We start from the raw sequence: 144179 nt of genomic DNA, 5'->3' as shown, positions 1-144179 counted from the left end.
ACAACAATAAATTTGATGGACATTAATTGTTCCAGAATAGACTTTATGGTCTATCATGTCATTAAGGGCTCAGCACATTTCTATTAATGAGCTAGAATCCCTGGTAAAACGCACATCAATTTATTTGCTGATGACAATAAATTAAAGCATGAATCCTGTACTAGTGACTATGTAGAATTACAACATAGATTTAGAAACAAGAATAGAAAATTTATTTAAATTTTTTTTTTATTTTAATGAGTTACAGAAGAGAGGCAGAGGCAGAGAGAGAGAGAGAGAGAGTGCCCATCTACTGGTTCACTCCCCAAATGATTGCAACAACCAGGGCTGGGGCAAGCCAAAGCCATGAGCCTGGAGCCAGGAGCTTCATCCAGGGTGCAGGGGCCAAGTACTTGGTCCATCTTCTACTGCTTTCCCACGTGCATTAACAAGGAGCCGGATCAGAAGTGGAGCAGCAAGGATCTGAACCAGTGCCCATATGGGATGCCAGCACTGCAGGAGGCAGCTTTACCCACTATGCCACAATGTCAGTCCCAAGAACAAGAAATTTTAGCAGTGTATTAACCTAGATGTTGTATTTATTTCTTGAAGGAAAATGGTTTAATTTTATTTTTATTTAAAGGCACAATAATTGACTATATGAAATATATGGAAGCTTTGGGGCCCATGCTGTGGCTTAGTGGGTAAAGCCCATATGGGCACAAGTTCCAGTCTCGGCTGCTCCACTTCTGATTCAGCTCTCTGCTAAGGCTTGGGAAAGCAGTAGAAGATGGCCAAAGTACTTGGGCCCCTGCACCCATGTGGGAGACTCAGAAGAAGATCCTGGCTCCTGGCTCCGGATCGGCCCAGCCCTGGCCATTGCAGCCAACTGGGGAGTGAACCAGTGCTGGGTCTTAGTCCACCCGTACAAGGATGGACTGGGTCCGAGGAAAGGCAAGTGCGCTGCTTGCCCGTTCCCCAGCCATTGGGGCAGGGCTAAGGACCAACCAATCACTTAAAAAATCACCTTATGGGGGGATTTCTATAGGACTAGCCCTATGTCTATACACTTGTTACTAGTTTTGTTACCTCCCCTGATGTTGCGCAGCCAGTTAGTTTTAGTGGTAAACAACTTTGGATTCCGCCCATCTTACTTCCTCTGGGCGCCATCTTACTTGGCTCCGCGTGGCTTCGTTCCGCACAGCTCGGGCGGGGGCACCCTGGAGCAGCTGCGCATGCTGAGCCCCTGGGCCTGGCCTGGCCTGGCTGAGCTCATGCCCCACAGATTCCCCCTTTTTGTTTTAGTACGCGGTCCCTGTCTTAGGTTGCCCCCAGCCGTCCTTGCCCTTACCCGTCATTGGTAACCCAGGCAGCTTGGCCATGAGCCCTGTCTTAGGTTGGTACAGGACGCTGGGTGCTTTACCCGTCTTGGGGTGTCGCGTGACTTGTAATTACGGAGTGGGGTGAGCTTTCTCCACTGCCTGTCTTAGGTTGTTCCGGTCCATCCGGAATCTTACCCGTCATTGGCAATGTGGAGAGCACCGGGGGCGCTTCCCCAGTTCAGGGGATCGTAGCCCTCTGTGGCTAGCAGCCTCTGGTAATGAACCTCAACCTGTCTTACCCTTGTTGCCTCTATGCGCTGTTGTATAAACTGCATAAGCCTATTCGTTATGCATGGGCCAATAGCAAGGATTAAAAGCAGGGCAAGAAGCAGTCCAAGAAGAGAGAAGAGGTAGGGAAAGAGTCCATTAAGGCTAGTCCAAAAGAGGCTTTTTTGTAGTTCTCTTCATCTTTTTCAGGTCCTCCTGAAGTGTTTTGATGATCTCGTTTGGGTCATCGAATCCCCCATCACTAGGCTGGGCACTTCTTGTCAGGATCATAGTGAAGAGTAGCGTCCGCATCATTGCCTGCCTTTCGATTTCGATCTCCATCCATTTCTGGAAGAGGAAAGACAAGGGGATCTCCCTCAGGGGCAAACTGCTCCCTGGGTAGGTTGTTACTTGCATCAGGCATAGGCCTGATATTTCTGGCCAGTATTCAAATTGGAGTCAACTCCCCTATGGGGAACACACAGCCAAATCCTCTTCCCAACTGAATTAGTGGGTCAGGCCCTCTCCAGAGTCGGGTGAGAGGGTCTCTCCATCTAACGAGCATCTGAGGTTTAGGGGTTAAATGTCCCCAATGTTTTTGGAACCTTGACTCCCTTCACCCTTTCAAAAAATTTAAAATATTGATGGTAAACAAGGCCTTGTGTAACTGTAGATGGGGGTAGCCACTCCCCCCCCCCCTTTTTTTTTGAGGCATTGATGGTTTTTTTCCACCATAGCCTGTTCCTGTGGGTTGTGAAGGATTTTAGTAGAGTGTTGAATCATTTTACATCTTGGCAGCACTTTTAAACATCCCAATTGGTTATTATCTCTGTAAGATGAGAGATATATCTTTTGATATCTCCAGGGGCCCTTTTGAAGATACCAAAAGTTTAGAGAATTTAGAACTTTGATTTTTAAAAAGTTTGTTAAAGGTGCCAAGAGAACTTAGAGTATCTGGTTAGAATAGAATTTTTTAACATCCTGAAATGATAGCCCTTTATTAGACAGGATGATCTTAACACTTTTAGAGCAGATCTAATCCTAATGATATTTAGCAATGCTTTTCATCAATCCGAACTTAACAGAGACAGTAGAGTACATAATAGATTACCTTGACAGAACATGAATTTTATGTTTTTTTGTTATTGAATAAACCAGAAATAAAAACCTTGAACATAAGCACACAAAATCCTCACATAACTTAGAAATATTTAACAGAGCTAAAAAGGACCTAACTTTAGAAATGGCAGAGTAACCCATTAAGCAGACACTGTTAAAAAGAGACATTACAGTTTTTGCAAAAACAGATTCCAAGATTTACGACTTAGACCATTTCCAGATATTTACTAACATTAGTGCACATTTTTTACTTCAACTTTAGGTCAATGTAATTTTGGCATTAGCACTCAAAGAAAACTCTGTAAACAATTTTAAGGTTGTAAACCTTTTAAAACCTTCCATGACTTGCTCACACCTTCTGAAACTTTATACCTGTAGTTACTTTTACATAGTCTTGAATTGTCATGTAAGACACTGAGTTATTAATGAATACCACACCATTAACTCCTCCTGGACAGCAAACATGGACACTAGTACATGTTTACAACTTTGAAAAGATCTTCATCGTTAAGAGAAACAAGTTTAAAGCATAAAACTGAGTAAGTGAGCTACCAAGCAAACCGAAGGGCTTTGGCATTAACTTAATTCTCTGAACCAATCTGTATTGGCTTACTTTAGTTAACAATATAAGGGCTTGTACACACAGAATTTACTCTCATTTTTATAAGACCACTCTAGCTGGAAAGCAAAAACATGAATACAGCACAGGTCTGACATTATTCACAACATTTTAATATACTTTGCGTAATTTGAATTGACTCAAACAGTTGTTACTTTAACAAATTTAGAGTCCCATTCTTTGAGAGTTCCAGGGATCCTACTGGAAGTCCCAAAGTTGGTAGACTCCATTTGAGAATTTAAACTGTTAGAGTCAAACCACTCATCCAAAAACCAGTACGTATAACCTGAGTATTTTAACCAAGGCTGTGGGGTAGATCTGATCAGAGTTAGGTAATCACTCAAACATTAAAGACAGACAAATCCAATAAAACACGAAACCTTCAAGACACGTGCAAACTCTCAGATAAGTTAACTACAGCAGCACAGAAAAGAGCTGGTCATCAGCATAGGAGCCCATTGCTTAGGACAGGGAAACACATCTGAAACAAAGCGGCAGGGAATGAGAGACTTCCGTAGTGCTGGAGAAAAAGTCTTATTAACTGTAAGGAAAGACTCATTAGGTTGGAAAGGGTTAATGGATGAAGGTTTTTTTTGTTCTTTTAGGTAAGGCCAGTGGTAGCCAAAGGCATTTTTTCTCCCCCCTCCTAGTGAGGACAGCATTGAATTGTAAATGGAGAGGAAAAAAGCAGCCCAAGAACTAGTCTCCCTAGAGTATCTGGCTGTGGCCTGCAAGGGTGCAACAGGCTACACTGACTGGAAGAGAGTCCAGAGAAAGGCCGTGGTCCCCCATTTACAGGTAAGACTGTGCACGCCGGGGCCTAGCAGGACTGGCCATGGGGTTGGGTAGGCACGCTGTTTACAAGATGGCGGCGGGCGATTCGAGGGAGGGGAATAACCATAAAGGGGTGGCCACATGGGCGGAATTGGAGGCGCAGTGCGTTGAGGCAGTGTTGGGCTTTTAGGGGTTGCCGCCACACCTGAAAGTTCCACCTTAGTTTTAACTGCCTCTGGGGATTTATGAGCCTCCCTCAGGCCAGCGCAGGCCTTCAGATGATTAGCATTCATTCCTTCCCAAACAAGCATTTTAACAAACTGATCCCGAAGGTCCCCAGCCAGCAACTTACGATGGAGACTGTGTTCGACCCTAGCTACAAAATCTGGCAATGACTCTCCTGGCTTTTGTCGCACCCTCGCGATGGGAGATTCGGTGGGCCCCTCATCCAGCTTGTACCAAGCATTAAGTCCTGCCTGCCTCACTTGTTCACGGTACGGAGCAGGTAGTGCAGCTTGCTGGATCCCCGTAGAGAACCCTTCCCCCATCCCAGCCAGCATAGCATATGTAATAGGGATAGCTGGCTGGGCTGCTCGGTTAGCTTCGGCTCTCACCCGGCACTCCTCCTTAAAGAAGGTGCGTCACTTTATGAACTGGAAACTCGCGGGGACTGCCTTGGCCACGTCCAACCAGCCCTCGGGGACACATGGTTGATAAGCTATGTGTTGTAGCAGAGTTTGGGCCCAGGGGGAATTTGGCCCGTCTTCTGCTGCCTTGCGAAGCTCCTTTAAGTCCTTCGCTTCCCAGGGATACCACTCCAGAGCTCTGTTGCTGCCTGGAGCTAAATTAACAGGGTAGGCCTGAGGCAGCAGGTTCCCTGGCCCAGAGTTCACTTCCCTATGCTGCTTTATGACCACCGGATAAGCTTCCGCAAAGGTGGCCTCATTTCTCCTCTCCCCTCCTGGGCAAACATAAGTGCCCAGATCACAAAGCTCCCTCCATGGCTCTACATAGGGGGAGGCTGCCTCTGCCCCGGGGAGGTATGGGGGTGGTCCCGGCCCTTCTAGGGTGGATGGGCTAGGCAGGACGATTTTTACTTTTGTTTTTACCTCAACAGTTCTTGCCTCCACAGGCTCTCTGCATTCCTGACCAAACTTAGCCCATTTTCTCTCCCCGCCATCTTCCTCTGAGGCTTTAAGCTCTCCCAAGTCCTGCACTTCCTCTTTCTCCCTCTCACCCTCCGAAGCTAGGGTTATAGCGTCTGGGTGGAAGGATGCTTTAAGCGCGGTATCAAAGTGTCTCTCCCTCTTAAGGGTGAGTTTTTCCACCCATGACCAAGTGCTCCAAGAAAAGAGATTGGCCGTCTGAATCCAAAGGGCCAAGGTTATGACAGCTACCCAGACACTTTTAAACATATAGCGTAAGGCCTTTAAGGCCAGGTCCTTTTGGGACGAAACTGCATAAACCATACTAAGGTTTCACTTACCCTGAGAGACCGCTTAGCCTCGGCCGAAAAGTAACTGTTCATGCCGCACGTTGGGCGCCAGATGCTGGATCTTAGTCCACCCGTACAAGGATGGACTGGGTTCGAGGAAAGGTAAGTGTGCCGCTCGCCCGTTCCCCAGCCTCCTGGTCCCGGAGACAATCAGACGCAGAGGGGAGCCAAGTCTAGCAAGGACTCAGTCACCTTTTGCATAATAGTACCTTTTATAACACAAAACTGCGGAGTCATTGGGGCAGGGCTAAGGGCCAACCAATCACTTAAAAAATCACCTTATGGGGGGATTTCTATAGGACTAGCCCTATGTCTATACACTTGTTACTAGTTTTGTTACCTCCCCTGATGTTGCGCAGTTAGTTTTAGTGGTAAACAACTTTGGATTCCGCCCATCTTACTTCCTCTGGGCGCCATCTTACTTGGCTCCGTGTGGCTTCGTTCCGCACAGCTCGGGCGGGGGCACCCTGGAGCAGCTGCGCATGCTGAGCCCCTGGGCCTGGCCTGGCCTGGCCTGGCCGCGCTCATGCCCCACAAACCAGCAGATGGAAGATCTCTTTCTCTCTCTCTCTCTCTCTGACTCTCGCTCTCTTGCTCTGCCTCTGTCTCTCTGTAACTCTGCCTTTCAAATAAATAAATAAATCTGAATAAAATAAAAAATGTGAAAGCTCTTGAATTTGAAGAAATCTCCCTTTTTAGAATTCTTTTAAGATTTATTTATTTATTTGAAAGTCAGAGATACACAGAGAGGAGAGGCAGAGAGAGAGAGAGAGAGAGAGAGAGGTTTTCCATCCGCTGATTCACTCCCCAATTGGCAGCAATGACCGGAGCTGCGCCTATCTGAAGCCAGGAGCCAGGAGCTTCTCTCGGGTCTCCTACACGGGTGCAGGGGCCCAAGGACTTGGGCTATCCTCTACTGCCTTCCCAGGCCATAGCAGAGAGCTGGATTGGAAGTGGAGCAGCCGGGACTAGAACCAGCAACCCATATGGGATGCCAGCGCTTCAGGCCAGTGCATTAACCTGCTGCACCACAGCGCCAGCCCCTAGAAATTTAGTTTCATTTTATTGTGGATAAATTTCCTTGCATGCTCCTTTTCTTTTTTTATATTTATTTCATTTGAAAGAGTTGGAGAAAGGGAGACACACACACATACAGAGCAAGAGAGAGAGATATCTTCCATCTGCTGGTTCACGCAACAGATGGCGGCAAATGCCAGAGCTGGGCCAGGCCAAAACCAAGGTTTCATCCGTGTCTCCCACGTAGGTGGCAGGAGCCCAAATACTTGGGGCATCTTTGATTGCTTTCCCCAGACCATTAGCAAGAAGCTGGTTCTGAAGTGCAACAACCAGGACTCAAACCAGCATCTATATGGGTTACTGGTGTCACAGTGGCTTTACTGACTAGGCCACAATGTCAGCCCTAAACCTCTTTTCTCCTCTGAGTGACTTCCAGTTACTTTTACTCTTACCAGTAGGCATGTAGGCATCTTATAAAGGGTATTTGTGGTTCTGTCCCAGGGTAAGAGACAATCTTCCCCAAATCAGATTCACATTCTCTAGTTTTCCTCTCATTTCTCTCTTAGTGTACTAGCCTAATATCTGTAAACTGGCTTTCATTGTACATGTTGACACCTCAAGTGGATTTTTTGTCTGAATTTCTATTCCAATTTTATCCCTTGCCATTAGTTGTTGTTTTGCCAATTTGTTACTGTTCATTACTGTTTTCATTTCATTGACATATATTTATGGATGCCTGTAATGTATTTGATACACTGCAAGCCAAGAAGACAAACATCAATGAATATGGTAGAAACAATCATTACATTCATGGTACCTAAGAAGAACATATCATCATCACTAAACTAATTCTTTAACTTCAATTATACTATTTGCTCTGAAGGAAAACAGCAGAGAACTAAAATGATAATGCTGGGGAATTATCAGAGTCTACAAGGGAAGACAAATCTTCACCATAAAAATCATAATTAAACAAGACAGTTATAAGTGGTGTGTTAGAATTAGCCACAAGTAGGAACAAGGGGAGAAACCTAGGCATAGGAATAACGGATAAGAAGAACCTAGAAGTAAAACACCTGTTAGAAACACTAAGGATTGGGCCAGTGCCGTGGCTCAATAGGCTAATCCTCCACCTTGCGGTGCCGGCACACAGGGTTCTAGTCCCGGTTGGGGCATCGGATTCTGTCCTGGTTGCCCCTCTTCCAGGCCAGCTCTCTGCTATGGCCCGGGAGTGCAGTGGAGGATGGCCCAAGTGCTTGGGCCCTGCACCCCATGGGAGACCAGGAGAAGCACCTGGCTCCTGCCTTCAGATCAGCGCGGTGCGCCAGCCGCAGCAGCCATTGGAGGGTGAACCAACGGCAAAAGGAAGACCTTTCTCTCTGTCTCTCTCTCACTGTCCACTCTGCCTGTCAAAAAATAAAAAAACAAAAAACACTAAAGATTGGTAATGTGTCTGATGCATAGTGAATGAGGGAGTGAATAGTAAGAGGTCAGGCAAGGAGTTGCACAATAACTGGGTCATGTAATGCTTTGTAGGGTATTATAAATTTTGGGTTTATTCTAGGTATATCTAGTTTTGTGAACAGCTAAAGCAGTGCAAAGTGTTCTAGCTAGTAATCTTTGGATTTCTTTCTTTGCTTTAAAACTATGATCTCAGGAACTTGCAGTAGCTAAATATAAAACTGGCCAAGTATCTCAGGAGCCAAACTTGAGTTGGTGCTTTGGTGCTCATCAGCTCCATATTTATTAAATAAGCTTTAGGCAATGTTGATTAATGCAAGGGTAATATAAACATTTCAGTGACTTCTAAAAAGTTATAATTTAGGAAAGTCTACAAAAATAACCATGAATAAAGATCTTACGTGGCACAACAATGCTATGGAAAGTTATTAAGTATTAAAAATGTAAAATATAAAACAAAAGAAATGATATATCATGTTCACAGTCTGGAAGAGCCAATATTGGCAAAATGTCAATTTTTTCAAATTCATCTATCTTCACAATGAAATCCTAATTAAATTTGCCAGGACCTTTCTTTGTGGAAATTGAAAATCTAATTTGTAACTTTATATGCAAATACAAAGAATGCTGTTTAAACAAAAATATCTAGATGAAGAATAAAATGGAAGGACTCTTTCTACAGGATATAAAGACCTATTATAAAGCTCCCAAAATTAATACAAACTGTTCTTGTCCCACAGATAAACAAAATAGAACAGTGGAATAATTTGGACAAGTGAGAAACAAAACATACATAAATGTGGACCACTGTCTACATGAGAAATATTGATGCGGGGCATGAGGAGAGTGTTTTTGTTTAGTCTTTTCTGCTTGTCACTGAATAAACAACAATGAATTAACTGAATGCTCACAGAGAAAAAAAAATAATAAAATGACCCCTACATCACACCATTCACAAAATCATTATCAGATGGATTGTAGATCTAAATGTGAAAGTTAAGATAACACATTTGCCAGACTAGTAAATAAAAATAGATTTGTTGTTTGGGGGTAGAAAATGTATTATACAGAATGCAAAATGTGTTATCCTGGAAAATATCATGAAAAAGTAAGTCACAGAATGATTAAAGATATTTGCAATACACTTAGAAAGTAAGGGATTTGTATTTAAAAATATTAAGATTCCTACAAATCAATTAAAAAGTCATATAACCCAATATCAAAATATCCAAGAGACTCAACAAATATTTCATAAACTAGGTAATAAATATATGAAAAGACTCAATGTCAGTAGTTATCAGGGAAAGCAATATTAAAAATATTGTCATTCTTTTTCCATTTGCTTATCCTGGTGGGTGGTTAGGATACCACAGTCCTCCCTCAGGCCCTGGAAGATTCATGTCTGGCACACCTGAAAATTATAGTAATCTCATCCCAGGTTTCCCAAAGGTTTCATCCCATTACAGGATCAACTCAACATAGAAAATGTCATTGAAATCTCATCAGTTCACAGTCCCATATCTCATAATCTAATTCACCTAAATCAGGAATGGGTGAGACACTAAGTATAATTCATCTTGGGACAAAATTCTTCCCCATTTTCAGACTTGCAAAATTAAAGAATCATGTTATCTTATCCCAAAATGCAAGGCTAGAAAGGTATAGGATAATAATTACAAATATTTTCTTGAAAACTGAAGAAAAATGATTCTAAAATACTTCAAATTCATAAGGGCAAATGCCTTCAGCTTTCAAGTCCTGAGAATGATATTTTGTCATTCTTGGCTCTGCCCTTGGAGGTCAAAGCTGCCATCTCTGGACTTATCCATCAATCTTTTCTAGAAAATCCTATATCTATATTTGACTTTTGCTAAAATGGCTGAGGGGACAATATCCTTATGCTTTCTGGATACGCTGCTTTGATTGCAGCATATTGGGAGTCACAACCTGAATCTCACAAAAATACTTTTTTTTTTTTTTTTGGTGAAAATACAATGGACTTTGAATGTTACTGAGGTATCACTCAAAAGTTGTCGGGCCACATTCTTTATTTTCTTTCCAGAACCAGTGTTTCTGACAGTGAATTTCCTAGTTTGCAGGGCAGACTAAGAATTATCAGTCAAGATATGTTTCCTTTTACTTAACTGTTCTTTCAATTTCTCTCTTTCCTTTTGCAGTTTTCTATAAACAGCAAGGATAAATCAGGTTGTCACTTGAACATTTTGTTGGAAATATCCTCAGCTAAGTATCCAAATTTATTTATTACTGAAAGCTTTCCCCATACCTGCAGGGCACAATTCCAGTAATATTTCTGCCACTATATAACAAGAATCCCCTCTCTCCTAGTTCACTTGTGATGATTTCATCACTTCATTCGAAGCCTTTGCTTAAAGTTTAGACTTCGAAAAGCAGTCTGTTCAAGTCAGTCTGGGATTTTTCCACATTCTCTTCAGCCTTTGTCCACTCTCACTCACTCTCAGTTCTAAAGCCACTTTGACATTTTCATATAATTAGCATCTCATTTCTAATAGCAAAATCTGCATTAGCTTCCTAGGGTGGCCGTCATAAATTACCACAAACTTGGCTTCTGCGAACAACACAAATGCATTATACTATAGATGTGTATATCAAAAGTCCTATGTAGCTTTCCCTAGGCTATAGCCAAGGTGTTAGCAGGGCTGCCTTCTTCCTGCAGCCTCCAGGGGAGAGTTTTTTCTTGCTCATTGAATTTGCAGCATTAAATTCCTTGCAGTTGTGGGACTAAAGTCCCATGTTCTTGATGTCTGTCACCTGAGGATGTTGATGCCCAGCTTCTATAAGTTGTATACCTGTTTGGATTCCTTTCTCCATCTCCAAGTCCCTCTTATGCCTCAGTATCTCCTGTCTCATACCATCACCACGTCATTCTGTCTGATTCTTCTGCCCTTCTCCTCCATTTTTTAAAAATTATTTATGTATTTGAGAGGTAGAGTTACAGACAGAGAGGGAGAGACAGAGAGAAAGGTCTTCCATCTGCTGGTTCACTCCCCAAATGGCCACACTGCCTGGAGTTGTGTCGATCCGAAGCCAGGAGCCTGGAGCTTCTTCCAGGTCTCCCATGTGGGTGCAGGGGCCCAAGCACTTGGGCCATCTTCTGATGTTTTCCCAAGCCATAGCATAGAACTCTCTCTCTCTCTCTCTCTAACAATTGGTTAAATATGAAAAAGAAGTTAGTGATGAATCTTTCTTTTCCAGTTCTTTTTCGAATGTAGTGAAAGTAACCTTTCCACTTCCAGGGCTGCATACTGCAATGAAGAGTATTCAGTCACTTGTCAGAAAGCTAATTTATTTCATTTTTAGGTGGTAGTGGCTTCATGGGGTTCCTGCCAGCTTTCACATGATCCATGCTTGCACTTCCAATGTACAAGAAACCTTCAAGGCACCCATCAGCAGGGTTGGAGGTACACTTAAACAAAATTATAAATTAAGGGCCGGCGCCGCGGCTTACTAGGCTAATCTTCCACCTGCGGTGCCGGTACCCCAGGTTCTAGTCCTGGTTGGGGCGCTGGGTTCTGTCCCAGTTGCTCCTCTTCCAGTCCAGCTCTCTGCTGCGGCCAGGGAAGGCAGTGGAGGATGGCCCAAGTGCTTGGGCCCTGCACCTGCACGAGAGACCAGGAGGAAGCACCTGGTTCCTGGCTTCAGATCGGCGCAGCACGCTGGCTGTGTCGGCCATCTGGGGGGTGAACCAACGGAAGGAAGATCTTTCTGTCTCTCTCTCTCTCTCACTGTCTAACTCTGCCTGTCAAAAAAAAATTATAAACTAAGTCTAAAAAATGAAAGTTGCCAGTCCTGCCAAAGAGCATGTAAAATTGGAATGAATATTATTTCTCTAGTTTTTTTAAAAAAACATTTGTTTCATGCTATGTCTACAATGACTGCATTTAAATATGATTCATATTTTTTAAGATTTATTTATTTATTTGAGAAAGAGAGAGAGAGAGAGAGAGAGAGAGAGAGAGAGAGAGAGAGAAATGTCTTCTATCCATCTGCTGGTTCATTCCGCAGATGGCTGCAATGACCAGAACTAGGCCGATCCGAAGCCACAAACCAGGAGCTTCTTCCTGGTCTTCCACGTGGGTGCAGTGGCCAAGCTCTTGGGCCATCCTCTGCTGCTTTCCTAGAAGCATCAGTAGGGAGCTGGATTGGAAGTAGAACAGTCAGGACTTGAACCGGCATGCATATGGGATACCAATGCTGCAGGCCACAGCTTTAACCTGCTGTGCCACAGTGCGGACCCCAGAAAATGGGAATTTTTAAAGTACACAGGAATTTTTGTATGGTGGGACAAGGAAGTAAGCCTTGAAAGTAGACCAGCAATTACATATCTAAAATATTGCTCTTGTTCAATAACCTTGTGAGGTAGGTTCCAGCCCTCTCCCTGGGGTCAGCTTAAGGGAATCCACTCCCCCCCCCCGCTTCCCCCACCCTCACTCTTGCTATGCTGCACCAAAAGGGCTATGAGGTCCAATGACACTATGCTGCTAAGGTCCCAGAAGGAATCTCAGGAATCCATGCCCAGAAAGCCCTCCACCCAATAATTACCTAGAAGAGGGTAGGGGGAGACCTAAACTCACTTCCAGAAATACTGCTGTCTGTATACAGCCCTTCGCTGAGATGTCTGCCCAGTCTGTCAGGTGCACTCTCTTTATTACCAATTGGAATGCAGACTGGGCACTCAGTTCTTTCCTGAGACATCTGCCTGGTCTATCAGGTGTATTTCTCTTCATTAAACTCTGCTACCTTGCTTAGCGCTACTCCGTGTCTCACATCTGCATTCTTTGTTGCATGAAGACAAGAACCTCCAAGCAGTCATCTCAGGTAACACAGGTACAGAAAGGTGTGATTGCATACTGCTCTGTGAAACATGAGTCTTCATTTAGATCAGATGTTTGTTCTGAACCAACATCACTCATTTTACATTTGAGGTTTCTTTATGCACATAAAAAAGTTATGAGGTTTGAAACATTGTCAGAAGATGAACTTTGTAAATAGTCAAATGATACCAATATATTTATGGTATGATCAAATTTTGCAAATAGAAAGTGACTTAAGTTCATCCCAGTTAGTAATTTGAATTTTTTTCTTTGTGAAATGATGAAATCAAATGTTTTGGAATTTCATATGGTTGAAGGTGAATTATCTGATAGTCTTAATTCATTTTTAAGTTTAAATTAAAATTCAGTAAAGGCAGTGTTAGTTGTTAGGAGGGGATTATATATAATATAAGCCCATACAGTGGAAATATACTTGGAATTGGCTCTAGCATAAAGCTAATTCATATTTTTATGTCCAGAAAAGATGTTTTAATGCTCAAAACAGAATCTAAATTTGTCAAAATTTAGAAATTGCTTATATACAATTAAAGGAATGAACTCATTTTTAGAATGAAATTGATGTTGAATACTTAAAAATATTTAACATGGGGCTGGTGTTGTGGCATAGCAATTTAAGCCTCTACCTGCGATGCTGGCATCCTATACATGGGAGCCAGTTCGAGTCCCAGCTGCTCCACTTCTAATCCAGCTCCATGCTAATTTGCCTGGGAAAGCAATGGAAGATGGCCCAAGTGCTTGGGCCTCTGCTACCTACTTGGGAGACCCAGAAGAAGCTCTTAGCTTTTGGCTTCAGACTGGCCCACCTCCAGCCATGGAGGCCATTTGGGGGAGTGATCCAGTGAATGGAAGATCTCTCTCTCTCTCTCTCTGTGTGTGTGTGTGTGTGTAACTCTGCCTTTCAAATAAATAAATCTTTAAAAACTATTAAACGTGACAGTAGTTTCTATCTTTGCTGCCTATTATCAATGAGAATTTAGTGGCTTGAGTTTTTAAAAGAACTACTTTGTAAGTCAACTTAAGACCCAATGATTGTTTATCTTACTTGTAAACATGTTAAATATGTTCTTCGGGTGCACTTGGGAGCTCATATTTTGAAGCTCTCATATAAAATCATTGAAAAGAAAGCTTATAAAATTGGTAGTATTGATTCCTACTAAAAGTAGGAACAGAACAAAAAATCAATGAAGGTGAAAATGTTGTTACAAATTAATTCTGAAACTCTAGAATAATACTTTGAAATAGCGCAACCTATGGGATAAATCCTTTGATCCCATATCTATTTTTAATTGTATATACTCATATTCTGTATTGAAATAGTAGGATATCAGAGGATTTTATAGTATATAAATCAGGTAACATTCAAAATAATGATAAATACTACTTAATTGACATATTTCTAAAGAATGATTCTGATTTTAAGCAAAAATACAGTAACTGTAAAGGTATTGAGTGTAATCAGTTATATAGTTAACAAAAAATAAAATTGTGGATATCTTCTAGTTAGAAGAATTTGCTAGGTGTTTAATGGATATTTCAGCATCTACAGTTAGACTATTTTCTTGTTTAGAATGTTATGGCCTAAACAGGGACTCAGTTAAAAGTATAAATGTTATTTTTTAATTTTAAAACTGTATTTAAAAGAGAGAGAGAGAGAGAGAGAGAGTTTATGCCCATGTGATATGCTGGCATTGGAGGTGGCAGTTTAACCCACTGTGCCACAATGCCCTCTCCTTCCATTCATTTTCAAACATACTCAGATCTTACTTATGGGTATTAAGTTTTAAGCTCAACATACTTACATTAGAACCAAGTAACATGTTTTCTGGACCAGTAAAATAAGGAACAAATAAGCCATTCATAAGAATTGGTAGGAATAGGGTTTGGGCTCTAATCTACTATAGATTTACATAATCTCTAGACCCAATATTATAATTATCTAGCTTTGCATATATAATTCTGGTTGACAAAGTGGAACTTTCTAAAACCTCTTACACTCTCAATCTTCATGGTCTAAGAGAAATTTCTATGAGGAGAATTTAACCATTCTTCTTCATAAATATTGTGGTTCCCATCTTCAGGGTACTAGCATTGTGTAGAATGAACTCAGTCTGCACGTCCTGAAGCTTATATACTCGTAAGTCAGAATGCTTGAATCTTTCTACTATAAGGCAGTTAATTTTTTAAAGATTATTTTATTTATTTGAAGGAATTACAGAAAGAGGTAGATCCAGAGAGAGAGGTCTTCTATTCTGCAGGTTCACTCCCCAAATGACCGCAACAGCCAGAGCTGAGCTGATCTGAAGTCAGGAGCGAGGAGCTTCCTCCGGGTCTCCCACATAGGTGCAAGGACCCACGGCCTTAGGCCATCTTCCTCTGCCTTCCCAGGCCATCAGAGAGCTGGATCGGAAGAGGAGCATCCAGGACTCGAACAGGCACCCATATGGGATGCTGGCGCCACAGGCTGGGGCTTTAACCCACAGCGCCGGCTCCAAGGCAGTTAATTTAATTATGAAATGTTCTTCCTTGAAAGTAGTATGCAGTCTATCCCAGGGATGGTGGTAAGAGTGATCCAAGTTCCTAATATTCCTAGAAGCTAGTTCCTAATTTCAGATGGATAAATTGAGTATCAGAAACTTAATAAACAGACCTTGTCTAGAAAAACTGGATTCCTGTTTGTTGGTCCTCTCCAGTGAGAGACACTTCTGAAAAAACAATTGATCTCCAACACAATGACTGCAAAGCTCTATAAATAGGTATATGTGAAAATATTGCTTTGATTATTACTTATTGATACCATTTCCTGTCACTTGTGATCTATTCTGGTTGACAATCCATGAGCACACTGTTCTCAACAATCTTGAATGATTAAAATCCAAGCTTATTCAAACTCCACATTTTCCTACAATTTTCCAATTAATGCTTTCAGAATTAGTATTCATGTAGCCTTTACATTAATCTAAAGTTTTTAAAATTTCGAGTCTACATTTTAAACTAAAGAAGATGCATTTCACACATATCCATAGTCTAAGGAGTAATGTTCTGGTTGGATGACATCTTAACATATGCCCAAATTGATATTATATGAAACATAGACTAATCATATTTGAGCGGCTGCTAAAAAATAGCCTCAAGAAATAAACATCTTGAAGAAATACATATTTCCAATAAAAGGGCATCTTTAAGTCCTAAGGTAGTTATCCTAGGCCAGCCTCAGTTCAATCAAGATATTGATAGAGGAATCAATAATTCTGAATGGAAACACCTGCCAAAGGACAGTAAAGATATTCAGTGTTTCCTGGGGTTTTCCAAGAATTACCATTGTTGTACCTCACTTCTGTATCACTGCAAGACACTTGTAAATTCTGAATCTTCAGCTTAACTTTCTGAAATATCAAAACTTCCCTGTGTTTTGTTGTTCGCTGTGAAGGATTTACCCTGGAAGAACCCGTCTATCCTCTTCAAAATGAATTACACAAGTGGAGACAAGGGACTTTTATGATTTAGTTGTTATTTTAACTTCTTTACTCATACCCAATTCTCCAAAAACATTTAAAAAAATAACAATTTGGGAAATCAATAATCACTTTAATTTTAAAGAATAATTCAGTGTCAAATACCCTGCTGTATTTTATTGATAACAGTAAGTCACAAGTTTAAGAAATGATTAATCCATCTTATTATAAATGTAAATATTTATTCAAATTGCTGAGATTGATCTTTATTCAGGGTTAAAAAGCAAGTCTGAGTTTGTAATAACCTATTTTATTAGCATATACATTTAGCTTGTTGCTAAACAAAATAGGTTAAAGGGGTTCTATTTATTTATTTTATTTTTCATACACTGAGATTTGACAACTCTAATGGATGCTTCAAGGGAACACTCAGTTCTTGCATAAAATTTTAGCATATTTCATCAGTTGACACATAACTTTGAATAGCAAGCTCAATGTTGTGTGAAGGGCACTATTTGTGTGAGATCTTGGTACACTTGAAAGTCACAGAAAGCAATTTATTCCCTTTTTACAAATGTATCCAAAAGGCAAAACTAAATGTTACACTTGAGTGATTTAAATAAAACGGAATTTTGCTTTAATGGTAGAATCAATCTTCAAAGAAAAGATACCTAGTTCATTAATCTATGATCTTTGTAACCTCTATTGATCTTAATTGACAATTACAAAGTGAATTAAGTTGCTTAATGGTTAAAATAAAGAGTTTTGGGAGTGTTTTTTTAATGAGTTTTAGTTCTGTCAGGAAATCTGTTCCAATAAATTTCTGGTAGAAATTTCTATTGGAAATAAATTTTGCCTTCAAAATCTCTATGAAAGTTGGTCAGAAATAAATAATAATACTCTGCATGTACTTGGCAGTTTATATATTTTTGTTGTTGGAATTATTCTGTGATTCCTTAGAATAATGTTGTGGAAGTGCTTCTTCAAGGCCATAGTGCCACACAGTTAGCAGGGCTAAAACAACTAATGAGCTTAAAAAGTCATTACACTCAAGGATAAAGAGAAAATGAAGAATATAAAAGAAAGCGAAATTAAAGACACTGAAATCAATATTCACACCATGATCTTTAAGGTAGGGTATATCATAACATACAGATTATAGTTTTTGAAAGACAGTGATAAAATATCTGATGTATGATATTTAAGTCTTAATAAAGGAAAGGCAAGATATTTTCCATTTTGGGGGGAATGCCTTTGCCTTTTGTTTGTTTTGAATCATGTTCTAATATTCAATGAGCAGCAGTATAAGCACTCTGGATAATACAGTTAGCTATACCTAACTTATAATGTAATTTTACCCATGTTAATAAGTAAAATATTCATTCAGTTCAGGAAATTCTTGAGTCTGTTGCTCACAAAACATGGAAACACAGGATCATAATTATGTAATTAAAGGTCATAAAAGGCATCTGGTCTCAATCTCTAGCATATGAAGTGATTTAATTTATTCGTTGAATACTTGCATTCCTTATTGTCTCAGAAACATCTTATAAAGATGAACAATGTAGCTTTTTTGTATAAGCAATCAATAGTTTATTAAAAATTGTAAAAGGTATGCATTTTTTCTAAATACTCAATGTTATTAAGAGTATTTTTAAAACAGACCACTTAAGAAATTTTACTTTTAAATAAATAGCACCTTTCTGAATGACGAGGAATGCAAATACAAGAAGCAATATTGACATATTAAAAAGTATAGTAGTTCTAAAATGCCATTGTGGAAATCTCTGGACACTTTTAAAAATAATTTCCTAGTTCTAAATATTTTAATTGATTGGGGAATATCCTTTAAATTATTGACATGTGCTACCTTTGTCAATGATGTTTTCAGGAGTTAAAGTTTCATGTAGTTTTAGGTTACTCTAAGAATCAGATCATCTCAAAAAATGAGTTAATTAGTAGCTGTTGAACACATTCCAAATGAAATATCGCTGTTACTTTCTGGTATGTCCCGAAGGGAAATTTCCTAATTTGGGATACCATGTGATGTTTCATTACATGGATTCATTGTATAATGTCCAATCAGGGTAAATTTATTTACCCGCTCAAGTGTTTAACATTTCTTTACAGTGAAAACATCCAAAACTACTATCTTCTTTTTTTAAAGGCAGTAAATTAACATTTTCTTCATTATAATGTGCAGTACAAGTCCAGAACTTGTTATCCTTATCTAGCTATAGACTAGTACCAAATAACTTCCCATCTCTCACGCACCACTTACTTTCCAAGCCTCTGATAACCACTGTTATATTTTTAACTTCTGTGAGGTGACTTGGTATTTTAGACTTCATATTTAAGTGAGATTATATGATATTTGTCTTTCTGTGCTTGCTTATTTCACTTAATATAATGATCTCTAGTTCGATCCATGCTGTAAATGATTTCACCCTTTTGATGACTACACAATACTACACACACACACACTACATTTTTTTTTTTTTTATCCTTTAGTCAGTAATGGACACTTTGGTTGTTTCCAATTCCTGACTATTGTGAATAGAGTTGAAATCAACATGGGAGCGAAGAAGCCTCTATGACAGGTGGATTTAATTCATCTTGGATAGATTCCTGGGGATGGGATTGCTGGATTATACGGAAGATTTAGTTTTTTGAAGAACTTTAATACTATTTTCCACAAAAGCTGTACTAAATTACATTTCCAACAACAATGGGCATGGGTTCCTTTTTCTATATTTCCTCTTCAACACTTGTTATCTTTTATCTTTTTGGTTATAGTTTTCCTGGAATGAAATGATATTGCATTGTGGCTTTTATTTGCAATCCCTTTATGAGTTGTGATGTTGAACATTTTTTTCATGCATGCATTGGGCACCTGTATGTCTTCTTCTGTTATATATCTATTTAGATCTTTTGCCTAGTTTTTAATTGGATTTTGTTTTGCTATTGAGTTGTTTGGGTTGTTTATATATTCTGGATATTAAACTTTTATCAAATGTATAGCTTGCAAATATTTTCTCCAGTTTTGTAGGTTTTCTCTTCACTTTGTTGATTGTTTCCATGCTGTGCAAAAGCTGTTTCATTTGATAAAATCCAATTTGTCTAGTTTTGCTTTTATTTCTGGTGATGTGGGGATCCAGTCTAGAAAATTCCATGTCCTGAAGTGTTTTACTCATGTTCTCTTCTAATTGTCTCAAGGTTTAGAGTCTCACATTTAGGTCGTTAATCCATTTTGAGCTGATCTTTTTAAATGGTGAGAAATGGGGGTCTAGTTTAATTCTTCACGTGGATATCCATGTATTAAAAAGACTATTTCTTTTCTAATGTATGTTCTTAGCATCTTTGTCAAAGATCACTTGGCTGTAGATAAGTAGATTTATTTTCAGTGTCTCTTTTCAGTTCCAATGCTCTATGGCTCTGTTTTTATGTCAATGCCATGCTATTTTTTTAAAAAGATTTATTCATTTATTTGAAAGAGTTACACAGAGAGAAGAGAGGTAGAGAGAGAGAGGCTTCCATCTGCTGGTTCACTCCCCAATTAGCCACAACGGCAGGAGCTGCGCCGATCCGAAGCCAGGAGCCAGGAGCTTCCTCTGGGTCTCCCACATGGGTGCAGGGGCCCAATGACTTAGGCTACCTTCCACTGCTTTCCCAGGCCATAGCAGAGAGCTGGATTTGAAGTGGAGCAGCCGGGTCTTGAACTGGTGCCCATATGGGATGCTGGCGCTTCAGGCCAGGGTGTTAACTCACTGCACCACAGCACCAGCCCCTGCCATGCTATTTTAATCTATAATATATTTTATTACGTATTTTAAGAAGCAAAGGTAATTCTGTAATTGGATATTTTAATTTTTAAAATTTATTTATTTATTTGAAATGGAGGTGGGAGAGAGGGAGAGAGAGAGAGAGAGAGAGAGAGAGAGAGAGAGAGAGAGAGAGATTGTGCATCTGCTGGTTCACTCCCCAAATGGCCTTCACAGCCAGGGCCAAAACCAGGAACCAGGAGTTTCTTGTGGGTCTCCCACGTGGGTTTAGGGACCCAAGGACTTTGGCCATCCTCTGCTGCTTTTCCAGGCACATCAGTGGGGAATGGATTGGAATTGGAGCAGCCAGGACTCCAACCTGTGCCCATATGAGATGTCAGTGCTGCAGGCCATGGCTTTAACCTACTGCCATAGCACTGGCCTCCAGTGTGCACATTTTAATGATATTGTTTCTTCCAGTTCACAAACACCAACACTGGAGCAGGTCCCGAGGCTTTGTCTGCAGGTACTGGCCTAGGGAAAGGGATTATTAATGTCTGCTCAATCTTGGTTTATATCAGCTTAACACTGAGTACCAAAATTGTCTTGTGATTGTGACAAAGGTAGCACCTCAGTTCCTCAGGCAGGCCCTTAGAGGGTATTACCTGGATCTCACCATCACCAGTCCCTGTGAAATCTTGGTAGTGCACACCAGGCCTGTGAGAGGTTGGTGATGCTACACGTCAAAGCAAGTCTGTTTCATGAGGTCCAAAGTCTCTTCCTGATGCTGAGCTACTTCCAGAGACTCTATCCGTGGGTACTGGACTATGGGATCTTCCCAGCATTGGGCTTTACTATCCCAGTACTGAATACCAAAATGTGGACCCTTGGCTTGTTTTCTTGAAGTTGGAGGACGGTGATAAAAGCAGGCCTCTGGCTGCCCAAATTGGCACCAGGTTGACCCCATCTGGGTCCCACAATTCCTGGGCCCCACAAAGTTTCTGGGGTGCCCTTTAGTCCCAACACAGGCTGACAATGACACCTGGCAAAAGTTGTCTGTCTCAGCAGTGCACAGGTATCCTGTGATGCCAGCAAAGCCTAGAGGCTCAGTCTGTGAGCGTCAGCTACATAGTATGAGCTTCTGGGCTTTGCCAGGTACCAGGTCTGACTGAACTGCTTTTTTTAGCAATGAGTCTAGCACTGCAATTCAATTCACTCTCCCTCTCCAAAGTAGGAGGCAACTCTGCATGAAGCACTACTTGGAACTTGGGGAGAGGTGATGTAGGCAAGTCTTTTCTTCTTGCTTTCTTCAATATGACATTTCTTGTAAGATTATAACAAGATGAGGTTACTTTGGTCTCTCACTGGGCACCCACAGTTGTTGTGAAGGTAACTTGGCATGTGTATAGCTGTTCAGACTGATGTTTCTGGAGGGATGTGGTTGCTGGAGTTGTTACTTAGCCACCATCTTGGTTGGTGTTCCGTGTAACATTGAGAACAGAATCTTTGACAGGCAGAGTGGATAGTGAGAGAGAGAGACAGAGAGAGAGAAAGGTCTTCCTTTTGCCGTTGGTTCACCCTCCAATGGCAGCCGCGGCTGGCGCACTGCGGCCAGCGCACCGCGCTGATCCGATGGCAGGAGCCAGGTGCTTCTCCTGGTCTCCCATGGGGTGCAGGGCCCAAGCACTTGGGCCATCCTCCACTGCACTCCCTGGCCACAGCAGAGAGCTGGCCTGGAAGAGGGGCAACCGGGACAGGATCGGTGCCCCGACCGGGACTAGAACCCGGTGTGCCGGCGCCGCAAGGTGGAGGATTAGCCTAGTGAGCCGCGGCGCCGGCCTGAATAATTAGAAAGTTCTATAAGGTGATGATTGTAAAGTCCTTTAAGGTAATGGTTTGATATATTTGCTTTAAAATAAGTTGTTTAATAAACAAATTATGAAAATATCTACTATTATTTATTCTAATTTTGAGGACTAATATTTTAGCAATGAAATAAATCTTGTTCTTTAATACTGAATTTTCAATTAGTGATTGTTAGTCCAGAAGAGACATATGATTTCTTATAATGAAAAGTAGCTTTTAAATAATATTTTAAAATATTATTTAATAATATAATAAATATATTAAATACATTTAATAATATAATAGTTAACACAATTACGATACTTAAATATTTTACTACTTATAATGGTATTCCATGTATATTTTTATTTTTTTGGCAGGCAGAGTGGACAGTGAGAGAGAGACGGAAAGAAAGGTCTTCCTTTGCCATTGGTTCACCCTCCAATGGCTGCCGCGGCCAGCGTGCTTCGGCCGGCTCACCGCGCTGATCCGATGGCAGGAGCCAGGTGCTCATCCTGGTCTCCCATGCGGGTGCAGGGCCCAAGGACTTGGGCCATCCTCCACTGCACTCCCTGGCCACAGCAGAGAGCTGGACTGGAAGAGGGGCAATCGGGACAGAATCCGGCGCCCCGACCGGAACTAGAACCCGGTGTGCTGGCGCCACAAGGTGGAGGATTAGCCTATTGAGCCACGGCGCCGGCCCCCATGTATATTTTAAAATATAAATGCTTAAATATCAATTGAGTGTAAACTAATTTTTTTAAACTTTTATTTAATTAATATAAATATCCAAAGTACAGCTTATGGATTACAATGGCTTCCTCCCCCCCCCATAACTTCCCTCCCACCTGCAACCCTCCCCTTTCTCACTCCCTCTCCCCTTCCATTCACATCAAGATTCATTTTCAATTCTCTTTATATACAGAAGAACAGTTTAGTATATATTAAGTAAAGATTTCAACAGTTTGCCCCCACATAGCAACACAAAATGAAAAAATACTGTTGGAGTACTAGTTATAGCATTAAATCGCGATGTACAGCACATTAAGGACAGAGATCCTACATGATATTTTTTTTAAAAAATTGATTTTCTATGCAATTTCCAATTTAACACCAAGTTTTTTTTTTTTCATTTTCAATTATCTTTATATAGAGAAGATTGATTCAGTATATACTAAGTAAAGATTTTATCAGTTTGCTAATTTTAAAAGGATCGAGTAAAAATACCTTTTGATGTCTGGTGCCATGGCTCAATAGGCTAATCCTCCACCTGCAGGTTCTAGTCCCGCTTGGGGTGCCGGATTCTGTCCCGATTGCCCCTCTTCCAGTCCAGCTCTCTGCTGTGGCCCGGGAGTGCAGTGGAGGATGGCCCAAGTCCTTGGGCCCTGCACCCCATGGGAGACCAGGAGAAGCACCTGGCTCCTGGCTTCAGATCAGCGATGTGCGCTGGCCGCAGTGTGCCGGCTGCAGCAGCCATTGTGGAGTGAACCAAGGGAGAAGGAAGACCTTTCTCTCTGTCTCTCTCTCTCACTGTGCACTCTACCTGTCAAAAAAACAAAAACTTTTTACTTTACTTTAAGAGTATCTGAAACAGCTAAAATGTCCAGTAACTGCTGCTGAGGGGCAATGACCATACAATGATCATGGTATTCTGGATGTAAAATATTTTTCAGGATCATTAGAGTACATACTCTAATAGTTTTCCCCCATAAGGATGTTCTCTTGTTGTTGTTAAATTTTAGTCACAAAGTGGAAGGGCCCAGCAAACATTATGTTCACAGATTGTGTATTATTTTTGTGAGTCCTTCCTGATCAGAGATCCATGCGCTAAGTACAAAAGCCAAAAAGAACATTTCAAGTTTCTAGATCTGGTGAGACAATATTTTGTATACTTGAGTCACTGCAAACCCTGTGTTCTTTCTTAGGGTCTCTACAGTCCAAAAGTATCATATTCTTCCCAGTTCTAATCTGGTATTACAGAGTAAGAATATATCTGTTATTTTATGCTAATTGTTATCATCTACTTCAAAACTTCAGTGGATTATTCAACTGGTTGAAAATGTCCCTGCGCTGCTGCTTCTCCATAAGGCTTTGAGGTGGGGCTCAGACATGTTTCATTGGTTGAAACTACAAGAGGAAATCGGGCCAGTGCCGTGGCTCATAGGCTAATCCTTTGCCTGTGGCTCCGGCACCCCAGGTTCTAGTCCAGGTTGGGGTGCCGGATTCTGTCCCCGCTGCTCCTCTTCCAGTCCAGCTCTCTGCTGTGGCCTGGGAGTGCAGTGGAGGATGGCCCAACTGCTTGGGCCCTGCACCCGCATAGGAGACCAGAAAGAAGCACCTGGCTCCTGGCTTCGAATCAGCGCAGCACCAGCTTTAGCGGCTATTTAGGGGGTGAACCAATGGAAGGAAGACCTTTCTCTCTGTTTCTCTCTCTCTCTAACTCTGCCTGTCAAAAAAAAAAAAAAAAAAAAAAAGAGGAAATCGGTGTTTTTTTCCGGTGTGTTGGCCTCATCATTCTTGTATTATACTTGAATTATCTGCAGCAGTTTTTCACCCCCTATCTAACACTTTATCAGAAGCAGTAGCTGATAAAATCCAATATAGTTATTAATTCACAATCCAAAGCAATTAAACGGTGAGTAAAATTACCTTAGAAGAAAATCAGTAAATTGAAAAATGTGTGCTGGTTTATCATTCTTTTTACATAAGCAAGGAAAAATGTGATAAAGGAAATTGGGTAATCCTTTCACATTATAATAGAAGGATAAGAAATTGCAACTATAACAAAAGAACAAAGGGCCAGTTTAATATGAAAATGATAAAATAAATGATAACAAAGTTGGGATAAGTATTATAATGTACATAGCTGGTGAAATACTTGTCAATTTAAAAACAAAACTGAGGAAATTATGCAGAAGGGAAGTATATAAAATAACAAAATTTATAAAAGATAAGTGAAAAACATGAATGATAGAAGTAGAGATTCCAAAGTCCAAATCACAGGAATCTTGGATAAAGAAAAATCAATGGAAAAGTATAAACATTTGAAGCAATACAAGAGTCATATTTCAGAAAGTATAACTCTGAAATAAATGTATAGGCATAAAGAACAGTGAATAAATCAGGCTGAAAAGTCCACTGTGTGCCAATGACTTTGAGAAAAACAGAAATCGTAGTAAAGTTTAAGAACACATAACACAAAGGAAACTTTGTAAAGATCTTTCAGTGAGAAAAAATCATATCTCCTACAAAGCATTAGCTTTCTCAACTAAAGCACTTTTCCAGGGAAAATGCAAATAGATATTTAACGATTTGAAGGATAAAGAATTTGAGATATATTTTCTATTTGAAGGAGAGCAAATTTGAAACTGAGAGTTCATTTTCAAGGAAATTATCATTAAAACGTGGGAGCATAATTAAAATATTTTCAGAAATCAGAGAATGCAAAATATTCATCAATTCCTAGCTATGGCTCCTGACTTCAGCTTCCTGTCATTGCAGATCCTGGGAGGCAGTGGTGATGGCCCAGGTAGCTGTGTTTTTGCCATTCACATGAAAGAGATCTGTACTGATTTCCTAGCTTCCGGCTTTGACCAGGTCCAGCTCTGGATGTTGTGGGCATTTGGGGAGTGGATGGGTGCTCTCGCTCGCTCTCTCTCTCTCTCAAATAAATACAGCTTAAGACAAATTTAAAAAGAGATACACAACGAAAGGCCAAGAGTGATTAATCATAATTACACTGCACACATGAAAGCTGAGGTTGGAAATACTGCTCACGGATTGTTTAATTGCTTTCTTTCCTTATGGAATGCTATTCCTTTTTTGATACTTAATTTTGATTCAAGAACAGGAAAAGCACAAGTACAATGCTAATAGAAAAAATTCTTAAACAGAAGCATTTCAACTATTGCAAAAGTTATTTCTATTTGATGACTCAAGATCTGAGTCCAAAGTTGCAATTTGATAGCAAAAATTGATCTTATCTTGCACAAACCATGTCACCAGCAACTGTGCTCCTCTTATGAGGGACTCTGGAGACCAAGGTAAGTTATGCTGAAAATTGCTGCATCTGCTTCCGCCCTGAACTGCCACTTCACATCTGATAAGAATTTATACCCTAAGAAAGTTAAATTGGAAAGTTAACATAACCTTTTATTGTTTGTGAGTGGATGAATTTGCTTCCTATCATTCCAAAATGCATCTGATACCCTCAGCCTAAAATTTCAGGTATTATACAGTGAAGTGGTTACTCGGAACTTTGTGCTTATTAACTTAATTTTGATCTCCATACAACCATTTACAATGAGTTCAAGCAAACATTTATAATTGCTTGTCTTTTATAGAGAGCCAAGTGTCATTCTTTGCCAGCTGTTAACCCCAGGCCAGACCAAGATAATTAGTTTTGGTAATTACTTCTAGTTCTTCAGGAATAATTGAAATTATTCTGTCCTTACCTCACTCTAGAATTAAATTGGCAGATTCTTCTCATGTAAGAACCTGTGACCTTTAAGTCCACCTGCTCAAAACGTGCTCCATAACTAATTGAAATATCTTTTTTAAATCTTTCTTCTCCCTAGAAAAAACAAAATAATCAAAATACTCCAAAGTATACCCAAATATGTTATACACAGTGAGGTCATTAAAATATTTCTGGTTTTATAAGTTTTACTTTTCCACTGGAATTATTTCTATCAACTAATAAACATGACTTCTGGTTTAAGAAACACATAGATAAGGATGGATGGTCCTGAGAGCCTCAAGTTTTGTCAAGGTCTCTCAGCATCAGCGAATATGTGCTCATGCAAACAACTAAAATGTCAGTTTAAACTTTAGTCTCTCAAAGCAATAATCAGCATTTAACCATGGACTCATTAGGTTTGCTTTCCCCTCATTATTCTTGGAATTATATAAAAAAATATTTAATAACAAAGACTGATGACAGGCCTAACTAAATTTTCTTGTTTCCTTCCTCTTATTAGTTTTATTGTCTCCAGCTAGTTGCTTAATCTTGAATCTTTTGATCTTTCATTTGTGTAATTGGTATAATGCCTCATATCATTGTTTAATGACTAAAGAAGGTAATAAATACAACTTGGAAACCTAAACATCAAGGACAATCAAGAAAATCTAGCATTTCATAAACAATTATGCCTATTCATAGAAAATAACACACAATGTAATAACTGAAGAATGATTTGCTTTATTGTACAGTACTTAGAAAAGGAATTATCCATAGGATTTTCAGGCTGGGGAAATCATGGTGACACAATCTATGTAAAATAAAGAAAAATGTTGCAAATCATGAAAATTATTTTAATGTGACAGGTTTCTCTGAAAGTATGAAATAGTTGTTTTCAACAAGTTTTGTTTTCCTAGTAATAGTACTCTTCAATATTTAATGGTGAGAACATCTGTGTGTCTGTGTATTTGTGTATGTATGTGTGTGTGATATTTTGAAGTCATAGCCACTGAGGATCAGAAAGATGTGGAAAATAAACTCAACTAACCAAGATTACAGTAACTGATGCCCATTAATTTGAGAGAGAAAACTGTATAGATTCTAAAGAAGTCAGTGTTGGCTGTTGTGTGTGCTTCAAGAAAACCCACTGAAATAATTCACATACACTTTTATTGATTTTCATTCTACCACTGCTATTTCAGAAGTAGAAATTGGAAATCAATTTGTTATATATATTAGAAAGCTTACTTGGAAAATAAAGAAGCTTATTAAATATAAATAACTCATCTTCATTGTGATGTATATTTAGTATTGTAAAAATGTCAATTATTTCTAAGCTAACCTCTAAATTGAATGTAATTCCATCGAAAAAAATCTCAATAAGGAAGTTCGTGAAACTCAGTAAATGAACTCTTAATTTCATAAGGATTAGATAAATGTCCTAGAGAAGCTATGATCAATTTGTTGTGGAAGAAGAAGGGATGAGACTATCTTACTGTTTGCAATAATTATTATAAAGTTATATTAATTACAGTGGTGTGTCTTTGGCATAGGAATGAAAATACTCGGGCAACAGAGCAAAATAAAAATCCAGGAAGCAGATCCAACAGCAATATGGGAACTCAGAATACAATAAAAAGTCTCATCTGAAATCACTAGAAAAAATGGTGAATATTTCACACAATAATAGAGGTAAAACTGATTGTACATATGTATTTATATATTAAGCAGCTGGGACTTGAACCAGTGCTCTGAAATGGGATGTTGGCATTTCAAGGGATGACTTAATACACACACAATGTCAGCCCCTCCGCTTTTTATTTGTTATGAATAGTAGTGTTGTGAAAATTCATATACATGTTTTGTGTATATATCAGTTGTTATTTATATTTTATTTCCATTTTTAATTTCTTTCTGCAGTTTTTTATAGTTTTCAGGGTACAAATATTTTACTTCCTTAAGTTTATAAGTATTTTTGATGCTGTCATACACACACACACGTATATATATATATATATATATATATATATAAAATAACATTTTAAATTTCTTTCTGAGTAGCAGGGGCCTAAGCCCTTGGGCCATCCTCTGCTGCTTTCCCAAGAGTATTAGCAGGGAATTGGGTTGGAAGTGGAACAGAGGGAACTCGAACTGGTCCATATGGGATGCCAGCGTCACAGGTGACAGTTTTACTTGCTACTCTACAATGCTGTCCACAAACAGATAATTTTGCTTCATCTTTTTCAACACAGTTTTTCAAATTTCTTTTTCTTATTCAATTTCCTTGGCTAGTACTTGCAATGCTTTATTGAATAGAAGTGTTAAGTACACATGTACTTATCTTGTTTCTGATTTTTGAAGCAAAGCTTTTGGATTTTCACCATTGTGTTACTCCGGGTTTTTCATAAATTACTATTACCATATTGAGGTAGCTTCTACCTGTTCCTAAATTATTGAGTGTTTTTATTATGAAAGGGACATTGAATCTTGTCAAATGCTTTTTTCTGAATCAATTGAGATGTTCATGTAGTTTTAGTCCTCTATTCTGTTAATGTAGAATAGTATATTGAGTTCCATATCTTGAATCATCCTTGCAGTTCAGTAATAAATCCCACATGGTCATGGTATATCATCCTCTTAATGTACAGTCAAATTCAGTTTGCTGTTGTTTAATGGGTGCTTTCTTACATCAGCACACATCAGAGATATTGATCTGTAATTCTTTTTCCTTGCAGTCTTTGGCTTTGATGTTAGAGTAATGCTGACCTTATAGAATGGATTTGGAAGATCCCTGCTATGCTATGATGTTAGCAGTATTTAGACATGGTACCCTTAAGAAGTGATTAGTTCACTGGTCCTCTGCCATTATAAATGGACTCATGTTATTGTGGGAGTGGGTTAGTTATCATGAGGTTGGACTTGTTATAAAACTCAGCCCTCTCTTACAGGTGTTCTTTCTCTTCCACTCTCTTTCTCTCACCTGCAGTCTCACCATGTGATACCCTCTGCCATGTTGTGACACAACAAAAAGGCTTTCACCGAATGCATCCCTTTGGTTTTAGACTTCCCAGCTGCCAGAACTATGAAAGATTAATTAATTTTAATTATATATTATCTATTCTGTGACATTTTGTGCTAACAATAGGAAGAGAACCAAGATGGTTCTCTTGTCTTCAATTATTTGGAAGCATCTAAAGAGGATTCATATTAATTCTTTATTAAATTTTTGGTAGAATTATTCAGTGAAGCCATTTGACCTTGCATGTTTATTTATTAGGAGTTTCATTCAATGTGTTTTGATGAATGTATACTGACCAATATATCATTACAGTGTCATAGGAATAGTTGAACTGTTTCAAAAATCCTTTGTGCTCCATATATTTATCACTCTGTCAGTTCAAGTTCCTAGCAACCACTACCCTGTTTATTGTCTCTGTAGTTTTGTTGTTTCTAAAATATCATGTAATTATTATTATAAAATAAATAGTCTTTTAAGTTTAGCCTCTTTTACTTAGCAGTCTGCATTTAAAATTCCTCCTTGTTTTTTCATGGCTTTTTCTTTTCTTTTTCATGGCTCATTTCTTTTCAGCACTAAATAATAGTCCATTGCATGGATGTGCCACAAACATTGTCTATCTACCTACATACCTACCTACCTTTCTATCAACATCTTGATTGCTTCTGTGTTTTGGAAATTATACATAAAGCTACTATAGACATGCATGTGAAGATTTTTGTGTGAACTTTGGTTTTCAATTCATTTGGTAGCATTTTTGTTAGATCATACATTGGGTGTATATTTAGTTTTAAAATAAACTGCCAAAACATTTTCCAAAGTGACTGTTAACTGCCACCAATAATGAATGAGAACCCCTCTTGCTCCATATCTTTGCTGACATTTGGTGTTGTCAGTTTTATAGATTTCAGCCATTTTAGATGTGTAATGAGATTTCAAATGTGATTTAGATTTGCATATATCTAATGACATATAATGTTGAGCTTCTTTTCATATTTATTTGCCATCTGTTTACCATCTTTTGTGAAGTATCAGTTCATATATTTTGCCCATTTTTATATAAAGTAGTTCATTTTCTTTTTGCTGAGTTTTATGTGTTCATTGTATATTCCAGGTATGAGTGCTTTGTCAAATATGTGATTCGTAACCATTTCCCATTCTAAAACTTGTCTTTTCATAAGCAGTGCTTTTCACAGAGCAGAAATTGTGAATTCTAATGACGCCCACCTTATCAGTTTTGTCTTTCAAGGATTATACTTTGGTGTCCAGAAAGCCACCAGGAAGGGTAAGGCCATTTCCCCTCTTGTTTGTGGACACGTTAAAGTTTTGCATTTACACTGAATTCTATAATCCATTTTAAATTAATATTTTGTGAAAGATGTAAAAGTATTGAGCATTTTCCCATATCTTTTAATTCATTAAAATATCTCCCTATTTGATGTGCATGTATAGTTTCTTTTTTTTTTTTCCTCCAGAGGAGGACATTTGGTGCGACAGCTAAGAAGCTGTTTGGAATGTGCACTTCCCATATCAGAATACCTGGGTTTAAGTCTCAGTTTTACTTCTCATTCCACATTCCTACTAATGGAGGCAGGTGATGGCTCAAGTGTATCTGGATCCCTGCTACCCAAGTGGGAGATATAGATTGAGATTTGACTTCAGCCTGACCCTTCCATGATTGTTGCAGATATTTGGGGGAGTGAATGAACAAGTGAGAGATCTCTGTCTGCCAGTTTGTCTCTCTGTTTCTGTGTCTCTGCTTTTCAAAATAGAATGAAAGTCTGTGAGAACGATTTTGTCCATTTTGTTATCTTAGCTCTTATCATGTAGTTTTAATAGTTCTTTATATAATCTTGACACAAGAATTTTGTCAGAAATATATTTTATTAATATTTTTGCATTCCAGGAGATGTCTATTCATTTTTAACTGTGTCTTTTGATAAGAAAAGAAATAAATACCAATTTATATTTTTATAATTATTTTGTCCCATCTAAGATGTATTTGCCTTTTTCAGTGTAAGGAAGATATTCTGTTATTGATTATTGTAAAGTTTTTTGTTTTGCTGATTTTTATTATTATTTCTCTGAATGGCAAAGAAACAGAGAGAGGGAAGGAGAGAGAATGAAAGAGAGAGAGAGAGAGAGAGAGAGAGAGAGAGATGTTTCATCTGTTGTTTTACTCCACAGATAGCCTCAATAGCCAGGACTGGGCAAGGCCAAAACCAGGAGCTAGGAGCTTCATCTGGGTCTTCCAGTTGAGTTTTAGGGGCCCAACCACTTGGGCCATCTTTTCCTGCTTTTCTAGAAGGATTAGCAGGGAGCTGGATCAGAAGTGGAGCAGCCATGACGCGAACTGGCGCCCTTATGGGATGTCGACATTGCAGGTGGGGGCTTAACATGCTGTGCCACAACACTGGCCCCTATTATTGTAAAGCTTTCACATTAACATCAGGATGCTTTATGCATCTTAATTTTTAACATAGTAGATTTTATTCCCTCTCCATGTTGCTATCTTTTGCCAGCACTGTTTTGGGGATACATTTTCTTATCCCATGTTATTGCTTTTGTGCTTGTGCTTTAAATTAATTGAACATATTACAGTGGGTTTCTTTGTATATTCTTCGGTAGCATTAATCTCTTTATTTGATCTTACACTGCTACTCTACTATCTTGATTATTGCATCATTGTTACCCATTTAAAAGATGATTTTGGCTATCATGAGTTATTTAAATATCTATCTAAATTTTAAAAGTCAATTTCTCCAATGTATATTTATAAAAGCCTTTCTGTCACTGACCCCCGGATATCTGTAACCTTCCTTTAGTATTTTACTTGTGATTAAATTTGTTTAAATGGAATCATACAACAAGTAGCCTTCAGGACTGATTTCTATTACTAATCATAATTTTCTTATTTTGCTCTAAGTTGTTGCAAGTATTAATAGATTGTTTCTTTTAAAAAAAAGATTGATTGATGTATTTGAAAGTCCTTCACTACCCTAATGGCCACAATAAGCAAGTCTGTGCCAGGCTGAAGCAGGAGCCAGAAACTGCATCTAGGTCTGCTACTTGGGTAGCAGGGGCCCAAGCATTTGGGCCATCTTCCTCTTCCTTCCCTGGCATATTACCAGGGAGGTGGGTTGGAAATGGAGCAGCGGCAACTCTGGAGCTCCAATACGGGATGTAGGCATTGGCTTAACCTGTTGCACCACAAAGCCAGCCCCAAGAGTTTGTTTCTTTTATTGCTCAATAGCATTCTGCATTTTGGATACACAATTTGTTTAACCATTAACCATTTTGCAGTCCTTGGATATTACAAATAAACCAGTTATAATCAATTGTGCACAAGTTTTTGTGCAAATACAGATCTTTTCTCTTTAGGATCAATGCTGAGTAAAGCACCGAATGGTTCATATGGTAACCACATGTCTAGTTTTCTTGAATCTACCAAAGTATTTTCCAGAATGGCTTTACAATTTTTCACTCATGCCAGCAATTAAAGGAGTTCTAGTTAAAGGTAAATTTAATTGAGGCCAAATGAATTGAAACATATAAATAGATTTTTCATAATATACTCTTTCCATAAACTTATTGAAGGCCCTTTATATGCATAGTTTTCAAATAAACTATATTTTAATTCAATTTCCATGAATTTTTGAGGTATTATTGTATTTACTATTCATACAGCTTATTTGTTTTGGAGAACACTTCAGGGATTACATTATCTGTCACAGTGTAGTGGTGTTGACATTTTATTAATTTGAATCAAGTGTCAAAATCAGAAATATTCTTGCGAGTACATCTGCTTTTGGAAAAATGGAATAGAGATATTATTGCCTTGCCTTAGATTTAAATACATTCAAAAGCCCTGTACAGTGTTATGAAACAAACATTCAAAACTCTGAAAATTGGAGATAAGGTAGACCAGTCAGGGACCTTGAGCCCTGCTTTGAACTAACCTGTATCCTCCCAAAATGCACATGTTGAAAGACTAATGCCCAATGAGACTGTATCTGGAGATAAGGTTTTTATCTGGAGATAAGTAATTAAAGGTAAATGAGGTTGTAAAGACGGAGCCTTAACCTGAGGGGATGCGAGTCTTCCATGTGAGGGCACCCTGAGAACCACACCACCTAGAAGGCAGGAAGAGAGCCCTTACATGAATCTCACCATACTGGCTCCTGATCTTAGACTTTCAGCCTCCAGAATGGTGAGAAAACGAACTTCTATTGTTTAAACCATCTATTCTGTGGTGTCTTGTTATGGCTGTCCTAGTAGATTAATATAGGGGCCTATGTAATGGCATGGTAAAAGAAATTATGGAATATCAGAGAGAAATAACAGAAAGAACAATAATATGGCAAATAAAATCAATTTTTCCTTTTCTCTTGATTTTGCGAAATTGTAGTTGAAGTAAATTTTTCAAAAAATGAAAACTAGGTTTTTTGTTTGTATGGCTAACTTCATCAAATTCTGGTCTCCTTTTTTTAAAGATTTATTTATTTTCAGGCTAAAATTTGTGTTACCTTATTTAAAATGTTATCCTAATTGTGTTACTAGACATGATAGTTATCTTAATGAGAAAGCCCCAGAGACCTAAAGGGTTAAATACTTGTAAAATCCTACAGGTGCTTTCAAAAATACTGTGAAGTAAGCAAGTTGGTTGATGAGTTTATAATTTTCAACATGGCGACTTAAAGTCTTTTGTCATCCACAGTTATATATGATTTGCTGCTCATAAAACTAAAGTGTTGTTGGTTCTGTGTTTAGCTGTCCTCCTATAGGTTCCTATGGACTTTTTCCAGACACTTCTATTGTATTCAGTACTTTGGGACGGCTCTGTAAACAGATGAAGCCAATAATGTATTAACAGTACCAACTGAGAGAAAGTATGGTTAACTGAGGTTACTAAAAACAAAAAGCAATTCAAATAATTGGCAATTTACAAAAAGAGTTTAAAGACTTTAAAAGCTATTATTAAAATTGCTATATTGGTCTATTATGTTATGTTATATGTGTGTACATATTGTATGTCCACATGGGGAAATTTTATTAAGAATTTTATTTTAAATGGCTTAAAGATAAGATTGTCCATAAATTTAAGCTGCTAAAATTAATCAAAGATACGTTTTAATTCATGTGACCTGAATCTCTGTATCATATGTTTTAAACTTGTTGGTAGAAAGAAACTAAAAACATTTTATATGTCTATGCTTAAGTTTACTGGTTAAACAAACTACACCATGTTAGATATTTAAGAGGTGTTTCCAAATACATGATTCTTAAAATTTATAGAAGGCGTTGGACCTTCTGGTAAATGTTTTCTTAAGTTGTTATCTAATGGTTGAAACTGTTTGCTAAGTTTTCATGTGATATTGCTATTGTCAGCAAGTGATCTAGGACTTGTTCCCTCATTTCTCTATTCTAAGCCCAACTTGTTCTTTCATTTCTCTATTCTCCTCAAGGTAGGAAACTAATTCTATTATGAAGGAATCTGTAGGACGCACAATTTAATCTTTAGACCTTATAAAAGAGATGCCTAACATTTTTCTGTAATAGCATAGCCAAAATAAGAGCTTAAATAATAATCTCATAGCTAGATTCTCTTCGCCATCAGCGAAGTATACAGTAAGTAGAAAAAACCTCCCTATCAGATCAAAGGGAAAGAAAGTTTTAAAGTAAGAATATAATTTTCCTCATGGGCATTGTCTATCTTAGAAAAACTACTACAGAACATGCCTGTGACTATAGACTTGTAGTTCAGGCCACTGAAGATTAGAGATGGGACTTGGGCACTCCCTTGACTTGCACCCTTTGGTCTGCTTTAACAAAAACCAGGAGGAAAAGAAAGCTCGGCATCAGAAGCAATGGGTGGCATGCCTATTAATGGCTATTCTGTACAGTGATCTGCCCTCAAGGAGACCCAACAGGCCAGTCCACTGCAGTGGCTTTCAATGTGCTAAGCCTGGGCTTCAGCAGAAGTCAGCTTGTGAAGAGCCCTGGCAGCTCTGCCAAGAGTTGGATCACTGGAAATGGACCTGCCCTGGAGTCGAAGGACACCCAGGTCAGAGCCACAGATCTTGTTGGCTCTAAGCTGAAAAGCCCTTCACTCAGCCCAACTTCCAAAGTGACCACTGCAGCTGAGGGGATGGTCAAGTAGGGTCAGCAACATTGCAGGCAGAACTGTAAATTTCTTGTTAGAGATGCCCCTGCCTTTACCTGGCCAGCTCTCCACCCAGGCCAGCTAAGTAATGAAAGTCAACAGGGTGCCTTCCCCTAGGAGGTTCACACCTCCCTTAGGATGTACCCCATGTGAAGAGATAGATAGGTCTGGGCCTCTTAACTTACAAGGCCTAAAGCCCACCAGATTATTATCAAGCCCCTTCTGTCAGGTTCTATTTGCCTCTCAATCAGAAAACTTAATTGTAGCTTAGACAGCACCTTTCTTAGCTCCTCTAATAATGACTCTGTCCTTTGTTCTAGACCCTGTCTAGCGTACTTGGGCCTCATTCCTTTGTAATCATAACCTCTACTCTACCACCAATGGCTCTACTCCCAACCTGTGTGTACTGGTGGTCCTCTTCCCCACTTAATGCTGTTTAATTGTTCAAAATTTCTCTACAGACAAACCCCTCTACCTACAAAAGATGAGTGACTTTTCTTCCAGTCTTGGCTGGAATCAGCTTTCCAGTCAGTTGAGTGTTCCCCAATAAACCCTTTCCCTTAAAAAAAAAGAGGGAGGTGCCTTTCTCTGAAGGGAGGAGAGAACTTCCACTTTGACTATGACCTTGTCTAAATATGATCAGAGTCGGCGAACTCGGAAGGCTTCCATAGCCTTGGCAACTCAGGACGGGATCCTAGGGCGGTTACTGGCGCCATAAACTAGAGTGTCAATTTGTTGGGTCAACAACAGGAGTCACTATGCACTTGCTCCTCATGTGGGATCTCTGTCCTTAATGTGCTGTACATTGTGATTTAATGCTGTAACTAGTACTCAAACAGTATGTTTCACTTTGTGTTTCTGTGTGGGTGCAAACTGTTGAAATCTTTACTTAATATATACTCAATTGATATTCTGTATATAAAGAGAATGGAAAATGAATCTTGATGTGAATGGAAAGGGAGAGGGAGCGGGAAAGGGGAGGTTGTGGGTGAGAGGGAAGTTATGGGGGGGAAGCCATTGTAATCCATAAGCTGTACATTGGAAATTTATATTCATTAAATAAAAGTTAAAAAATAAAGATTTATTTATTTTATTTGAAAGACAGTTACAGAGAGGAAGAAGGAGAGAGAGAGAGAGAGAGAGAGAGAGAGAGAGAGAGAGAATCTTCCATCTGCTGGTTCACTCCACAAATGGCTGCAATGGCCAGAGAAGCCAGTAGCAGGAGCTTCCTCCAGGTCTCTCACGTGGGTGCAGGGGTCCAAGGACTTGGTCCATCTTCTACTGCTTTCCCAGGCCATAGCAGAGAGCTGGATTGGAAGTGGAACAACCAGGACTCAAACCAGTGCCAATATGGGATGCCAGCACTGCAGGCAGTGGTTTTACCCACTATGCCACAGTGGTGGCCCCTGAAGCAAAAATTGTAACAGTGTCTATTGTGACTCTCATTGTAAGTATAGAAAACATGTAAGAAATTTTGTTATCAGTTGGAGAAAGAAAAATAATGCAATATAGCCTTCACTTTTAAAATAAAAGCTTTATTAAGATATGATTCACACACCATATGTTGGCAAAATATAGTTAAAAACAAAATCTTCTGCCAACTCAGAAAACTGCTCCACAGAAGTAGAGAGAGAAAACAGTTTTATTATTGAATAAGCATTAAACCAGAATGTGATGCACATCTCAGAGAATCCGCTAAAGAGAATGCAAAATTAGAAATTGTACCCCTTCATATAGGCAAGTAGATACAGCCGATTTAATGCGTGTTGTCTAAATAAATGATAACTAGTCCTTGATTTAAAAACTTGACATCACTATTTGTCACATATGGCATAACTTAAGTTCATCTTGTAATTGAAGTAGCCCCTTCTGTTTGTTAGATGTCTATAAAAAAGGAAACATAAATTGTTCATGTATTTATGATATTAGGTAGTTTTGTAAGTTGAAGCTAGAGACATAGCACAGCTCTGGAGAAATAACTAGAGAGGAATCCTTTCTTCATCATAGCCTTATTCTGAGCTGGGTGAAAGAATAAGAAAAGATTGTGGCTCATTGCCACAGTTTCTAGTTGTTTTTACCAAGATTTAGTAAATTTTCTTGAATAAATACTTTTTAAACTTAATGTATGCTATTAAAACAATTTTGAGATATGTAAAATTCTCTGCCTTCACTTTGGAAGAGTATTTTAACTTCAAGTGTTTTATCATTATTCAATTTAGAATACCTGTGTGTGTGTGTGTGTGTGTGTGGTGTATATGCTTTGATTTTTGTCAGTATGTAAAATATTTAATTGCTTGTTTTTTAGACTCTATTATTTCTGATAAGGTCAGATAGTGTTTATATCATTATTTTCTTGTTTATAGTGTTTTATTGTACTCTGATTGCTTTCAAAATTTTCTCTTTACTTGAAATGTGAGTAGTTATTTGTTTATTGTACCAAACTTTTATTTTTGCTGAACTTCATAGATCTGTGAGTTAGTGTTATTCACTAAATTTGGAAAACTTTTATCATTATCTTGTCAAAAATTCTTTCTGGCTCATTTTTATATCCTTTTTTTTCTGAGGCACACCATTACACACCTGTTAGATCGCATGAAGTTTCCCCACATCTTACTGAAATTTAGCTCACTGTTTTTCTCATTTAAAAAAATTAATCGAGGAAATTGTCTTTTGGTAGGTGTACAAGTACAATCATATTCTCTTTTTCCACCCAATACATCAAGTGTATTTTTCATTTTATATTTTATGTAGTGGAATTTTAGTTTTACATTTCCATTTAGGTCACTTTTCTATTTTCCATTTATCAATTTCCACACTCTTCTTTCAATTTGACTTTATTTTTAAAAAGGTTTGTTTATTTTATTTTAGAGTCAGTGTTACACAGAGGGAGAGACAGAAGCAGAGACAGAGAAGGAGGGGCGTCTTTCATCCTCTGCTTCACTCCCCAAATGGCTGCAATGGCCAGGTCTGGGCCATCCCGGAGCCAAGGAGCATCATCCAGGTCTCCCACATGGGTATAAGAGCCCAAGCACTTGGGCCATCATACACTGCCTTCCCAGGTGCATTAGCAGGAACCTGGATCAGAAGCAGAGCAGCCAGGACTCGAACCGGCAAGCAGTGGTATAACCTCGATGAGCCACGGTATCGGCCCCGTCTTGTTTTATTTTTAATCTACTCACCTATTGAGGGTTATTTTGATTACTCCCAAGTACTGCAACTATAAACAAAGCTGCTATAAACATTTCTGTGTAGGTTCTGTGTGTAAATAAGTTTTCAAATAATATGGATAAAGACCAAGGAGTGTGATTGTGTGGTAAGAATATGTTTTTTTTTAAAGAAATTCTCAAACTCCTTTCCAAAGTGGCTGTAGGACTTTGCATTCCCATCAGCAATGAATGACAGTTCCTGTTGCTTGTTTCTTTTCTAGTATTTACTGTTGTCAGTATTTTGGATTTTAGCCATTCTGATTGGTGTGTAGTGGTAGCTTAATGCTGTTTTAATTAGCATTTTCTAGTTAATATGATACTGAGCATATTTTCATCTGTTTCATATATATCATCTGCATGCGTTCTTTGGTGAGGTGTTTGAACCTTTTAACCATTTTTAAAATCAATTATTTTTTTCTAAAATTACTCTTTTTAAGTGTATATTGTGTATTCTGAATATAAATACTCTGTGAGGTATGTAATTTTCAAACATTTTCTCCCAATCTGTACCTTATTATTTCATTCTCTTAATAGTGTATTTTGCAGGGCACTTGTCAATTTCATGAAATCCAACTTACCTATTTTTTTTGTTCATGGATCTTGTTGTTTTTAGTGTATTTATAAAGCAATCACTAAACCCAAGCTCAACACCCACTGTTTTTCAAACGTCTTTTTATTCTCTAATTATTTAACTTAAAACATGTAACTGGAATATCTTCAGAGTTTTTAAATATCTCTTAAAATCTTTTAAGAGTCAAATGCTGTCATAAATGCTGAATGTAAGCTAATAAATGCTTTAATTTATATTCTATATAAATTTTATTAAAGTTATCTTTATTTTAATTTTATTTTTGTTCGGAACAATGGGCCAAAATGCAACAAAATTGCAGAAAAGTATTGTAGACATTTCCATATCCTTAAATATATTTATAGAAAATCTTCTAATTTGTTACGTTGACACTGTTGTTAGATTTAAAAAAAAACTGGATTTGATTAGTGAATATTTAACACACTAAATTACTTTTTTGAAATGATATTGAAATTCAGTTGCATAATGTTTTCATCTTCAGTATTACGGCTATTCTTATGAGGAAAAAAATAAATTAATAGAGTAGACAGATTAAGTAGCTTCGTATATAGTCCCCTCGCTTTGGAATGACAGTCTCACATTTATAGTATTTGCTCTTTTGTCTTCACAGAGCATGAGGGGATTTACAAATTACAAATGAAATCCTTCAGTGCCTGTGCAAAAGGCATGGCAAGCAAAGTTCAGATAAGAGTACTTTGAAAATATACTAAAACTCTAAAATTTGAGGAGAATATGTTTAATTGTTCAAAACAAGATGTTTCTAGGGTAGGATTAAGAATTTGTCCAGAGAATGTGATCACTCTAATACAGTGTTACACAATTTGATATTGTATAAAAGTTCTTGAGTTATTGCTGTAACAAAAATTCATGAAATTGAGTATCATATATTTCTTTCTCAGATCTTAGGCAAAATACTATTTTGTTGAAAATCCTCAATAATATCAACTTCAGACAATACAATGGTTTTCAGTTGTTTGCACTCTATAGGAACTTACTATTTTCTCACCTTTGCCATGATATAAGATTAGAAACAAAGGAAATTAATTTTGGTAGCACAATGTTAGATTGCCTAACATTTAGCATTATGATCAAGTATTTTTATTATACAGATCGATCAATATAGAAATATCAGAGGAAGAAAAAAGTTAAATACAATTTAGTCTTTCTCTAAATTGGGCAAATTAATATCCAAATGCCCTACACATACTCAAGATCAATTTATCATTACTCCCCTTATTTAGCCATGTACAAGGGTGATGGTTGGTACAGAAAGCATTTATGAGAACTTTTTATTTGAAAACCCTCTCGTTTCATCCTCATTGAAAAATTACATACGTGGCACTTCTATGTTCAAGTATCACTCCTTAAGTTTTCTGCTCTTACAGAATCTGAAATAGAAGGTAACTTGACATTGCTTTACTATCAAATATTTTTGCTTTGGATTTGATCCTGTTAACCAGTATATATTGTTCCTCAATTTCACTTGTTTTGAAGTTAACAATAAACTTAGTCGCCTTGTAATACAGATAGTATACCATGTTGTTTTCAGTGTCCTGGTAGATCATGAAAGTTAGTAGCCTGTATATCAAAGTTCTAAGTGTTGACACATCAGAATTCACCATCCTTTTTCCTCTATTCATCTCTTAGGAAAATACAATCAATTATACTATATTCCATGAAGTCTACATATTTTTTTTTCAGACAGATTGAATTTAACAAGATTTGTACTGGTGTAGCTGCCCTTGTGCTTGTTTTCCTGTTCTGTAGAGTAGGTCTAAGAGTCTACTTCTCATTCTGCCTGGGCAAAATGCTGAAGTTTAGCAGAGTGTAAATAAGGTGATACAAAATTATGAAACTGTTGTGTAACTCAAAACATTCTGGAAGGCTATAAAAAACAAATATGGTAGAAAAGACTTTCTCCTTTATTCAGATTTTCTCATTAGATTTTTTTTCTTTACAAGCAGTTTTGCTTCAATTTTCATCAACAACTTCTAGAAACAATGGCATTTTGTTTCACTGACATACATAAATATTTAATGAATGAATAACTACTTTTGGCTTTTGTCACACTGTAACATGAAGTATTTATTGATTTTGAAATTGTGATTGGTGGGTATTTAGGTTAATTTTTCTATCTCCCATATCAACAAAAGTTCAGCTAGCATACTTGCTGTGATATTCTCATATTTTTCTATAAGTCTGATTTCTATCAGTGAAACAAACCTCACAATCCCTCAACTGTAATTTTCTTTGAATAAATGGTATTTCAATCCATTTGAAGTTTATTTTAGTTAGATTTCATTATTATTTATAAAATAGTGTTCCCCACTTTTACTCAAATCTTTAGTTATTCCTCTCACCCGGCTCGGTACTTTGTTTTTTAAGATTTCTTATTACTCAAAGGGTTTGAAAAGAAAATAAATGTAGTAATCAAAGATTATTTTATTTATTTATTTTTGACAGGCAGAGTGGCTAGTGAGAGAGAGAGACAGAGAGAAAGGTCTTCCTTTTGCCATTGGCTCACCCTCCAATGGCCTCTGCGGCCGGCGCATCTCGCTGATCCGAAGCCAGGAGCCAGGTGCTTCTCCTGGTCTCCCATGCGGGTGCAGGGCCCAAGGACTTGGGCCATCCTCCATTGCCTTCCCGGGCCACAGCAGAGAGCTGGCCTGGAAGAGGGGCAATCGGGATAGAATCCGGCGCCCCGACCGGGACTAGAACCCGGTGTGCTGGTGCCGCAAGGCAGAGGATTAGCCTGTTAAGCCACGGCGCCGGCCAATAATCAAAGATTATTTAATATACATAATTCAGTTCTTCCCCTTGAGTTAATTATCTCTACTTATTCTGATGACAAGGTCATAAGATCATAGTTATTTACACACGTGTTATTAACCATACATTTATAAAAATTATAAGCTATATATATTATTATACATAGTTTCATTGATGTGTATATATATATATATATATGTATATATATATAACCAATCCTCATTATTTGTGAATTCTTATTTGAGAATTTGCATGTTCATGTATATTTATGTGTAATCTCAAAATCTATACCCATTATGCTTTAGTAGTCATTTGTGGATCTGTGCAGAGCAGTCAAAAGTTAATCAACCAATGTTGTCTAATATACCTTCATCAGACATAGGAAATAAAACATGAATTGTTCAATAGGCAAGTTTTGCAGTGTTTGCTTCACTTTAAGAGTACTTTTAAATTGTTTAGGAATCACAGAAGTAAAATATTATAACAGATGTCCTTAATATTGGTTCAATTCGTTGTCAATTTGCATTATTGTATTTAACATGTGGTTTAATCCTTTTTAATGCCAGTAATGAGGGTTTAATGCCATGACAGCCTTAAAATATTCAGCACATCTATTTTATTTTAGGTCTTCCTCTTACAGGAGCATACTCAATAGGGCATCTATCAAAACTGAGACCAGCCAAACCACAAAATTTAATGCCAGTAATCCAGAGATTTCTTTCTATTGGCATGTTGAGGAGAACCCATTGTGCCTTTCTGTTTAGAAACAAACAAATCTTATATATAGCAATCCATCAAGCTGACCAAGGGGGTAAGCATTTGTAAATATTTTGCATCAGCAAATTTTAAGATATAGGTATGATATATTAAAATATTATGTACTAACAACTTAATGGATAAACTTGATTACTGTAAGCCAGGTCTCCCCATTTTAATTATTCTCTTAATTTTTGAATATGATAATAATTGGGAGGCAAAAAGTTAGATGTGTCAATAAAATCATATTTCACAATTGTTGGTTTATTATATTAAGGGAAGGGAAGTTCTGGAAATAAACGACTCCTAAATGGGTAAAGCTGGGAAATGCTCAAATGACTGAACTTGAGTACAATTTCTTTCTTGGTATGTGAACAATAAGGAAGGGAAAATATTTGTGCTTACCTACAGCAGTATATATACAAATGTTTGCTTAAAACATATTTTGATTTAAGCTCTTAAAATTTATTTGGGGTGATGGTGAAGGGGTTGTAATATATCTAAAAGTATAAAAGACAAATATTTTAAAATGTATTTAAGTAAAATTATGAATGTATTTTATCAATGTTTCCATATAATGGTTCTCTAATAATATTTTGCTTAATTATATAAATCAAAATAATGCTTTAAAAATAAATTTTCATGTCAATTTATGTGCTATTTGAACAGCACAAAATATTCTTCAAAATTTACCCATGTTCATCACAGAACTATACACAGAGGCCAACTTATGGAAACAATCAAAGTGCCTATCAGTGGACAAGTGGATTTTAAAAATGCGAGATACACACACACACAAACACACACACACATTGGGATGCTATTCAGCCTTTAAAAAGTAGGAAATTCTGTTGTTTGTGGCAATAGGGATGAACCTAGAGGTCACTATACTAAGTGAAATAAGGTCAGACACAGAGGTATACACCGTATTATCTCTCTTATATGTGGAATCTAAAAAATGTTGAATTCATTGAGGTAGAGAGAGAATGTTGACTGTCAGCACTGTGGGTTGGTAGGTGGGACAAGTTTGTGTTTAATGAGTATGAACTTTCAATAATTTTTTTAAAAGTTTTATTTATTTGACCGACAGAGTTACAGAGACAGACAGACAGAGAGATCTCCCATCCACTTGTTCACACCCGGAATGGCTGCAACAGCCAGGAAGGGACTAGGCTGAAGTCAGGAGCCAGGAGCTTCATCCAGGTTTCCCATATGGGTGGCAGGGACCCAAGTACTTGGAACATCTGCTGCTTTCTCAATTGTATTCCAATCCAGCAGGGAACTGTATTGGAAATGGAGCATCTGGGACTTGAACCTGTGAGCATATGGGATGCCAGCTTGCAGGCAGCAGCTTTAGCCATTATACCACAATACCAGCCGCACAAACTTTCATTTAGCTAAGAGGAATGTGTTTTGTTAATCTATTGCATAAAACTGTGACTATAGTTAATAATATATATTTCAAAGCTATTAGAAGAAAGAATATTAAATGTTTTGATCACAAAGTAATGACAAATATTTGAGGTGATAGAAACATCCATTACCCCAATCTGATCATTTCAAAATGTTTACATGGATTGAAACATCACATTGTATTGCATAAAAATATACAATCATTATTTGCCAGTTAAAGATAAAATAAAGTGTATAAAAATAAATAGAAATTATAGTCCAGCATAATATTTCAACATAATACTAGATTTTGAAATATTCTGAATTCATACATATAAATGAGGGGTCTTCAGAAAGTTCATGGAAAATGTGTATTACACAAAAACTATGGGGACCAGCATTGTGGCACAGCTACTTAAGCGAGGCTTGTGACGCCAGCATCCCATATAGGAGTAACAGTTTGCGTCTTGGCTACCACACTTCTGATCCAGTTTCCTGCTAATGTATCTGGAAAGGCAGCAGAAGGTGACTCAAGTACTTGGGCCCCTGCCACCCATGAAAGAAACCAGGATGGAATTCCAGGCTCCTGATTTCAGCCTGACCTTGACCTGGCTGCTACAGCTATTTGGGGAGTGAACCAGTAGATGGAAGATATTTCTCTTTCTTCTGTCTCTCTGTCCCTCTGTCTCTCTCTCTCTCTCCCCCTCTCTCTCTCTCCCCTGTCAACTCAACCTTTAAAATAAATAAATCTTTTAAAAAAGAAAAAATAGCTATGCATGGCTTTCAAAATATTTGCACCAAAATAATATTTATCTTTCAATTCCATTTTATGAACAATTTGAAATAGTATCATATAAGGATATATATAACTAAATATGATTCTGATCTTAAAACACAATGACTAAGTTTCTTAGTATGTTAAAACTATAATTACATGTAAAAATTACTGATCATTTGATCAAATTTATTTGCATTTATTTTGTGACTATACAAGGGCGATTTAAGCTGCACAAAACAGTTGGAATTCAATTTGTGAAATGGCCACCTCTTTGAGAAAATTTGTTCTGTGTAGCACTCTCAGAAGTAGGTAAATGAGTTAAGAGGCAAAAGTAATTACTTTATCCAACAGAATGCAGAAGAAGTCCTGGCTCTACAGAAGTACATTTTAGCAATACCCAAAGGGTTTTCCTTTGAGAAATCAAAAGATCTTCCCCCAAAGACTTCCCAATCACTAATGACTGTGAACCCAGCACCATTATCAATATCCTCATGAATTTATTAAAATGTGTTTACAATACAGCAAATACTACTTAACTAAATTATCATCTAAAACTTCAGAACAATCTTTGCAGACTCCTTAAAATATTATAGACAATTAAATTGGTCAGATTTCAAAAACACACAAAATAAAATTTTTTTTAATGATGAAAAATGATGAAACAGTTAAGGCTCTCCAGCAAAAACGGCAATCTCCTCCTCACTTGTATGCAATCAGAACCCGAATAGCTGTCTGCCGGGGACACATTGATTTGATATTTAGGGATATAATAATGTACTTAGACAGGAAGATTATGAGGCGCAATTAGAGAAATTAGTGACTTGGGCTGAAATATAGAAACCTGTGATTCTTATAGATTTCTCTCTTGGTAACATGAACCCAAACTCATGTGTTCCTGTGCTTTCTTCACTCTGTGATCCACGTTCCTTTTGAAAGACTACAGACTAATCCTTATAATTGATCACATTTTCATTCAATTGTTCTTATTTTGATCTATGGCAAATAACAACCAAACCATGATGTTAGCAGGGGTTTGTGTTTGACAAGATAAGCAAACAAAAAACAACTTTTTGAGGCCTCTAAGTATGGCATTGACATGTTAAAATGTCACTTGAGCTAGTTAATTTTGGTGATATCATTTAAGCAGATGAAAATAGTGACAATCTGAAGGCAAAATTCAACAATGGCGGTGATTGGGACCCAAGCATGAACTGATAACCAAGGAAAGACAATGAATGCCATATTATCTATCAGAAAAATGTATTTCATGTAGCTTTAACTTTATGTCTAGATCAACTTCTTCTTGTGCAATAGTTGGGAATTTTTTTTCAAACTTGACTTAAGTGGCATATGCTGTGATTAACACAAAAGTGTAATAATGAATCATGGACCAATACATACTTTATGAACAAAAGATAAATATGAGCATTAGCATATTGACTGTTTTTTTTATATTTGACAGAGTTAGACAGTGTGAGAGAGAGACAGAGAGAAAGGTCTTCCTTCCATTGGTTCACCTCCCAAATGGCTGCTACGGCCGGCGCGCTGCGCCAATCCGAAGCTAGGAGCCAGGTGCTTCCTTCTGGTCTCCCATGTGGGTGCAGGGCCCAAACACCTGGGCCATCCTCCACTGCCCTCTCGGGCTACAGCAGAGAGCTGGACTGGAAGAGGAGCAACCGGGACAGAACCCGACACCCATAAGGGATGGTGGTGCCACAGGTGGAGAAATAAATAAGTGAGCCACAGTGCAGGCCCCAGCATATTGACTTTTATCTTTTTTTGACAGGCAGAGTGGACAGTGAGAGAGAGAGAGACAGAGAGAAAGGTTTTCCTTTTGCCATTGGTTCACCCTCCAATGGCTGCTGCGGCCGGTGCATCGTGCTGATCCGAAGCCAGGAGCCAGGTGCTTCTGGTCTCCCATGCGGGTGCAGGGCCCAAGGACTTTGGGCCATCCTCCACTGCACTCCCGGGCCATAGCAGAGGGCTGGACTGGAAGAGGGGCAACCAGGACAGAATGTGGCGCCCCAACCGGGACTAGAACCCGGTGTGCCGGCGCTGCAAGTTGGAGGATTAGCCTATTGAGCCGCGGCGTCAGCCCATATTGGCTTTTTACAAACAACCATGCGACTAAACCTTGCAGTCAACTAGAGGCATTGAATAAAAAACAGACAACAGGTACAATGAGAAATGCATGTTATCTTTTCACCTATCATTTTCTTTCTGCTCATGGGATATTTTAAGAGGACTAGCATAAGAATGTGGATCTAATAATTTTCACTTTATACTACTATAGTACAAGAAATACAATAGTTCAAAAGGTAGCAAGGAGGGTTTGATAATTATGATGGATTGCCTCTCTAATTTGAGAACCTCAGAAAATTAGTTGTGACATGCTCATGATTTAAGGAGGTGGTTATGAAGGGCTGCCCCATATCAGCAACATCAGGATAACCTTCTTAGAATTGTAAATCTCCATAGGTACACACACACTGCATCAAAATATCTGAGGAAAGGTCCAGCAATCTATGTTTTAACAATCCCTCTAGGTGATTCTGATACATTCTCAGGTTTCAGAACCCCTGTTAAAGTAACCACATAATGCTTTTTTAAGGATGTAGACATGCAGGGAATCTGAATCATGATAAACTAACATCAAATTAAGAATTGTTATCCTCGGCTGGCACGGGTGGCTCACTAGGCTAATCCTCCGCCTTGCAGCGCCGACACACCGGGTTCTAGTCCCAGTCGGGGCACCGATCCTGTCCCGGTTGCCCCTCTTCCAGGCCAGCTCTCTGCTGTGGCCAGGGAGTGCAGTGGAGGATGGCCCAAGTGCTTGGGCCCTGCACCCCATGGGAGACCAGGAGAAGCACCTGGCTCCTGCCTTCGGATCAGCGCGGTGTGTCGGCCGCAGCACGCCAGCCGCGGCAGCCATTGGAGGGTGAACCAATGGCAAAAGGAAGACCTTTCTCTCTGTCTCTCTCTCACTGTCCACTCTGCCTGTCAAAAATAAAAAAAAAATAAATTAAAAAAAAAAAAAGAATTGTTATCCTTTAGGTTTCAACTTATTTCTCCACGACGGTCTTTATATTGTTCCCAAATCTACTTTCTATGTAGGAAATAGTGAAGAAATTCATGCTTCTATCTTATTCTAAGAGTGAGTCTCCTGGGGCCGGCCCATGGGTCACTTGGTTAATCCTTTGCCTTGCAGCGCCGGCATCCTATATGGGTGCCGGATTCTAGTCCCGGTTGCTCCTCTTCCAGTCCAGCTCTCTGCTGTGGCCCGGGAAGGCAGTGGAGGATGGCCCAAGTGCTTGGGCGCCTGCACCCGGGTTGGAGACCAGGAGGAAGCACCTGGCTTCTGGCTTCGGATCGGCGCAGCACCGGCCTTAGTGGTCATTTGGGGAGTGAACCAACTGAAGGAAGACCTTTCTCTCTCTCTCTCTCTATCTCACTGTCTATAACTCTGTCAAATAAATAAGTAAAAAAAAACAAAAAACAAAAAACAGTGAGTCTCCTGAGTGTGAGTGAACTGTGTTAACTTTGAATTTTGCTATTAGCATAATTACTCAGCTACTCATTCACCAAAATTGTACTCAAAGTCATGTAATGTTTAAGGCACAGGCTTAAAGGGGTCAGTTTCATATGAATAGAACTTGGATTGAATCCTGAAGGACCAAACATCCAGTTATTCCTTGTGGAGAAGTCAGTTTAATGCAGAAGACATAGATGAATGGGTATTTTAGAGGATCTATTAATCTTAAATCTTTCCCCTCAATTTGTTATCTTTTTTCTATATATTTAACATGAAATACCAGAGGAGGAGAGTAACGATGTTCATCATAAACACTATAGAAAGTATACACACAAAATATTTGTATTCTGAATTCTTCCCATAAAAAGTGTATACATTTACACATTAACTTTTCATTTGTTGCCACATCTTTAGTTAGTAATACAATATACTTATTCCAATGTTGCATGGATATGTTTTGATAATGTGTGTATTTTCTGTATACTATATACCTAACTATCAAATGTAACCAAGTATTAGAGGCTTGTAACCAGTTTGTAAGCTTGTTTAAAACTAATCATCTCCTTGCACCCAGTTTTTTTCCAGAAGTTTCCATAAACTTCTCTCTGTCTTGTAAATAAATCCACACAAAATTATTTTTGAACATCTTTCTAAAATTAATTTGGCAGCTCATTGCAAGTGTGATTGGGACAAAAGGATGACACAAAAAGAGCACAGCACACACAGCAAAATCCACAGTGAGAAAAATCTGTATGTGGTAATTGCATTTGCATGTAACTTCAAAAAGCAAAAAAAAAAAAAAGTGATTAATTCTTACTGCTAGTTTTTTGACCCTCAAGAAAGACATTCTATGGAAAATATTGGCTCTGCATTTCAGACAACAAATCTCACATAGAAATGGCTCATCAGAATCATGTGGAGACTGCATTTTAGCAGATCTCTGATATTCATCTCTCTTTGATCATTCTGAATCTTCTTTCTTTTTTATTATTACCAAACTACTTGAGGACATGAGCCTGATTTTTTTTTCTTCCCCCAGAGTGACTTGTGTAGTTCAATTTGGTTGGGTCCTGAATGCTCTGTTACTGCTGTTAGCATTCCAGTTAAATTTCAGCCATGAGGGTAAACTTCAGACTTTTCCTTTTGGGGTTTCACTTTTGTTGCTGGGTCAGAGTAGAAAGAGAGGAAATCGAACAGAGGAGTCTGTTCACTATTTATTACAGGTTGCTTTCCCCTGAGCCTGCTTGACTTCACAGCTCAGCACTCCTGCCTTCCTGCTACTCATTTAGTTTACTCTTTTGTTAAATAAGAAGGAAGAAAAGAGAAAACCCATGTTTTACTATCCTCTGAACACATTCTCATCATTTCAAGAAAGGAAAGAAGTAAGTAATAAAATGATACATACACATATAGATAGGATGCCTCTATGAACTTTAAAAGAAATTCACAAATGTTTAAAACTATATAAACTTTTCTATGATGATTACATTAAAAGTTTAAAATGTATCAAAGATTTTGTAGTAAAGATAGCTAAAATTTTCTTCCTTGTTTTAGAGATTTAAGGCAAATATACAAAGATGTTTCAAAAAGTTCATGAAAATAGGATTAAAAATGATATTATTTTGGTGCAAACATTTTTAAATCCATGCATAGTTTTTTCATAGTATACATTTCCATGAAGTTTGTGAAGTATTCCTGTATATTTGCCTGAAATCACTAATACAAGAAAGAAAATTATACTGATACGATGTTTATGAAATCAGAATGCTTTGCTCATGGTATAACTTAAACAAGATCTATTCTTGAAAACTGAACATCGTAAATGACTGGCAAGTGAAATTGAATATGTTATCTGGGAACAATAAAATGGACTTTCTCTGAAAGACCATTGGGCAGACTAAACACGTATTGAGGACAGCTTCAAAGTAGAAGCACTCTTCAGATAATAAAATGCTAGGAAATGATATGGCATTTGATATATTTTAAAGTTTCAATGTAATCATCAAAGAAGCAGTTACATATTTTTGAATACTCTAAATTTGTTTTCAGATATAATATTTTAAAGTTCATAGAGGAATGTTGACAGTACAGGGTGGAAATATTTGAAAAATGTTAGCTTTAAAGTGCTTTTAGCCTCAAACAGATTAATCCACTTATGAACAAACTTGATCATGGTTTTATTATGATTTAACTTGCTATACTCAATGAACTCATTTCCCAGGAGGAGATAAATGAAATAATCTAAATTTGGGGAATAGGAATAGAAATATACATTACTTTTATCACAATGCATTCATTTTTTTTATTAAACTTTTATTTAATGAATATAAATTTCCAAAGTATAGCCTATGGGTCACAATGGCTTCCCCCCTCCCACAACTTCCCTCCCGCCCGCAACCCTCCCCTTTCCCGCTCCCTTTCCCCTTACATGTAAAGATTGATTTTCAATCCTCTTTGTATACAGAAGATCAGTTTAGTATATATTAGGTAAAGATTTCAACAGTTTGCCCATATAGCAACATAAAGTGAAAAAACTACCATTGGATTGCTAATTATAGCATTAAATAGCAATGTACAGCACATTACAATGCATTCATATTTTTAAAAAAATTTAGGTTAAGATGATACAAAGGTATTTTATCATTACAAGTTACTATTTTTTAAATTTTTTTAAAATTTATTTGAAAGATAGAGTTATAGACAGTGGGAGAGAGAGACAGAAAGGTCTTCCTTCTGTTGGTTCACTCCCCAAATGGCTGCTTCCTCCTGGTCTCCCATGCGGTGCAGGGGCCCAAGAACCCTGGCCATCCTCCACTGCCTTCCTGGGCCACAGCAGAGAGCTGGACTGGAAGAGGAGCAACCGGGACTAGAATCCGGTGCTCATAAGGGATGCTGGCACCGCAGACGAAGGACTAACCAAGTGAGCCACAGCGCCGGCCCCCACAAGTTATTATTTTTAAATAACAGTATATGATTCCTTCTTTAATTTTTTGCCGTGTTTGTGAAGTTCTCAGTTTGTGGGTTCAATGATTTATAGCTTTACTTCTATAAATTTATAAGTAGAAACCCTCTGGAATCTGATACAGGGCATTTAACTTAGATGATTTCCAATGAAAGGATAATAGCAATAATAGTTAACATGTATTAATTGAATTCTACAAGCTAGTTATGTTACTTAGCATTTTGCTGTGGTCTTATTGGATCCTCAAAACAGCCCTGCATGCTAAAGAAACTAGCATGAAGTGTTTACATACTGTGTATAGTTAAGAAGAATTTCAGGGACAAGCATTGTGATACAACAGGTTACACCACTGCTTGGGACACCCACATCCCATGACAGAGAGCCAGCTTCAAGCCCCAGCTCCATTGCACTTCCGATCCAGCTTCCTGCTAATGAAACTCAAAGGCAGTGGATGATGCATGAAGTACTTGGGCCCTTGCAACCCACATGAGAGACCCACATAGAGTTCCTAGCTCCTGACTGCAGTCTGGCCCAGCTCTGACTATAGTCAGACATTTAGTGAGTGAACCAGAGGGTGGAAGATCTCTTTCTCTCTCTGCCTCTTCTTCTCTCTGCCTTACAAATAAACCTTTTAAAAATACTCTTAAAGATTTTATTTATTTACTTGAACAGTAGAATGATGGGGGTGGGAAGGGAGAAAGAGATCTTTTCCAACCACTGATTCACTGCCCAAATGGCAGGAACAGCAGGTGCTGGGCCAGGCAAAAGCCAGGAGACAGGAACTCCAATTCTGACTCCCAAGTGGGTGGCAGGGACCTTCCCAGGGGCACTAACAGGAAATTATATTGGAAGCAGAGCAGCCAGGACTGGAAACAAAACTGATAGGTGAGGCCGATGTCACAAGCGGCATTTTAACCTGTTGTGCCAGAACACCAGCCACTAAAAGCGATCCTCTTAAAAAAAAAAAATTGCAATTGAGATTCTTAACCATGTTAACCTATCTCAGTATCCCGAAATTTCAAGTATGGAATTTCTTTCAAAGGATATCTATTTAAACACTCTAAACTCAACATTTACATATAAACATGTGCACATAAACATGTGCACTTTGGCAGTTTACTTGTCACCAATGTCACCTGGGTAATTGCACAAGATACTGCCTTACTTTCCTAAGAGTGCAAGGTAGAAAGTTAATCTGGAAATAACTTTAAGAAATCACTGCTATATAATATGTCTATTACACAACTCGAATGTAATCTTAGCAGGAAATTGCACTTTTCAAAGATGACTGCACATGCTCTTTTTTTTTTAAAAAAAAGATTTATTTATTTATTCAAAAGGCAGAGTTATAGACAGAGGGGCAGGGAGAGACAGAGAGAGAGGTCTTTTATCCACTGGTTCACTCTCTAAATGGCCAAAATGGCCAGAGCTGTGCTGATCTGAAGCCAGGAGCCAGGAGCTTCTTCCTGGTCTCCCACGTGGGTGCAGGGACCCAAGCACTTGGGCCATCTTTTCTTGCTTTTTCAGGCCATAGAAGAGAGCTGGATCAGAAGAGCAGCATTTGGGACATGAACTGGTGCCATATGGGATGCTGGCACCACAGGTGGAAGCTTAACCTACTACACCACAGCGCTGGCCCCACAGACTCTTCTTAAAATGTGATGTTGAAGGCCGGCGCCGTGGCTTAACAGGCTAATCCTCCGCCTTGCGGCACTGGCACACCGGGTTCTAGTCCCGGTCAGGGCGCCGGATTCTATCCCGATTGCCCCTCTTCCAGGCCAGCTCTCTGCTATGGCCTGGGAGGGCAGTGGAGGATGGCCCAAGTCCTTGGGCCCTGCACCCGCATGGAAGACCAGGAGAAGCACCTGGCTCCTGGTTTCGGATCAGTGAGATGTGCTGGCTGCAGCGGCCATTGGAGGGTGAACCAATGGCAAAAAGGAAGACCTTTCTCTCTGTCTCTCTCTCTCACTATCCACTCTGCCTGTCAAAAATAAAAAAAATAAATAAAAAAAAATGTGATGTTGACACCATTCCATCTATTTTTTGTCTGTGAACCAAGGCTAAGTATCATAACTGCTTTGTTCAATAGAATTTGTCAAGAGTGATGATAGCTCTTTCTCTCTTTCTCTCTGCCTTTCACTTCCCCGTCTCTCGGGAGCCCTGCATCTTTATATAAGAATTTCGAGATCTCAAGTACTCTAAAACCGCTATGCTACTGTCATCACCAAAGAAGTCACACAGAGATAGAGATACACTTCGCAGCTGCTCCAGTCTTGCCAACACAGGTACTAAGCAGAAGAGTGAAGTCTCCAGGATAATTCCAGCCATAAGTGCTATTTGACTTCAACTGCTTGAGAGATTCTAAAAAAATTACCCTTTTCGATCGCTCTTGAATTCTTGATCATGTTTTCAACTATTGAGTTTTCAACTATTAGAGTATAGATAACATTTTATAGAGCATCAGATAACTAGAACACTGAACTTTCCAAATCCCCCACAGATCTCTTTATAACTGCATGACTTTTTATACTCAAATGCCATTTTTTCCCCATATTGGCTTCCTAAAGAAGATAATATAATTTTGGAATGTGGATGGAGCTACATGTCATGAGGTAGATATATAATACTAGGGAAAATAAAACCACAGAATTGATCAAAACTTTGCAGCTTGGAAAGGTGTTGTTGCTGCACTGAGCTTGTAAAGGCATTATGATTAATATTTGCTATGGCTCTGTATGATGAGGTGACTTCAGAGAACGGCAAGACTCTTTTCAACTTCTTTCTTTCTTTCTTTCTTTCTTTCTTTCTTTCTTTCTTTCTTTCTTTCTTTCTTTCTTTCTTTCTTTCTTTCTTTCTTTTGACAGGAAGAGTGGACAGTGAGAAAGAGACAGAGAGAAAGGTCTTCCTTTTGCCGTTGGTTCACCCTCCAATGGCCACCGCAGCCGGCGCACTGCGGCTGGTGCACCGCGCTGATCCGAAGGCAGGAGCCAGGTGCTTCTCCTGGTCTCCCATGGGGTGCAGGGTCCAAGGACCTGGGCCATCCTCCACTGCACTCCTGGGCCACAGCAGAGAGCTGGCCTGGAAGAGGGGCAATCAGGACAGAATCCGGTGCCCCGACCGGGACTAGAACCCGGTGTGCCGGTGCCGCAAGGCGGAGGATTAGCCTATTGAGCCGCAGCGCCAGACTCCTTTCAACTTTTAAATTTTATTTATTTTCTTTTGAAAGGCAAAGAAACTGACTATGAGAGCTTACTAAGATGCTTGTAAGAGAGAGAGAGAGAGAGAGAGAGAGAGAGAGAGAGATTAGAGAAGAAAACTGCCTAGGAAAATTCCAGAAAATCTGATGAATTCATTCTACCTTGTACCAAGGCAGAGACAGTTTTTTGTTCCCCGAGTAACTAAGGGAAGCAGCTATGGTCTAATGCTCGAGTTAGAAATAGAGGCCGACGCTGTGGCTCACTAGGCTAATCCTCCACCTGCCGCGCTGGCACACCGGGTTCTAGTCCCGGTCGGGGCACCGGATTCTATCCCGGTTGCCCCTCTTCCAGGCCAGCTCTCTGTTGTGGCCCAGGAGTGCAGAGGAGGATGGCCCAACTCCTTGGGCCCTGCACCCACATGGGAGACTGGGAGAAGCACCTGGCTCCTGCCTTCGGATCAGCGAGATGCGCTGGCCGCAGCGGCCATTGGAGGGTGAACCAACGGTAAAGGAAGACTTTTCTCTCTGTCTCTCTCTCTCACTGTCCACTCTGCCTGTGGGGGGAAAAAAAAAAGAAAAGAAAACAAAAAGAAATAGTAATACAGATTCAAGGAATTACAAAAGTTTGGCTCATATGGTAACTTCTTATGCAAAATAAGAGTAACAGTAACTGAATAGACCCTACACATGTAAGGAAGTTGAAGTCCAGAGATATTAGATTAACCTGCGTGAAATGATGTGGAATCTGAGCCTGCACGTGTATACAGGTGGGCTTATTTTCTGGTTCTAGACTTAATACTTCAGGAACTATTTTGAAAGACTATTTTATTATGTTGCCTTTCCAAGTTATCCTGAATTGGGAATACAGCTTTAGGAGTGATTTAGGCTAAAGTTTTGAATGCAAGCTTAACTTTAGAAGCTTTAAGGGTCAGAGGCAAAGTCAATTCTATAGCAAAGAGAGAGAATGGTTCCGAAAAAATTACAAGAAGATTCAAAAAATTGATTAAAACAGAAGTAGGGTATAACCCACAAAGAGAGTGATGTGATGAATCCATGGAGGTGCTCTGAGCTCATGCATACATACTGATAAAATGATGATGTACCACTTGCCTGAAATAAAACAATCAAGATAGTCATAAGCTAGGGGCAGAGCTGAGACTGGAGCCCAGCTTTCTTAAGTAAGAATTATGGCTGATCTTAAAATGTGAGACAAAGAGTGTGGACTTTTGTTTTCACGTTTTTATGGTTCATCTCTTTCTGATTTTTATTTTCTTCCTGTGGGTCCTAAGTTAAAGAATTTCCCAAATATAGATCATCTATGAATAAGAAGAGATTTATATGGCCATACACCTAAGGAAACAATGGATGAATATGAGGAAAAAGACTTTAAAATTTAGAACATGCATCTACCATTTAACATGGCTGTTTAACCCCTCAGCATTTATCCCACAGAAATGAAAATTTATATCTATACAAAAACTTGTGCATGGTTGTTCATTTCAGCTAATTTGCTATAGTCAAACACTAGAAATATTCGAATACCCTACAGCAGGTGAATTGTTAAAAATTCCACTACTCAATAATAAAAATAAATTAACTATTAATATATACAACAACTTGCCTGCATCTCAAAGGTGTCATTATGAATGAAAAATGACAACATGAAAAGGTCACAAATTGTATAATTCCTTTATATAACATTTTAGAAGTGACAAAAATTATAGGGATGAAATATGCATCAGAGGTTGTCAAGGACTAGGGATGGTGGAGAAAAAGGTGGTAAATGTGACTATAAAAAATTACATGAGGGCGATCCATGTGGTATTGGAAAACTTTTATATCTTGCCTGTAGTAGTGTTTACACAAATATATACATATAAAAATGAAATAAAATTATATACACACATTGTAACAAGTTGATTTTGGAGGGGTTGGATTTTGTAATACGGTTATATATGAAGTAACTACTAGCACAAATTGATGAAAAGTCCATGTCCATGGGACCTCTCTGTACTATTTTTGCAACTTCCTGTAACTCCTAAATAATTTGAAAATAAAAAGTTGAAAAGTTTTTAAAGATTTGAACCATGACAGTGCATTGTTTGTGTAAGACAGTGCTGAGAATTTTTATTGCTAAGATTTATTTTATTTATTTTAAAGAGAGTTAGAGAGAGAGGTAGAGACAGAGAGAGAGATCTTCCATTTGCTAGTTCATTCCCCAGATGGCTGCAATGGCAGGAGCTGCACCGATCCAAAGCCAGGAGTGCTGAGTTGTTTTAAGATTTTATTTATTTATTTGGCAGGTAGAGTTACAGACAGAGAAAGGGAGAGACAGAGAGAAAGTCTTCCATCCACTGGTTAACTCCCCAAATGACTGCAACAGCAGGAGTTGAGCTGATCCAAAGCCAGGAACCAGGAGCTTCTTCCAGGTCTCCCATGTGGGTGCAGGGGCCCAGGGACTTGGGCCATCTTCCACAGCTTTCCCAGGCCGTATTAGAGAGATGGATCAAAAGAGGAGCCAGGACTTGAACCAGTGCCCATATGGTATGCCATGCTGCATGAGGAGGATTAGCTAACTATCCCACAGCGTCAGCCCTTTTTTATCAGTGCAGAGGTTTTTTGTTTGTTTGTTTGTTTGTTTGTTTGTTTTTTGACAGGCAGAGTGGACAGTGAGAGAGAGAGACAGAGAGAAAGGTCTTCCTTTTTGCCGTTGGTTCACCCTCCAATGGCCGCTGCGGCCAGCGCATCTCACTGATCCAAAGCCAGGAGCCAGGTGCTTCTCCTGGTCTCCCATGCAGGTGCAGGGCCCAAGCACTTGGGCCATTCTCCACTGCCCTCCCGGGCCATAGCAGAGAGCTGGCCTGGAAGAGGGGCAACTGGGATAGAATCCGGCGCCTCAACCAGGACTAGACCCCAGTGTGCTGGTGCCGCAAGGCGGAGGATTAGCCTGTTAAGCCACGGCGCCGGCCCAGTGCAGAGTTTTTAAATGTGAAATTAATTCTGAAGAGGACTAAATGCAAGTTGATTGTATGTCTATGCTTACAGCTATTTTTTACTCTGTTGTATTTTAGAAAAGTTATCAATAGTAAATGATAAAAATAGCTGGATATGAAGCTGAGTTAATAGTAGATGAAGCCAGAATGAGCAAATGGTCACAGATGCCATTGTTATGCTTCATATGTAGTAAAATCAATCTTGTGAATGCTGCTAAAACACAAGTCCAACTGTGATGCCTCTCAATGGGGAAAAGAACCACAAAAACTAAATCCTTGCATGTTTTCAACTCCACATGTCTAGGATTAGACATTAATGAAAAAGAGTGCAAGTGGGATTATGGATAAGGCAACAAATGGACTAGTGAGATGGCATTGGTGCATGCAACCTTGCTGGGATTGCATTGGAATCCCCTGGCATGTTTCTAACTCTACCGTTTGGGGAAAGTCAGCTTGAGCATGTCCCAAATTGTACCTCTCTTCCTTCTCTTATTCCCACTCTTACATTTAACAGGGATCACTTTTCAGTTAAGTTTCAACACTTAAGAATAACTGTGTATTAATTACAGAATTAAACCAATAGTATTAAGTAGAACAGACAAAAAAATACTAAGAGGGATAACGTATTAAGTTGTTCATCAATAGTCAGGGCAAGGGCTGATCAAGTCACAGTTTCTCATAGTGTCCATTTCACTTTAACAGGTTTCCTTTTTGGTGCTCGGTTAGTTGTCACTGATCAGGGAGAACATATGATATTTGTCCCTTGGGTACTGGCTTAATTCACTCAGCATAGTGTTTTTCAGATTCCTCCATTTTGTTGCAAATGACCGGGTTTCACTGTTTTTGACTGCTGTATAGTATTCTATAGAGTACATATCCCATAATTTCTTTATCCAGTCTACTGTTGATGGGCATTTAGGTTGATTCCAGGTCTTAGCTATTGTGAAATGAACAGCAATAAACATTAAGGTGCAGACTGCTTTTTTGTTTGCCAATTTAATTTTCTTTGGGTACATTCCAAGGAGTGGGATGGCTGGGTTGTATGGTAGGTTTATATTCAGGTTTCTGAGGAATCTCCAGACTGACTTACATAGTGGCTTTACCAGTTTGCATTCCCACCAACAGTGGGATAGTGTCCCTTTTTCCCACATTCTTGCCAGCATCTGTTGTTGGTAGATTTCTGTATTTGAGCCATTCTCACCGGGGTGAGTTGAAACCTCATTGTGGTTTTGATTTGCATTTCCCTGATTGCTAGTGATCCTGAACAATTTTTCATGTGCCTGATGGCCATTTGGATTTCCTCTTTTGAAAATGTCTATTGAGGTCCTTGGCCCATCTCTTAAGTGGGTTGTTTGTTTTGTTGTTGTGGAGTTTCTTGATCTCTTTGTAGATTCTGGTTATTAATCCTTTATCTGTAGCATAGTTTGCAAATATTTTTTCCCATTCTGTCAGTTGCCTCTTCACTTTCCTGACTGTTTCTTTTGAAGTACAGAAACTTCTCAATTTGAAGCAATCCCAAATGTTAATTTTGGCTTTGACTGCCTGCGCTCCAGGGTCTTTTCCAGGAAGTCTTTGCCTGTACCTATATCTTGCAGGGTTTTTCCGATGTTCTCTAATAATTTCATGGTGTCGGATCATAGATTTAGGTCTTTAATCCACGTTGAGTAGATTTTTGTTTAAGGTGAAAGGTAGGGGTCTTGCTTCATGCTTCTGCACGTGGAAATGCAGTTTTCCCAGCACCATTTATTGAATAGACTGTCCTTGTTCCAGGAATTGGTTTTAGATCCTTGATCAAATATAAGTTGGCTGTAGATGTTTGGGTTGATTTCTGGTGTTTCTATTCTGTTCCATTGGTCTATCCACCTGTTTCTGTACCAGTACCATGCTGTTTTGATTACAACTGCCCTGTAGTATGTCCTGAAATCTGGTATTGTGATGCCTCCAGCTTTGTTTTTGTTGTACAAAATTGCTTTAGCTATTCGAGGTCTCCTGTGCCTCCATATGAATTTCAGCATCATTTTTTCTAGATCTGAGAAGAATGTCTTCGGTATCTTGATTGGTATTGCATTGAATGTATAAATTGCTTTTGAGAGAATGGACATTTTGATGATGTTGATTCTTCCAATCCATGAGTATGGAAGATTTCTCCATTTTTTGGTATCCTCTTCTATTTCTTTCTTTAAGATTTTTTAATTCTCATCGTAGAGATCTTTAACATCCTTGGTTAAGTTTTTTCCATGGTATTTGATTGTTTTTGTAGCTATTGTGAATGGGATTGATCTTAGAAGTTCTTTCTCATCCGTGGCATTGCAAGGGGATCACATAAACAAGACTAGTCTCTGAAAATACTAACAGATAGAACAAAAAAGGAAGAGAACGATCCAACATGGGAAGCAAGATACACAGCAGACTCATAGAATGGCAGATGTCCTAAACAGCACTCTGGCCTCAGAATCAGCTCTTAAGGCATTCAGATCTGGCTGAAAAGCCCATGAAAGTATTTCAGGCATGGAAAGCCAAGATACTGTGGCAAAAAAAAAAAAATGACGTACATGAAAGATCTCCATGAGTGAGATCTCAGTGGAAAGAACAGGTCATTAAAGAAGGAGGTACCTTTCTCTGAAGGGAGGAGAGAACTTCCACTTTGACTATGACCTTGTCTAAATATAAGAGTCGGTGAACTCAAAAGGCTTCCATAGCTTTGGCAACTCATGACAAGAGCCTAGGGTGATTACTGATGCCATAAACAAGAGTGTCAATTTGTTAAGTCAACAGCAGGAGTCACTGTGCACTTACTCCTCATGTAGGATCTCTGTCCTTAATGTGCTGTACATTGTGATTTAATGCTATAACTAGTACTGAAACAGTATTTTTCACTTTGTGTTTCTATGTGGGTGCCAACTGTTGAAATCTTTACTTAATATATACTAAACTGATGTTCTCTGTATAAAGAGAATTGAAAATGAAACTTGATGTGAATGGAAGGGGAGAGGGAGTGGGAAAAGGGAGGGTTATGGGTGGGAGGGAAGTTATGGGGGGGGAGCCATTGTAATCCATAAGCTGTACTTTGGAAATTTATATGCATTAAATAAAAGTTAAAAAAAGTCAACAAATAATATGAGACAAAGTAAAAGACAAACAAGAGAAGAGAGCATACAAGGAAAGATGATGTTTTGTGAACAATTGAAATACTCATATCTCTTAAGTCAACTGTGAAACTAAGATAGAAAAGAAAAAGTGAAAAAACAGTAAGCTTTTTGTAAGGATTTGTATTTTTTTCATTGTATCTGAATAAATCTTGGATGAGTAAAAGCCAACCCTTGAGTTGCCTGAATCCAGAGACAGTAACATCATGTGAGCATTTCTGTACATCTTAGAAACTTCTTTAAAGAAAATACAAAGAACAACAACAGGACAAAGGAGCATAAACAATCCTTTTATTCTGATAAGTAAATTTTCTCTTTTTATGTAAAAAATGCAAGACATCATTCAAATAGAATTTTTGAAAGAAATACATTATTTTAAAATGATTTTTGTGTGAACATGAAATGGGGTAAAGCAAACAGAAAATAGGCCATATGATACAAATTTGTTTCAGCTGATCCCTTGACAACTTGATGCTATGACTCTGTTCATTGTCTACATTCAAATCCAATAGCAGTAGTTTCTGCTTTATATGGTTTTGTGTTCATGACATCAAAACCTTACTCAGTTTAATGAAAAACAATCAGCACAGCAAAATGAGGATTATGAATTTTATATTATCCTCTCCCTGAATATGCTAATGTGTTTGTGTGTGAAAGAGAGAGAGGGAGAGTTAATAATATTCATTATTTCAACTTCAGTCTTTTCCCCTAGTAATTTTTATCTACATTTCCTCTAGTCTAATTCAATCAATATTACCCTTTTCACTTTCTACTCCACACCCAAAATGTAGATCACATGTGTACATCTATTTGAATAGTACAGTATCATAGAAAAATATATCGAGTTTATTACTTCACTCAATAATATTTTTTTGAAAAATTTATGTATTTGAAAGGCAGTGAGAGAAAAAGAGTGAGAGAGAGAGAGAGTGAGAGAGAGACAGAGAAGGGACTGGGGGTTCTTCCATCCAGTGGTTCACTTCCAAAACGCCTGTGATAGCCAGTACTGGACTAGGCTTAAACCAGGAGCCAAAAACTTCATCTGGGTCTCCCATACTCTAATTTCCCTTGTATTTATTTAGGATGAGATTGACACAGTGCATTGGAAGATAATGTTTCCCAGTTCTTCCAGAATAATCCTGCTTTATACCAGTTATTCTTGAATAGTTATGAAGTGTCATACTTTGTACTATAAACTGTAAAACCATCCTAAATATGAAGTGTGTGCATATTTAACAAAGTGCTTCCAAAATGCTCTTCAGATATATCTAACACTTTATTCTCCATGCGGAACATGAGGGTTCTTATTTCAACACATTCTATCAAGATTTAGCATTAGCTGACTTTCACATTTTTGCAGCTCTGATGGCTATAAGTGGTCCCTTGTTAATTTGCATTTTTCTAATTGCTACTGAGATTTGATTGCACTTTTATTTATTTAATTTTAGTCTTTTAGGATTCTCCACTTGTGAATTAACTACTTCTTGCCTCTGCCCATTTTATATTGCTATTTCGTCTTTTTTATAGTTTAAATTTTAAATACTATTTAGTTTTGGAAATTACAAATATCAGTTATTCATTTGCTGTATGAAGTGCATTGAATAGGTTGTGAAACAAATGGAATTAAAAGGTTTTTTTTCATAATAAACATTTTCGATGAAGTTTTTGAAGGCACCTCATATGTCTATTAACGTCACATAAGGGGCCCTTTGTTGAACAAAACATGTATAATTTTTGTTAATTCAAACATGTCCATCAAAATTTTCACTGTTTTGTCCTTGGGGGAATATTATTTAAGAAATTACTCCTAAAGATTTCAAAGTTATTTTGTTATAATTTAACTTATTGTTAAATATAAAGTAATGAGAATAATAATGCTTATTATAAGAGCATTTTAGGAAATTTAGCAAAAGGTTTGGAAAAAATTGCCTAGAAAAAAATTGTTTCAGAGTCTTTGTATACTATGACCATGCCTCTGCTCAGTCCTCTCATCAAAAAATGTCATTTTGGTGAGAGTTTCAACTGGAAATCACCAGGCATCCACCTTACAGCTCTGGTTTGGCTATTGTACACTTATTTTTGTTTCCTAATCTTAAAAAGATCTTTAAAAGGCACCCATTCCTCTTCAGTTAATCATCTAAAAAACTTTACATGGACATAGGAAGATTGCCAGTATTTGACTTTTAAGCGGGTTGAAACTCCAGCTGTTAGTGAAGGCATGAAATAGAAGATTGTCTTGTGTTGGACAACTTTGTCAAACTCTTGTTTAAGCAAATAGCCTAACTATTGATTTTGTTAATTTTTCTGTGTAGATAATCGCATCATCTAATAATATAACAGCTTATTTTCCTCCTTTTATTTCTTATAAGTCTGTTCTCTATTTCTATTGCATTGACCAGGACCTCAGATTTTATATCAAATAGCAGAAAATATAGAAATATTTTCAGATTTCTTTAAGTGATTGTTTAAAGATTTTGTCGTTCTTTTGCTTATTTGCTCCAATATGAGTTTTGTTTTATTATAGCTTTTATTGTAGTGAGACAATTTTTTTATCATAGTTATCACTAGGGGAATTGAGCACTGAAGTCTTTATTTTCACTTAAGGTCATAAACATATATTTATTGATTTGAACATATTATTCTTATGTGAAGATTATCCTCTTTATCTTATATATATGTATATATATATATATATTGGATTCTAAAAAATAATTTAACATGTCAATTATAATTGTTGATAGTCCCACTCTATGTATATTTTCCTATTGTTGCTTTACATAATTTGAGGGTGTATTATTGTGTGCATATATGGTCACGATCATTTTATCTTCTTTAACTCTACTCTCTTTTTATTATTATTTGTCAAGCAATCCTTCATTTTTGTAAACTTCCCAGCATTCAGTTCCACAAGTACTCACCAATGCTGGTTCCTGAGGCTTCAGATGTGTGTTACAGATCTTGATCAGTTTTACTGGGTATATAAAAAACAATTTTATTTTCACTAATCTATCTTTTCTCAGCTTCCAAAATTTCTGTTGTTCTATTCTTATATTTTGCACTGTCTTTGTTTATATGTTTGAGGAGATACTTTTTTATTTTTAACAGAGTATAAAGTGGAAGAATAACTATATATTTGTTCAATACACCATTTTGCAAGGAAACAAGAATCATTATTGTTTTAAATGTTCTCACGCTCCACCTCCTGTCATCTTTACTTTTTCTCTTTCATGTACTTTTAATTTTTCCCTCTGCTTCTTTTACATTCTTTACGCCATTTTTATCCCTTTTGTTTTCTGGGGGATGATATTCTTGAATTATTATTTTCAGAGGTAATTTTCCAGTCTGTTATGTCTCCTGTATTGGATATTACTTTTATTTTTATTGTTATTTCTATTGCCTACATAGATTACTTTGAGTGCTTGGTCTGCCTCAGGTTTCACATATGCTTCCATGTCTCTGAATTCTTTTGTAACACTTACTTTAACTCATATTATCTCAGGTATATTGAGTCTAGTATTTCTGTTTGCTGTCTTTATTTAATAGTTCCTGGGTTTCCCATTTATATTATTATATTTTGTCTTTGTCTTTTCCTGTCAGTATGTATGTGATTGGCTCTTGCTAGCTTTTCCAGTGATATGAAACTGCTAGAAGGCTAGATAGTGCAGGTCCCAACTTGAGGCTTTACTAATGACTTTAGGAAGGGGAATATTTCATTTTGGGGTATTTTTGTAACTAACATGGCATGATCAGAGGCAGATATTTTCAGAAAAAATGAAAATAAATATTGTAAGATAACTTTTCTTCTATCTCCTTTGAGAAAAATGATCCATGTAGCCTACCAAAGGATCAATGATCCCTTTGATCACAGATGCTATGGATAGGTAGAATTTTGTGGACAAGAGGTTATTATTTGAAGGAGATTTGAAATATTATGATTTTGGGCATAACAATCTTTGTGAGAGTATCTCCCTTATAGTGTGTGTCTCATCTTGAGGCTTGAAAAGTACCAGGATGCTTTTCCATTAATTTATTCTTTTTAAAATTAATTTTTATTTTTATTTGAAAAGAGACAGAGCTATCTCATCACTCCCCCAAAACCCACAATAGCCAGGACTGAACCAGGCCACAGCTGGGAGCCAGGAACTCAACCCGGATCTCTGATGTGATAGAGACCCAACTAATCGACACATCACCGACTGCTTCTCTAGGGGGATATTAAAAAAAAAAAATTGGAATGAGGAGTTGCAGCCAGAGCCAGAACTAGAACTCAGGCACTCTCACATCAGATGCTGGCATCCCAAAAGGCATCTTAATTAACCACTGTGCCAAACAACTGACCTACTGATTTAATTAAATTAGTTGATTTACTTTTTTCTCATCATAATCAATGGGATACAATCTCATTGTTTGTTTTAAAGATTTATTTATTTATTTGAAAGGCAGAGTTACACAGGGAGAGGAGAGGCAGAGAGAGAGAGAGGTCTTCCATCTGCTGGTTCACTCCCCAATTGGCCACAATTGGCTGTGCCGATCCAAAGGCATGAGCCAGGAGCTTCTTCAGAGTCTCCAACGCAGGTGCAGGGGCCCAAGGACTTGGGCCATCTTCCACTGCTTTCCCAGGCCACAGCAGAGAGCTGGATAGGAAGTGGAGCAGGCAGGTCTAGAACCAGCGTCCATATGGGATGCCAGCGCCTCAGGCCAGGGTGTTAACCCGCTGCGTCACAGCACCAGCCCTGATACAATCTCATTGTTGAAAATTGGAAAAATTTAGAATACTGGACAAAGAAAACACAAAATTCTCTGAAATCCATACCAAGAGATTCCATAACTTTATCAAATATCACACTATTTAAAATGATACGGATGTATTTGAGCATTTCTTTCTGTCATCATATTTTTTTGAAATCACATTAATATCAGTATAAGAGTCACATTTTTGAAGTAATATATGCAATATAAGAATTACCTTATTTGTAGAAATGTAGTTTGCTTCTAAATGTTTGCTATTATACAGAATATTGTGATAAACATCTTTGTACATAAATCTTTTATAGTGGCTTCTTATTTTCTTAGAACACATTAAACAATGTAGCAAATGTTCAAGTATGTAAAGTGTTCCGTCGTAGGTTTTTGATATACCAAAACAATAAATTCCCTGTGCCCTCCTACGCAAATTACACAAATTGTTAACCAAATATGCCTTTTTATTTTCAAATAATGTAGATATCTATTCAGAATTCTTCCCTACACTTAGCCTCTTTTTAAAATTCTTAAAGGATTTTTATTGTTTAATATACCACAGTAACAGTAAACTTCTAGAATATAATATGAATTAATATATTTTAAAATAGTTATAAATATATCATTTTAATACACTTTTCTACAACAAAGAATTACTTTTGGAAAACCCAGAGCCCAAAACACTTGTTAATTATTTAGTGTTCCTAAGTCTATATATTTTCTTGTTGTTCTGCCATATTCTACAATTTAAGTTATCAGGAAATTCAGAGAACATTTAGTATATATTTTGATCCAAGTCTCACAACTGGCTAATGCCTATTATTGATTTTAACTACTTATTTTGCATAAATAAAACCTGTTTTAGCGATTTATTATAAAAACCTATAACACAGGGCAAATTGAACTCTAAATGTGTTAGCCTCTTTTTAAATCATCCTGTTAAGGTGAAAAAGGAGTGCCTTGTCACTTTTGTGTACCTGTGGCAGTTCATGCTCTGCACTCAGCCTTTGCTAATAGAAATGGGAGAAGTATCCATTGTTGTCAGAACTGTTCTCCTCTTCCAGATCCCTTGATAACAGAAAGCAAGGTTATCTTGGAATATTTTTGTTTTATTGACACCTATTGTTATTACTTGACTGTGTACTGCTTTAGTACCCAGATCAGGGTATAAAGTTAGCAACTGAAAACCCAGGAAATGTGTTGCTATGCTGTTTCTTGAATCACAAGTTATGTAACTAGTCCACTCATTTCCCCTTCAGTCTTCATATGTGTGTTTTATGTGATGTCTAGGGATTTTTAGTGTACTTACAGGAAGAATGGAAAAATGAATTTCTCCATCTTGTCTAGAAATGAAATATCCTAAAATATTCTTTCTTCCTAATTCTGGTACTTATTTTTTCCATTTTGTTAGAGAATTGACACCTGGTAACATGCTCACTTTATAATACAATGAAATTTGATATTGCCTCATTTAAGAACATTTTCTCCAAATCCAGTTAGTACTTCCACTTCATCTTTATTATTGTTATTTCCATCTGTTATGGTACATTTTAATGAGCTTTATAGCTTGAATGTCTTTAATTTCTTAGATTTCTGTAATTTTGGTCATTTATCTCAATTTTTATGGCTTTTTAAATATTTATTTTTACACAATTCACAAATATATCCCTTACTTAAATGGTATGTACATATATATATATATATGTAAGACAGAGATATGAATAGTAAAATAGAAATATCTATCTTCACAGTATGCCTATATGAATCTCTGTACACATGTAAGCATCTTTTCATGATTTTTATATGCTCTTTCATAATTTTCACATTTTTTACTTGAAGAACTTCTTATGTCACTACATATAAATATAACATTTTAAAATTCTATTTGGTAGTTCAGAGTACTATGGTTTATTTAATCACCCTTCTTGTTTCTGGTTATTAACAATTACCTGTCTTCTAAGATAATAGCTTTTGTGTGTATCATTGAGATTAAGTTCAATACAGGTTATTAGAAAATGGCATCTATTGGTTTATTTTACTAAGAAATCAAAAAATGTAATTTATATGCGTCATAAATGAATGTCATATCTTAGAAACTTTAACAAGGTGTCCATCTGTGTTCTATCTGCATCCTGAAGTCAATCTCGGAGATAGGGAAAATTATCTTTTAAAACCCTCAATCCACAGCCTCTCATCACTCTCTATAGCAATAAAAATACGTGAAATTGTATGGAAGCGCTTTAGGTTAGTTTAACATGGACATATGCTACTTTGCATCTGAAGACCTATGCCACCATTACTGACATCACTACCAATTAAACATAGACTGGGTAAAGATTGCTTTCACCACGAATCGTTTGTTAATAGATGAAAGTCCAAAGCATGTTTATCAGCAGGGTATTTTTTAGTTGATTGATTAAGATGAAAATGATGACAAGTGATTTTCACATTTCAGGTTTTGGTAGAAAGTTTAAGAGCTTCATCAAAGCAAAAAAAAAAAAAAAGCTTCATTAAGCAAAAAATCTTTTGTCATCAGGTAAGTGAAATGTTCTCTATATCTTTGCATTTCCAGCAATGTTCTAGTGTTACTAAAGTACTATCATCACAGAAATGGACATGTTATTGCTTAGTACACATTTGCATAACACACAATGAAAAATTGAGGTGAGCTATGACAAAGAGTACCAGTACATACAATAATCATGTTAGCTAAGAGAACAGTGAATTTAAAAAAAAATCAATAGGAAGTATTTCTTCCAAATGAAGTTGTATATAAAATTTCACATATATAATATACTAAAAGAAGACTTTATAATTGGGGAAAGAGGAAGGTCAAACATTGGCTATACTAACCTTTATATTAAGTATTCACTCTCGCCTAACTCGATCCCATTAAAAAATGCTGATTCAGATGATATCACTACTTTCAACGTATTTTTAAATAAAGACTTATTTATTTTATTTGGTATTTAGGGTCACAGACAGGGAGAGACAGAGACAGAGATCCTTCATCCGCTGGTTCACTCTCCAAGTGGCCACAAGTGCTGTGGCTGGGCCAGGCCAAACCCAGGAGCCAGGAGCATCTTCCAGGTCTCTCACATGGGTGCAGGGCCCAAGTACTTAGCTGGATTGGAAATAGAAGAGCTGGGATTTGAACCGGCATCAATCTGAAATGCAACCATCGCAAGCGGTGGCTCTAATCCCTACGCCGCAATGCAGGCTCCTTTTCAAAGTATTTTTAACATTTTCACACATGTAATAGAAGTTTAACTTTACTCCTTGTTATTAGTCTCTCCTCATGTTTCCCAGCTTATAAAACCTCAAATACTAACTTCCCCAAAAGACAGTTACTGGCCCCTTTTCCTGATCCTTCAATAGCTCCATATCTTTTGTAAAGTTAGATGCAAAATCTTCAATGTCTCATTAAAGACTTTCAAAAAGCAAATTTCTATATTCTCAGCAAGGTGACTACTTGTTGGACGAAAGTGTTCCGGTTTTCCTGTGTTCATAGTTTTCCCCTGCTGCATATTCTGATTAGAGAGCCATTTTTTCTGATCTGCCTCATATATTATACCTGATGTGCTCTGGAAAGAATATACTAAGTGGTATAATCTCTCTGAAATCTTTCTTCATTTCTTTCCTTCCCAAACTGGACATATTGTCTTCTTCAAACACCCTTTTGTCAGTGTCTACTGTTTTCCCTAACCATGCTTTTGTCCCCTGCTTAGAGAACTCCCATTTATCCTGGAAACCATTTTACTCCTATGATTTCACACAATTAAACTCTTGATTCCTAAATCTGATCCATCAGAGCATGATATAATCCTGAATATAGCAATTATCTCTTAGATTGGTACATGAGTGAATATCTCAATAAAATTAAATTTTGGAATAAATATTAGGAAAGATATTCTCTCTTTTCAGGCAACTGAGATGACAAAACGATTAGTCTAATTTTGCTATACTGGCACTCTGAGGAAGCAAAAAATCTAACATGAAAGCAAAGAGAAGTTAGCACAGAAGAAGGTAGATTCTGGGGTCTCTGAACAAGGTTTCAGTCGCTCATAAAATCAGTAATATCTCTAAACATTCAGGTTTGTGCATTATTAAATTTTGCTTTTTGCTTAATAAAATTTGTTTGGTTTTCTGTCAGTAGCAAATGATACCATTCTTAATAATTTTCTCATATAGCAATTTGTTGGTGTGCATTCTTGGGACCCTAATCTAATTCTAATGTGCTTTTAAATTACATTTGCATGTGTTATTTTTCTATCTTCTCACACTAGGGTACTTCAAAAAGTTTGTAGAAAATTTGAATTAAAAGGTAAGGTTATCTTCTTGCAAAATTTTTGAAATCCATGCATATGAGGGTCCTCCACAAAGTTTGTGAAAAATACATATTAAGAAAAACATACATGGATTTCAAAATTTTTGCGCTACGGTGGGTGTTTAGTGCAGCACTTAAGATGCTGTTTGGGATGCCCACATACCATACAGGAATTCCTGGATTTGAGTCCCTGCTCTACCTCTGATTGCAGCTACCTGCTAATGCACACTGTGGGAGGCAGCAGGCGGTGGTTCAAGTAATAGGGTCCCTGCTGATAGTATGGATCATGTGGTAGAACTAGAATGAATTCCCAGTTCCTGATTTTGGACTGACTCAGCCTGGCTGTTGTGTGCATTCTAGGGAGTCAGTTGGTGGGTGGAAGAGTTTTCTCTCTCTCCTTCCATCTCTTTCTCTCTCCCCCTCTCAAATAAATAAAAATATGTTTAATTTGAAATTTTGCACCAAAATAAACTTATCATTTAATTCTCATTTTCTATGGACTTTTTGAAGCATGCTTGCATTTCTGTCCTACAAACTTGGTCTCTCTCCATCTATGCACACTTCCTATGAAACTTCTTTATAGAACGTTAGTTGTACTTTTTCCTATCAAATCTTACAAACATGCTAAAACTTAGCAGACAATTGATACCTGAATTAAAAAGAAATGGAAGCTAATACATATGCCTCTTAGCATATGAAGATAGGCCGAAATAGCAACACTTCTCAGCACATTCATTAGCAGAAATATTGATGCCATGAGGCTCATTTTCTGGTAATTTTATGAGCAAAGGAGTAAGATTTATCATGTCAGTGATCATGTAAATTAATGTATTTTTGGAATTTAAAAAAATTTGTCAGTAAACCTATCAATTACATTCAAAGTCACATTTATATTCTAGTGTAAAATTCTCCCTGTCATTTAGAATTCTTCCTGATCACTATCTTGCAGTGAATTAACAGTGGGGCATATTACCTACATCTTTAAGGAGAGGAAAATTAAGGTCCGGTATCTCTAGGTGGTTCTGTCCTATGGAATTTATACTTTTTTTCAGAAAAGTCATAGATTGAACAAGAAATAAAATAATTGACTTAAAACACAGACAACTCTCCTTGCTGTTGGAATCAGAGAAACCATAAACATCTATCACTTAGATGCAAGCAGAAAAGAATTAATCATACTTTATCTGCTTCTCTCTCTACTGTCTATAACATCAAAAGCAATTAAGACAGAATCATTTAACAGAGAAACTCTTCAAAAATAAAATTTCTTATTTTTTAGTAAAAGGTTAATGGGGTCCTGGTACTCCATTTGTGAAAAATTAAGCATTTTTTGCCATTGAATAAATAATTCCCTGTAGTTTGTGGCAGAATAATGATTCTATTAGCTATAATTTTTAATACAGATGTCTGGGTGCATGTGGTTTGCTTTGTTCATAAATTAGGTAAGTACTTTCTACCTTGGAAAGCTTTTGGAGAAAAAGTAAGAATGGTATTTTTAATTCATCTATAAGTATATTTGTAATGGATTCCATTCAAACATATTAAAAAGAACCACAGTATTAAAGCAAAACGGCAAAAAAGATCAACAACAACAGCAGAATTACATTTTATTCTACCTAGACCTTGCTTTTTGTTAATTCCACACTTCACAAGGCATGTGATTTTCTTTCAGTCAGAGGGGAACTATCAAGAAATAATCCAACCAGAAAGTGTCTATAAAAGTATCAGGAGAAAATTCTCTACCTTGTAAACCATAGGGAAATAATGTTTTATAAAACTAAACCAAGAACTGAACAGAAAAAGCCTTTACAATTATGATATAGTTGTAATAACTTTGAGCTTTGCAATAGCAATAACACTTCATATATGCTATATCTGCTATGTCACTATAAATTCTTGAACTTTACATGAAAATTCAAGCTAAAATTCCATGATGAAGAATCTACTAGGTATGTTAGTTATGTTCATTCTTCAAAATCATTGGGATAGAAGCATTGATATTAATTTCTAAGTCTTTTTTTTAATTCAGGGAAAACAAATTTCAAGTAATTCATATATACAGATATAGAAACATAGTGATATTTCCCAGCCTATCCTCCGTCCCACTAATGTTCCCACCCTCCTCCTCATCCCTCTCTTATTCCCTCTCTTGATTTTTACAATGATAAACTTTCAGTTTACTTTATACTCATGAGATTAGCCCTACACTAAGTAAAGAGTTCAACAAATAGTAAGAAGTAAAACACACTGATCCTCAACAATAGAGACAAGGGCTGTAAAAAATCATTGAATCTCAAAATGTAAGCTTCACTCCAAAACATTACATTTTGGGTTTTCTATTAGTTATCACAGATCTGGCAAAACATGTGGATAGTATTTGTATTTTTGGGACTGGCTTATTTCACTAAGTATAATGGTTTCCTGTTGCATCCATTTTGTTGTGAAAGACAAAAAGACAAGATTTAATTCTTTTTTACAACTGAGTAGTATTCCACACTGCATATATATGCCAAAATTTCTTTATCCAGTCATCTGTTGATGGATGTCTGGGTTGATTCCATCTTAGCTATTGTTAATTGAGCTGCAATAGAAAAGGGGGTACAGATAACTTTTTCATCTGCTGATTTCATTCCCTTTGGGTAAATTTTGAAGAGTAGGATTGTTGAGTCTTATGGTATGTCTATTTTCAGCTTTCTGAGGTATTTGCATGCTGCCTTCCACAATGACTGTACTAGTTTACATTCCCACCACTAGTGAATTAGGGTACCTTTTTCCCCCACATCTTTGCTAGCATTTATTGCCTGTTGATTTCTGTGGAAAGGCCATTCTAACTGGGGTGAGCTGAAATCTCATTGTGGTTTTGATTTGCATTTCCCTGATGGCTAGTGATCCTGAGCATTTTTTCTTGTGTTTATTGGCCATTTGAACTTCCTCTTTTGAAACATGTATGTTCAAATCCTTTGCCCATTTCTTCATTGGATTATTTATTTTGTTGTTGAGTTTCCTGAGCTCTTTTATAGATTCTGGATATTAACCCTTTAACAGTTTCATAGTTTGCAAATATTTTCTCCCATTCTATTGGTTGCCTTTTCACTTTGCTGCGTGTTTCCTTTGCAGTTCAGAAGCTTCTTAGCTTGATGCAATCCCATGTGCTAATTTTGGCTTTGTAGCCTTTGCTCCTGGAATCTTTTCCAAGAAGCCTTTGCCTATCCCAATGTCTTGCAGAGTTTTGCCAATGTTATGCTCTAGTAATTTGATGGAATCAGGTCATAGATTTAAATCCTTGATCCATTTTGAGTTGATTTTTGTGTAAGGTGAAAGGTAGGGGTCTTGCTTCCTACTTCTGCACACGGAGATCAAATTTTCCTAGCACCATTTGTTGAAGAGACTGTCCTTGCTCCAGGGATTTTTAGCTCCTTTGTTAAAGATTAGTTAGTTGTAGATGTGTGGATTGATTTCTGGAATTTCTATTCTGTTCTATTGGTGTAAAAGTCTATTTTTGTGCAAGTACCAAGTTGTTTTGATTATAACTGCCCTGTAACATGTTTTCAAATCTGGTATTATGATACATCTGGCTTTGTTTTTCTTGTATAAAATTGCTTTATCTATTTGGTGTCTCATGTTTCCATATGAATTTCACATAATTTTTTTCTAGATCTGAGAAAAATATCACTGGTATTTTGATTGGGATCACATTGAATCTGTAAATTGTTTTGGTACTGTTTACATTTTGATGTTATTAATTATTCCAATCCATGAACATGCAAAATTCGACCATTTTGTTGTGTCTTCTTCTATTTCGTTCTTTGTGGTTTTGTAATTTTCATTGCAGAAATCTTTCACCACCTGTGTTAAATGTATTCCAAGGTATTCAATTTTTTCTGTAGCTATTGTGAAAGGAATTGATATTACATGTTCTTTCTCAGTCATGGCATTCTCTGTGTATATAAAGGCTATTGACTTGTGTGTTAATTTTATGTCCTGTCACTTTACCAAATTTGTTAATGACTTCCAATAGTCTTTAAGTGGAGTCTTTTGTATCCCCTATATATCAAATCATGTCATCTGCAAACAGGGATAATTTGACTTCATCCTTTCCAATTTGTATCCCTTTGATTTTTTTTTCTTGCCTATTGGGTCTGGCTAAAACTTCCAGGAATATATTGAATAAAAATGATGAGAGTGAGCATCCTTGTCTGGTTCAGGATCTTAGTGGAAATGCACCAACTTTTCCCCATTCAATCAGATGCTGGCTGTGGGTTTGTCATAAATTTCCTTGATTGTGTTGATGTATGTATCCAAGTTGCTTAAGGTTTTCATCATGAAAGAATGCTGTATTTTATCAAAAGCTTTCCCGGACTCTATTAAGATAACCATATGGGTTTTGTTCTTCATTGTGTTAATGTGATGTATCACATTTATTGATTTGTGAATGTTGAACCATCCCTGCATATCAGAGATAAATCCCATTTGGTCAAGGTAAATCTTTCTGATGTGTTGTTGCATTCAATTAGCTAGTATTTTGTTGAAGATTTGTAAATCTATGTTCATCAGAGATATTGGCCTATAGTTTTCTTTATCTGTTGTGTCTTTTTCTGGTTTAGGAATTAAAGTGATGCTAGACTTGTAAAAAGAGTTTGGGAGGATTCCCTCCCTTTCATTTGTTTTGAATAGCTGGAGAAGAATTAGAATTAGTTCTTTAAATGTCTGGTAAAATTCAGCAGTGAAGCCATGTGGTCCTGAGCTTTTCTTTGTTGAGAGGATCTTTATTACTGATTAAATCCCCCTCTTGGTTATTAGCCTATGTAGGTTTTCTATGTCTTTATAGCTCAGTTTTGGCATATTGTATGTGTCCAGGAATCTATGCATTTCTTCTAGATTTTCCAATTTGTTGGCATTTAGCTCTTTGTAGTACTTTCTGATAATTCCTTTTTATTTCTGTGGTATCTATTGTTACATTTCCTTTTTCATCTCTGATTTTATTAATTTTGGTCTTCTTCCTCTTTTTTTGGGTAGTTGGGCCAATGGTGTATAAATTTTGTTTATTTTTTCAAAAAACAGCTTTGTATTTCACTGATGATTTTTTTAGCTTCAATTTTATTTATATTCTACCTATTTTTAATTGTTTCTTCCCTTCTATTAATTTGGGGTTTGGTTTGGTGTTGTTTTTCTAGGTCCTTGATATGCATTGATAGCTCATTTGATGCCTTTCCAATTTCTCAAAAGTTTGACTACAATGTCTCATGATGAAGATCTTTTGTGGTCATGTCTATGAGGAGTTCTATGTGCCTTGTGTACTTGGAGGTCCCTTTGTTTCTCAAAATTATGGAAAGCTTTCCATAATTATTTCATTCAATAGGGCTTCTAATCCATTCTCTCTTTCCACTTCTTCAGAAACTTGTAAGACCTATATGTTGGGTTGTTTGATAGTATCCCATAAATATCAAAAACTGATTTTAATTTTTCTAATTTCTTCTGTTTTTTTTTTGTCTGACAGAGATATTTCCAAAGATTTGCCTTCTAGCTTGGATAATCTTTCTTCTGCCTCATCAAGCCTGTTGATAAGGCTTTCTACTATGTTTTTTATTTGACATATTGAATTCTTCATTTGTAACCTTTCAGTTTTATTTCTCTCTCTCTCTTTTTTTTTTGAAAATCTTAATCTCATGGGAAAATTTTTCTTCCATGTCATGTATTGATTTTTCAACTCATTTGTTTCTCATTGCTTGAGTAACCCTATGAATTAGAATTTCTTTTCAGGTATTTCATCAATCTCTTTTTCCTTAAAAACTAATATTGAAGCTTTGTGTTCCTCTGGGGCAGTCATGTTGTCTTCCTTATTCTTGTTTCTTGAAATTTATTCTTAGGCATTTGTGAAAATACTTGTTGGTTTTCTTCTCTGATGGCTTTTACATTTGAATTGTGCTTCTGTGGCTTAGTGGAGTGCCTGCTTTTTCAATGAACACCCACAGGCACAGGCTGGGTGTGGCTAGGGAGCTCTGGTCAGTGCTTCAGGGTGACACCCAATTTGGGCATAGATCTTCTCCTTAGCGGGAAGAAGGGTATAATCACCTCTGTTGGTGTAATCACACTCTCACCTCCTCTCTTCAAAGGTGATCAATGCCCAAGTGTTAGCCCACAATGGGTGCAAAACTCATCTGCATGGCCTCATTAACCACATAAGGGATCTATGCAGTCCTCAGTGTGAGCACAGATCCTGTTGCAATGATAGACCCCAGGCAATCAGGGAGCTCTGAGTGTGTGGAGCCCATAAACAGTGATTGCCCAGAGTCCCAGCTGCACTCAGCAACCTCTGGTGTAGTCACAGAATTCCCACAGTCTCAGGACACAAGACTCCCACAGTCATGGGATGCAGAGGACCTGCTCTGCCCCACTAGCCTGTCCCATCTACAGAGATGCACAGACATTCCCAGAGTCAGCTGCCTTTGGGTGCTCCACTTTGACAGTTTGAGCCCTAGAGCCTGTGATATGTTGAGAGGTTTGGGGTACCTCACAGTCCTATGTGTTGCCCAGTCCCTTGTCAATCCTCCCAGCCAAACTCAAAGTTCGTGGGGAATGCGGGTTTTTTTCCTCTTGTAAAATCCCTGGATCGCATGTATGCACAAGAACTGCTGCAGCTGCTACTTATCTCAAAATGGTGCCTTAACCCCACCAGTTGCCATGCATGCGCAAGAGTCGCCACAGCCACTGCTGATATTAAAATGGCATCTTCTCTCTGCTTGCTGCCAAGGCATGTGTACACAAGCCGCCGCAGCAGCTACTGGTGTCAAAGTGGTGCTTTCTCCCAGTTGGCTGCTGGACATGATTGTGGGGGTATGGGGAAAAAGAAACATGTTTTTCGCTGGGTTGGGGCTACTCTCCCCCTTGTTAGGGCTCCAAAGCCAGTGTGTTCTGCAATGCTCTCCCTCTGGCAAAATCACCAGTGGGACAAGCTGCTGCAGTCTACTTTCACCTCTCTCTCCAAAGCTGGTTTTCCTTCCGGCTCTTGGTTGCTGGAATCACATGTGGTTTTTGAGCTTGCTTGCTGTGCATCCACACCTTCCACGCTAATTTGCGGCATCCCTCTCCCTCTGTGGCATTTCCACTGCAGATTTCTCTCCAACTCTCCCCTAGGATGTACTTCCTCCACCTTTGTTCTGCTATTTTCCATTTGCCTAAAGCAGAATGTCTTTTCCCTATTTAGCCATCTTGGAACTCATAAAGAAGTCTTTTAACAGATCTCTTATTCTTAAAAAACAACAGAAGTTAGGGCATTAGCCTTATCTCTGAAGAATTTCCTCATCACAGTCTCATTCCTCCAGCTTTTTTCCCATCCTTCTTATCTATTCCTCCTCCTTCTGATATTAATTTTAAAGTCAGATTAGAAACTTTTGCTGATTTTAAGCCATTTGGAATTAGTAGAATATGGTAACAACATTATAGTAAAAAATGCTTGGTATATAGGATTTTATAATATATGAATTAATATTTTTTTCAAGAAGCTTTTTAATTTTTGTTTGAAATGATCACAAACTGTTGGTTGAATTAATAAGGAATGTAGCAATATTATCCTTTGAGGGTTAGCATTGAGTAACTAGGGATGTCTGTCTATAAGGATTTAAATTCAGAGCCATTTAAAATCCAGTATGAGGACATACTTCTAAAACATCATGGGAAAGGTGCTTGGTTTCCTGCCACCCATATGGGAGACATGAAATGAATTTCTGGTTCCTTGCTTCATTCTGGCCTACCCCTTGCTGTTGTGCGCATTTGGAGAGAGAACCAGAGGATGGAAGATCTCTCTCTCTCTGTTTCTCTCTCAATCTCCCTCACCCCCTACCTTTCAAATAAGTAAACAAATATTAAAAAATAAAAGGCTATTAGAGTTTCAATATGCATTTATAATATATTAAATAATATTTTGTAACTCCATATTATAATAGTTTACCTTAAATCATATGTATTCCCAACATAATTGCATACAACTATATGTAAATATGTAATATACATATATAATATGTATAATATAATACCAAAATTAATATATTTATGAATTATACTTGTGGGTTCTTGAGGTAAGTGTGGTGAATCAGTGTTAATTTTTTAATTAATTTATCTCAAAGGCAGAAATAGAGAGACAGAAAATGATCTTCCAGGTACCGGTTTGCTCTTCAAATGCCTGTGACAGCCAGGCTAGGCCAAAGAAAGGAGTCAGGAACTCCATCCACCCTGTGAGGGTGGCAGGAATTCAAGCAGTTGAGAGCTTGTTTGGAGGTTCTAGCAGCAGAGCGCGGCTACTCGTATACCCTTGACAGAAGACCAGTCCTCCTCTAGCGGGCGAGGTTGTCCTCTTCCACTGAGCACGCAGCTTTGGGAGGAATGCACAGGGAGCAGTGAGCGAGGAAGTGGACACCACCTAGCCAGCTAGATCAGCCAAATCCACCCTGGCTTCCAATGTGGTGACAGATGTTGTAAGCAGATCACCCTCACATCCATAAATTCAAGTATTTGAGTCATCATCTGTGGCCTTCCAGGTACATGTATCAGAAGTAGGGGAAGAACCATACCCCAGTCATCCGCAGATGGGATGTGGGCATCCCGAATGGCATCTTAACCTGCTGTTCTATGATGCCCATCCTTTTCATTAGGTTTTTGTTTCCCTCTCAAGCACTTCATATTTACTTATTATTTAACATATTTCTGCAGGAGATTTTCTTATAGAAATACTAACTGGTACTTTCAAAGACTGAGATGTGGAAATAGTAACTTAAAATTTTCTCAATATGTCTAATGTGAAGTAAAGTCCAAAGTTTTTCACTTCTTAGAATGAACAAAGCTGTCTTTGTGAGTGAGGTGTTATCTTGATATGGACACAATCATAATTTAAAGCTTTTTAGTGAGGAGAAAACATTTTCAGTCCTTTTCTTCTTTTTGTATGTATAATGCTATGAATTTTAAAATTAAGGGAAAATATTCAGATGCACACTTATCACTTTGATAATAATAAGAATATGTCTATAAAGATTGTTGCAGCCTTTGAAAGGAAAAAAAAATTACTCCTTATAGAATACCATTTGGTTTCAAGTCCCTGCATAAATGACTCACTTTGACATGTGTCCCAAGTTCTGCATTTAACGCTAAAATTGTGGGACTCAATTTAAGCCACAGAAATTAATGAGTTGAAGAAACAAAAATTCACTGTTTTCCTTTTTAAAATATTGTAATTGATGTACAAGAATTGTACATATCTATGAAGTAAATTATGTCTTCATTTTTTAATTGGTACTAAAATAGTATGAAATATATTTTTAAAGTTTGTGGCCATTTCACATGCTTTACATTTAACTAAACATGATTTTTTATACAAATGAAATGCTCGTTATTTTAAAAATATTTTTTCAAATTTTGAAGTTAGGAATTAGATTTATTGAATTACTAAGAACATCTAAGGGCGGTCAATTGCATGTTCTTAAAAAATGTGTTAATCCTTTCAAAAATGTTTTAAATCATCATTTGTATAAGTATGCTGCCATACTAATTCACTAATATATAGGCAATCTGACACATTGTGCAGAATGCCACAATTGCAATATACCAATATCAATGATAGTTATTTACTTCAAATTTATATTACATTTTACTACTCTAGTAAAACACTGCATTCAATTGTAATTAAACTCGGTGAACACTTATCATTAAAATGATTGGGAATTATTTTGATAAAACAGCAGGATTTAACTTTGATCTTTCAGCAAATACAGCACATTCTCATTATTAACATGAATTAATCCCAAATGGACAGGAAATTCTTTAGATACATCAACACAGAGATTTTAAAACAAAATAATTTTATTACTTTCTTATGCTTGCATATTGTAAGTCTGTTTTTATAATCTCATGCTCTTTTAAATTGTAAGATTGTTTACCAATATGTAAAACTGCTGTGTACAATTAGCTTAATATGGCAGAGACAATCTAGATTTAGACTGGCCATAAGTGAAGGGACATTTGAAGTTTTATAGATGATCTGGAACAGAAAAATGAAGTCAAACAACATGCTTCCTGAAATAAAAGTCGGTATAATATTTTCCACAAAAGGTCATGTTTAAGAATCTTCAGTGCTACTTTATTTTCAAAAACTATATTTCCTCTTTTAAACCCAGGCATGGCAGCATTTTCCAAAACCTCCTTCTTGTCAATTTAATAAGAGAAGTAATCAAAGTTTACAACTTTATTGCCTTTATTGCCCATGGGATTATAATTATCTCTTTTTCTCATAGTAGTATGTCTAATGAAATCAAGGTTACTTAGCACTAACTACATAAGGAAATAAGGAACTTGTGCATGACAAATTGACATTGATTTCTATCTTGTTACATGATGACAATCTTCCTGGAAAATTGTTGTTATATTGATGCCTAAGTTAATTGTCAGTAACAAAAAATTTACAGAATAGAAGCCCAGAAGTAAAAAACAAATCAGGAAACATAGCTAAGCTAATGCAATTTTAAGATTCATGTGAGTAAGTATAATTTTATGCTTTTATTTATCAATAAAAACAAATTATTTAGAAGTAAGCTATATTTGTTTAGGTTTATTTGGCAATAGCATTTCAAAAAAGAATAAGGTTATTTTATTCTTTACTTGTGATAATGTTATTTTATTCTTTACTTGTGAAATGAATATTCACACAAAGCCCACATTATAACTACCTCTAGTGACACATACACCCAATAAGTTACTTACTTTCTTGAAGTTATAATTGTATACTGCTCACAATTTGCATTTATATTCCAAGATACTACAAGATACTACTGCCTTATTAGTTTTGATAATGCATTAGGAACTCATATAGTATAGAAAGCAGCAATAACTTAACAATCATAAAGGGTTTGGAGCAAAATGAACAAAGAAATTAGCTGGTGGAGGTTAAAAATACTATAATATTGGAAAGTATTAGGAAACATGTCTAAATTGTGGGGCAAAAAATGGGTTTATGGATTGAGATACATTATATCTTGTCAAAAACACATGTGAATCTGTATGTTAATGAGGAAATACTTTCTCAGGAGAATATTGCTATAGGGAGATGTTCAAGCCCAAGCCGGAAACAGCTCAGGAAAGAAGTACATACATAGGTTTTACTTGGATATCATGGATCTGGAAAGAGGAAGAGTATTTATTAAAACCTGCAATGGGGATGTCTGAAAATTCAACTGCCAAATATTGTAATAAATAGGGCATTGATGGGCATGGAGCAGGACTTTGAACTTGAAAAGTAACAAGCCAGTTAACAGTGCAGGAAGTTCAGATAAAGAATTCAAGATCAAGCTATCTCAGTCAAGCTGCCCTAACTTTAGGTCAGGTATAGCAATTTTATCAGCCTTGCACACCTTCTTAGGTACAAGACAGGTTCAGAAGGACTGTCCTTAAACAACTCATGGATAAGGGAAATCCAAAGAAGATGGCTTCATGAAATGTTCATCAGGATCACATTTGCTCTGGTGTTGTTTTCATGAGGACTGTTGTACTCAGAGGTTGTTCTCTCTGTTGGGCATGTTACTTGACTGATAGTTGTTGGTTGATTCTTTTGATGAAGCATTTAATCAGGGGAATTGTGGTCAAATAAATAGGAGAAAAGGTAGTAGATGGATAAGAAAGGAAACCAGAAATTTATGTTAGGAGGTGATAAGTCAAATGGTTCCTAAGATATGGGCACTAAAGAATCTCTTATCAGTGGTATGAGGAGAGTTGTGATGATGTGACAAATTTCCCATTTGAGTAATACACTGGAACTTCCATGATGGTTGGAATCAGTACATCCAATGTAATTAATCCATCCCCAGGAGTTGGCTGAGAACCTCAGGGAATGTTGCAACATTAAAGTCTCACCATTTATCACTGCTGTTTGCAGACTGCACACTCAGCAGTGGCTGTGGTAAGGTTAGCCTTAGTAAATGTAAATGTTGAAGCCCATGGGTACCCTCCATTCTTGTAATCGTGAGCTGTTTGTTGAGGAGTCAATTAAGCAATGATGAGGGTGACTAGGGAAAGATCTTGACTGATATCCACAAGATAATTAACCCCATTCATTTGATTATTAAAATCTTCAGCTTTTGAGGTAACAGTATGGTTAACATTCACAAGGGAAACCAACATGTTCATGATTTTTGACCATTCAGTAATTCTATCCACAAACCTCTTCCCCAAATTTCTGTGTTACTAATTTTCCAATCACATTCACTTCATGTTCCTGACCATCCAGTCAAACCATCGGTCACAATTCATGAATCATTACAAAACTCATAAATATCCTTCCTAGGAAACTGAGCAACCAGGAGCACTGCTTAAAGTTCTGCCCACTGAGAGGTTTCTCCTTCTTTATTTCCCTTCAAATTTGTGCCAAAAAAAGGGCCATAATGCTGCTTTTGTCCACTTTTGGCTGGTGTCTGTAGATTGTGCAAAATCATTGTTAAATCAAGATCAATTTTTTTCTCTATCACAAAATCATAGGGCATCCCTCATAAGGCCATAGAAGCAGGTTGAGAAATAGAATGCTGTATAGGAGGAGTGGGGAACATGAGCATTTTAACCAATTCTCCATGTAACGTGTGCTTTTAGGGTGTGCTTTGCCTGAATCTTATATATAGTGCTTGCATTTGGTGATGGAGTACATCTGTGTGCAGCCAAACTCATGGCTTGGTGGGTCAGAAAACACTTAGCTTACAACAGTCAGTTCATGCTACAAAGTAACTTGGAGGCCCACCATTAAGTGTTTGGTCTTTATTGAGGCTCGATAGGAAGCCAAAACCTTTCTCAAAAGGAGAGTAGTTACATGCAAAGGATTTCAGAGATTTATTTCAAAATTATGAGGATCTGATCTGTGATTACCCCATAGGAGCCTGTCATAGGCTCAAATAGCATTTCTACCTGCTATTAACCATTAAGGTACAATAGAATCTACTGGATCACATGGCTCAAGTGAAGAGCAGCTTACGGAGTACCTGAAAGTGTTACAGTCTTCTTTTGATCTGGAGCCCACTCTAAATCAGCAGCTTTTTGGGTCAGTCAGTACATGGGCCAGAGTAACACACCTAAATCAAGAAAATGCATCCAAAATCCAAACAAGTTCAAGGGACTTTGTGACTGCTTTCTGAAGGTAAGAAAGACTAGACTTTAGAAAGGATGGACATGCTCAATCAGACTTGCCCCAAATGGTAGAGTTAGAAACGTGCCAGGGGATTCCAATTCAATCCCATCAAGGTGGCATGTACCAATGCCATCTCACTAGTCCAAGTGATCAATTTCTGTTCACAATTGATCATAATGATAGGACTAAGAGTCAAAGGGATCACATAAATAAGACTAGTGTCTGCAAATACTAACTGATAGAATAAAAAAAAGGGAGAGAACATCCAACATGGGAAGTGGGATACACAGCAGACTCATAGAATGGCAGATGTCCTAAACAGCACTCTGACCTGAGATCAGCCCTTAAGGCATTCAGATCTGACTGAAGAGCCCATGAGAGTATTTTAAGCATGGAAAGCCAAGACACTGTGGCAAAAAAAAAAATGAAATGACCTAAATGAAAGATCTCCGTGAGTTAGATCCCAGTGGAAAGAACAGGTCATCAAAAAAGGAGGTACCTTTCTCTGAAGGGAGGAGAGAACTTCCACTTTGACTATGACCTTGTCTAAATAAGATCAGAGTCAGTGAACTCAAAAGGCCTCCATAGCCTTGGCAACTCATGACAAGAGCCTAGGGTGATTACTGATGCCATAAACAAGAGTGTCAAATTGTTAAGTCAACAACAAGAGTCACTGTTTACTTACTCCTCATGTAGGATCTCTGTCTTAAATGTGCTGTACATTGTGATTTAATGCTATAACTAGTACTGAAACAGTATTTTACACTTTGTGTTTCTGTGTGGGTGCAAACTGTTGAAATCTTTACTTAATATATGCTAAATTGATCTTCTGTATATAAAGAGAATTGAAAATGAATCTTGATGTGAATGGAAGGGGAGAGGGAGCGGGAGAGGTGAGGGTTGCGGGTGGAAGGGAAGTTATGGGGGGGGGAAGCCATTGTAATCCATAAGCTGTACTTTGGAAATTTATATTCATTAAATAAGTTTAAAAAAAGAGAAAGGATATCCCAACATGCTCCATACCACTGGACTCCTAGACATGTCACTGAGGTAGAAGGCCTCAGAACCTTTATCATATTTGTTATTTGGTGCTTTGTACTCGCTAACACACACATGTATTACCAATAAAACTAAGCACTACTACTGGCTCACTAGGCTTCATCAGCACAATGTCATCAATATCCTGAACCACCATGATAACTTGTGGAAAAGTTACCTGAATTTTAACACAAGCTGTCATCTTGATGGGAAAAGGTAAAGTTACTTTTACCAGAATGGTACAGTTTGTGTTTATGCATGAGACTCTTCTCAAGAGCTAGATTTTGAGCACACTTCATCAAAATCTTCCCAGGGAATAGAGTAGGACAGAGGAGAGTGGAACTTAACATGCAACTAGAATAGTTAACATTCTAAGGGAGTCATTTTTGTCTTTTTTCTTAGTTTTAATAGATTAAACTGATATCTTTCCATTGCCCTGAAGAGGCATTCTATGAGCAAATAGATCCAGCAGAAGGCAGATGGCTTCCTTCAGTGTCCATAAACAGAGTTGTTTACACAAGATCCTTAAATACAAATCAAACATGCCATGGTTTAAAAGTTAATAGAGTTGTCGCATTTGTCATAAATATGAGTGCTCAAATTTTTCTGAAACTAGAAAAGGGATGCAGCAGATACCCAAGGGGCTAAAATGAGGTCTCATTTGCCACTGGACTAAACAGGACTTATGGGCCTATCTAATATGTGTTCCAGGAGGACTCAGTGTACATATCCATCATACAGTCAGTGTTTATATTTGAAAGACAGGAAGAAATGGGGGACAGAAAGAGATAGAGAGAGAAATCTTCCATCAGCTCTTTTTCATTCCTCCAAATGCGCACAATAGGTGGGACTGGATCAGCTGAAGCCAGCAGCCTGGAACATATCCTGGGTCCTCCTATGACTTGTAGCTAGGACACAACTACTTGAGCCATCATCTGCTATACCCTGAGGTGTGCACTGGAAGTAAGCTAGAATTGGACGTGGAACTGGGCCTGCAACCCAGTTCCAATATGGGATGTGTGTATCCCAAAGAGCAGAATAACTGATGCACCAAATACCCATGCCTATGACTTATCATTCTGCTTCAAATTCTTCAAAGATAAAGTTGAAGTACAATTGTATGTTTATAAGAATGTGTGCATGTAACATTACACTTTGTCCTACCATTTTTTCCAGATATCTAAATCAAATGGAGTTGTACTTCTTCAAAAATGTTTCCTCAGATCCCTGAGATTTTGTTAGAGCTAATTTAATATAGAATTAAAATTTTTATTGGCACCAGAAGGAAATTAGCAAATAGGAAACAAGAATAAAGAAATGGTATATTTTACTGTGTTAGTATATACAAAATAGCTGAATTAAATATGACTGTAAGTTTGTAAAATTAAATTACCAAAGCCCTTTTGAATCCATCTTTTATAGAAATATGTAGAAGTTCACAATACTAATATATATATATAAATATATAATATATATATATGTGATATGCTTCCAATTCAAGTCAATAATTCTAATATCATATTGTGGTGGATACTGGTAAAGTTGCTGTTTTACCTCTACTTTTTTTTAAACTTTGGTGGGGATGAGTTTTTAAAGTATAAATTGAGTAAATTTTTAGTGGCAGTGTTTCCTTCAGAGACTTCAAGTGTTCACCTATTTTGATGAATGTAATAGTGGTGGCAAGTAACAATAATGTTGCTATGTAGCTCACTTCCTCTTAGCCACATTCCCATGACAACAACTAAAACTCATCTACATTTCAGAAATATATTAGAAAGATAAATGTAGCATAATTACCTAGAATTTCCTGATTCTACAAAACACAGAAACTGAATAATGAATCATTACTGAAAATTAAGAATCCCTTGTCTATTGTTTCATTTTTATATTAATGTATACATGTTATTAATAAACATTAGCATTGAGTGATTCTTTTGATGTAATGTTCATATTTTCCATCAATCCAAGAAGCCAAGTTTTCTTATTTTGTCACTAACAGTACTAAATTCATCCCAACATACTCTTTTTTTTTAAATTTGACAGGCAGAGTTAGACAGTGAGAGAGAGAGAGAGAAAGGTCTTCCTTCCTCTGGTTCACGCTGCATATGGCCACTACAGCTGGCACACTGCGCTGATCCAAAGCCAGGAGCCAGGTGCTTCCTCCTGGTCTCCCATGCGGTGCAGGGCACAAGCACTTGGGCCATCCTCCATTGCCTCCCCGGGCCACCCAACATACTCTTAGTTCACATAAATATAGTACAAATTGACATTTGGACATACAAATATTCAAAATTGACTAAATTAAGTCAAAATACAATACAAAAGCTACAGAAATTGAGAAGCAGTTATCTTCTCATTATTTAAAAATTGATAGAAATTCATTAGCATCAAATTATATCTGAAAATGTTTTATGTAATTGGATTACAAAAATAAGTAAAGCACACTTTCTCCCAAAGGCAAGAGTCCAAAAAACCACTTCATCTGGAAAATTTCACACTATGTAATAATGATTCAATCAGTATCATATTTAGAGGGCTAGATAAACACATAGGAAGGAGTTTTCTGTCCATAATTTTTAATGTTAACTACAGAGATATGGTGTTAGTGAAGTAAGAGACCAGAAAGGAAATTTAAGAATTTCATTATAGGAAAAGTATGCAGCATAAGCCAAGAGTTGGAGTCATAAAATTAGTTATTATTAAAAAAAATGCCTGTTTACAGGAAATAGGGAATAGTGGATTGTGTTTAATACTTAGGGTGTAATTAAGAAGGTGACTACCAATACAATCTGCAACAAAGGTTAGATAGACATTCAGGATTCTCTGGCTCATCCTGTACGAAATACATAATATTTTGAAGAATACATGACTCCAAGTATGGTATTTTTCCTAGGCCAGAGGCATTGCTTTGATCATGAGGGTGATTTTGTACAAGGAATAGTTTAGAATAATTAGAACATATATAGAAGTTATGTTTAGATTTCAAAATATAATCTTTTTAGCAAGATAATAAATTTATGAAAAGATAGAGATTGAGGTAGAATATAGACAAAGGTAGAGGTAGAGGTGGAAATAGAGATATATAAAGAGTGACAGATAATGGTAAACCAATTGAAAACAAATTCTAGTTAGTTTAGTTAGGTTAAGCTAGTTAATAAAACAACTCAAAAATTTCAGTGTTGTAAGAAAAATACTCATTGTTCCCTCTCCACTACTTGCCTATTACATGTCAGTAAAGGGGCTCTTTCCATTCAGGCAGATTGAGTCTGAATGTTAACACACAATTTAGCAATCACAGGGCCACAGTGTGAGATGATCCATGAGAAGTTTCTTTATTAAATTGACACATATCTCTCCCTTTTTATTTCCTTGGCCAAAGCAGAACAGCTGATATAGAAGCTTTCAATAGATAAATTATACTTAATGAAATAAGCCAGTAACAAAAAGACAGATGTCATATGTTTTTTCTGATCCAAGGTAACTAATAGAGTACCCAAAATGTAATGTATTGGAGTGAAATAGACATTTTGAGAATCAATGATTGTTTATCATTTACCTGGCTTAACCCTTGTCTCCTCTGTTGAGGAATAGTGTTTTATTTTATTTTGTTTTGTTTTCTTTCTCTTCATACTTTTTGTTAAACTCCTTTACTTAGGGTAAGGTTAACTATACAATCATTAAGTATAATGAAAATTGAATTTTATCAAAATTAAGAGTGAGAATCCAAGAGGGAGGGAGAGGAAGGGTTAGAGCACGGGCAAGAGGGCAGGAGGGAGTGCACTAAGTTCGTAAATCTGTATATATGAACTATATGAAACTTGCATAACTTAAATTTTAAAATAAGAACTACAATCATACTATGACTCTGGAATTAAGGAACTTAATGTTTGTGAACATCCCTATTAATACATAATTAAGAGCCTTTTTATCTAAATTAATAAAGCCACAAAATGTTACTTTGATTTATAAAAGGATATTATGTAAAAGAAAAACACACAAATCTTCTTGAATGAATGGTGGAAAGAAGAATATAGAGTAGCAAAAGAGGAGAAAACATGGGATGCTACTCCCATTTGTGTGTTGTAAGTTTTGTGGGTATATGACTTGTATTCAACTTCTTTTGTATGTTATGTGGAGTGGCAGAGATGACCACTTCACAAAAGATGTGGTAGACAGAAACAGGGTAAGATTTAACAATTCTGAGTCACTCTTCATATCATTCTGGTGCAAATAAGTTTATAACTTATCAATTGCCTTCAAAAAGAGTTTATAAACACAGCTGACAAGTGGTTAAACAGGTTTTCCAAGAGCTCAGATGTAGGCCATGAGAGAAATTCAGAAGTCCAAAGTGAGATCAAGTTTGGCATATAGTACAACTGAACTATTGCTAACTTGAAAGTACACAACCATGAGTTTTATCATCCTCCAACTTCAGTAAACAATGACCATAACACTGTCACTGATGCCAGTGATTCCAAAGGATGCAATGAGAATGTAAGGACAAGTTACTGCTGCATGATTGAGCAATACGACACCCAACTTTCCCCACATACTTACACATTCCTTTTGGGAGAGGCAAAAGCTAGAATAGAAATTATTAGAAAATAGAAGTTTTAATCAAAGGAATAATTGGTATTTATGTGAATATAAGGTGTTAATTTTACTCTGGAAGCTCTTAAGTTTTTTGTCTTTGGATTACAGCCATTCTATCCTTATGTGTCTTGGTATTACAGTTCTTCTTGAATCAATGGGTTTTAATGTCATTTCAGTATTGGATAGTCATAGCAATCATTTCTTCAATTACTCCTTCTGTTATAATTTTTCTATCATCTCCTCTGGAAATCCAACTGATTATAAAGTAGAGAATTTCATTGCTTCCTGCGCCTTTTAAAATGTTCCCCAAATCTCTTTATCTTTGTTCTTCTACAGAGACTTTCTTCTGATCCATCTTCCAATTTAATTCTGTATTCGGCATTTCCCAATCTGCTATTAAACCCACTATTAAAGTGCTACTCTCAGTTATTGTATTTTAAAGTTTATAATATCCTTCACTCTTGTAGCTAACAGTTATTCTTTCTCTTATCTTTTTAATTCCTGACCATATAAATCATGGTTATCTTGAATTCTCAGTCAGATATCCTATTATTTGGATATGCTGTGAATCTACTCTTATGTCCTTTTCCTTTTTTAAAAATCAAATCTTGTTTCAAACACAACTATATTATTTTTTGATTGAGTGCTGAACTTGTGCATTATGATGTGTGAGACAAGGTCTTGCTGTTCTTATCTTCATCCAGGGAAGGTTTCATTTTTCTTCTGGCATGCAGCTACTCTAATGGCACCAGCGATGCCAAAGAACTGTAATTCAATCAGAACACAATTCAAAGACGGATTTCATCGCTGTGTGAGATGGTCTATTTGTATTTTGCCCTTATTCATTTAGTTTCATTCTTTCTTAGTTTTTGTTTTGTTTTTGCTTTTGTTTTTGTTTTAATTTCTTGTTTGAGAGGCAGAGAGAAACAGAGAGGTCTTCCATTGGCTGGTTCACTCACTAAATGCTCACAATAGGCAGGGTTGTGTCAGACTGAAGCCTGGAACCTGGAACTCCATGTGGTTCTCCCACTTGAGTGACAGGAACCCAAGTACTTGGGCTACCACCTGCTGCCTCCTCAGGTGCACATTAGCAGTAAAGTTCAATTGGAAGCAGAGACAAGACTCAAACCCAGGCACTCTGATAACGGGATGCATGCAACTTAACTAGGGTGCCAAACACCTGTCCTGTGTAGTTTAGTTCTAGGATTTTGTTGTAAAAGAATGTTTGCTAAATTGCCTTAATTTCAGTGGACTATGTCTTTCCCCAGTACCATGTGCCAAACAAAAATCCATGTTAAGCATCTCATCTCCTTTGTTGATGATTAAGGAATCAAAACGCCTTTGGAAGACAGGTGAAATTGAATACTATATTCATTTATCTTTTTTTCTGTCATCTGAACATGATCCCAAAAAGGCTCATACTTTACTAGCTCTGTGCCATCTTCAAAAGTTAAAAATTGTTTTGTATAAGTTTTCTAGCAGTTTTCAGCTTTGTGGTTAATCCAAAGAATCACCGGAAAACAAAATTTGATCAAATCTATGACTTAAAAGGATGATTCTGGTGACTATGTGGAAAATGGATTGCTTGAAGATAAATTGGAGTCAAGATAACAGAGAGTAAGTTATTTCACAAAAGATAAGTGTGAATTAGAACAATTGAAATAGCTTTAAGATGAAAGAGACTTTAAAGTTGTCTTTTAAAAGAATCAACTGGTGATTGAATTAAGATATGAGGTTTTATATTAGATTTAACTTATGTCAATATAAGAGAATAACAAAAATAAAAGAGGTGGTCTATTCTCTTATAATCTAGTGATTTTTGAAGGTCAGAATAAATCTCTATCCAGATATTAGTCACATAAAAAGGAAAATTCATATTTAGAGCTCAGGATACCAAGATTATCTTGTAGAATTTATGCTTTGCCAGATTATGCAATACAACCTACCTTGTTTTTAATACTGTCCATATTTAGTCCATTTGAATTACATCTTTTAGCAAATGCTGTTCTGTTTTCAGGAACATAAAGCCAATGTGTCTATTTCAAGTAATAGCTGATAATTTAGTTCTTAAATTATTTGTGCTTATAAGTTTTGGACTTCTGAGCCTGAATACAGGCTATGCAGCATCTCTATGTTAAGGTTTAGATTGTTATTTTTCTATCAATGTGCTTCCTATTTTTGAAAAAACTGAATGAAACATGCCTCTGAATACTTGGTCAACTCTTGAGCAATTACAAAATTCACTGATTGTTAAAATATACCAAAACTCATGGCCTCATTTCTTTAAAAAAAGAGATATGTTCAAAGATGAGGTTGCATGTATAGATGAACTTAAAATAGATATTGAAACAACAGATATAAAAAACATAAATTACCATCAGATAAAAAAGATAAATTTCCATTTCATGTGTGGAAAACAATACCACATTTATGGTGGGAAGAATGCCCCAATGTGCACTACATTTATATTAATCTCCATATGCTCAGAAAATACCAATGAATGATGACAAACTGTCTTTTGGACATTTTGTAACTTCATCAATTCTCTGTAGTTCCTGACTTCTGCATTCTGTCAATCAACAGTTGCAGTGTTTACTGCTGACAAAAACCAAAAACAGACACATATTGGCATTTCAGTTTTTAACCAGTATTACTAGTCTGTCACTATGATAAAATATTTTCTGGATACATGTCTCAGACTGAAGTCAGGAGCTTCTTCTGGGTCTCCCACGTGGGTGCAGGGGCCCAAGGATTTGGGCCGAAAAACTTCTGCTGCTTTCCCAGGCACATTAGCAGGGAGCTGGATAGGAAGTGGAGCAGCCAGGACTCGAACCAGTGCCCATGTGGGATGCCAGCAGTGCAGGCAGAGGCTTAACCCACCACATCACATCTACTTATGTTTTTAAAAAGAAAGGAGAATAGTGAAGATCTAAGAGTCAAGAGAAGGACACGAAAAATGGAGATAGGAGAGTCAAACCTAGACTTAGGCACAGGAACAACAACAAAAGACATAAGAGTCAAGAAACAGAGACAGCAAGTAAGAACAGCAGTGAGGTAGTAAGAGTTTGAATTTCTCAATGTGAGACTAATACTCTAGATGGGAGAACACCTACTTTTTTATTAAACTTTTATTTAATGAATATAAATTTCCAAAAGTACAGCTTATGGGTTACAATGGCTTCCCCCTCCCAAAACTTCCCTCCCACCCACAACCCTCCCCTCTCCCGCTCCTTCTCCCCTTCCAATCACATCATGATTCTTTTCAATTCTCTTTATATACAGAAGATCAGTTTAGTATATATTAGGTAACGATTTCAACAGTTTGCCCCCATATAGCAACACAAAGTGAAAAAAATACTGTTGGAGTACTGGTTATAGCATTAAATAATCGTGTACAGCACATTAAAGACAGAGATCCTACGTAATTTTTTTTTTAAATTAATTAATTTTCTATGCCATTTCCAATTTAACACCAGGTTTTATTTTTTTCATTTCCAATTATCTTTATATATAGAAGATCGATTCAGTATATAATTAGTAAAGATCTCATCAGTTTGTACCCATGCAGAAACACAAAGTGTAAAAATACTGTTTCAGTACTAGTTATAGCATCACTTCACATTAGACAACACATTAAGGACAGATCTCACATGGGATGTAAGTACACAGTGACTTCTGTTGCTGACTTAACAATTTGACACTCCTGTTTATGGCGTCAGTAATCTCCCTAGGCTCTAATCATGAGTTGCCAAGGCTATGGAGGCCTTTTGAGTTCACCGACTCTGATCATATTCCAACAGGGTCATAGTCAAAGTGGAAGTTCTCTCCTCCCTTCAGAGAAAGGTACCTCCTTCTTTGATGGCCCAGTTCTTTCCACTGGGATCTCACTTGCAGAGATCTTTCATTTAGGACCTCTTCTTTTTTTTTTTTTTTCTTTTCCATGGTATCTTGGCTTTCCATGCCTACAATACTCTCATGGGCTCTTCAGCCAGATCTGAATGCCTTAAGGGCTGATTCTGAGGCCAGAGTGTTGTTTAGGACATCTGCCATTCTATGAGTCTGCTCTGTATCCCACTTCCCATGTTGGATCTTTCTCTCCTTTTTTGACTCTATCAGTTAGTATTAGCAGACACTTGTCTTGTTTGTGTGATCCCTTTGACTCTTAGACCTATCAGAGCCATCAATTGTGAACTGAAATTGATCACTTGGACTAGTGAGATGGCATTGGTACATGCCACCTTGATGGGCTTGTATTGGAATCCCCTGGCACATTTCTAACTCCATCATTTGGGGCAAGTCCGATTGAGCATGTCCCAAATTGTACATCTCCTCCCTCTCTTTTTCCACTCTGAAATTTAACAGGGATCACTTTTCAGTTAAAATTTAAACACCTAAGAATAATTGTGTGTTAATTACAGAGTTAAACCACTAGTACTAGAACAACAACAACAAATACTAAAAAGGATAAAGTATTACATTGTACATCTAGAGTCAGGGCAAGAGCTGATCAGGTCACTGTTTCTTATAGTGTCCATTTCACTTCAACAGGTTTCCCCTTTGGTGCTCAGTTGTAGCCGATCAGGGAAAACAAATGATATTTGTCTCTTTGGGATTGGCTTAATTCACTCAGCATGATGTTTTCCAGATTCCTCCATCTTGTTGCAAATGACTGGGTTTCATTGTTTCTTACTGCTGTATAGTATTCTATGGAGTACATGTCCCATAATTTCTTTGTCCAGTTTACTGTTGATGGGCATTTGGGTTGGTTCCAGGTCTTAGCTATTGTGAATTGAGCTGCAATAAACATTAATGTGCAGATGGCTTTTTTGCTTGCCAAATTAATTTCCTTTGGGTAAATTCCAAGGAGTGGGATGGCTGGGTTGTATGGTAGGGTTATGTTCAGGTTTCTGAGGAATCTCCAGACTGACTTCCGTAGTGGCTTAACCAGTTTGCATTCCCACCAACAGTGGGTTAGTGTCCCTTTTTCCCCACATCCTCTCCAGCATCTATTGTTGGTAGATTTCTGAATGTGAGCCATTCTCACCGGGGTAAGGTGAAACCTCATTGTGGTTTTGATTTGCATTTCTCTGATTGCTAGTGATCTTGAACATTTTTTTCATGTGTCTGTTGGCCATTTGGATTTCCTCTTTTGAAAAATGTCTATGGAGGTCCTTGGCCCATCTCTTAAGTGGGTTGTTTGTTTTGTTGTTGTGGAGTTTCTTGATCTCTTCGTAGATTCTGGTTATCAACCCTTTATCTGTAGTATAGTTTGCAAATATTTTTTCCCATTCTGTCGGTTGCCTCTTCACTTTCCTGACTGTTTCTTTTGAAGTACAGAAACTTCTCAATTTGAAGCAATCCCAAATGTTAATTTTGGCTTTGACTCCCTGTGCTCCTGGGGTCTTTTCCAGGAAGTCTTTGCCTGTACCTATATCTTGCAGGGTTTCGCCAATACTTCTAATAATTTGATGGTTTTGGGTCATAGATTTAAGTCTTTAATCCATGTTGAGTGAATTTTTGTGTAAGGTCTTGCTTCAAGCTTCTGCACATGGATATCCAATTTTCCCAGCACCATTTATTGAATAGGCTGTCCTTATTCCAGGGATTAGTTTTGGATCTTTGATCAAATATAAGTTGGCTGTAGATGTTTGGATTGATTTCTGGTGTTTCTATTCTGTTCCATTGGTCTATCCATCTGTTTCTGTACCAGTACCATGCTGTTTTGATAACAACTGCCCTGTAGTATGTCCTGAAATCTGGTATTGTGATGCCTCCAGCTTTGGTTTTGTTGTACAAGATTGCTTTGGCTATTCGAGGTCTTCTGTGTCTCCATATGAATTTCAGCATCATTTTTATAGATCTGAGAAGAAGGTCTTCGGTATCTTGATTGGTATTGCATTGAATGTATAAATTGCTTTTGGGAGAATATACATTTTGATGATATTGATTCTTCCAATCCATGAGCATGGAAGATTTCTCCATTTTTTTGGTATCCTCTATTTCTTTCTTTAAGGTTTTATAGTTTTCATCGTAGAGATCTTTAACGTCCTTGGTTAAGTTTATTCCAAGGTATTTTATTGTTTTTGTAGCTATTGTGAATGGGATTGATCTTAGCAGTTCTTCCTCAGCCGTGGCATTGCCTGTGTATACAAAGGCCATTGATTTTTGTGCATTGATTTTATATCCTGCTACTTTGCCAAACTCTTCGATGAGTTCCAGTAGTCTCTTAGTAGAGTTCTTTGGGTCCCCTAAATAAAGAATCATATCATCTGCAAAGAGGGATAGTTTGAGTTCTTCCTTCCCAATTTGTATCCCTTTAATTTCTTTTTCTTGCCTAATAGCTCTGGCCAAAACTTCCAGAACTATATTGAATAGCAGTGGTGAGAGTGGGCATCCCTGTCTAGTACCAGATCTCAGTGGAAATGCTTCCAACTTTTCCCCATTCAATTGGATGTTGGCAGAGGGTTTTTCATAAATTGCTTTGATTGTGTTGAGGAATGTTCCTCCTATTCCCAGTTTGCTTAGAGTTTTCATCATGAAAGGGTGTTGTATTTTATCAAATGCTTTCTCTGCGTCTATTGAGAGAATCATATGGTTTTTCTTCTGCAGTCTGTTAATGTAGTGCATTACGTTGATTTTTTTTGCGAACGTTGAACCATCCCTGCATACCAGGGATAAATCCCACTTGGTCTGGGTGGATGATCTTTCTGATGTGTTGTTGCATTCTATTGGCCAGAATTTTATTGAGGATTTTTGCATCTATGTTCATCAGGGATATTGGTCTGTAATTCTCTTTCAATGCTGCATCTTTTTCTGGCTTAGGAATTAAGGTGATGCTGGCTTCATAGAAAGAATTTGGGAGGATTCCCTCTTTTTCGATTGTTTTGAATAGTTTGAGAAGAATTGGAGTTAGTTCTTCTTTAAATGTCTGGTAGAACTCATCTGGTCCTGGGCTTTTCTTTGTTGGGAGGGCCTTTATTACTGTTTCAATTTATGTGTCAGTTATGGGTCTGTTTAGGTTTTCTATGTCTTCCTGGCTCAATTTAGGTAGGTTGTATGTGTCCAAGAATCTGTCCATTTCTGATAGATTTCCCTGTTTGCTGGCATACAAGTCCTTGTAGTAATTTCTGATGATTCTTTTTATTTCTGTGGTGTCTGTTGTTACGTTTCCTTTTTCATCTCTGATCCTATTGATTTGGGTCTTTTCTCTTCTTTTTTTAGTTAGTTGGGCCAATGGGGTGTCAATTTTGTTTATTTTTTCAAAAAAACAGCTCCTTGTTTGGCTGATTTTTTGTAATGTTTTTTTGGATTCAATCCTGTTTATTTCTTCTCTGATTTTAATTATTTCTTTTCTCCTACTGGGTTTGGGTTTGGTTTGCTGCAGATTTTCTAGATCCTTGAGATGACTTGAAAGCTCATCTATTTGGTGCCTCTCCAATTTCTTGATGTAGGCACCTATTGATATAAACTTTCCTCTTAACACTGCTTTTGTTGTATCCCAGAGGTTTTGGTATGTTGTGCTTTTATCCTCATTTACTTCCAGAAAATTTTTGATTTCTCTTTTAATTTCTTCTATGACCCATTGTTCATTCAGGAGCATGTTGTTCAATCTCCATGTGTTTGCACGTGCTCTAGGGATTCCTGAGTTGCTAATTTCCAATTTCATTCCTTTGTGGTCTGAGAAGCTGCATGATATGATTCTAATTCTTTTGAATTTGCTGAGACTTGCTTTATGGCCTAGTATGTGGTCAATTCTAGAGAAGGTTCCATGTACTGCTGAGAAGAATGTAAAGTCCTTAGATGTAGGATGAAATGTTCTGTAGATATCTGTTAGATCCATTTGGGCTATAGTGTCATTTAAATCTACTGTCTCCTTGTTGATCTTCTGTCCTGTTGATCTGTCTATTTCTGAGAGTAGAGTATTGAAGTCCCCCAGTACTATTGTATTGGGGTCTAAGTCTCCCTTTAAGTCCCTTAACAAGTCTTTTAAATAAGCTGGTGCCCTGTAATTAGGTGCATATACATTGATAATCATTATATCTTCCTGTTGAATGGATCCCTTAATCATTAAATAGTGCCCCTCTTTGTCTCTCCTGACAGTTTTTGTGGTAAAGTTTATGTTGTCCTATATTAAGATGGCTACGCCCGCTCTTTTTTCATTTCTGTTGGCATGGTATATATTTTTCCAGCCTTTCACTTTCAGTCTGTATGCATCATTGTTGGAAAGATGAGTTTCTTGTAAGCAGCAAAAAGATGGGTTTTGTTCCTTAACCCAATCAGCCAATCGGTGTCTTTTAACTGGACAGTTCAGGCCATTAACATTCAATGTGACTATTGAGAAGGAGTAATTTTGCCCTGTCATTTGCCAAAGATTTTTTCTAATATATGGTTTGAGACTCCTGTGATCTCTTGCTGTGAGGTTTCCTTTCTTTATCTTCTTTCATATTGGTGACCGTGTTTCTATGTTTCTGTATGTAACACATCTTTAAGCATCTTTTGCAGGGCTGGACGAGAGAACACCTACTTTTAAGTCAGACAAGTGTGCGCCCAATTGTGCGATCATAACCAAGTTAATAAACATCTGAGCTTAAGTTCTCTCACACATTAAATGTATTACAGAAACATACCTCATAGAATTATTACAAAGATAAAATATGTCAAGTAATCATAAGTGTGTGTCTAACTGGTACAATATGAATAAGCTCTGTAGATTGTCACTTTCCTTGATTTGCTATTATACTATAATTATTCAAGATATTAATACTGAAGAGGCTGGAGAAAGAATGATGAAACCTCCGCTGTACATTTCTCTGAAACTTTCCATGCATCTATAATTATTTCAAATTAGCTTTATTATTTCAAAATAAAATATTTAGAAAACAAGCTGTGTAGTAATAAATGGAAAAAAATATTCATCTCAAAGCATAGGACTTCATGTATATTCTAATCCCTGGAGACAAATGCAGTAGTATAACTTTAAACCCAAGCCACCTCATTTTATTTAATAGCTGTTGTACTGAGAAAGTCTCCCCATACATTAGAAAATGATGCTACTGTAGCTTTATTTCTATCTTCCACCAGAATTTCAGACTGTATAGCTGCATGGTTCTAGTTTTGCCTCTTGGGTCATCATTTAGAGAGTCCAAGTGGCATACTGTTACATAGAGGTATAATTATATTTAAATAAAATCGTTGCTTACTGGGAAAATAAGAATTATTCTCTAGAGGTTGGCATTATAGACAGTGGTAGAAAATGAAGGTAGAAATTATAGGGAGGGGGGCCAGCACTGTGGCACAGTAGGTTAATCCTCTGCCTGTGGTGCCGACATTCCATATGGGCACCCCTTCGAGTCCTGGCTGCTGCACTTCCAATCCAGCTCTCTGCTATGGCCTGGGAAAGCAGTAGAAGAAAGCGCAAGTGCTTGGGCCCCTGCACCTGTGTGGGAGACCTGGAAGAAGCTCCTGGCTCTCGGTTTCAAATCAGCCCAGCTCTGGCTACTACAGTCATTTGGGGAGTGAACCAGCAGATGGAAGACCTTTTGGTCTCTCCCTCTCACTGATGGTAACTCTGTCTCTCAAATAAACAAATAAAATCTTTAAAAAATAAATTATAAGGATGGAGGTTTTAGCTCTACTTATATAAAACTTATTTAGGAATTTGAGTTAAAAAATGAATGTGTTACTGTTTGCCATGGTAAATACCCATTCCTGGAAATTTTCAAAGAGAAGTTGAACCACATTTTGGTTTGGCTCACTGTTTTATCCTCATCACCTCGCATATCACATTTCACTTAAAATGGATTCAAAATATTTTTCAAACACTAGATGACTAGATGAATTGCTAGCTGACAATGAATGAAAACATTTGCAGAAAGAACTCCTACAATGGGAAGACAAAGCCATGTCAGCTTCTACAGTCCAAAAAGCTGCAAGGTTGTACTAGTCAATGCATGGGTGCTGGAGACCCGGGTGTGAAACCTGCAAATAGGAATGTGGGTTCCAAAATGATGACACCAGTATTGACTGCTTCACTACGTTTAATAAAAGAGAAATTTGTGAGAGGAAATAGAGCTGTGTGGCAGGGAGAGAAATGCAACTGTCACAAAGCTAACAAAAATTAAAAAACATTGCCCAGGGACTAAGGTTACTTTTACATCTTTTGTCAGTAGCAAGATATCCAAAGCTGTGCTGAGAAATGAAGCTTACAGCAATACTGGAACAACGGGAGTGAAGCCAGGAGAGAATTTTTCTCTATGGAAAGATTACTACATTGGATCTGGTTGAATAGTGTTTCCTCTCTCATACAGAAAATTAATTCTAACAGAGAACTAAAGTTTGAGGAAAGACTGAACACTAGAAAATGTCAGATTCTTGTTCCAAGTCCTCATTTGTCAAAAAGAAGGACATCACCTGGGAATATGAACAAGGAAGGAACCTCACCGCTGCCTGAAATGAACACTATATAAGCTGTCACTCCCTAATCGTAGGTGTGGATGGACCTGAAAAATAACTGTGTGAGAAATAAACTCATAACAACCGATGTCACTTAGATAATCAGTCTAACACTCAAGTGCTTCCTGCCTATAAAGACCTAGCAGCAAATCTGTTCACAGCATCACGAAAAGTCTTGGTGAAGAACACTCATTTCACAACAAAAATGAGATGCCTTTTTTACTGCAATGGAATAAAAATATCTGTTCTGTATTGACAAAATTAATGTTACCAATAGATTTTTTTTCTCTATGAAAGCATAGGTTATCACAGATATTTTTAGAATTCACTACAACATTTGAATTGTTTTCCATAACCAATGTAGTCTCAAGTTTCCTGGTTAACTCACTTTATTTCCTGTTATCCCTAGTTACATGGTTTGTGTTTTAAAAAGGTAACTTTGCCTTTTTTCACTATGGTCATCTATAAGAAAGCAAGACACATTATGTAATATTTACTATAAACCTGCAAAGTCATTTCTTGTATTTTATATGAGTGGAAATAGAGAATAAGCAGTTAAGATCAAATGATAATTAATGGCAAGAACTTCCACATCTCACCAAGAAAGATTATTAAGGATCCACTTTACCTTATTGGCTGAAATATATACAATATGGGAAACATATGAATCAGTAATTTTGTTTTTTTAATTTTAATTTATTTCTATTTAATCAAACTGAGTTAATTTAATTAAATTTTAATATTAATATTGATAAAACAGATTTCATGTATTCCGCAAGTACAGTTTTAAGAAGAGAACCATACTTGCATAACAAGGAAAGACACTGATTGTACTTACATGACACTCAAACACAGTGAGCTTTGTTGGCTCCATATTGTTGCCTTCCTGTGTTGGACACAGTATATGGAAGCCTGGATCCAGCAAGAGCTCACCAGATTCCCAAAGATGAGCAGATATAGAGGACCTAGATGGTTATTATTCACAAGAAAGAGTAAGAGAGAAGAAAGAGCTTCACAAAGAGGAATTCCAGAGATTTGCTGTACTTACCTGAGTAAAGAATTTATCTGAGTGAATACTCCACTGTTCACCTGAGTTCTGATTAGCTCATGTGAGAAAATTGCAGAAGAAGGAAGGTACGCCTGAAAGTATTAGTGGAAACAGAACCTGGTGTCACACAGAGCGTGGTATGGATTTTTTCCCTACAAGTAACACAAGAGAACCTCATAATTCCTGGGACACTGGGTAGACTACCCAGAACAACTTATCTCAGTTTGAATATATGCTAGGGTTTTCACTGAAAAACAATGCTACTTACTGGTTAGCTTAAATACTGACATTTATTTTCTTACAATTATGAAGGAAAGAACTCCATGGTCAAGGTGACAGCAAGCTTGGTTTCTAGTTAGAGCACTCATTTTGGCTGCCAGGTGGCCACCTTCTCACCATGTCACCACATGGCCTTTTCTCTGCTTGTATAAAGGGAGAGACCTCTACTGATCCTTCTGCCTCTTCCTATCCCTCCTTCTCCTCCTTATTCAGGAACAGCGATCCTACTGAACTAGAACCCTATTTTTAGGACTTCATTTACCCTAAATGACTTCATTTAACCTCTTTCAAGGGCCTGTATCCAAATGCAGTCATATTGGAGGTTAGGGCTTTGATTTAGACTGAATGTTTATATCCCTGAAAATCCATATGCTGAAACCTATTCCTCAGTGTGATGGTTTTTTAAAAAGGGCTTTAGGAGGATGATTAGGTCATAAGGTGGAGCCCTCATGACCTTATAAAACGGGTCCCTGAGAGTTTTGTCACATATTCTACCATGTGTGGGCACAGTAAGAACTCAGCCATTTGTGAATCAAGAAGTAGGTCTTCATCAGACACCAAATCTGAGGGCATCTTGATTCTGGACTAGAATGATAAGAAAGAAATATCTTCTATTTAAGCCAGTTCATTTGTGATATTTTGGTATAGTAGCCTGAATTAACTAAAATAAATCTCAGCAAATGAATTTTAATGGATTTTAATGGTTCACAATATAGTGCTTAAATGTGATGAATATTTAACTCTAGATTGAGCATTGCTCTGTACTCAGATTCTTTAAAAGCAAAATATGAAAAGACTAAACTGTTTCAAGTATCTCACCTGAACCAAATAATAAAATTCAAGAATATTTGTAAAAATACAAAATATACGGGATTCAATAAGATAAAATTTACAGTGTCTAGCATCAAATAATAAATCAATAGACACATAAAGATGCAGTAAAATACAACTCATAATGAGGAGACAAATTAATCCATAAAAACCAATCCATTACAAAGAGACAATAGTGAAAACAGTGAAATAGGACACTCCTCGAGCCAGACCCTCCACAGAAAAAACACTGAAAGGACTTTGTTAAGAACTAGATGACTGAGGTGCATGTTGTAGAACAGGGGTTAAGCTGCTGTTTGAGACACTCACATCTCATATTGGAGTGACAGTTTTGTTATGGGTTAGGATTTGGGCTTAAATGAATTTCCCAGGCTTTTGCCTTTTACTTATAGAAGAATCCTAAGTACAGCTCCAAACATGGCATGCAGTGTGATAAACTTTATGTATAAAGTGAGGAAAATGCACAGGCTTATTAGGGCTTTATGAAAGGAGAGTGGGCCAAAGAAAGGGGATTTCCATATCCTCCTCTGCTCTGAGTCCACGAGGAAGAAAGAGAGAGCTTCAGCTCTTCCTAGCTTTTTTATGAGCTTTAGAAAAATGAAAAGTGTTTACATGGTACCACCCCCATATCCCAGGTAAGAGGAGGTACGTCATGGGGAAGGGTCCCCTGATTGACAGGTAGATGAACATGGCAACACAGAGTGAAGGAGGTACAGTTTCCAGCTCATAACCTAGAAGTATCTATCTAAGCTTTTACACATCAGGCTGAATCCCAGCTACTCTGCTTCCAATGAAGCTCCCTGCTAATGTGCCTGGGAAGGCAGCAGATGGTGGCCAAAATAAAGTTCCTGCTAATCACATGGATGGAGTTCCTGACTCCTGGCTTCAGACTGGCCCCAGCCCCATCTGTTAAAGCCTTTTGGAGAGTGATCCAGTGGATGGAAGATTTTTTTTCTCTCTCTCTCTTTCCCTCTCTTTCTTTCTCTCTCTCTCTCCCTCCCTGTTAGATAGATAAATAAATGTTTTCTTAAAGAAATATATGACTGAACATAGTATAACATGTTTGTGGTGTTTTCTGTTCTGTTACTCTTTCCCCATGCCACTCTTGTGTGGTGGTAGCAGTGTTTTTGTTGGGGGGGGGGGGGGCTGTTCAATTGGTACATAATAATTGTACACACATTTATGAGGTACTATGCAGTATCTCTCTATATGCATATCTGTATAATGATCAACTCATATACATCCTTTAAACTATTACCATTTCTGGGTCCGGCGCTGTGGCATAGCGGGTAAAGCTGCCACCTGCAGTGCCGGCATCCCATATGGGCACCAGTTAGAGTTCCAGATTCTCCACTTCTGACCCAGCTCTCTGCTATGGCCTGGGAAAGCAGTGAAGATGGCCCAAGTGCTTGGGCCCCTGCACCTGCGTGGGAGACCTGGAAGAAGCTCCTGGCTCCTGGCTTTGGATTGGCACAGCTCCGACCATTGCAGCCATCTGGGCAGTGAATCAGGGATGGAAGACCCTCCTCCCACCTCTGCCTCTGCCTCTCTGTAACTCTGCCTTTCAAATAAATAAATGAATCTTAAAAAAAAAAAAAAAAAGGAAAGGGAATGCATACTCATTACATGGTAATCGAAGCACAACAAAACAGTAGAATCACATGGGATGCATCCCAGGGAGTTTTGCCTGTTACTAAAGGGCTGACTCTTCAGTGTCAGAATGGTTTGGGTGACCCCTGTGGGAATTAGGACAGCTAGTACCATTCTTTACACCGTTATTCATGGTACTCTTCTACTCCCATTTTGATAACATTCACTGAATATTACTGATGTAGGAATGGCATAAGAAGAATTGCTGACAAGAATTATTTTTGAGTATACCCTTCACTTGTACTTTACAACACTATGCAAATATTTTCCTTATGTGCCTAAAGGCACAATAATGCATTGAAATTAAAACAAAAAAGAAAGAAAGAAACTAGTGTATCAAATTAGAATGCAACTTTTTGTCTTTGCTCACTAATTTATGTGTGTGCTTTTTGTTGGGTTGTTTGACCCACCTTCTGTATCGGACTACAATTTAGCTTCAAAGCTAATAACACATAGGCGCTGCACATGAGCTTAAACATCTCTAATAATTGTTATTGTGGAGAGATTAATAATGTTGATTGATTATGGTTTCTACATATCTTGACAGCTTTAAGGACAGGACAAACAATTGATTTTCAGAAATAATTTATTTTCTATAGTTTCACAATAATAGTGGTTGTTTTCTGCTAAAAATAAAGAAATCTATCTAGAGAAATATCAGTTTAGAGGTTTATCCAGAGTTTTCAGCCGGATAAATATAGACTAGTCATACTACAGTCACAATGAATGCTTCTGAAACAGAAAACATTATGAAAATATTTTAATTGCTTCTAAATAGTAATTATAGGCAGAGTAAGCATAGCATCATCAACCTCTGACAATACATTAAATATGTAGTTCCAAGCTTAAAAAGTGTGGAATTTGGCATCTGAGACAGAAGTTCAATGGAACAAAAATGCTATGTTATTAACTGATGTTTTCTCAACTGTATTAAGACATTGATATCTCAACTATAATTACATATTGAGAGTGAAAATGGTCGCAACTATATTGAAAAAGGTTGAAGCACATAACTTACTGCTAGTGAAAAACATTGGATATTTGGAATTTCTTAATAGTTCTATATTTTATGCACCAATTACAGTTTTCATTGTGCTCTATCTGTTGAATATTATTGATCACCTGTTACATACTCTTTGTATATCACCATGCATCAATCTAAGTTCTATGTCCTCCTTACTCTTTAGCCAGGTTCACAGCTGAGAGCTTTAAATGTTAACCAATATAAAATCTAAGTTGAAACTCTGCTTTCTTCTTATTCTTTTTAATAAAACATTGGCTTAAACTAGGACATTCATTTTAAAATTCAGTAAGAAACAAACTTCAAAAGAAAGACTATAATCTATGTAGTTGTTATGTACAGTGTATTCTCCTTCCAAAATATGAAATTGCAAGGCATGTTCTAAAATATAATTCCCTTGTGATTTTGTTATAAAAATATTTTACTTTAAAACTTAATACATCACCATCAGTCATTCTTTATTATATTCATGTAGAATATTTATCTTATATTTTGATCATGACCCACAGTAAGAAATAATGCATCCTTTCACACACATTCACAAGCACACACACACACACACAATCACATAGAAACATATTTGTTTTTCTAAATGCTTTATAAATAATTTCCTTTCTATGGTCAAGAGATTTGAAATATCATCTAGTCTACTTTATCATTTTCTATTCTGTCTTATTTTAAAATATGCATATTACAACTCATTAGATTTTTTTTCAGAACATATTAATGGGTCTTTTGTTTGAAAAGCTAACTTAATAAATATTTAATTTTGATAATAGCCACTCCAACAGAACTGAGGTGATACCTCACTGGGGTTTTGATTTGCATTTCTCTGTGACTAATGATAATAAGTAATTTTTCATATATTTGTTGGCCATTCATATTTCTTCTTTTCAGCACTGTTTATCCAGGTTATTATTAAAAAGACAGAAAGTAACAAATACTGGCAAGGATGTGGAGAAAGAAAAAATCTCACATATACTTTCAGTGGGAACATAAATTAGTACAGCCACTATGGAAATCTCTTAAAAATCTAGAAATAGAACTGTCATGAACTCCAGTAATCCTATTATTGGGTATACATCCAAAAGACATGAAATCCTTGTATTAAAGAATACCTGCATCATGCTTATCACAACACCGTTCACAATAGCCAAGATATAGAACCAACAAGGTGTCCATCATTACATGAATAGATAAAGAAAATGTGGGATATATACACAGCAGAATACTATTCAGTCATAAAAAAGAATGAAATCCTGTCATTTGCAGCAAAATAGATGGAACTAGACAATATTATGTTAAGTAAAATAAATCAGACACATAAAGACGAATACCAGAGTCTGGCATTGTGGCTCAGCAGGTTAAGCCACCTTGGGGTAAGCTACCACCTGCAATGCCAGCATCCCATAGCAGAGCACTGGCTCCATACCTGGCTTCTCTGCTTCTGATCCAGCTCCCTGCATTTGCACCCGGGAAAACGTCAGAAGATGGCCCAAATACTTGGTCTTCTGCCAGTCACATGGAAGACCTGGATGGAGTTCCAGGCTCCTGGCTTCAGCCTGACCTAGCCACAGATGTTGTGGTCATTTGGAGAGTGAAACAGCGGATGGAAGATCTATTTCTCTCTATCTCTTCCTCTCTCTGTCGCAGTGCCTTTCAAATAAATAAAATAAATCTTTTAAAAACCTAGAAAGACAAATACTGCATGCTCTCCCCCATATGTGGGAGCTTAAAAAATTCAATCTAAACACAAAATGTTGATTGTTTAGAGATTGGGAGGGGTGGAGGGAGTTTAGATTAACAAAGCATAAGGGAACATGGGTGTGGTTCATTAATGATGACAAGTATATTATACTAGTATGAGATGAATAATAAGGGAAGCTGAATGTGGTTTATATATTACTTCACAGTTTTTGTTTTGTAAATTTAAAATCCTTCTGAAACCAAAAGTTTAAAAAATAGATATTTCTGACAACAGGCCAGGTTAACAAAATGAACTAGGGAATGAATTTTATCAAGATAGATATTTCTTTTACTGTCAACAGAAGAAATTTTATATATTCTCAGTAGTTAAATTGATAAAATTCCACCTCTTTTACCAGAGGCTGGGGAGAGTAGTGGGCAAGAGAGATGGGTAAATTCAATGGGTAAATTGTTATGGTTAGGAAGAATAAATTCTGGTCTTCTATGACATAGCTGGGTGAATATAATTAGCAATAATATATTTCTCAAAACAGCCAGAAAGGAAGATTTTAAGGTGATAGATATGCTAATTACCCTGACTGGATCATACATTATACATATGAATATTATGTATCAATCGAAAATAAAAGAAGCAGATCTGAAATAGAATAGGAAATTTAAAAGTGTGTATTTAATTCAGCAATAGTTAATTTGCACTGATAAACTTTTGTCATATGTGTGTATGTGTGTGTGTGTTCATATTGGGAACTGAAATAACATGCATTTTATAGTCTGCGTCATGGTTAAAAATTTGAGAAAGTAAGAACAACACTGATCTGAATTATTTCTCTCTGGGAGCTTCAGGTTTCTTATCTTTTAAATATTAGCAAGGACACCAAGTGACAGGTACTTGCTGGCCAAGGTATGCAGGACAAGATTGGTTAGCAGCAGTTTATTGGCAAAGTTTTACCTGACAGAGGAAGGGCTGCCAACGGCTGTGCCTCAAGAACCAACAGCCCTAAAGGGCTTGGGGGAGACATTTATATTTTGGGCCTGGGGCGTGAGGGAGTTGTGTAGGCCTGGGCTTGAGCTAGCAACAGGGAAAAATTCTTCACCGTCAGGATGGAAGTTCTCTGGGATAGGGTATGATCAAAGCAGGTCTTGTTCTGAGACGTCTCCAAGATAACCAGGTATGAAGAATTCCTATAAAAGAGGTCTCTTGGAAAAAAAAATAAAACTTAGTTTAATGTACATTTTAATTTATGCTGAAGAAGGGAGGGATGACCTTTCCCCCCAACATAAAATCATATACATAGGCCTACTGTGTGAAAACCCTTTTAAACAATAACTCAATCCTCACGAGAACAGAAAATATACACATTCTACATATGAATTAAATAACTTGCTAATGCTATAATTAAAAATTGGCAAGGCCAAGATTGGAAACCAGGTTACTTACCAAAATGGGGGCTCCAATTTATAAAACTGATGTAAAGGATAAATGATATGAAAAGTTTAAGATACTACACTAATGAAAGATGTTATTATTCATACCAGAAAAGCACAAGTTCAAGTCCTGATATAAAATTAGTAACATGATTTAACTGTAAAGATATTATTGATATGAATGTTCTTTATTATGAAGCAAACCAATTTCCACACAATTATAATTTTAGCTAATCTGCTCGTTTACGTGGGTAGGCCGCAGCTTATTGATAAAGCTATTTCAGTTATTTGAGAAATTTCACACATGTCTGTAATTTTCATTTAAATATCCTGGTTCTAAAGTAGTCTAGATAGAAGTTCACAGATCCAGTGGCTTTTCCACTGCATTTGATCTTTTGAAAAGCACCTTTATTCTATATAGTATAGGCAGATATTGCCAGTGAACTTCCAAATTAGATAGATCTCGACATATTAACTACCTTTTCATTTTTAGTCTGTTAGAACTAATGCGGTATATTTGAAAAATGATATATGATTAATCCTCTATCCAAAATTATTTTGAGAAGTAATTATATTTGAGACATATTTTAAATAGCCTGTATTTATCTTGCTCAGATTCAAGGGTACATGTCAAAAATGAAACAAATCCTTTCCATCCCTAAGCTGATTTACAGTAATTAGAAACTACAACTGGATTCAAAAGTTGAAATTTAATGATAACATTTTACATTTAGACAAATATGGCTTAGAGAAAGAATGGAAACTAATTTCTTAGGGATGAGCCAAAACTTATATAGTGACTTTCAAAAATGTTAAACGATTTCCCAAAGAGGATATAATGATGTTGGTTAAAATTATTTCACAGGGCCAATGCTGTGGTGTAGGAGGTGAAGCTGCTGCCTGCAGTGCTGGCATCCCATGTGGGTGCCAATTCAAGTCTCAGCTGCTCCACCTTCTGATCCAGCTCTCTGCTATGGCTTGGGAAAGCAGTGAAACATGGCCCAAATTCTTGGGACCCTGCACCTGCATGGAGGACCCGGAAGAAGCTACTGGATCCTAGCTTTCTGATTGGCCCAGCTCCTGCCATTGTGGCCATCTGGGGAGTGAACCAGCAGATGGAAGACCTCTCTCTCTCTTTGCCTCTATCTCTCTGTAACTCTGCCTTTCAAATAAACAAATCTAAAAAAAAATCAGAATCACAAATACTAATACAATAAAATTGTTTATTTTATAAGTTTCCTATTAAGTAGCTGATAATTTCAATTTCCTGGCATGCAAATTTTTAAGCATATTCTCTTGGGTTCTTATCAGCCTTCCTTAAGGTGTTACATTTGCCATGTTCCATATGCTTTCTTTGCAGGACATTGCCTTTGAAGTTTGTCTAATTTTATGCATGGTGCACATAAGGAAAGACGTAATATGAAAGACATTTGTAGATTACCAATTGGACATCCATTTTAATATCAATGTATCCTGTCTCAAGTAGGAACACATTCAATAAATGTTTTTGGGTTTTCAATGTTGTGACAAATTCATTGAAAAAAATTCTCACAATAGGCTGTGACTAAACTTAATCTCTCTGTTTAAAACAAAGAATGGCCTTATTTCATTTTTTTAAACGTGATAATGAAAAAAGCCTTCATTAAGAGACACTTCTAAGTAATTTGATGGACAACAGAGGAACCATCAAGGTGATAAGATTGTAAGGTAAAGAAGCAGAAAAGTAAGACTGCTATTGTTTGCCTAATGCAGACATTTTTAACTGTGGCTTTTTAAGAGGGAATATTTCGCATACTTTGCACACAAATAATCTACTTCATATTCACCTGTGGCATTTGTTAAAACTTGAGATTCCTAAACCCCATTTTATTCCTACTAAGTCAGACTCTCTGAAGGTCAGGAGATAGGATCTCTATTAATTATAAACTACTGGGGTTAAATTATCCGTGAAAGGCGAAATATCATGGATTTTAACCCAGATCAGAATTCCAGCCCTGAGAAAACTGGTGGATTTGTGCTACTTAGGGAACTTGCAGGGAAGTTTATGTTATCACAGTGACTGGGGTACAGTACTGGCGCTGGGCAGGTGAATCCAGGTGGGTAGATGTAGAGCTAGCCTTCACCGTGAATACTTCATTAAACAGAACCATCCCACATCCTGCACAGCTTTGAAGCTGGCTTTCATGAAAGCAAAAAGAATACTTATAATCATCTGATAACAACTTTTTTTCTGGTTTTTGTTCATATAAAAACAATTTTATATGTTTTTAATATCTTGTTGTTCTTGGAATCACTCATATAAATTGTATATTGCTGTGTTCTGAATTTTATCAAGATGTCTGTTATTTTAGAAATTACATCAGTCATGGTAATGCTGCTCACATATTTGAGTTGCCAACACAACCTTCCTCTGTCTGCATTCATAGCTATGGCAATTATGGTGATTCTCTGTATAGGTGAAACTGTGTGATTGCTTCATTATATCTTTTGATGTAATTGGGTCTGAGAATCAACATATTTAAGGACATATCACTTGTATTATGTTTCTTTCTTCTTATTTATCATTAACATTATGGCTAAAGCTTTTAAATTCTGATTTTGAATTTAAGATAGTAAAGGGAACATTATGTTTTCCAAAAAACATTTGTGTTGTGTCTGATGAAACTGAGAAACATTGATTAAACAATTGTCCATGACAAGTCTAGGTCAGAATTTTTTTGCAAGATAAATTCACAGTTTCTAGGAAGGGATTTGAACTCCTGATAAAATGCTTGAAAAGTTTCCTGTTGCTTCAAAACAAGATTAAAATTTCCCGGAACCTAAGATTAAACATCTAACTGGCTGATTAGCCTGCATATCTGTTTATCTCATATCTAACACAGTGATTAGATCGCCTCAATCAGCAATGACTTTGTACCCCCAGGAAAATTTACATTATCTAGAGATCATCTTGGTTGACACACCAGGGGGCGCTATTGGCATCCTCTGAGTAGACGTGAGGGATACTGCTGACATCTTACAAATAGGATTGTCCACAACAAAAATTATCTGGCTCAAAATATCTAGGTGTCATGGTTGAAAAACTCTGCTCTAACCATTCTCTTTTTGTATACTATATTCGCCAAAAACAGAAATTTTTGCAGAGGTCCACTCTGAGAATTCTTCCCTTAACTCAGAGCTTGAAATAAATTTGACATGAGCTTATAAATAATTTAGGTGAAAATTGTTTCAAGTAAAGCTGTTATTTTTTTTTTCATACTATTTAAAGTAACTAGCCTTGAGGAAGATACATGAGAAGACAGAATAAAAGATGCTGTAGTTTTGTAAAACTTCTTGTTATTCCTATGGTCTTATTTTTAAATATATATTTGGGGGGGAGATAAGAATCACTACAAAATATTTTAAGTAGTGCTAAGGCTGTATGGAAGTTAGTGAACAAGACATAATACTAAGCCAAATGAGAAACATAAGGCTTGAGAAGTGACCAAAATCAAGACCTAAAGATTAATGGGTGGCAGGCCTATTAATGGCTGATCTGTACAGTCATCAGCCCTCAAGAAGACCCAACAGGCCAGTCCACTGCAGTGGCTTTCAATGTGGTAAGCCTGGGCTTCAGCAGAAGTCAGCTTGGGAAGAGCCCTGGCAGCTCTGCCAAGAGTTGGATCACTGGAAATGGACCTGCCCTGGAGTTGAAGGATGCCCAGGTCAGATCCACAGATCTTATTGGCTCTAAGCTGAAAAGCCCTTCACTCAGCCCAACTTCCAAAGTGACCACTGCAGCTGAGGAGACGGCCAAGTAGGGTCAGCAACATTGCAGGCAGAACTATAAATTTCTTGTTAGAGATGCCCCCTGCCTTTACCTGGCCAGCTCTCCACCCAGGCCAGCTAAATAATGAAAGTCAACAGGGTGCCTTCCCCTAGGAGGTTCACACCTCCCTTAGGATGTACCCCATGTGAAGAGATAGATAGGTCTGGGCCTCTTAACTTACAAGGCCTAAAGCCCAACAGATTATTATCAAGCCCCTTCTGTCAGGTTCTATTTGCCTCTCAGTCAGAAAACTTAATTGTAGCTTAGACAGCACCTTTCTTAGCTCCTCTACTAATGACTCTGTCCTTTGTTCTAGACCCTGTCTAGCGCACTTGGGCCTCATTCCTTTGTAATCATAACCTCTACTCTACCACCAATGGCTCTACTCCCAACCTGTGTGTACTGATGGTCCTCTTCCCCACTTAATGCTGTATAATTGTTCAGACCTGCTTAATGCCATTCTTAGGATCATTGGTTACTATCCTCACTCTGTCTTTTATGACCTTGTCTAAATATGATCAGAGTCGGCAAACTTGGAAGGCTTCCATAGCCTTGGCAACTCATGACGACAGCCTAGGGTGGTTACTGGTGCCATAAACTAGAGTGTCAATTTGTTGGGTCAACAACAGGAGTCACTGTGCACTTGCTCCTCATGTGGGATCTCTGTCCTTAATGTGCTGTACATTGTGATTTAATGCTATAACTAGTACTCAAACAGTATCTTTCACTTTGTGTTTCTATGTGGGTGCAAACTGTTGAAAGCTTTACTTAATACATGCTAAATTGATCTTCTGTACATAAAGATAATTGAAAATGAATCTTGATGTGAATGGAAGGGGAGAGGGAGCAGGAGAGGGAAGGGTTGCGGGTGGGAGGGACGTTATGGGAGGGGGAAGCCATTGTAATCCATAAGCTATACATTGGAAATTTATATTCATTAAATAAAAGTTAAAAAAAACGATTATGAAGCTATAGAAAAGAAATTGCTTAAATTTCTCACCAAGTGCATATGACAGAATTTGAAAACAATGACAATATTCCAAGTTTTATATTAGAAACAACAACAGTGAAAGATGAAAGAATAATTCAGTTTACTCACTTTTGATTACATTTAGATGATTAGTTATCCAAATTAACTCACAAAACAGGGCATTTCACTACATTTTTTGTTTTTTGACAGGCAGAGTGGACAGTGAGAGAGAGAGACAGAGAGAAAGGTCTTCCTTTGCCGTTGGTTCACCCTCCAATGGCCGCTGCGGCCGGCGCACCACGCTGATCCGAAGCCAGGAGCCAGGTGCTTCCTCCTGGTCTCCCATGGGGTGCAGGGCCCAAGGACTTGGGCCATCCTCTACTGCCTTCCCAGGCCACAGCAGAGAGCGGGACTGGAAGAGGAGCTACCGGGACAGAATCTGTCGCCCCAACTGGGACTAGAACCGGGTGTGCCGGCGCCGCAGGCGGAGGATTAGCCTAGTGAGTCGCCGTGCTGGCTGATTTCGCTACATTTTTAAAACCCAGATTAAAGTCTCCTCCTTGTTGTTAAGCAAGGCCAAAGTTCTATCTGCAAGTTAATTTTTGGCGAGGAGACGAACATCACACTGGCCTTCCAAACAGTGGAGATGTACAAAAGAAAAAATATATAGAAGTCGTTTTCCGGGGTTATGAAAATATTCATGTGCTGCTCAACTATGAAAACAAAGTTGGTCAAGTTTCAGAATAAGTAAGAGAACAGCAAAGTTTAAATTAGGAAATTGCTTAGACATTTGTAAGCATAGACAATTACCTTCCTAGAACTTCTCTCACTTTAGCTTACTCAGACTTATCAGCAATCTCTGCTAATTGCAAATGCACATATTATAATAGTCAATTCCCAGTTGCACTCTAAATTTATTTTGAATCTTCAGTGATTTCATACAGCTCTAGTAGTGTGCAGTTAGTATTTATGTTGACATTTACTGGACTATAAGTGTTGTTCGATAGTGAAAGAGAATAAATTTCAAATAACAAAGTGTTTCAGTACACAAGGAATACACACATATATGCATACAAATCTACTATCATGCATTGAATTTGTCATTTATCATTGTGAGTCATCTGTTTTATTAACGATTTTAAAGTAGAACAGGCAATATGTACAAATCTTGCATTTTTGGACTTCAGTTTCAGAGCTTTGCACCATATCATGTAATGTTTCCACTTGTAGATCCTACATCAAAGTTATAAGGAGATTCATGCTACCTCAACCCAGGCAAGTTTAGCAGTGAATTTCAGGAAAGTCGAGAAGGAGATCTTTAGCATGCAATGTGGATAAACACATGATAATTAGATACAATGCATAATCCTGAGTTCATTCCTGGTTTGCAAAACAATTGCTATAAATTATAATGCAAGCTCTGGAATGATTTCTCAATTTGAATATGGACTGTACATTTCATAATATTGAATAAATTTGAAATTTCTTGTCATTGATCACTGTTGTATGGCTATATAACAGAATCTCTTACATCTTAGGAGATACACTCTGAGCTTTCTAGAAATGAAGAATCATGACAGGGTCAGGTGTTTGGCTTAGTGTTTAAGTTGCCTGCATACCTTATTGGATGGCCTGGCTTTGAGTCCAGCCTCCAATTCCAATCCAGCTTCCTGCTAATGTACACCATGGGAGGCAGTGGACAATGAGTTAAGAACTTGGAATCCTGCCACTCATGTGGGAGATCTGGACTGAGTTCCCAGCTCCTGGCATCACCCTGGTCTAGTGCAGGGTGATCTCTCTCTCTCTCTCTCTACCTCATTTAAAAGTCAGAATTATAGTGAGATGATAGAGATAGAGATAGAGATATAGAGATAGAGATAGAGAATGAATCTTGTACCTGCTGGCTCACTCCTCAAATGTAACAACCAGGGCTGGGCCAGTGTGATGCCAGGTCTGGGTCTCCCACATGGATATCATGGGCCCAAGTACTTGGGCCATCCTCTGCTGCTTTTCCCAGGACTTCAGCAGGGAGCTGGATTGGAAATGGGGCAGCCGGGATAGGAACTGGTGCCCATATGCAATGCCAGTGTTGCAGGCGGTGGCAGGAGACGTCTTCACTCGCTATACCATTATACCAGCTCCTAAAACACTCTTAAATCATGGTATTGCAGTTTGTTCACAAATGGCTAACAATGATAATTATTTTATTAGTTTTTATTGTTGCTGTGTTTATTGCTGTTGTTTACTGTGGTGGCAATAGTAAATGCACTGTGCATTGTGGTACTTCATCCAGGCTTTGTCTTCAGACTTTCTCCCAGCCTCTAGGAATGTCAGTTGCACTCAAGCAGCTATGACTCACTGGTAATTGCATAGAAATGCTTTGTTCGAGATTGGATTGGACCACTCTCAGGAAACATCTGATGGCCAATGACTAATTAATGTAGTTGTAAAAGTGGTCTAGGTTTCCTCCTTCCAGGTTCAGAGCTCCCTATGGGATTGAAGGAGGATTTGGCTCCAATGGCAAGACTGTTCACTTTGTTCCTCTACTGTACTTATCCTTATCTGATTCCTGTCAGGAGCATCTCCTTGAGAGCATCTTCCTGTGTGGGAGTTGGAGTCCCTAGCTTACTAAATGCCGGTTTTGCTTCTGTACTCTGGCTTGCTTGCTTGCTTGCTGTAACACCATGACAGGCCTCACCCTGGACCAGGAAGGAGGCAGGCTGGGTCTTTGGCAGGCTGGGTCTTTGAGAACAAAGAGAGTAAGTTCTCCTAGAGTTTATGACCTTTTGCTCCCCACCAGCTCCCCTGGAATTTATGGCCCAATGCTTCCTGCCAGTTCCTCCCCCGTGCCATCTCCTTTGTTTGTGTGGCGTTCCCGCCACATAATGTATAGCCTTTATGCTTAAATGAACCAATAAACATGCTAGGTCCTAGTACCTTGCCATACAGAGAATAAGAAGGTAACCTATGTACCCTACGTACGAGGTGACGTGCATCCTAGTTAATGTGAGGCTATAAAAATCTCTCTCACACAAAGGAGGGGGCCTTCTTGCCTGTGCACTGCTAAACGGCTGTTTGTGGGTAGGAGGTCCCAGCCGGCTGGTAACCAATAAACCTCTGCTTTTGCATCCATGACTGTGCCTGGTGCATTGATTGGGAAATTAGGACTCAACACCTGAAGCCTGACTTAATAAATATTCTTCTCACAATTATCCTCCAGAGTCTGTTTCCTACGACTGAACTTCAGGACAGTTCATGCCAGATGTGGTCCTCAGAAGGAAACTAACTGGAAATTTGGGGGACATGTCACTTGCTAGCAAAATTATTTTAACACTGGTAGTAGGTAAAGTATGATTGTCTCCAAACATATACTGTAAATAGTACAATTTGCCAAAATTTTCACCAATGATTGACGTAAGTGTGATACTGGTAGAAAAGAACACCCTGGAATTGGGAAGCTGCTGCTTGGAGGCAGTGAATACTGAAAAAAAAAAAAAAAAAGATAATTGTCTCGAAGAGACTGGTCATTGATTTAAAGCAAAATGTCAAAGTCAAAGGGTATCCTTGGCAGTATTAAAAAGACCTTGCGTTCTTGTTGGAGAATCTGCGAGCTTGGTTCTATGGCTGGAGAAACTTTGGCAGAAATGTATTCTTTGTGATTGAGCACTCACTGATTACCTTATTTAACTGCAGCCTCCTGGTCCTGGCACCGAGTGCAAGGACAGTGGGTAGTTCTTATTAGGCTGAGAACTGGATTGTACAGTTTGTGTAATGCGGTTACAGTATTGCTTCCAAACACTGAAGACTTTGGCTACCCAGTGCTGATCAGTGTTAGCCTTGGAAGTTCTAGGGCATCGCTGGGCTTTGGGTCAGAGGCAAGATCTACGCAGAGATACTTTGAGGGGGCTCACCCCAAGACCATCTTGTGGTAGGCAGAGGATTCCTGTGGGAAAAGGTTCCATATGGACTACGTCTTTACAGAAGTAATTTGTTTGAGATTCTTGAGTGTATATGAGATCCATTCCTTGTGCTGATATTCTAGAGCAGTAAAAAAGAGTTCAGCTCTGAACTCTGGAGTGAAATGGTTTTTGTCACCAAGCTGCATCCAAAGAATCAGGAAATAAATGGGAATGGCATTTGAATGGCATCACTGTTGGAATCTCTTCCTTTTACTTCTGCTACTTTTGCTTTCCCTTAGATTCAAGTTGCCTATTAAATTATTCATTTTAAATGCCTTGTTGAGCTTGTGAAATTATTTTTTTTTCTGAACAGAGGGCTTTCATGTGTAGTTATTAAGTTCTTCATTAATCAACAACTTACTACTTTGAGCAGAGAGAATTAAGTAAACCAGAATATACTTCAAGGAGCCTGAATGATGTCACAAAATAAATCTACACTCCACAATATATTTGCAGTATTCTCTTCTGGATGAGTTTTCTGAGAATTTCATCATAAATGGATGCTGTATTTTATGAAAGGATTCCCCCCAATGTCTACTGAGATGGTGATATGGTTTTCTTCTTATTTCTGTAATTGTGGTAAATTGAATTGATTGATTTATGAAGTATTAACCCGAATTGTATTTCTGGCAGAAATACAAAATTTAAAAAAAAGACTTTATGCTATTTCCTCCAAACCACACACACACACACACACACAGAGAGAGAGAGAGAGAGTGAGAGAGAGAGAGAGAGAGAGGAGAGGATCAGGATCTAGACTTAATTTTATGTCATCGAGCTTCAAAGAAAGTTGAATTCTTATGCTTACTGGGTTTCTTATGTTTAAATCAAGGCCATGATAAAAAAAAGTGGGCTCCAGAACAGTTTGAAAATTGTTTCACTCCTCTATGTTAGATATTAAGAAACACATACTCTTTTTTTGCAAATTTTATTTTTAGTTATCATACTATATTTTTGATTAATAGTATTTGTACATATTTATGAAATATAATTTCCCATTTCTTTTTATAAAGAGTTTATTTATTTATTTGAGAGATAGAGTTACAACAGAGAGAGGGAGAGACAGAGAAATGTCTTCCATCTGCTGGTTCACTCCCCAAATGACTGTAATAGCTAGAGCTGGGCCCATGCAAAGCCAGGAGCCAGGAGCATCTTCTAGGTCTCCCATGTGGGTGCAGAGGTCCAAGGACTTGGGCCATCTTCCACTGCTTTCCCAGGCCATAAACAGAGATCTGGATCAGGAGAGGAACAGCCGGGACTCGAACTGGCCCCCAGATGGGATGCCAGCACTTTAGACCGAAGCTTAGCCTGCGTATGCCACAGCACTGGCCCACAATGTCCCATTTCAAAACACGTACACAATGTATATTGACCAAATTACAATAATAAACATTTCCATCTTTTTGTCATTACTTTATGATTGAAGCCTTGGGGCCCTATTCCATAATATATATCTTATATATATATAATAGATTATTGTGAATAACAGTCATGACACTCTGCTTTGTAACACCAACAGATACCAAATTACAGTGAGATAGATGTAATAAATTCCTAGGGTTACTCTCTTTAAGTGGCAAGTACTTCAATGAATGGTAATATCAAAATGGCTAGCAAGAGAGCTAAGGAGATGTTTAATATGACTGCCCAAGATAGAGGTTTAAGGATAGCCAATGAGATTACTGGTTAATGTACACAACAAAAAGAAATCTAGACAATATTTGCTAGAGTTTGATGACAGCTGTATTTCCAGAAATTTGTAATCATTTGTACAATTTCTGGAGCTGAACCAATCCTCTGACTTGGTACTCACTGCTAAGGATAATGTCGTGTCCCTACATGAAGTGGCCCTTCAGCATCCTAACAATTTTTTTCCATCAGCAATTTCTTGTTTTTCCTTAAAGCTACCCATAACCATTAGGTAAGATAATCATGCATTAAAGAAAAGCGGTTAGCAAGATCTTTCAAGGATGTTTGGATATAGAATATCTAGCAACCCAAATTGCTGCCTGTGGACAATCTGGAAACCATATCTAGAAATTATGTACTATTTAAATTCTCAGATAGTGGTGATGATCTAAAACCTTCAGGTAGGAAACTTAAAACTATAATTAGTCTGAAGGTCCTGGTTCCCAGAGAGGATTTCTGGCAGAAAACATATTAAGAGTTCCATGAAATTTTTATCTATGACTTCTGCACCACTGCTGATTCTCCATGTTCAAGATCAGCAGACAGGGAAAGTAGTCATCAGAGTGGCAAGGGGAATACCTTGATATCAGGAAAAGAGGGTTGCTGCTACAACAATGATCACATGTTACAACAAGTTGGGACTGGAGGTCTTTTGATGTTTTCATGACAACATTTTTAACAGTAAATAGACAAAGAAGAGTAGCCATGGCCTGAAAACAGCAGAGTAACCAATGATTGTCCTCCTCACCCCAGAAATAGATCAAATGAGGCAAGCCTCCTCATCCAACAGAATTGTCAAGGATGAGAAAAATCTAGAATAAGTGGTGGAAGCAAAAGATGTGTGTTAGGTTAGGAATAGCCTCAGAACTAAGTACAACAGTGAGGGATGCAGTTAAAATAATCATCTGCTCATAACTTCATCCAATCATTTTGACTCTATGGACATATATGCCTAGATGGAATGAATGTGAATATAAAAACAAATGAGAGCATGGGCGGGAGTGAGAGTAGGGTGGGAAACATCACATGAAACTTGTTTACCTTAAATAAAATAAAGGGATCTGTACATTTCCAGTAAAAAAGGAAGACTGTAGCAGATATCACTCAGTGCCTTATCCAGAGCCACTTTACTAGGCTCGTACACTGCAGCTGCTCTGAGTGTTAACTTCTAACTTGTGTCCAACATTCACATCTTTTGCCATAGTATTGCCCTAGACTGGTGGGAACTTGTCTTTCATGTGAAAAGCTATGCCTCTTTGTCGCTCCATCCACTTTTTAAATAGCTGATGATTTACTGATACAGGGATACATAAAACAGACCTCCTTTTCTCAAGGCAAAACATGTTGCAATTTATATCACAGTTTCACCTCTTCACTTCCCTTTAGCAGATCTGGTTAACCCTAGTTTATGGGTGATGCTGCATACTTGGGCTATTTTCCCTTCATTTCATTTATAAGTCTTTGCTCAAGAGCACCTCCTTAGTAAAATTGAATGTACCTAAGCCCTTGTTTTAGCCATTGTTTTTGAGGAACGTAAATGAAGACTCCAGTATGTAGTAGGCAGTCAGAATTTTTGATTTTTGGTTTGTTATGGGAAATCACTTGAATGAATGAGTGAATGAATTTAATATACCATTAAAAGAAGATATAAAAGGAAGCACATTAAATGCAAATATTGAGTATTTCTTTTTAGCTCTAGGAAAATGCAAGTCGGAACAGGTACAATACTTCTCCTCAGAAGTATAAAGATTTTTAAATCTTGTTTTAAAGTCAAAGGGCCAGCTCTGTGGCATAGCAGGTAAAGCTGCCACCTGCAGTGCTGACATCCTAAAGGGGTGCCTGTTCCTGTCCTGGTTGCTCCACTTCTGATCCAGCTCTCTGCTAATGCACCTGGGAATCCAGCAGAAGATGGCCCAAGTGCTTGGGCCCCTGCACCGACATGGAGACCCAGAAGTTCCTGGCTCCTAGCTTTGTATCAGCCCAGCCCTGACCATCGCAACCACATGGGGAGTGAACCAGTGGATGTAAGAGCTTACTCTCTGTCTATAACTCTACCTTTCAAAATAAATAATTTTTTTTTTAAAAAAAGTAAGACCAAAATTGAAATGGAAAAAAAATGTGGGCCGGCGCTGCGGCTCAATAGGCTAATCCTCCGCCTGTGGTGCCGGCACCCCGGGTTCTAGTCCCAGTCGGGGCACCGGATTCTGTCCATGTTGCTCCTCTTCCAGTCCAGTTCTCTGCTGTGGCCCGGGAGTGCAGTGGAGGATGGCCCAGGTCCTTGGGCCCTGCACCCACATGGGAGACCAGGAGGAAACACCTTGGCTCCTGGCTTCGGATCAGCGCGGTGTGCCAGCCGCAGCAGCCATTGAGGGGTGAACCAATGGAAAAGGAAGACTTTTCTCTCTCTGTCTCGCTCTCTCACTGTCCACTCTGTCTGTCAAAAAAAAAAAAAATGTGAGAGCCTAGGAAAACAAATTCTTTTGACTTAGTGTACCATAAGGGGATATATGTTTTATTCTTCAATAGTGAACTGGGGGGAACTATGTGTGTTATAAATGTTACTTATTAGTAGATAACTAAAATATTTTAAATAATTTATGATAAAGCTATAGATTTGATAAGTGTTTGATAATATTATTATATTTAAAGCATGTTAGGTAGTAGTTTTACATTTCCTTATTATTGTAGACTACTTTACTTTTCTCTGAATTATTTTTAGAATCATAGAATCTTAGAAATTGACAGGACCTTAACTTCATTCAAAATCTATCCCTTTATTTTATACATAAAAACAAAAAAAAAAAACAGAAAATAATTCACAATTTAACAAAATCCACATAATATCTTTTAATCCATAATCCTTCTGTCCACATTATATTTGAACAATTTGTCTCATATAATCCATATATAAAATATTTTTAACAAATAAGTCTTTTTTTTTATTTGACAGAGTTAGACAGTGAGAGACAGAGACAGAGAGAAAGGTCTTCCTTCCGTTGGTTCACTCCCCAAATGGCTGCCATGGCCGGAGCTGCGCCAATCCTAAGCCAGGAGCCAGGTGCTTCCTCCTGGTCTCCCATGCAGGTGCAGGGGCCAAGCACTTGGGCCATCCTCCACTGCCTTCCCGGGCCACAGCAGGGAGCTGGACTGGAAGAGGAGCAACCGCGACTAGAACCCGGTGCCCATATGGGATGCCGACGTCGCAGGCGGAGGATTAACCAAGTGAGCCACGATGCTGGCCCCAGCAAATAAGTCATTAAACTACACATTTCCTGCCCATTGTCATCCACCATTGAAGAGCTATCTGAGTCTCTTTTTCCATAACAAGTATATTGACTTATTTTAGGTCATCAAATAATATAACAATGTAATTTCAGTCAGCTGTTTTGCTCACTGAAGATCAGGCCAGAGGTAATAACTTACATGGCTTTTCTTCTAGGCCATGGTCTTATCCTGTTTCAAAAAGGTTAAAAGTAATTGCTCATTGAAGGTTTCATCAAATTATCTACAAGGCATAAAATCAAGAATAAACAAATGTTAGAAATCTTAACTTGTAATTATAAGAAAATATTTCCCCTCAGCCTTGTTTCATATCTAGGTCTTGAAGAGCCAAAGTGACTCCATTTTAAAAGACAGCCTCTATTTTCCTGTAGCAGGCCCGAGCCCTTGTAAAAGCAGACATTCTGGACATATCAAAGCTTGCCAAGGACAGTCCAGTGGAGGTTACCAAATAAGGTAACTCTGAACCTAGGCCAATTGGAGACCACCTCGCCAGACTAAGGGTAACCTGGAACAATCCCGTCCAACCACAAAAGACCCCATATTGTAAACCTTTGCTGATGTATTTTCCCTTTAAAACATCCCCCAACAAAGCCCGGGGCTTCCTCCATCCTCTGCTGTGCCAGTTGATTGGATGAGGTCCCTGCCGCGGCTTGTTTTTTTTTTTTTTTTTTTTTTATAAAAGCCTTGCTTTTGCATTTCGGAGTGCTCCAGTTGCTGGGGACTTTTTGGGGATCTATGATCTGGGCACAATAGCCTGAGAGTTGGAATTATGCTAATTAATCAATGTTGTTTACTAAACACATGCTGTGAATTATCACATAATAAATAATTTGTGGGCCTTGATTCCTATTCTAAATTGTTGATCTATAGAGAGAATTAAAAAAATTGACATGTTTATTTGGAAGACAATGAATTGTTTTTCTTTCTCTTTTTAAATTCTGTTTTGTTTCTTACATATATCAGGCACTCAGAAAGTGATGCAAAAATATTGTGTTATAAATTAAGGATGTAACATATTTCACAGAACACCTGGCAAAACAGATATGAGCATATTCAAAGCACAGAAGTGAATAAAGAAATTCTCCTATACCAAAAACATAAAAGGATTTCTATAAAGTAGATACAATAAAAGAATCAAAGAACAAAACAGACTATGTATATTCCATGATAATAAAAGTACAATACTAGGTGAACCTAGGTCATAAGTATAACAAATTACCTCAAATTTAACAGCTTAAAACCAACATCCATTTATTATATCACAATTTCTGTAGCTCAAAAATGCAGGCAACATTTATATGGGATTTTCCTCAGTTTTACATGGACAAAGCTGAGATGTTGGTCAGGCTGTCCTTTCACTTGCACCTTGGGTTACTCTTTCAAGGTCATACCATCAATGGAAAAATTCAGGTTCTTACAATTTAGAAATGAGGTTCCCATTTCCTTTGAAATTGGGGGATACTCTTTGAGCCTTCCATATGTCTTCCTATGTCTTCAGAAACAGTAACAGCTATCAAATAAATATGAGTGAAATCTCTGATTTCCTCTTTGCCACTAACTTTAGGAAGTTTGCTTTTGTTTTTGTTTTGTTTTTCTTTTCTTGCTTTTGCCAAGCCTAACTGGATAATTTACATTTCTTAAAGTCAACTGACTTTTATCAGATCTGCAAAATCACTTTGCAGCAGTACCTAGATTAAATTGAGTAAATTAGTGATGGGAATCTTCGGATTATCTTATAATTCTGCCTATCACAGTTAATTCAACCTATGGAATTGGAGAAAATATTTGTAGGTGGTATATCGAATAGAATGACAGTCAAATATATAAATATATATACACACATATACATATATATGGAACTTCTATAATTCAATAGCAAAAATACAAATAAGCAAATTTTAAAAATGAGCAGAAGACCTCAATAGGCATTTCTCCAAAGACATACAATTGGACAGCAAGTATGATGAAAGGTGATCAAAATCATTAAGTATCAAGGAAATACAAACAACCATAAGTATAATTTTTCAACAGGAAACATTGCTATATTGTGTTGGAAAATTTTTCCAAACTATAATCTGGGTGGTAAAAGTAGCTTCTTTTTAGGTAACAACTGACAGCTGGCTCCAACAATAGATACATTTGATTTAATTTCAAATAAATTGGTGGGTGGAGGAGCTGTAAGTTAACACAGTAAGCTTAGTAACCTTGTCTGTGAAAGACTGGTAACTCAAGACACATTTTAAAATACGATAGTTTTACTAACAAAATACAATCAGATGGCACACAGTTCTAGTCCAAAACCTCTGACACAACTAACTTATGGTTGAGTCGAGTAACTTGTCTGTTGCACAACTTTATGTGTTGCCTTTGACATGATTGTCCCTGTGAATGACATCTGAAATTTTATTGCCTGATTTGTATAGTAATACCTGATGCCTTGTAAGTCAGGGCAGCTTGACATTTTTCAAATAGGGTCACTAAAATTATAAATGCAATGGAGGAGTTTCCCTAATGACAAGAGGAAAAAAGAAAAACAAAACCTCTAAAAAGCTAAAGCCTGAGAACAATTTGATCTAGAAAATCACTAGACTCATGGTTAGAATAACAAAACTGATATTAGCCACCAAATTTCAAAACATTTAAAATATGTGTTACACCATGAAGGTAAGCAGGCATTCATTTAAAACAAATACAGATTTGGTAGAATCAAGTGAAAATGATAAATTTGCCCTATAGAATTATTTTGAAAGATTTACAAATTTCTCTACCTTATACATTATCGCTATAGAAAAGAAATATTCACTCCACATTCTAGTCTCTATAGTCTATGCTAGATTTAGACCTCATACTAAGTTGAAAATTCTTGTATTTATTGCAGATTCCAAATGATAATGCATAAGTAATACCAAAGAGGATTATCTAGTTTAAATATTTCTGATAGTTTTGTAAATCACAGGTTATGGAAAGAGAACTTTCAATTTGAGGAATAAAAAAGATTATGCTTGATTTTGCCTTAGAACCCATTGGATGAGAATCATTCAAATGTCAGAGAAGAGGCCGGCACCGCGGCTCACTAGGCTAATCCTCCGCCTTGCGGCACCGGCACACCGGGTTCTAGTCCCGGTCGGGGCACCGATCCTGTCCCGGTTGCCCCTCTTCCAGGCCAGCTCTCTGCTGTGGCCAGGGAGTGCAGTGGAGGATGGCCCAAGTCCTTGGGCCCTGCACCCCATGGGAGACCAGGAGAAGCACCTGGCTCCTGCCATCGGATCAGCGCAGTGCGCCGGCCGCAGCACACCTACCGCGGCGGCCATTGGAGGGTGAACCAACGGCAAAAGGAAGACCTTTCTCTCTGTCTCTCTCTCACTGTCCACTCTGCCTGTCAAAAAAAAATTAAAAAAAAAATGTCAGAGAAGATAGAGGTATGGGGTATTTTACAGAGAGAGAAACAAAAGCAACCATTAAGCCTTATGTAAAGCATTGCTCTAGTTTCAACAAACAAAAATATATTTTCATCTATTTAATTTATATATTTATATTTAATATTCATTTCTATTAGCATACATGTATTTGTTGGAGAGGATAATAATTAGGACAAAACTACAAAGGTACCTGCTTATTTAAAAATTGTCATTTTTTATGTCTTGAAGGTTGAAGTTCAACTGCTCTTTCATTTTGTTAAAGTACACTTGTAAACAAATTCTTTAATAAATATTTTCTTTATGCATAAGTAAATTAGTAACACTGTTCTATATGCCATAGCAATGAGTTGTCACATATTCTTTTTTATTTTATTTTTTTAATTTATTTGACAGAGTTAGACAGTGAGAGACAGAGAGAAAGGTCTTCCTTCCATTGGTTCACCCCCCAAATGGCTGCTATGGGCGGAGCTACGCCTATCTGAAGCCAGGAGCTGGATGCCTCCTCCTGGTCTCCCATGGGGGTGTAGGGGCCCAAGCACTTGGGCCATCCTCCACTGCCTTCCTGGGCCACAGCAGAGAGCTGGACTGGAAGAGGGGCAACTGGGACTAGAACCTTGCATCCACATGGGATGCCAGCGCTGCAGGTGGAGGATTAACCAAGTGAGCCATGGCGCCGGCCCAAGTTGTCAGATATTCTAAAAGTTATGTTGAAGACTTCAAAAAGAAGTAATGGGAGAAATAAGTCACCCTAAGTTCCACAGCCAATAAAATTTCAGCATAGGGGCCGGCTCTGTGGCATAGTGGGTAAAGCCTCTGCCTGCTGTGCCAGCATCCCATATGCGTGCCAGATTGAGTCCCAGCTGCTCCACTCCCCATCCAGCTCTCGGCTGTGGCCTTGGAAAGCAGTGGAAGATGGCTCAAGTCCTTGGGCCCCTGCACCCACGTGGGAGACCTAGAAGAAGCTCCTGGCTCCTGGCTTTCTATTGGCCCAGCTCCAGTCATTGCGGTCATTTGGAGAGTGAACAAGAGATGGAAGACCTCTCTCTCTCTCTCTGCCTCTGCCTCTCTGTAACACTGCCTTTCAAATAAATAAATAAACCTTTTTTTAAAAAATCATGGCACAGATAACTTCCGTTTCAAATGTTTGAAGGCACCTGAAGGAGGAGGTTGACCCTTAGAAGGGTCCTAAAACCTTCAAAGTTTCTATAAAAGAAGCTATAAGAAGGTAAATGACAACATACTCTATCCTCTAGCTAGGAGTAGAGATCAATGGAAGGAAGTGTCCCTTGAGAAAAACAGAAGTTTCTTTCATTCCGCTGCATGGAAATTAGAAATCTAAGTTTAGTGCAGCCTATAAAGAAAGAGTGGTCATATTCAACAGACATTGCAAATGAATTAGTCCCCTAATTTGATCAACTATAGCTTTTTGCTTATCGTAATAATCCTATACATGGTGTATACGAGTATTATGAGGACAGGGAAACTTGCATCTAGAAGAATCATTTCTATAATATAAAATACTTAGAGATGTAGATTTGAAGATTCTCTTGTGGGGGAAGAATATTCCATTTATACAAACATATGACAAATACAAACAGAAGAAGTGAGAATCCAGACAAAAGAGCCTACTGTTCTTCACAATAATCTATAGTTGTTCTCAAACTTGGTGCGCTTGAGCTAACTATGTGGATAGTTTGTCAACAATACTGGCATCTTGATCCTCTGATTCACTGGATAGGGATTGAGACCAGGCTTCTGAATTTTAAAAAATCTTATTTTGATGATTTAAACGCATACCAAAATTTAAGCTAAAAGTGAAAATGAAACTTAATTTTCATTATTTACACAGAATATTTTCTGAATCTTCTAAATAAAAATATTGTTTCATTTTGGAAAAATCAATGGCACTTTTGTCCCTTTGTTCATTTCTAAGATTCAGATGGAAGACTTTTCTTTCACGTAGAGTAAGCAACTGACTTCTATGATGTTGTGTCAAATCTAAAGTTAAGGTTAGAGAGATGTATTTAAGAAATGTGTGAAGTACTTTGCCTTGTGTATTTGGAAAGGAATCACATCTCATATACATATACATGCATATGCAGGGTCTTCAAAAGGTTAATGATAATGTATATTATGAAAAAAATGTATTCAGGGCTTTAAAAACATTTTGCACTAAAATAAATGTATGTTGTATTCCATTTCCCGCAAACATTTTAAAGTACCCTTATGTATTTATGAGTTGTCCTCATTGTTCATAGTGGTGATAGCAATGGTGTTGATAGCCCCAATCATTCAGTAAGGTTTTATGGATAGTTAAATTTTATAGCTCTATTCTGGGAAATAAAAACCTGGACATGTGTCCATGGAGTGGAAAAAAAAATCGGTAAAAAAGGAGTGATAACAGGAGAAAGATAATCAGTATCAAGGCAAATGGTGATATGAAAAATAGAGGGATAGAGATCCAAACAGCTAGCTAATGTGACAATCCAATATTGGGACTTCTTTGTGGAATACACAATACCTTTTGAATGCCTAGAAAAATATTGAAAATCTAAAGGAATGAGACTCATTATATTCTTTGGACATTCTATACAGCGATGTTTCTTGGAGGCTAGAAAAGTCAGGAAAATCTGTATAACATATATACTTACTTTCGATAATGCTAATCAGTGAGGTAGGAGATAAGTTGTGTAGGAAAATGTAATAAAAATGTTACAAATTCAGTTTAAATTATCATCAATCAGTTAAGGAAGCGAGCTTTAACTTTTAGGAAATACCTTTTTAGATGACTATGTAGACTTGAACTTACATTTCCTTAATCTGGCTCCTGATGATATAACTCCAGTTGTTTCAAAGTTCGGAATATGAAAATCCAGACAAATGCTAAGTTCAAAACTATGGCAATAACTTGATTAAGTTCAACTACTTACCTGGTTCTGTTCCAAAATGATTAAGGGTATTTTCTTTACCTCTGTTGAAATATCGACATGTACCGTCCCCAAAAATCATTGAAAGAGAAAGCCTTATTTTTGATGTAGACTCTTTTTTAATAAATAGCTTAAAGAAATACACAAAAAGAATTTTGAGTAAATAAAACAAAATTACTCAGTTGACTACATCAAGATCAAGCCATATTAAATAGATGATCAAAAAATCAACCTCCTTACAGCCTTTCCTTCCTTCCATCCTTTTTCCCTTCCTTCCTTCCTCCCCCCACTCTCGTTTATTTTTGCCTTCTCTCTACTTAGCACTATTCTAGGGGCTTATAATCTATCTGTGACTCTAGTAGACAAAGATTTGTGCACATGTACTTTTCAGTGTGTGTGTGGCTGGAGGGGTGTGTGGGGAATTGGAGACAGAATCTGTAAGAAATTATGAAAACAAGTTTAAAGCATACTTATAACTTCCTAATGGAATACTAATAGCACTGAAAATCAATGAGATGCCACAGATTTATGTTTTCTTAAGGGAATAATTCTCTTATTTAGTTTTATGTCTGTGCTGTCTTCACAAGAACTCAAGGTCCTCATGGATTTGTACTAGCTTTGTTCATTACTGTAACCCTCTACCTGAATTGCTCTGACACCCAGTATATACTTGTTGCTGAAGTCAATGAAGGAATTCAATATTCAACAATATTTTTCTGTATATCACTGCCCTGATTGCTGTGAAAAAATCATAGAAAGGACCCAATAGAATTATTTGAAAAATGAGAGTATGCCATATTATTGTTTGTTTCCTTTATTTTGTATTCACTCTTGGTTGAATTTGAGTTCTATTTGTAATGGATAGTTCATTAGTTAGAATCAAAACTCTTGTCAACAATTTCTTTTGGAAAGTAAAATCATGAAGATTCATTATCAATTGTCTTTCTTGTTTAGAAGTTTCTTTCACTTATTACACAAAATTTCACAAATTGAGATTGTTAAGAATTTTATAGAGCCGTCTGGGCTGTTTTGAAGTGATTTTCCCTCATCACTCTTTGACTCATTCTACCATTTAATTCACACGGCAAATTGAACAAAAGAGCAGATGGAGTTACAACCTGTAGATGTTTCATTAGTGTCTTCATTATTCAGAGATGCTCATTTATAATCCTCCAGACACAGTCCTTGCTATGATGCATAGAAGATGGTTGGCTACATCTACTAATATACTCAGATATTAACCATTTTTCTGTGGCTTTCGTTTTTTATCCTTAGATTAGGACAGTATATTGTATATTTTAGCTTTTGATAAAAGACAAGAGGATAGGAGTTGGCAGGATATAATTGCTTGTCTTCCATAAAACAATTGAAATGTGTTTCTAGGCTTCTATATTACAGCTATATTTAAGATTGTTGTTCCACAGCAACATTATGGCATCACACCATTGAATCTGAAAGATTTCATTTGGTCCTGTTTAAAATTGCTTTTGCAGGGACAATCTTACTCCTACCTGACCATTTTCAATTATTTTCCACATTTCTATGTTTACATATTCACTTTGATATTTCATTCCTTCAAATACATACACATTAACATCTAAACTACTTACCTTTTATAAAATAGAAATACCTTTTGAAAGAATAAGACAGATGTTATTTTATTTCTTACTGACATTTCCATGAAGTTTGAATATTGATTTTGCCATGAGTTTTTCTGTATATTTTCTTAAATGTATCAATTTGTAATAAACAAAATCAATAAGTCAATTTAGTAATTTTTGTATCCTACAAAATCAAGATTTTATGGACTATAATGTTGCCTGCACTTTTACTGTATTTTTGTGTCTATATAAATTCCTATCATAGCACTTACCTCAATTATATATGCTCTTAATAAATGATATTGTAGTCAGTGAATAGGATGAGTCTATTTTGTGCTAAATAGTTTCCTTTATAAATCTTATAATGGTTTCATCTTTTATAGTATTTCTTGTTCTACAGGCTGTATACTTAGTTGCTTTATATCCTTCCATTGGTTTCTAGATTTGAAACTAAATTTTTTCTAAAACCTGAAACATGGTACAGAGTTATTACCCATCTCTACACAATCTATCTTATTGTATTGACCCATATTGGAAATTTTGATTCATATAATAACACTAATTTTTAAGTTATAATAAAAAAATCCAGGATGTTAATATTATAGCAGGTAAAAATTGTTACAAAGTGTGTATTTGTAAATATTTTCTTAAGTATTATTATCATTTTCATTGAGTTTAATGACCAAAACCAGACAAATTATACCAAATAATTATTTTGAAATGTAATTTTTTGACCTCATCAGTGAAAAGAGACCAGAATTTCATACATAAGGTGAGGCACATATTTGATTTATGTGTATTGTAATCTCTCCTAGCTGTATCTGGGATGAAGATACACAGTGGTGCATATGTAAGTGCCTAGAGGTTTAGAGCAACAGTATCTTTGAAGTAAACATGAGTGGATGAAAAGAAAATATTATGTGCTTAGTTAATATTCCAGTCACTGATGCCAATGTAAGTATATTCAGTAAGCTAAATGTGTTTAAAATTTGATTTGGGAAAAGAAGAATAAAAGTTTCAACTCTATAGAGTCTAAAAGTGGTTCAAAAAGACATACTTGATTGATTTGTATGAAATGAAATCATGATGAATTAACAATGTTATTACATATTGTTACACAGTCAGCATTTCTCCTCCAACATTCCCCAGAAAAGCAAAGGCAATGGCTACAGAAAACAACTTGTCTCTCCTTCAGCTTTACTTGGAGTCTGTATTCAAACACCATGAACTCTAGGTAGGGGTAGTTACAAACTTAACAGTTACTTTCTAAAGATGTGTACAATACATTCTTTTTCTTTCTACTGCTAATTTAATTCACTTAATAATAAAACTTACATTAACCAAGGGAACAGTTTATTTATGCCAGCATGCATGACGACAGAGCAGAGAGATATTCTACTTCCTTCCCTGAACTTCCTTGAATCAGTGAATACTGACATCTAGAATGAATTCATGTTTTGTACCTGATGGGAAATCTAGTTATTTCTTGTTGAGACCTTGGGCATGTAGTCAACAGTTACCTTCTTTGCTTTTTTTGGATAGCATGTTTCTTCTTCTAACAATTCTGTACATTTCACATTGTAGTGTTTTTCATATTGAGAAATATGGAGACAAGAATGTTTGGTTTGTTAAAGGTAATCCACAGATCATTTGCCTTCCTGTGTCAACTGGCTCCATAAAACAATCACATTCACATTATTTCATGCCACTCTCATTCCAAACTCCAACTAGATAATACATTATTAATTATGGTATGACCAGTTAACGTTTTAATAAACCTTAGCTTCTCTATGACTGGCATTAGAGTCTTTGCCTAGTGTTTGCCTCATACTGTGAGTCAGTGTCATATAAAATTTCTCCAATACTTTGAGACACACTGACTTGTGCTCGAAATACATTGTACTGAAGCTCCTCACACTGCTCTCAAACATATTCTTCAATCTTATAAAGACATCAAGGAATATGAGTGTGATCATTCTATTTTATTTTAATTTGCAAATAAAATATAAATATGGGATAGTAAGAGATATTTTGATGTATGTCTACACCATACATGTATCAAATCAGGAGAAGCATATCTAGCTCCTCAGACATTATTTCTTTGTGGTATAGACAATAGAAATCCTTTCTTTTAGATTTTTTGGAAAATATACAGTACATTATCATTTTCTATAGTTACCCTATGTTACTTTAGAATTTCAGAACTTATTTCTCTTGACTGCAACTTGGTACCTATTGATCAGCCTTTCTTCATTCCCTTCCATTTCTACTCTAGCCAGCTTCTGGTAACTGTTATTCTACTTTCAACTTTTATGGGATCAACATACACACATAATTGAGATCATATAGTATTTGTGTGTGTGTGTGTGCATGCGTGAGTCTGGTTATTTCATTTAAGATAATGTCCTCCAGATAAATTCATGTTGTCACAGATAAAGAGATTTCATCCATTTTTATGGATGAATGGCATTCCATGTGTGTATATATAGTATATTTTCTTAAATCATTCATCAATTGATGGATACCTAATTTTATTTCTTTACTTGGCTGTTATTAATATGCCACAATAAACACAGGAATGTAGGTGTCTCTCTGAAAGACTGATTTCCTTTAATGTCTTATATTTTTATTTGTTTCCTATGAGTAAATTTTAAAAATTGCTGTTATTTATAAATTTAGTGTCTCTATCATCCTTGGTTAAATATACAAGATCTTCACTTCCCTTCCCTTTTTGTTTTTTAAGATTGATTTATTTATTTGAAAGGCAGAGTTACAGAGAGGCAGAGGTAGAGAGACAGGTCTTCTATCCTCTGATTCACTCCCCAAATGGTTGCAATGGCCAGAGCTGAGCCAATCCAAAGCCAGGAGCCAGGATTTTCTTCAAGCTCTCCCATGTGGGTGCAAGGGCCCAGGAACTTGCACCATCTTCTACTGCTTTCCCAGGCCATAGCAGAGAGCAGGATCTTAAGTGGAGCAGCCAGGACTCGAACTGCTGTCCATATGGGATACTGGCGCTGTAGGCGGTGGCTTTATCTGCTACTCCACAGTATTGGCCCCACTTTCATTTCCTTTATGCTATGAAAATAAACATTTCCTTTTCATATATATCAAAGCTGGCTGTCCTTTTTTATTATTATAATAAGAAAAATTAACATGAGATTTATTCTCTTAAAAAATATGTCTAGTGGAATATCATTAATTATAGGTATACAACAGGAGCCACTGTGCGCTTGCTCCTGATGTGGGATCTCTGTCCTTAATGTACTGTACATTTTGATTTAATGCTATAACTAGTACTCAAACAGTATGTTTCACTTTGTGTTTCTATGTGGGTGCAAACTGTTGAAGTATTTATACTAAATTGATCTTCTGTATATAAATAGAATTGAAAATGAATCTTGATGTGAATGGAAAGGGAGAGGGAGCGGGAGAGGGGAGGGTTGCGGGTGGGAGGGAAATTATGGGAAGGGGAAGCCATTGTAATCCATAAGCTGTATACTGGAAATTTATATTCATTAAATAAAAGTTAAAAAAATTATAGGTATAATATTATAGAAAAGATTACTACAACTTAGTTATCTTATATAACCATAAAGGTTTTACCCATTGAGCAACAATTTCACATTTTCTTCTCCCCACCCTCAGTTCTTGAGAGCTACCACTCTGTCACTATGAGTTCAACTATTTTAGATACTTAATCTAAGTGGAAACATGCAATATTTGTCCTTTATGTGAAAGGCTAAGCCTAATATCCTACGGATTCATCCATGGTGGCAAATAGATCATGAATTCCTTCTTTCTTAGGGTAAATAATTTTCTATTGTATGTCTATGCCGCTTTTTTGATCCATTCATTTGCTGATGGACATTCTGGTCATTTCAATATCTTGGCTCTTGGGAAAGGACATGAATAGACATTTTCTCAAAAATAAAAAGGTATACAAATAGCCAATGAGTACATGACAGGGGGCTCAATATCACTAATCATCAGGGAAAAGTCCATCAAAACCACAATGAAGTACATTTTGGACTTCTTATGACAGCTGTTATACATAGCTTTAAAAAGCTTTTTGTTAGTGAGATTGTGGAAAAATTGAACACATGTACTCTGTTAGTAGAAATGAAAATGATGAGCTGCTCTGAAAAACAGTATGTAGATTTCTCAAAATATTTTAAACATAGAACTCAGTACTCCAGTTCTAGGTCTATATGAAAAAGAATTGAAATTAGAATTTTGAATTAATATCTGTACTCTCATGTTTATTGACATTGGCATCTAAGATCATAAAATCCTTGAGAAATTCATTTTCTTCCTTCATTAGACCTACTTAGTAGTTTTCATTCTCCACTTCTGGTGGGAAATTGTCCTTGAAATAACAAATTTCTCTTCATTTAACAATTCTACATTCTCTCTAAAGAAAATAATGGCAAACTCTTTTCATAGTCACTTTATCCACCTAATACCCAAACTAATAGATTCCTGGTATATGTTCGCTTTTGTGTTATTTTTCTGGGGAACTTTATGTTGTTTTCTGATTTAAAATGTTATCTTTACTTAAAATTATGTCACATCAGGGACCGGCATTGTGGCATGGTGATTGAAGCCTCCGCCTGTGACACCAGCTTCCCGTGGGAGTGCCAGTTTGATTCCCCGCTGCTCCACTTCTGATCCAGCTCCCTGCTAATGTACTTGGGAAGGCAGCAGAAGATGGCCTAATTGCTTGGATCCCTGCACCCATGTGGGAGACCCAGATGAAGCTCCTGGCTCCTGACTTTGGCCTCCTGGCCCAGCCCCAGCTGCTGTGGCCAACTGGGAGTGAACCAGCAGACAGAAGATCTCTCTGTCTCTCTCTCTCTCTCTCTCTGTGTCTCTCCCCTCTCTCTATCTCTCTCTCTCTCTGACTTTGACTTTCAAACAAATAAATAAATCTTAAAAATTTCACATTGCCAATCTTCTTCTTCCAGTCATAGAAAAGCAGTAAAATATATTCCCTATACTTTTTCTTGAAAACTGAACATTATAATTTTATGTGGAAGAATTTTTAATATACAAAATTATTATAGTTTAATATATATCATTGCATTTTTATGGGTTCTTATGAATGGAATTATTGTTCAAAATATTTATTGTACTTGCCTCATTTAACAGTACATATTTTATTTTTATTTTTTTTTTTTAATTTTTTGGACAGGCAGAGTGGATAGTGAGAGAGAGAGAGACAGAGAGAAAGGTCTTCCTTTGCCATTGGTTCACCCTCCAATGGCCGCTGCGGCCGGCGCATCGTGCTGATCTGAAGCCAGGAGCCAGGTGCTTCCTCCTGGTCTCCCATGCGGGTGCAGGGCCCAAGCACTTGGGCCATCCTCTACTGCACTGCCGGGCCATAGCAGAGAGCTGGCCTGGAAGAGGGGCAACCGGGACAGAATCCAGCGCCCCAACCAGGACTAGAACCCGGTGTGCCGGCGCTGCAAGGCGGAGGATTAGCTTGTTAAGCCACGGCGCCGGCTAGTACATAATTTTGAGACATAGTTTTTATAGCCCTTGTCTATACTGTTAGAGGAAAAGTGTTTTTTTTTTTTTTCTTCTTACCATTTGTTGAATACTTTACTTAGTGGAGGGTTAAGCTTATGAGTATAAAATAAACTGAAAGTATGTCAATGTAAAATTAAAAGAAAAAATAAAGAAGGAAGAGGGGAGATGGGAGTGTGGTTGGGAAGGAGGGATAGGGTAGAAAGTGTCACTATGCTCTTAAATCTGTATATATGAAAAACATGAAATTTGTTCACTTTATATAAATTTTTTTTAAAAAAAGGATATGTGGCATATGTGCACAGTGGAATACTATTCTGTCAGGAAAAAAGATGAAATCTTGTCATTTGTGACAACATGAGTGGAACTGGAAGATGCTATGTTACGTGAAATAAGCCAAGTACAGAAAGACAAGTACTGCATGATCTCACTTACATATGGACTCCAAAACAAGCTGATCCAGGGACCGGACACTACCTGCAGTGCTGGCATCCCATATGGGCAGCGATTCGAGTTCCAGCTGCTCCTCTTCTGATCCAGCTCTCTGCTATGTCCTGGGAAAGCAGTAGAAGATGGCCAAGTCTCTGAGCCCCTGCAGCCACGTGGGAGACCAGGAAGAAAATCCTGGCTCCTGGCTTTGGATTGGCTCAGCTCTGTCCATTGCAACCATTTGGGGAGTGAACCAGTGGATGGAAGACCTCTCTCTCTCTCTCTCTCTCTCTCTCTCTCTTTGCCTCTGCCTCTCTGTAACTCTGCCTTTCAAATAAAAAAAAATCTTTAAAAAAAAAAAAGCTGATGCTATGGAAGTTGAGAGTAGAATAGTGGTTACCAGAAGCTGTAGAGACTAGAGAGAGAGAAAGGAACAGAAAAAGATTAGTCAACAGGTACTAAGTTAAAGTTAGATAGAAAAGAAATTTTGGTGCTCTTTTGCACAGTAGGGTAACTATAGATAACAACAACATACTTTATATTTCAAAAAGGCCAGAGAAAAGGATTTTGAAATTTTTTAAAAAATGGTTTATCTATTAATTTGAAAGGCAGACTTACAGACAGAGAGATGGAGAAACAGTGAGAGAGATCTTCCATCCACTGATTCACTGTACAACTGGCTTCAATGGCCAGGGCTGGGCCAGGCCGAAGCCAGGAGCCTGAAACTCCATCCGGGTCTCCCATGTGTGTGCAGGGGTCCAAGCACTTGGACCATCTTCCACTACTTTTCCAGGTGTATTAACAGGAAGCTGGATCAGAAGCAGAGCAGCCAGAACTCGAACTGGAGCCCACATGGGCTGCCAGCATCACAGTCAGTGACTTAACCACCTATGCCACAAAATAGACCTCTGGAATACTTTCAACACAAAGAAATGATGAGTGTTTGAGGGGGTGAATGTGTTTTCCCTGATTTGAATGTTTTTGCAGTATGTGTACATGTTGAAGTGTAACATGATACTCCATAAATAAAAACAATTCTTGTGATGATCCAATTAAAAATTTTAAAAATTATTTAGAATATTTACAAGAAAAAATATTATTCCCTTCTCCACTGACACCTGGCTTGGGCAGTGGCACTTGCTTTGGCCAATGAAATATGTGTTCAAATGTGTCTCTTTTGAACAAATTTTCTCAATCATTTCTTATACCTAAATTTCACATTTGAATGACGGTTTGGATAAAAACTATAATTTTAAATCATTTTTCTTCAATTAAAATAGGTTATTCAGTTTTCTGTTGACATCTTCCACTGTGTTGAGAATTCTGACACTTTTTTTCTTGTTTTATGTCTTTCTGTGTGAAAGTTTTAAATATTTTTCAATAATTTTCAATTTTATTAATATCTCCTATTTGATAAACTTTATGTTCTTCCAGTCTAAATTATTTCATTTTTCTTATTTTTAGTGATTTTAATTTGAACATTACTTTAAAAATTAGCCTTTTTCTCCACTCTGTATTAAGACTTGTAGTGGGGCAGGCACTGTGGCACAACATGTTAAGCTGCCACTTGGTACTCCAGCATTTCACAGAGTTCTTCCTCCACTTCCAATCCAGCTTTCTACTAATGGGTCTGGGACATAGCAGGTGACAGTCCAAGTACCTGGGTTCTTGTCACTGTCCTGCGAGACCTGAATGGAGTTCCTGGCTGCTGGCTTCAGTCTGGCCCTGCCCTGGTTGTTGGTTCGTTTGGGAAGTGAACCAGTGGATGGAAGATTCTCTTTCTCTCTCTCTCTCCTTCTGTCACTCTACCTTTCAAAAAAAAAAACTTTTTAAAAAAACTTTAGCATTTGAGCATTGATAAGGCTATACACTTATTGTTTAGTTTTTCTTTGGTCTTCTCCTTCCCCCCCATAGTTGTTATTGTTGCATGATTTCTTGCTACTTTTGGAAGAATTCTCCATTCTGACTTTACATACTACTAAATTATTCTTTAGATCTCTTCAGCCCACTGTTGATACAAGCAATTTGGTTATTGCTTTTTAACTACTATACTGCTCTTACATGATAATTATATTTGTTTCTTTTTACATGTTTTACCATTATATGTTGCTAATAAATTGTCATATAAACTTCGTATTATTTATCATGGTTGTTTTTATTTACTTAATTGTAGTTGCATGAGTTCTGTTGTTGATGCTATGTGCTACTAATTCGCATTTTTCCTTCAAAATAAGTATAAATGAAGAAGTGTTTTGCCATTGAGTGTGTGTTTTGCTGAGGATATTGGATAAATGTACCATAATCAGATAGAGGAACATGCCCTAGAGAGATACCAAAAACAGAAATTATTTTTTGTCAATTAAAATGTGTCTAATGTGAGGAGAGTGCCTCCTTTCCTGGTAGAAAGTGTAATGAATGATAAAATTCCTTTTTCAAATACATTTTTTGGTTGAAGTAAGTCACATACAGAAATGTGTGCAAATTATGTTATGATTTCATTAGTTTGTGAAAAAGCGAAACACTTATTTTACTAGCATCCAGATTAAGGCACAACATTATTATACTGTCTGACTCCTTATATAATTCATCTTGTGAATATCATAATTAAGCTTGATAATTTCAAACAGTGTCAATCTATACAGTAATAACAATAGGAGAACTATTGCCACAGGCAAGAGCAAGGATGATTACTAAAAAAGGCAAAAGAGATAGACATATGATACATATATGATGGGCCTTCAAAAAATTCAGGTAAAATTCATATTATGAAGAAATCTATGTGTGAGTTTTTAAAATATTTTGCACCAAAACAAACTTGCATTTTATTTCCATTTTCTATGAACTTTCTAAAGTCTATTAGTGTGCTTTCCCATTTAAGGGATAGTCAAAAACAGATACACCAAATCTGTAATGTGAGAGATCATCACAGGTTTTTAAATCAGCATCTTCTAAATACATTCAAATGTAAACTCCTAGGCCATCTTCCACTGTCTTCCCAGGCCACAGCAGAGAGCTGGATTGGAAGAGGAGCAGCCAGGGCTAGAACTGGTGCCCATATGGGATGCCAGCACCACAGGAGGAGGATTAAACTACTGCGCCAGGGCACTGGTCCCCTCTTCATTTCTGTTATCAGTTGTTTGTCCCTTAGATTTTTTTTTCTTTCTTGAGAAGAAAATTCTTTAGTAGTCAATATTGCTACTTTTTCCCTGATTTAGCTCTTTGATTTTGACTTTGACTTTTGAGAGTTCTACCATTAGAAGCCCAGATAAAAGCTTCTTTGTTTTTGCCTTATTTGCAGGTATATAATTTCTTGCGTTATGCTTTGAAATCAATTTTTGAAAAACTTCAGTCATTATTATTTTTTACAACTTGCCTTGTACTTTTCTCTTATCCCTCCTTCATGGTTCCTTTTGCATTATTCTAATCACTTTCACTATCCACGATATGTATTTTATGTATTTTTCAATGTTGTTGTCTCTGTTTCAGCCTAAACACTGGCAAGATAATTTCAATGATTATGATATTCGTTAGTTTTTATTGTTTGTATGCTTTTCTTTTGGTCTTGATTTTTAGTATACTGCCATTTATAGACAATGGTAAATTTTGTATTAAATCCAAGGTATTGTATTAAGTCTGTTAAGTCTTTACATAACTATTTTTCCCTGAAGGTAGTTTACTCCACATACTTTGATAAACTAAGAATGGGATTTTTTTTTTAATATTTATTGTGGGGCTGGCCTGTGGTGTAGCGAACTAAGCCTCTGCCTGTGGCACTGGCATCCTATATGGGTGCCAGTTTGTATCCCAGCTGCTCCTCTTTAGATCCAGCTCTCTGCTATGGCCTGGGAAGGCAGTAGAAGATGGCCTAAGTCCTTGGGCCCCTGCACCCACGTGGGAGAACCAGAAGAAGCTCCTGGCTCCTGGCTTTGGACCAGCTCCTGCCACTGCGGCCATTTGGAGGATAAACCAGCAGATAGGAGATCTCTCTCTCTCTCTCTCTCTCTCTCTCTCTCTCTCTCTCTCTCTCTTTGTAATTCTACTTCTCAAATAAATAAATCTTTTAAAAATTATTTTATTTGAAAAGCACAGTTAGAGAGAGACAGAGATCTTCCATTCACTGGTTCACTCCCCAAATGGTTGAAATGGCCAGGACTGGGCCAGATAGAAGCCAGGAGGCAAGAACATCTGCCAGGTCTCCTTTGTGGGTGCAGGGGTCCAAGCACTTGGACCCTCAGCTACTTTTCCTAGGTCATAAGCGGGGAGCTGGATTGGAAGCAGAGGACCCGAGACACGAACATGTGCCCATATGGGATGCCAGCACCTCAGAGAGGGGTTTTGCGTGCTACAGCAAAAATCCGACCTTAAGGATGAAATGATCTTCAATCAAATAGGGACTTAGCAGACTAAGCCTGGGTTGCTGTCTCTGACAAGCTCATTCTAATTTTCGGTCTTGCATGCTCCTCAATATTAGTCCTGCAATCCCAACAGAGAGCCTTGGGCATTTACTAGGACCTCTTCCTTAGTGTGTTCTTAATAAGAGATGTGTATCCCTACTACCACATTGTTGAAACTGGCACTGTTAAGCCTGTAGCAGATATAAGCTGAGTTTCTCTGATTTTTTTGCCCTGAGACAGTGAGATAATTGAACAAATGTTAGCAAGTGAATCCTGACTTCACAGTCTGCCCCTTCTTTCTCATTAGAGATGTTGGTCTCTAAAGTCCTGACTGCCTTGGCAGGCACACAGTTCAGCTTTCATCATTCCTACTTTGTGTGATTGCTTTAAAAAAAGAAAAAGAAGAAAAACACTCGCCTGGCTTTTTTGCCTCTAATAAATAGCACTTGAGTAGATTTGTAGTATGTTGCTCCATGCCACAAATTGGCAAATGTTCTTACGGAAATTCAACTCAAAGAATATCTCCTCACTTTATAGCAGTCCACTTCTTTGAGGAATTTGGCTCTTTAAGATTTGTGGGCTCAGTTATAATCTGAGTGTATGTTTTCAAAGACATTTGTTTGAATAGATCTTTTTCTAATTCTTTTATCCCACCTGGCTCTTTAAGTTGTTTTGTACAATTAACATTGGTTTTTCACAGGCCACTTCATCATAGTCAGAAGCAGATGTCCTGCTAAGCCATCGCTGATTAACTTTTTGGCTCCCACTCCGGAAGGCAACAGACGTAGTCATTCCATTTACCTTTAAAGCCTTCGGAGGAATCAACACTGGAAGAAAGCACACTCTGGTTTCTAAGGAAGGAGTGGGAGAAAGAGTGCCTACAGGTGCTTAGAAAGCTCTGGCCTGTGCTCATGTACTTCCTGTCCCAGCAGGGCTTTTGTGTGGCCCATGCCTCGGGCAACAGCACTTGCTTCCCTATTTCTGTGGACCATTTTCTCAGCTGAAGAAGCAAGTGGAAAATGTCCGAAGGCAAGGAAAGACAACAAGAGGAGAATTTTCAAATGTTTTACTCCAACATTGTTTTTGCAACATCAACCATATATTCTTGCCAGCTCATTTCTTTTAATAAAGGTGAAGCTGCAATCTCTTGGGGAAGGACACTGTAACATTGGCAAAAATTTATCCCATTAATCTGTCTTCCAGTTTTCTCCTTAGGGATCTATGACCATTTATCAGAGTGACTGTACATTGAGAAAATGGCAGTAATCCGATGTTTGAGAATTACTGGGCACTGGCTCTGAAATGACACTAACTTCAGAGATTCAAAAGTAGAGATTATAAAGGTTAAGTGATCAATAGATTTTTAGTATTAGTTCAGCATAGCATTGGTCCCCAACCCATACCACACACACACACACAGAGGCATACAGGATCTGTTTCTCTGGAGGACCCTATCTACGGCACTACTCCAGAAATGTCATATTATGACATGAGGCATCGATTAACCTAGAGTGTTGTGTCCAACTTTTTTCTGGCACTAGGTTATTTACACTTATGAACTACATTAAATCTGTTCTCTCTGTATTCAATGAATTAATAAATAGATTGTCTAATTCAAAGACACTTCCCATTGCTTCAGCTCTTATTTCCTTTATGCAATATCTAATCACAATGGGCACAACTGGATGTTTCAGTTCTCCACAGGGAAATCAAAACAATGGGGAGAGAGTTACTCTATGCAAAAATAATTTCCCTGGGTCTATTAACTAAAATTTATTGTGTCCATGTGACACTATTTGCTCAACCACCATACACCTACTAATGTTTGTTTGCAATTTTATGCAATTTAGATTATGCGTGTGGTAGACAGGAATAGCTCATGGCTACAGTTATCAGAAACCCAATACAGTGCCTTCAACACAAAAAGAAACTTGGTGGAGTCAACGTAGTACTGATCTTGTTTTCCAAGGAGACATCAGTGGCTTCTGACTCATCTTTTTTTTTTTCTTTAAGAAATTTATTGATTTATTTGGAAGTCAGAGAGAGAGAGAGAGAGAGAGAGAGAGAGAGAGAGAATTTTACTTTCCAAATGGCAGCAATGGCTCAGAAATAGGCCAGGCAAAGCCAGGAGCCAGGAGCTTCTTCCAAGTCTCCCAAGTGGGTACAAGGGCCCAAGCACCTGTATCATCTTCCTCTGCTTTCCTAGGCACATTAGCAGGGAACTGGATCAGAAGTGGAGCAGCTGGGACACGAACCTATGCCCAAATGGGATGTGGAGGCTTAACCTGCTATGCCATAGTGTGCATCCCTAACTTACCTATCTTTATATATTTATCCTGTATTACATGGCACTGAAACTCAGGATTATAAGATGTTTGCAGGATCCTCAGCCACCATACCTAACACAAAATAGCCATCAACTGTTCCTTGAAAGATTTTGAAATTTGTTTGGCTATAGCCGGTAAATGTGTTTGTGAGTTTATGTATAAGTTTGATTAAGTAACAATATCTGTAGTAGTATGTACATATGTCTTTTGGATAAAGTTGCTCAATAGTTGAGGTTATTGAATGTTTCCAGAATTGACCTTAAGATAATGAAGACCAATTAAAAATACACAATTAATAATCTGCTGTGGTAATCCAGATATGGACTAACATGATTCAAAACCAGTGCAATGGCAAGGAAAAAGAAACAAAGGTTCATAATTAAGAGGAATTTCCATGACAAATTCAACTTTTAAGTCTGTGTAACAGAGAATAAGTTAAATAAGTAAAAATGACTGCAAGATTTCTAGATTTGATTGCCTGAGGAAAAATGGCACATTGCCAAGCAAGAATATGCTAGAATTTATATTTGCAATTTTCTTCAGGAAACGATTCCTTAAATGCAAAGCACGAATAGACAGTAATTTGATATGTTTCATATAGTTTATACATGTAATATATTTTATATTAAAATGATGTCTGAATCTTAAAAGGCAATAAATCCCCATTGGTTTATACCATCAAGCTCTGCTTTTAGTTTTCTGTAGATTGTAAGATGTAGCTTGCAAGCTCTTTTATTCTTTGTTGTTAGAATAAGAAAACCATATTTGGAAGTCTCAAAAGGCCAAGCATGTATTTTGAAGATACTCAGATTTCTAAAAAGTGTCAAGACTATTGTTCCTAGTATCTTCCATGAAAAGAGCATCATGGTGAATGATTTCAAGCCTCTAATTGATGATTTTCCTGTTGTTTAGACAAGAATGTTCTAATGCAGTAAGTGAATGTCTCTAAAATCCCATAGGGGAGAAGTAAGCCTGCTTTGACACTTCAGTTTTATTCCAGAAGATGAGTGATTTGTGAGTGAATTGAGGAAATTCTACAGAATCATTTTTAAACCTATTGTGTAAAAGTGTCTCATTTTATAGATCATCACATACTTTCCAACAAATATTGGATACTTGGGAAATAGGAGAGAGAACTATTTTATTACTGTTTCAGTCTCTTTGAAGTTTAATCTTAAAATATCATTGACTTCTTAGCAATTAATAATTTATTAGCTTCTGGAAAATATACACCTTCTAGATTATAAGAAATATCAAATCTGTTTAAATAAATCTGCTGTTATTTGAACTTTTTTATAGAATTGGAATTTGAAATAAAATGAAATTGTCTTTTAAGATGCAAATTTTAAAGAGTGTTTTATGTAATGCCTACCTCACACAATTTAGGTTATCATCATAAACTGGTCAAGTGGACACTTTTTACATCATGTAAAAAAATTATGAATACCCCTCTTTAAGGAGCAATAACAATAATAAAATGAGAATGTCTTTCACCAAGAAAGTATAGAATTAATAATATCTGAACTATACAGTTATATGTCTGAAATATATAAACTTAGAAAATCCAAGTGAAATTACATTTTAACACAACAGATTTTACATTATGTTATTTTGTTTCAAAGTTTCTATACTTTTCTTTAATACATAAGTTATCTGGATGACTTTTTACCATTTTTTATTAGAAAACAATTATTTTCAGGGGATTATGCATATTTTGTCTCTTTGCTTTTGTTTTGACTTTTATTGTTTATGGTCTGAGAAGATAGTCTTTAAGTATTTATGTTTAGAAGAATGTATTTAATCGTTTTGTTTATGATCAAGCTAAAATTGATATTTGTAAATTTTATACAAAGGAAATAGAGGAATGAATATAGAGGCTAAAAACAGAGAATCCCTCCTTTCTATCTCCCTCTGTACTTCTCTCATTCTTTCACACAAAAAGATATCAGTGTATTGTTTAAATACCAATCAGCCACACTCAGTTTTCACTTAAGAAAATATACTAAAATCTTTTAGTATGGTGAATCTGATATTTTACTATTGTTAGGAATGTTTACTTTATGTATTTTTTGCTTTTTGTTTGCTACATAACAAGTAAGAGCATTATATTATCTGCTGATTATTAATTATAATGTTATACAGGTATATATAATTGTATTTTATTTATTTCTATAATAAATTATCACAAACTCAATGACAAAATGATTTAATTTAAAAAGATAGTACATTTATTATCCTACAGTCCCATTGTTAGAAATCATGTCTCGGCTGGCGCCATGGCTTAACAGGCTAATCCTCCGCCTTGCGGTGCCGGCACACCGGGTTCTAGTCCTGGTTGGGGTGCCAGATTCTGTCCCAGTTGCCCCTCTTCCAGGCAAGCTCTCTGCTAAGGCCCGGGAAGGCAGTGGAAGATGGCCCAAGTCCTTGGGCCCTGCACCTGCATGGGAGACCGGGAGAAGCGCCTGGCTCCTGGCTTCGGATCAGCGAGATGCACCGGCCGCAGCGGCCATTGGAGGGTGAACCAACGGCAAAAAGGAAGACCTTTCTCTCTGTCTCTCTCTCACTATCCACTCTGCCTGTCAAAAAAAATATAATAAAATAAAAGTGAAAATAAAAATAAAAAAAAGAAATCATGTCTCAGTGAT

The 144179-nt window shown here is 37.3% G+C and overlaps 1 long non-coding RNA gene across 1 annotated transcript; it reads left to right on the top strand.

Annotated features, from left to right (window-relative positions):
- The first annotated feature begins 49827 nt into the window (after window positions 1-49827).
- On the top strand, window positions 49828-108848 carry LOC133753514 (uncharacterized). Its single transcript, XR_009865070.1, has 3 exons — window positions 49828-50027; window positions 68138-68218; window positions 108069-108848. It is a non-coding gene; the product is annotated as an uncharacterized LOC133753514 (long non-coding RNA).
- Window positions 108849-144179: the final 35331 nt, after the last annotated feature.

Source organism: Lepus europaeus, chromosome X, assembly GCF_033115175.1.
Source record: "Lepus europaeus isolate LE1 chromosome X, mLepTim1.pri, whole genome shotgun sequence".
Lineage (NCBI taxonomy): Eukaryota > Metazoa > Chordata > Mammalia > Lagomorpha > Leporidae > Lepus > Lepus europaeus.
Note: the sequence above shows the minus strand (reverse complement) of the source record. Positions and strands in the feature narration are given on the sequence as shown.